This window comes from Tachysurus vachellii, chromosome 6, assembly GCF_030014155.1.
Source record: "Tachysurus vachellii isolate PV-2020 chromosome 6, HZAU_Pvac_v1, whole genome shotgun sequence".
Taxonomy (NCBI): Eukaryota; Metazoa; Chordata; class Actinopteri; order Siluriformes; family Bagridae; genus Tachysurus; species Tachysurus vachellii.
Window position 1 is genome coordinate 13,491,099 of NC_083465.1, and position 130,299 is coordinate 13,621,397.

A 130,299-nucleotide genomic window follows, 5' to 3' on the forward strand; every position below is an offset into this window, starting at 1 on the left:
GCTTGAATAAAGCACATGTTACATACCACTAGTCATATAAAGGACAGTTTATGTCCCAAACTGCACATGCCTACTAGGGTAGCCTACTGAATGACATGAAGAAGTGCTCACAATAGTCTGCACACTTGATGGCTTTTTAATCACTTTCCAAGCACGTGATATAATTTCTTCCCAGACTACATGTGGATGTCATGTAGGCCTGGCTGTGTCGTTTGGGACGCGACCGCGGTCTCTAGGCAACAAATGACACTGACGCTCTGTAGTACATCAGTCACATTTCAGAACTTGACAGCTCTGTCTCAGATCCTCAGATCAACACATTAGTTATTTTGAGCCGAGCTGATGAAGAAGAGCTGCGCTTCCTCCTTGCCCAGAGTGAGCCTACTGAAGCAGTCCTGCTGCCAAAGCCGCGTTGCGACGAGCAGGTCGTTATGCAGATCTATGAATGTACCATATGAAAGGGGGCGCTACGACATCGAGAGCTCGACAGAAAGAGGCAGTGATGCTTTTATTAAGTTTCAGCCTCAGGCTTTTCCCCCGAGCCCCCACGCTCCACTTGCCCCCATGCGAGATGATGTGCCTCTCACTGAACCGTGTACTGGACGCCTGAGCGCCGCCGCCCGCGCCGACCTGGGGCTCGGCGACAGGGACACGATCACCTACAGAGTGTCTACTGCTCCGTCTGATCTAAGAACAGCGAGACATCCACCTCATACTTCCTCATTCAGACCTTCACCTGGGTTGTGTGACGCATCGGCGAACAGGTGCTGGGGCTCCAGAGTCAAGAGTACGGTACCAGCTGACACTGAAAGTAAATGCAATATAGGATCACTACACTGGTTTTAAACCACCGAATTGTTCAACAATACCGGCCGCTTTGCTGATCTCAGGTTTTCATTCATATTTGGGGATTCATTAATACCTTGAGTGTTTCTATAGTAACGGTAACATAAACACTGACTATCTGTTTTACGATCTACCACAACTAGGCATGAATATAAACGAAATAAATGTTATTTGACGAAGGAAAACGTATTATTGTTGCTATAAGGAAACGATCTGTAAGTTTTCATACGTTTATTTAACGTCTTTAAATAATTTAGGTAATGTGTGTGTGTGTGTGTGTGTGTGTGTGTGTGTGTGTGTGTGTGTGTGTGTGTGTGTGCGTGCGTGCGTGTGTTATTAACTTAATTTAAGCGTGAGAAAAAAGATTATTCTGGTGAAGAAAGGATTTTATTCCTTACTTGTTGCCCTCATTAAAAGATTGAACAATTATAGATACATGTAATTGTCAGAGTCATTAATTTTTATTTTGTATGTTTGCTCTTCCAAGACCACTGCAACAAGGAGAGCCCTGATCCAGGTTCCAGCAGTCCTCTGGCCTGTGAAGATCTCAAGAGGGTAGGGGTGGAAATGGTGGTGGGAATTGGGATTGTTTGAGGGGGAAATGGTAAATAAATGGTACTGTTCTGATGCAGGATGGATTTTCAGGAAGATACTGAAACTCACTCCAAATATCCGTAGATTAGATTAGTGTTTTCAATTATAGTCCTTATTTTTGTTCCTCCCAGTTCATGAAGTACCTGTAACAAGCTATCAAGTACACATACTGTAAGACACCTGAATCAGGTGTGTTGGGAGGTTAAAGTGAGTTATGCTCACTTAGTAGTCTCTATTTGTAACTTTGCAACTTTATCTGCTGTAATGTTTAGTGTGACTGCTTTAAGTAGGTAGGAACTATATCTAATTACATAGCTTATGTTTTATCTATTACATTATCAGAGTGTTCATAGTTCCCATATGGGGTATAATATTGTGCCTCTTCCATCTTTTATACTCATATAGAATGCATTTATCTCCGTTTCCCCTGAATCAATGGACAAGGATTTGCAGCACATCTACACACCAAAAGCACAAAGGTTAAGGATTTCTGATGTTGTCTTTCTGAGCAAGCATTGTCTTTTTCTTCATCTGCTGTTTCTTGCACACATCTCTAGTCATTTCTTTACTTAATTAAGATTGTCAGTAAATAAGTCAAGTAAAATAAATAAATATACTAAACATTATAATATTTATATATTGTATATATAATATATATACAAGTATATACAATATATAAATATTGTATATACTTATACCAGTCATTAGATAGCTTTAAAAATGATGTATCACTTATCTATGCGTAGTGCGAATTATATTCTGTTGTTTATAGAAGTTACAAGGATAATCAATGGAACACTAATTTATCGCCTCATCTTAAACCACCACTGAATACACTGGAGAAAATGGCAGACCCTGTAAGTCAGTGCTTCGTTTTGAAGAGATACAATAGCAGGCCTGAACTATGGCAGGTTAGTTTTCAGTAAGCACATGTGTGGCTCTATATATCCAATATCATGTACTGTAGCTCTGTAGGCCTTTTTCTTGCTCACTTCATTTTTCTGTTTGTCTTCTAGACTATTGGACCTCAATGGAATAAGCATCAAATTCGTGCCTCATATAATGTTAAGAAGCCCTTCAGTTTGTAAGTGATTTGTGTAATATTATCATCTTCTTAGAAATTGTTGTTCTTTATCTTGTATACTGAGTGTACCTAGAACATGAGACCTTCAATATTCCATTAGTAAGACCTATAAAATATGTTGTAACAGAATTTCCACTGAACTTAAAATAACTGAAATGACAAATTCACTCATTTATTCACTTCCTGCCTGCAGGCTGAATGTATTTGAGTGAACTGTTAAAAACACATTTCATTTGTAGTTGACATTTTCAATGTCAACTCTTAGCTATTATTCCTTAGGGTTATAATACTGAACTTTAAAAACATTTAAGGCTCATATTCAATCACAAGTCCTTTGTTGTTGTTTTTTTTTATTTAATACTAAAATAAAATTCTTTAAAACAGTACCAGCCCTTGTCCAAAATCAGGACAAATCCCTTCATATAGGTAAGAGTTACAAAAGGTTTGTTCATATAATTTAATAGAAAAATTAGGAAAATTCATATATATTTGTTTGTATATATATATATATATATATATATATATATATATATATATATATATATATATATATATATATACACACACACACTGTATATGGGTTAATATTATGTTATTGTCCTGCATAGTGGTGTTATAGGCTCTGAGAACATGGACAATATTGACATCCCAGAGAAAGACATTCCACTGACAGTGCTGCGTACCGTCTTACCTCCTGACACTCCCACAGCCCAGTATGTGAGCAGCAGATATTTGTGCATGGATGTGATTGAATATGACAAAAAGTATAAATACAAATCTGTTGTGACTAACATGACTCTAACACACACTGATACTGCAGTTTCAGTTGGGTGAGTTTATGCATGTGTCATAAGTTAAGTTTCTTTTATTAAAGCCGTCCAACTATTCCTGGTTACACTGGGAAAGCTCTACACAACAGACCACACACCTCAGCCACCAGCCAGCCTTCTTCAATGCTCACTCATCAGACTACAAGGTGAGGTGACATACATATTATAACCCACATTCTTTTAGGCTAAAAAGGCATTAAATATGCAATGTGATACAAAGATATTAGGCAATATATTTATATATATTCCTAATATATATTTAAAATGGGAAGCCTCATTGCATCTATAAACTTATTTAGCTGGAAATAGAGATATTAAAACAAGTAAAAGTTCTAATACAATGTATTGTTAAAAGAAGCAGCATTACTATGCTTTTAAAATGCATGTATATATAGTGTGTTCTGATTGCAAACATGAACAACTAATTACATAAAAAGGCTAAACAGCATAACTCCAAGTCTACTTTTTTCCAAATAAATTTATATAGTATAGTGCACAATTTATAAGGCAATTACCAATAATCACACTATCCAGTGGCACACAGATGAGGATTTGCTTCCTTTTCATTCCAGTTAATTTAATATCATCTTACTGTAGATAGTTTTTTCTTGCCCAAATCTTTTCTCAACAGCGGGATAAAAAGTTCTATCCTGAATTTATACATTTTATAATGTCTATTCTTTAAAGCGCTTTACCAATAAAATTGAATTAAAATTAAATAATTTATTATTTTATTTTGTTTAGAAGTTGCATAAATATATATTCATTATCTGTATCAAATAGCATTTATAATAATTACATTCATATACATTCTCAAATATAGATACGTAGTACATTATGTACTATTATACTATGTTTTGTAAACTTTACAGGATATGACATCATTATTTATTAATTAATCCCTTTAGCTTTAGCTTTAGTCATTTTGCTATTTAATAAAACATCAAACAGATTACCAAAGTTAGTTAAATTTCATTTTAACCTGGAGACTGTTGTGCAGGTTTTCATTCCACACCTGGCAGTGTGTGTACACTGTGTTAGCTCAGCAGGTGGCAGCAATGCAGTATATTCATGCAGCTTTCCTCTGGGGCCTGACACAATAAGTGCTTTTGAAGACGGTGCACCTGTTTCTGATGAGACACAGTTATGAATTAAAAAAGCTGTATGGCTTATAAATAAAAGCAGGAGATCATTTGATATTACATTCACACTTTATTTTTATAATCATATTTGATCATAATAATTTAGAGAAATTGATGAATAGTGGATCATTTCTGTTATCTGTCTGCTGTTTTCTCTCTACTTCTTTCTTTTTCTTTATTTCCTTTCTCTTATTTTGGACTACTTTAGATCTGTCTGTCTTTGTCAAAAAAAATTACAAATGTAGTTGGATGCATGGGTCTTCTAGGGATTTCTTTGCCCTTTATGTATATAGGGCTCTACTGGGCCATTTCTGTTTGCAAACACTGTTCCGTTTCGGGGGTCTTTTTTTATCTTGGTTTGTTTTTCTCAAAGTGGGGTCTGTGGGATGATTTTTTTCTATAATTTTCTTACAAAGTTTGAAATTACAACCCACAATATATTTATTATTCTGTTTAACTAAACACATGTTCTGAAAGGATTTAATCCAAACTTCAATAACACAAAAATAAAGAAATGTCCGGAATAAAAAAGTGATCAAGCAAATCAGCAAAATAGCATTGCACATTTTAATAACGACATTTAAATAGTTTAAATAAATTTGCTTTACGAAAACATCGGTACTGGGATCTCCTGCTGAAAAACGTTTGAAACCTCTGGCCCAGAGACCTGGGTAGTCAGTTTCACTATTACCCCCACCTTGATGTCTATGACTATTAGTCTTTGTATAACGCTCTCTCATGTTCCTTATTGTTTCAAGCACAATACTGTGGCTTAAATTTACAGCTTTTCAATGCTTGGACTACCTTCTTTATCTGAGAGGTCTGAGATGTCAAACTATAAATTTAAGGCACCAAAAGTTGATTTAAGCACGTGGGTTGACAAGGTCATCACTTCATTTCAGCAAAGCATGCTGAAATGTGTGGAATAAGGCAATGAATATAGCTGCTATTCCACTTGTAAATCATCAAAATGAGGAACTGTACAACTATCAGCATTAATGTTGGGTCAAAGAGTGGCACCAACTTTCTTTAGGTCAGCTCAGCAGTCTCCCTTCCGTTCAGTGTCAGCATCAACGGTAAAACGTCCTCAGCTTTCAGAATGAGTAGGATTGAGCCATGTGCAGCTTGAGTATAGAGGAAGAAGGAGGAGGCAATGTGTGAGAGAGGCACTAGAGGAAAACCAAACTCCTCACCCAGGGACTGTTTTTTTTTTTTTTTGAAAACATGTTTCCTAACTGGGTCTCAGAAGAGCTGGTTTACCGGTTTTTGGAGAAGCCTTCCACAGATGGCCGTATCCAGAACTGAGCTGTTCTAGCTGCTGGTGGTAATCGTGGTTTTTGCTTGACCCAGATCCATTTTCCTAGAGCAACTTGCCCTCTGAAATCTGTTTCCTCTGCTGATAAAGCAACCCTCCCAGCTTTCCCTTATAGCTTAAAAAGAGGACCAGTTAGCACCTTTAAGAGCTTCCTCTTAACTCTGTTTATAACAAGCATTCTTGTTTTGGTTCCTCTAGGCTTTGTAAGTGACTTTTTTAAATGCAACTATTCTTCTCTTTAACATCTTAACACAGTTTAATGTTTGGAGACGGAAATGGCTTCATGCACTGACCGCACAACTAATTACTTATTACAACTACATTATTTAATTGTTAAAAGACCAAAATTGTAATGTTAACCGTCAGCTTCTTTAACCTGTTGTTTTGTCTTTAAGTAAATGTGTGTGTTCTGTGTCATTTGTAGGGGCAGTTCAACCCCATCACCCTATGGTCGGCAGGCCCCCTTGTCCAGAGTGGTCATCTCTGTCTCACCGAGCAACCCGTTCCTTCAACCTAAAGCACCTACTCCTATTTATTCTCCGTCTCGTTGCATGAAAATAAAATAGCCACAAAATGGAGGAGTAAAAAATGTTGCTTTTAAAGAAATCAAGTCTGTATTAATGATGTGATTGCACAGCCTGGGTCTCTGTAAGTTCAGAATAATGAGATGCTTTATTAGCATAATTTCCTTTGATTCAGATTCGACATTCTGTGAATATGAAAGAATGTTTCATAGTTTTATGCTTGTGTGTGTGTGTGTGTGTGTGCATCAAAGTGTGATGCCTGCATATTGTTCTCAGAAGACCTTTTTACATATTATGACTTCCTCAACGAGTTTACTCAATCATTTGCAATAACAAAATTTTGCAACAGTGCTGCTAAACTTTGCTGCTGTTTTATTCAGTCTCAGGTGTAGGTCTCAAGCAAAAGGTAAACTATGCAGAAATATCTGCTGTTTCTTAAAAAGACTTTTTGAAATAATCTACACCCCAAGAACTGTGGTTGGAGAATAAACGTGAAAAGGCAATGTAGCTTCACCTGTTGACAGGAAATAGGAACGTGCTGGTTTCCTGTTTCCCCCCGTAACCTTCATTTCTGTGCTACAAACCCCTCAGGATTTCGCTCATTTCCTGCACCAAACACATCTTTAATCTAAAGGATGATTTGCCTCCATCAAAGTTTTAGCTTATCTAATTTAAAATAGGCTTTATGGAATCTTTTTATACTGATAGGAAGTTTATATATAAATGTACACAGAACACAATAAAAAGTAGCACAGAACACAATAATAATTTTTATTTAGTAATAATTAATTCAATCATTCTTCATCTATATGATATACTAAATCACGTGTGATGTGTGTACAAGAGGCCCCCTTAGTGTGTTAGTTGCTTTTATTGACGTCAACACACTCAAGCAGCATACTTAGCTTGCTGCTTCTGTCTGTTAGAGAGCAGAGCCGTGGAGGGAACAGCCCTGTCCACACCATTTCCAGAGATGGAGATGTGGTTAGTAGATAACTAACGTCCACACGGGGCCATGGACGTTTTACTGGCCTGGGTTTGGTTTGGAGGGGCCTCAATGCTGCATCTCCTTTCACAGGATACAAAATACTTTTTTTCCAGGCAGTATGAGCTCTGATAAAATTAAAAAGAGAAGAAACAACAGTCACCATTCTAGTGGTCTGGATAGTTTGTTTATTAATTAACATCATACAGGTTTATAATAAAGGGATCTTTATTAGAAAAATAAAGTCAGACATTATAATTGCAAGGTTTGGTCTCACAGTTAAGCTTATCTTATGCTAATCCTCTTTTGTTCATTTATGACGCTTTTATTTTCGGAGTTATTTCCTAAGGAAGGTTTTAAACCAACATTTTAATCAGAAATGAAGCTCATCTACCTGACACTACAGTAATATACTGCATAAGAGACTAAGTAATATACTGCTACCAATGTATAGTTCTGTAAAAATACAGTGTAGCTATAAAACTATATAATGTACAATACAATGTTCTTTTTAAACAAAATTACTGTTTATGCTCTACACCTAGATTACTCTGATATATAATTATATCATAAATATATATATAAATATATATAGTTAATTATTTGTAATGTAAATGTTTTTTTCTCTCTCTCTCTGTTTTTTACAATAAGGAACGAATTCTTATTTGTTTAAATCAAATAACAGGAATCAGGGATGGGGATTTAAACAGCATTGTTGAACAGAACAGCATATACACTGATAACTACTGTAAATATGATTAAGATGGGTCAGTCCTATACCTTTACCTGCTCCAGCTTCTCCCTCTGGTAGATGTTCTTAATCAGAGAACACCTCTAATCAACATGACTGAATTAACCATCTAATTAGGTGTGTTAGAACAGGAAAACACTAAAATGTTTGGGACAGGGGGTATTCCAGGGTTGGGAAGAAGTGCAGCAGGTTAATTCCTTTTGGTGCAAAAGCTTAATCAAAAGCAGTTCTTTTGAACTATACCCAGTTGTGACATTCGTGTGATTTTCCCTTATAAGGTTAGGATATTTGAAGGTAAAATCAAATTTCTGTTGCGTCTCCTCTGCTGATTGATGCCTGAAGATTAGACGGCTAGCCAGTGACATGACATCATAACAACATGGAAATCCTATTTTTTTTACCAGTGGGAAAAAAAGGTTTGAATTTGATTTATTTCTGTTTTATTTTCTCAAACACTTTTATTAACTTCACACCTATGTTTGTCCTGTAACATTAATTTATTCTTCATTCATTCTTTGTCCTATCTTAAGATTATTCTATTGTATGCTGGATGCAATGCCATCTGTAAATGCGTTTATAAATTCTACTGAGGAGTTTGCATGTTCTACCCGTGAATCTGGGGTTCCATCTGGGTACTCCGGTTTCCTCCACCAGTCCAAAGACATGCATGGTAGGTTGATTGGCATCTCTGGAAAATTGTCCGTAGTGTGTGATTGCGTGAGTGAATGAGAGTGTGTGTGTGCCCTGCGATGGGTTGGCACTCCGTCCAGGGTGTATCCTGCCTTGATGCCCGATGATGCCTGAGATAGACACAGGCTCCCCGTGACCCGAGGTAGTTCGGATAAGCGGTAGAAAATGAGAGAGTGAGTGAGAAATCTACTGATTTTTTCTAAAAAAACAACAACAACAACAACAACAACAACAGCCAAACAGTTAGATGGCACCATATAATGATTGTTTTGATATAGTAGGATTGTACAATACTATTAAGATAATCTGCAGCATAGTATTAGTACACTAATGAGAAAACAACAGCCAAACAGTTGCTCATTCAACTGATGCTTGTCAGTGTCTCACTTCCTGTGTGGCACCAATCACATCAAAAAATGATCACCAACAGTGGTGTATGTGTAGTTTTCTTCCTCACATATCCTCAGCCTCCCTCTCATCCTTTTTAGTCTATTGCTATTACTGGCTTAATTTTCTTGTTGGGGTCACAAACATAACGGCTGATTCTTCAACAGTCTTTCAGCTGCTTTTCCATACTCACTCGTGCGAAAGATTAATTTCTCTGCCACCCCTTGATTTCTTTCCCTGTCATTTCTCCATAAAGAGGGTAAATGTCAGGCATGCCTGACTCCTTCTACTGACACATCCATTCCAGCAGATGATTACCATAAGGAAATTGACACTTTAGTGTGCACAAGGGAATTTAATTTACTCTGACATCTTGCTGCATAATGTAATCCCAAAGAACGTGAAGCTTCAGATTGAGATTTTAAATAAATTTGACTATTAATGTGATTACCAATCTTGAACACTTCAAACTTAAGCGTCTAAATCAATTATGGATTACAAGTTGTTTAAGCGGCTAAAATATGATCTGCTTAAAGATCCATGAAATAATAATGGGCTGCACTTTTCTGTCAGTCTATCCATAATTGGTACTCATTTAATTCAGCTAATGAGTTTTAACCACTACACCAATCTGTGGTGAATTTGATGAGATATTATGATTAACATATTTATGTGTGTTTCAATACAGTATCATACATTTTCAGAAGCAAATAAATATTTGAAACCCATTTTTTTACGTTATAGAATATAGTGACTTTGTGACTAAAAAAGCCATCTATAATGTTTGTGCTACATTTAGAGTGGGTTTATTAATAATAATAATAATAATAATAATAATAATAATAATAATAATAATAATAATAATAATAATAATAATAATAATAATAATAGAATAAACCGAAATAAATAGGTGTGCATATAACTTAAAAATCCAATCAATTATTTGTTTGAGAACCAGATATTTGCCACTGATTATATAACTAAGCTCTTCAAATTGCTTTATTTTGGTTTTATTTATGCTCCAAACATTTATTGGACTATTGGTCAGGAAATTGCATGATGTGGCTTCTTAAATATTCAAATAGATTTTGAGTCATTTCTGGCTTGATAGACAGAAGTCTGGAGTTTTTGACTGATTTGTTTCACTATAAAATAGAACTGATATTTTTCAGTTCATAATTTTTCCTTCTAGACAATAAAAGGGGTGTGAATAGACTGGACACTCTTGTGTATCTGTTAAGCTATTGTGTACATACAGAATATGTAATGTTTGTATATAATTTGTTTGTATTGAATGACATGTTCTGACATCATTCCATGCTCCTGACCTTTCAGACACAAACATTTATGCTGAGTCAGTGGGATTTGTTGGTATCTCTCTGCTTTGGACGCCGCTGATCAGCTCTGGTAGTGTTGATTGGAGTCAGAGTACAGTTTGCTGAGTCATGCCCTCGTATGAATTTTCTCTGCCTGTCCTCTGGCCTATGGAGAGGACCTACCCCAAAACTCCATACTGTGGAGTTACAGACCAAAATGAAATCATGATCTACACTGGCATTGACACTGCGCTTTAAAATTATTAACATATCCACTAATTAGCCAGTGAAACTAGCCAGTACACCAAAGCAGGTAATTCAGCAGCAGAAGGCAATATCATCCATGTTTCCTCACTCACACAGACCAACTGCCAGTGAAAGTCCTCCTGGCCGACTGGAGATAAGAGCAGAGTCCTACTACACATGACTCAGCAGCACCAACAGCAACCTGGGAGGGTCAAACATAAGGATCACTGGAAGCGAAATGTTGCAATTCTTCAAATGGCTTATTGCCTTCCAGTCTAGCCATGGAGCAGTGTGCTGGAAACATCATTTACAATATAATGACAAAACATGGGAATGAAATGAGTCTATTTATTTTAACCAAACTTGCTCCCATTCTCATTATTTATTGACAACTTCTATAAATATTAATGCAAAAAAGATATCTCTCAAAATAATTGGTAGCAGTATTATCAATGCATCCATTTTGAGTCAAAAGATTAATTTTATAAAAGTAAAAAAGAAGTGGTTGATCATGAGATCATGAAACAGAATCAGTGCATTTAATATGACTGGAAAATAAAATGTCCTAACAAAACTGTAAAGTGAAAGTATAAAGGTTTGTAAAGAGTTTTTAATAAACTACATGACTTTACTGTGCTTAAAAATAATGTTTTTAATGTTTCTTAAGATTTAATATAACGTTAAAGCAATTAAAAAATTGTGCAGATACTAAGGTAAACTATAGGATGCAATTGAACTGAGGTCATTTAGCCAAGCCATGTAACCAAATGGCATATCTGTACTGTGTAGTGATTAATAAAAGAAGTGGGTGAAGCACATCATGTGGTTAGATGCAGTCTAGAAACTCATAGAGAACAAATTGCCACGTAACCTCCTTTGTGGCTGAAGGGTGAGCATCACAATATAGATTGTTATAGTGAATTATTTTAAATTCCTAATAATACATTAAAAAATGAATTGTTTGGGAATTTACCAAGCCGGTATTATAAAATCATTGCATAGGTTCTTGAATGAGTGTAGCCCCTGCATTAGACACAAGCTCCGTTGACACAGAGACTAAACAAAGGGACGAAATATATAAAAATACTCACAGCACATATGAAGAGTAGAAATAATTACATAAAATATATATATATATATATATATATATATATATATATATATATATATATATATATATATATATATATATATATATATGCTTATTGAGATGTCCAATGAATCATAAAATGCTGTGCTCACAAAATGCTAGGCTCACTTTTGGATAATTATCCAATACATAATATATTATATATTATTATATATGTTCCCATTATTATTACCCACAGTATTGTTAGTTAAACAGGTAAGAAGAAGAGACCCTCAGTGCTGTCTCTCTTGAGAGAAACTAAATGAATAACCCATGAATGGTCCACTCTGCTCATCCCATCTCATGCATGGCTGCCAGCGCTACTCTACTGGCCGTCCTCCTTGACTGGCACGACGCAAAACTAGGTGCCAAGGGCTTGCAGGAGCCGCTCGGCCTGTGGAAAATAAAAGCTTGCGGGAGGTTTCGGCTGATTGCAGACGCGTGAGGCATGCTGGGCTGGAAGGAGGAAGTGCATTGGGGAGGAGGGGAGGGACCGCGCATCCCCAGCGCCGCCGCGCCGCCTCGGACTGCGCCACATGGAGCGGTGCGCGCCTGGAACAGCTTCATACTGCACCCGAGCCGAGGACTAACAGGTATGGACATCAACTTAGCCGCGCTTTTACACACCCACACACACTCACACACACTCAGGTGCGCCAGTTTGGGGTCAAAGTCGAAATAAAGTTCTGTTAGTGGAGTGAGAAACAGCGGGCATGGTGGAAAACTTAAGTCCTAAAGTAGGCAGCAGGTGCGCTTCACTTCTCCCAGACTCTTACAACGTGGAGTGGTACAAAGTTTTCCATCAGTTTAAAATGACCTTACGTTTCTTACAAAATTACAATCAATAGACCGATTTGAATGACTTTTTGATAAGGATTTTTGGATATGAATAAGCGACATTTTTTTCCCTCTGGTTTTCCAGAAAGGAATCGTATCCTTAGATCCAACGGATTATTTGGATTCCAGTCATAATTGTTTTGGTCGTATTACACAGTAGACAATACACAGAATGTGTAAAAGACATATTTTCGTTATAAACCTTCATTTTAGAAATAGTCTTTGTGGAGAAAGGCTGTCCTTTACTTTCGGAAGCGCCTCATACTGAGAGGCACCTGTTGCTTTTTCCGCTCTTTACACTCTTCATAAACAGCGCGACTTTTCCATCACTCTCTCTCTCTCTTTTCTTTTTTTTTCTATTGCATTTCGTTCCCCTTTTCTAACCACGTATTAATACTAAAATGTAATATTAGGTTAAGTATATTTACACATCCTCGAACGTTTTAAATAAAACTAATTGTTATCCTGGAATAAATCCTTATTCCAACAGAACAACATATTTAGCAGTAAAATATAGAGATTATGTAGTGGGCTAGATTTAGTAAAGGGGTGAAAAACAATAAGCAAAGTAGGAATAATTTGCATGATTTCCCTTGTGGGACAGACAACACGAAGCCTAAGTTTGTCTCGTTTTCCTTGCAGTGAGAACTTCCATTCTCTGTCTAACTAACTTGTCCGTGTTGATACAGTCCAAAAAAAAATTAAAATAGATCATATATACATATATATATCATTATACATATAGATCATATATACATATATATATGCGCACACCGTGATCTACAGGAGCGCTTAAAATATCTTATTTTCAATAGTTTAGATTAATTCAGTATTTAAAATGGGTATATTTTATAAAATAAAATAAAAGACGCTATTTTTTTTCTGTTGTATTTTAAAACAAAACCCGCCCATTTACTTTAGTCTTTGGATCATGGTGATTGCTGTATTTTATATATGAATCACGAATTTCCACTTTAAAGCACTGAAAAACAACCCAAGCTTGTGCGTACTTTATATAGGATGGCATGGATAAAATTATATTTTTGTATTTAGTGTCACAAATCTAAAAATGATAAATAAAAAACTGTAATGAAACTAGAGAGAGAGAGAGAGAGCGACGGAGAGAGATGAAGTTTGTGAAGGCCAGGGTAGTGAAGTGGAGCAGATGTAAATGAGACTGAGCTGTTTTATTTGAGTGAAAGCTGTGAGTTTAACATCACCATCATCTCACACTGACATATATCAGCTCGTCCAGTACTGTGCTGAAATCCCCACTGATGCAAAAGCATTTCAGTCAGAGAAGAAGATATTCCAACCCTTCCTGAGTTACTCAGTTTGCCCTCGCTAATTAGAATTGGTTAGTAATATTTCAACTGAGAGAAACACACCCATTCCCATCATCTCTCTGAGGCTTGTAGCTCTTTTTGAGAAGTGCACACATTTTCAGTAAGGGGTAGACATGCATCAGCAGTTAGCTACAGACTTTGAAAATTAAAAAACATCAACAAAACTACATTGACATTTACTCATTTTGCGGCTTACATTTCTGAATGGTAATGCCAATTACAAAGTATGTAAGTCAAGAAAATGCAAAACTGAAATTATAATAATAAAAAAAAACCACTTATTTGTAATTAATAGGGACTACAAATATATCATTATATATTATTAAATGTTTTTTGTAAATGATCATTCTTGGACATTTTTATAAAAAACATGGATCGTGTTTTGGATCACCTGCATAAAGATAACATTAAAAAAGCCAGCAGCGAGACAACAGCTAATATTCTGATGTCTGTAAACACATTAGGCAGGGAGTTTCAGGAATATCCCTGATATATTATTCAGCAGATGTTTTTAGAAAACATGGAATTTACCAGACTTTTGTTTTCCACTACAGTAATGTAATATCCTTTTAGTTTCACCTAAAGGAAAAATTCCATAATTCTACCCTGACATAAACTTTATTGCTATAAGGATTCCTCAGGCCCAGATTATTTTGTAATATTTTAAACCTGAGTCAAATTAACCAGCTCCAAGTAGTAGTGTAGAAAAGTTGCTCTCACCTCTGAATTTCTCTGACCTGAGGCATGTCATTTTGTCTGTTTAACGGTTTTGCACCTCACAGTCTCCACCCCGCTTGAGCCTCTTTGTTGCGCTGCTTCGTTCTTCCTTCCAAACACACACACACTCTCTCTCTCTGTCCCTCCAAATTATATGTCTGCAAACTGTGCTTAAATTCTCTTTACTGTCAAAAAGTTAAGTGCACTACATCCCCTGAAAGTTACCTGGCAGTTGTGATATAGCAGCAATGCCATCTTTTCTATTCACACAAACACACACGCAGAGAACACGACAACAGCATAAAACAGTATAACTATTGCCTTGAAGTGTTATATACTATTAACATAAATTTTTATTTACTAGTAAGTGTATGATGTTTTTAAAGCACCCTGTTGTCTATGACTAGCACAATATTTTTTTATTCCAAAAACTTCCTATTCTTTATATAGTGTCTTCACTTATGATTGTCAGTACATATCTGGAGTTTCTCAGATATATGAAATGTACTAGGAAAAAGGTTGTTTATACACAGCTGCTCAAGTACTAGTAATTTATGAATTGAAGTATATGAATCATGAGGAAGCTGTAACCTTTGATCACATATCAATACTTTAACACCTACAGTTTAAAAGTGTGTGTAGACAGATCTAAATTATTTGGGCAGGTTTCCCAGAAACATGGTAACACGCTCATCACTAGTAGACAAAGATTTGCTCTGTAATTTGAAAACCTTTAACTTAACTTTTAGGAAACTCGGCTCACATTTACTGGATCAGTCCTATTTAAACGAATGTCAAAGAATTGTTAAACGAATGTCAAAGAATTGTACGTCAGTACACGCAATTTCCAGACCTACAGTACACCACTACTAAGGAATGTGCCATTATGAGAAATATTAATGTCCTCACCCCCTCCTTTGTCTACAGCATCATTATTTCCCTTTAGAATAGCTACTCAGAAGAGGGGGCACAATGGGAATACTGACTAAATACACTTAAACACACCCACACACAATCACACACATGCGCAAAGTCAGAAATCTTGTTCTGCCAAGAAGCTGCAGTGTCGATCACAAAACATACTGGCCTAGTCAAACCTATAACTTAGGTCTATAACCTAGTCCCAACACACATGCACACCTTTTTTTCTCCAAATACTCCTACATCTAATTAGGGCTTGTGTGCTACTGTGGAGTCATCCACAGAAAGGCTGTGGCATTGCGACATACGGATCACAAACTTGCTTCCCGCTATTTGTTCCAAATGTGTGGAGCCATCTGTCAGTGAAAACAGGAAGGCCTAGGTTCCCCTTCTCCCAGGGGCGTACTTCAGCTTGCTTGGCTATTTTCGGGAGCTTCACTTCTCCCTGCGTGGCTGTAGGGGCCGGGTGCGGACCTCCAGCGGGAGCGTCTTGAAGTGGCAGCGAGGAGGCCGAGGCTGTTGTGCCCATCTGCTACAGGTCTGATGGGACCCTGCATTATTAATAGGGCCACGCGCACTGGTGACTCCTTCAATATGCAGGCCTGGCCCTAGGAAGCACTGCATGTCGGCCTACTGCGTTCTTAAGTGCTCCTTTCTTGCCTTTTGTCTTTTTCTTGCACTTAATTTCTTACTCAGGTTTTTAGTTAGACATTTTCACTTTTTCCTCTTCGCTCATCCCCCTTCTATCATACTTCCTCTCTTTTTTGCTCTCTCTCTTTCATTTACTCCCCTTGTCTGTCTTCCTCTTTACTATCTCTATCACCTCTCACTGTTTCTCACTCCATTTCTGTGTCCATTTCACCTTTTGTTCATGTCTTCAACTTGCTTGTGTGAGTGTGTATGAATGAGAGAGAGCAAGAGAGACAGGCTGCCGGGCTTACCCATGCATGCTCAGTAAATTAGAGTGAACACGAGCGCCAATCAGCTGGCTATGCCAAACACCCGCATCCTCCGTGACCCAGGGCCATCTAATTTTCTGCTTAATTTTGCGGCAGTCAGTTTGCATTTTTGGATGATTATGTGCTGGGAAATTAACAATAAATAACAAATGTGGTCTGAAAGGCTGATCTTGAGTTCCCAACACCCCACCCCTGAAGCCCACCATCCAGTTGCTCAGTCTACCCAGGCTGTCAGCCAGGGTAATGAAAATGTCTGTAGTTCTTTTGTAATGTAATGTGAAGAACAGTGGTGTCTGCTACTGGAATAGGAGTGTTATTGAAGGGGGTGATGGAGACACACAAAGAAAGGTCATTCCCCCTTTAATCACTAACCGTCCCTTTTAGAGTGATACATTTGCAAAGGTAGATATTGATGAAACTGAAACCCTTTTCTCTGACTCTGTCTCCCTCCATCTTTATTTCACTTGCGCCTGTTAGAGTATCTGCACAGGATGGAGACCGAAGAGGCACAGGAAATGTCCCAAATAGCAGGTACAGCACCATTTCATGCACTCAGAGCAATACCAGAATGTGTGTGGTAGGCCTCAGTAAACCCAGATCCTGTAACACAGTGAGCTTCTAAAAAAAGCTCAGTCACATTTAAAAATGTTAAACATATATATATATATGTTTAACATTTAAAAATGTTAAACATATATATATATATTTTTAAAACCTTCTAACATCTTTAAAATGTTCGTACATGTATGTATGTGTATGTATATATATATATATATATATATATATATATATATATAAAGCATGAAGAGTTATTTTGCGTTTTGTATATTTAGGGAGGGACAGCCCCACTACTAATGAGGGAGGAGAAGAGCAAGAAGAGGCCATGCCTGTCCCAGAGGACCTATCCACCAGCACAGGTCTCCAGCACAACAATCGCAATGACAAACCAACAGGTGGGTGAGACCAAATGAAAAGCCCCTTAAATCACCTTTATTTAAAAGTTTTACACCAATGGTTAAATCCATGCAGTAAGCAGTATCTGAGACAGACCTCTGTTATGGTATGGAAAAAGGTAAAACCAATTTAGAAAAGTACTAGCTTCAGGGAAAATCCAAAGAGTTTCTTCCAAGAAGTTAGACATAATCCATCAGATGAAATATCAAATAATGTATTCTAATAATTTATCCTATAAAAATGTATACTGAAACCGCTGAAGAAAAGAAGAATGTTGTGAGAATTTTAGAATAAACATTTATAGGAAGACAAATTTTGAAATCTAATGCTGTGTGTGGTTACCTTTTTTGGACATAAAAAAGTACTTATTTCTTAGTTCTTATTTGATCATTTTCACACATGTCCTGGATCTTTAAAAAAAAAGCACCAGTATTACTATGATCATGTTATCATGTATTTTATTTTAGCCCCCGGTTTGAGTCCCCCTTTTCTGTACATCGATGATTATGATTAGAACGCTCATGTTCCTTTTTCTCCATATTCAGAAACAGAAAGGAGAAGGCAGGAAACAAGAAACTGTCAAACACATGCACACACACAGCAAAGCTTTTTTTCTTTATATCTAACACTCCATTGGTTTATTCTTAAAAATCTACAATAGATATATTTGCCCTGTGTACGTATTAAGCAGCACAATGGAATTTCTACACAGCTTAAAAAAAGAATAATGTTACTGTACTCTACTTGTAATATTGTGAAAAAATATCATCTTGATATCTCTTTACCACCTGGCTGGATGTTCTTTAGCTTCACTAGTGTTGGGCTCTGGGTGAACACCAGATGTCTCACAGCAGCATTAATATACCATTTTGGGTGAAATAGAGATTTCTCAGTAAGACATTTTATCTTAATTTGAAAGTGCCAGAACAGTGCATGAGTATGAAGTAGGTTAAGTAGAAGCAAAGTCTGTGATGTGGATAGGAACGGACCTGGCTAAGCTGAGGTTAGCAGATGGCCTGTTTAAAATCTTGATGTATTTTAGTTTAGGAATTTTCCCCTCCAGTAGCTCCAGATTAGCTCGCCTCCAAACACTTTGAAGCTGTAGTAATTTAAAAAGAGAGAGAGAAAAAAGTAAGATGTCAGAGGAAACTGAAATAGGATGTGCAAGAGTTTCCTAAGAAGAACTTGCCAGAACACAGTTTCAACACTCATATGTGGAGATAAAATGTTCAGGAACAACAACAGACAGGCAAAGGCAGCACTACACATACACACACATGCACACACACAAATAAGTGCGCACATGAGCACAGGACTGCACCTGCACACTTTGCCATGCTTTCACTTCAACTGCCAAACAACACCTACACACACACACACACACACACACACACACACACACACACACACACACCGATTGTTTTACTAGCCTTGAGGACCTTCTACTGACATAAATATTAAGTGTAAATTAAAAAAGCAAATTAGCAAAGTGCACAAAATTTCCAGCATAACAAATCCTTCATCAAATGTGAAAAAAATACTTTTTTATTCTTCTTATGGGAATGTATATATGATCTGATTGATACTGGTGTTGTGCAGAATGGTTATGCATTAGATAGTATCATGCACATTCAATATCAGTTATAAAGTATTGAAGCTTGTATCAGAGGAACAGAATGTTAGAAAGGCTGTAAAAAATGTGCTTTGTGGACTGCAGTGTGTACATGTCATTTACTCTGATGGCAATACACAAAGAACTATTGATTAGTCATTTCACTTCTCACTCACACAAAGTCAGCATGATTTTTAAAGTCCTTTGCATAACGTTCATCAAGCACCGCAACCCTCACTAGGAGAGAGGAATAGCACATCAACTTTAGGAGGAGTAAAATTCAATATATATATTGTTTATTTAACCTTCAGGATTGTTTTATATAAAAGCTTATATTAGAAAGTTTTATCTGACATTTGTATTAAAATATAATTTATTGACAAGAAGGAAAATGTATTATTTGAGAAATATTAACATTTCAAAAAATTAAGATTTATATATATTTTTTAAACCTTATGGAATGCTGAACTTTATCTCCAACTGTCTGACAAGTTACATGTTTGCAAGATAAAATGTTCTACTTCAGAGATTCGTATTTTGCAGGATAATGGGTTTTAAACAGGCTATTTGATACAGGCTGTAGATAATCTTAAATTTTGCCTGTGTGTGTGCGCATGTGTGTGTGCACTGTCCTTGAAGATGTAATCAGCCAGTGTGAGAGAGGATGTGACTATTATATCTTTGCAGTGCATCACTGCTTCTTAGATTAATGCAGAAACTTGGTAATGGAGCAGTAGCTATCTGTGCTGATCATTTACTACTGGGTTGCGATGTGCTATTCGATCAGGAGTGTGTAAGTGAAACAGGAAGGAGAAGTGCATCGGAATCGCACTCACTGTGATGGCTCACACTGTCGGTCTTAGCTATACGGCGAAAGGCACCATGCGAAAACACACACACACACACACACACACACACACACACACACACACACACACACACATGAAAAAGGTGTTGATACTCAAAAATCTTAGAATCATAAATCTAAAAACTAAAATCTGAAAGCTGCTCTTAACCTTGTTTTACTTTCCTACAAATTGATTTCTCTGTAAAAGAGTCCTTCTGTTGTCCTTCTATTGTGTGCATAAATGTTGGGTCCATCTTTTGTGTCACTGCCATTTTGCAGTCAAACATATTTAAAGTTCCTAAAAATGCAAAAGAAGCAGTACCTTTTTTCTCCTTATCAAAGGTCGCATATGTGCAAGCGCATATGCACATATTCACACTGAGCAAAGCCGTGGTTAAGCGTGTGGCTCCAAGGCAACAAGTACAAAGCTATTTTCAGTTTGAGACAACAGAAGCTCTGCCTTGAGACAAACATAGCTGACACCCAGTTTTACACATACAGGACTATTGCAGTTGGGTGACACATATGTCCCACCACTAGTGGAATGTATTTTGCTGCAAATATATAAAGCTTTCAGGCCGGATTTTTTTGCTCTGTGCTCTTTAATAGAGTTCAGGTTAATGTGACAGGAAGTGGCAGGAGTCGTGTTGTAAGCAGGATGAAATGAGCTCCCGTGTCTCCTCTCCTCTTCTCTATACTAGTGCAGTGCTCTTTGTTTGTTTTTGCCTGTGGGTTTTGACACTTGCTTCCCAAAAAGGGTAAATTAGGATGTGTGACAAACATTATATAAAGTAAAAGCTCCTGTTCCCATCTCCAGTTTAGTCACAACTTCCCCAAATCCATGAGAGATTTCAGCACAGCAGCAAAGTTAGTTCCTTTTGCCAAGCTTAGGTCACATATGGCTGGACAAAACATCAAACAGTAGAAGCAGAAGGACTGTGAGTAGCTGTAACAGCATGTATGAGAGGATTGGGATCCATATTCGTCTATAAAGCTATACATATTCCTATTAGCCCTTTAAAAAACTAGGAAAGCTTTAAACTGTTATTATAAATGAAACCACTTCACAAGTGTCCAGTTAATAAAGACAATCAAACACAAACCTTAACAATGTTTTTATTGTGTGACTTCAGAAGAATTAGATGAAAAGTTGGTGGAAGTTTAGTATGTTAATACTTCAGAGGAACCTGCTTACAGGATCAGACCAGGCACTTTTTGCTATCAGTATAGTGAGCTCACACATTTTCATCTTTGAGCTGACACTTATTCAACTTCCTCTTAAAATCAGCTATGCTGTCTCGGTGCTTCTCCCAGAGTGGTTTGTGGCCTTTTGTAGCAGCGAATATGGCTCTTTGTCTTTACATATTACTTCTTATGACATTTTAGTTAAAATAAGGGCATATATAGCTGTAGAAACAAAGTAGACAGGGACTGAGGTATGCTCTCAGTATGAATCGTGTAACATATTTGCTGATCCATATAGTGCACATAAAAAAAAAAATTATGTTCCACAGAAATATAAGAAAAAAGTTTCAGTTGCACAGCTTCACAATTCCCTGTCTGTGCTTCCCTTTCTGTCACTTCTCCATAATTCTTGGCCTTGTTTTTTTTTTCAGTTGGTCTGGCTCTGTTACTGAAGCTTCCCCTTTTCTCCTAGATTCCTATATTTCATTATTTCCACTTCTTCCTCTTCACTCTATACAAATGGAGGTAAACGCATGAGCAAATCAAATATGGCTTCATGAGATGTTAACCACACAAACCAAGTTCAGTGAAAACCATTTTAAGCAAAAGGCAGCAGTGTGAAAGCTACTGACTAAAATGGCACAGACAAAAAAAGCTTCCTAATCCCATAGGCATGCTAGTATTTAAATCATCCTTTGTCTTTGATTGTAGTCTTCAGATTGTAGTCTATTGTTTTCAGGATAGAGTTACATTTGATGTTGTTTTTGTTCTCAAATTCAAGCCCTTTCATGCATTAGAAATTTAGATTGTTTTATTAATGACCCTAACTCCCTCATCTCTATAGTCTGACTTGCATTAGTGTGAGCGTGTATGTATTTACCACGCTTTGTTGGTCTGGTTTACACCGCTGCACTCCTCAGTTTCACAGTGCTTCCTGTGTCTCTGTTTCCTGTTTATCAGTCATTTGTTTCAAAGAACTGTGATACTGAGAGAGATGGGGTATGGAGTTTGTATTTCCCAATTCCTGGGTGAGCAAAGTCATATAGGAGTTTACTGTTTGACTTCTCAAAACAGAATTGTGTTTGTGTAGTGTGAAGAGAAACCAAAAACACTAGTGTTAGAAAATGTCAGAAGAGCTTTTTTTTTTGCAACTTCTGTTTGAAAAAGTTATCCTTTTAACATTTAAGAGGTAACACAATTGGCACACTTTGTATTTAGTAAACTAAAAAGAGATACATAAGTATTATGTCTTTCCCTAGAGCTATAACATAATGTAGTAACAAATTCCCTAAAGCCTGTACACTGGATTTAAACTTGAGACTCCTGCCTCAGGACATAATCAACTGTCATCAATATTAGAAGAAAGATGAAAGTGTTAGCTTAGGTAATAGACAGGGTGAGCATTCAGCCTGATGCTTCACTAAACAGGCCCACTGCCCTCTTTTTCCAGCCTGCAATATAAAAGTTGAGGCTCGGAGTGATGAGGAGAACGGGCTGGCCGCTGAGATGAATGGCGAGGAAGAGGAGTGTGTGGCCGAGGACTTGCGCATGCTTGATGGCTCAGGGGCCAAAGTGAACGGCTCCCACGCAGGCCCAGACAGCAAGCCAGCGCCCACCTACCCTATGGCCGGGGGCATCCGCCTCCCCAATGGGAAGCTCAAGTGTGATATCTGTGGAATAGTTTGCATTGGGCCCAATGTGCTGATGGTGCACAAGCGAAGCCACACTGGTAAGCACAACTGCCATCTACTCTTCCCTCCCCTTAGTGTCACTCACACCCATAGCACAGAAGAGCTGACAGTGTGCAGGGCTTGATAGGATGCACACAACATGCAAGACACACTCTGCAGAAGCAGAGCAGAATAGGAGAGCCTGATGAGGAAGAGTGCATTATAATACTATAAGGGTCACATTTAATGAGGATTCACAGTGCATTTTAAAAATGTCACTGCAAATCCTAAATTTGTCTGTGACATTAAAATGACAAATAAGCCAAACTTTTTAAAGCTACCAGTCTACGGATTACACTCTATTATTAGTATAGTCAATAGCATTAGCCTTATATATGGAGGGCTCAAATGTTACTTTAGCTATTTCAGTGTATTGAGTGCTTTGTCTTGCTCAGTAAATCGATTCAAGCATAAATTTAAAAGGGAATGAAGTAAAAAAATATCTGTGTATCTAAATTACAGTTGAGGGCAACATCAACAATTAGGCTGGAAGAAACTCTGCTAAATTAAAATTATCAAAGTACTTAGTTATTTTCTATCTCACTCAAGATTGGTATTCAGTTGTAATGAGCTCAAACCAGTGGTGGAGAACATTTTTCAAAAAGGCATTTAACTTCAGCACTTGAGAAGCTAATGAAACCCAAAATGGAAGAAAGGAACTGAAGACTAATGCAAATGCAAACAGAAACTACAATAAAAGATATAATGAAGTGCTTCCTATTTAAATATAAATATTCGCTGGTGAGACTGTTCTCCTAAAATGCCTTTTTAATGAGTTTCTTTTTTTCTTCCAGTAGTTTTACTGCTTCACTGGTGACTCTTATTTTATAGGGGGCCTTTGAAGAGAGCCGAGAATGCCACAACACTCGCGCGCACTGGATATTGGTTTATTCCAGAGGCGCTGATCAGGAAGAGTGGCTCTCAAACACAAAGAGCTTACCTCGCTTTATTTAAATAAGCTCTGCCATTTGCATTGTGATGGGCCGCCCTTATTTGAGAGTAGAAGAGGGGGGGAAATGAGATTTTGAGATCAAATTGACCCAGGCAGCGGTGCATTACGAAGCTGGCAGGCCGAGTCGGAAAGGCTCGTGTACGATCTGAGGGGCAGGCAGCGCGCGTGCCACAGTGCACAGCGGGCGTGGCTTCCGGCTCTGATGGGTCTCTGTCGCGTTCTGTGGCAGTGTGTATAGCTGTGACCCCAATGCACAGTCAAACAGGGCCACTGAGAGAGACAGACAGAGACAGACAGGAAGAGAGAGGCCTCAGAGTAATCACTGTACACTTATCATTTACATGCTCAGGGTTTGCCTGTGTGCTGCTTGTCCATGTACTGCAAATGACTAACATAGCCACAAGGTATATCTCATACTGGACTGAATTATCGATTGCACAAGGGTTCACAGCTCTTACAAGACATTTTTTCCTTTAATTTACACGTCTTAAAACGGTGGTAATAATGATAATAATAATAACAATAATAATAATAAGAAGAAGAATATAGTGAGTGAAAGGAAAACCTTAAAGCTGAAAATTATGCCGTTAAGTCAAAGAGCTATCTTTTTCTGCAGTAAACTAGATCGTTTGAGAGTGTTTCGTAGTGTTTGAGTGAATATATAATATTTTTTTTCTCAGGTGAAAGGCCCTTCCAATGCAGTCAGTGTGGTGCCTCCTTCACTCAGAAAGGCAACCTGCTACGCCACATCAAACTTCATTCAGGAGAGAAACCCTTTAAGTGTCATCTATGTAACTATGCCTGCCGCAGAAGAGATGCCCTTACCGGACACCTTCGCACACACTCTGGTAACTTACACCTGTCGAAGTAAACAGTATCCTGTTAAAAACTGCACTGATATATAATCTAATGTTTCTGTCTACTTTGGGGTTTTGAATATTGAACACAAACTGAACACATGGAATACAGAGAAAAGAAAAAGCACACTGAGCACCGACATTTTTCTTTTGAACTGACAGTTGGAAAGCCCCACAAGTGCGCGTACTGTGGACGCAGCTACAAGCAGAGAAGCTCGCTGGAAGAGCACAAAGAGAGATGCCACAACTACCTGCAGTGCATGGGACTTCAGAGCAGCATCTACTCAGGTCAGTGCAGGAGTGGCTTAACTGTTCTCTCCCTTTCCTGCAAGCTCAGAGATACATGATTTAATCAAACAAATTCTAGACTACAACCACAACCCAAAACTAACCAAAAAATATTAACATAATTATTCTGTAGTAACTCAAGACTTATGTCTTATAGATCACACATATTTGATTTGTATATTTTCTAAATTTGAAAGTAAATATTCGGTTTATCACCATTTGAGTAGGTAAGGATTGGTAGGATTTATTTGATATGAACGGTGACTCACTGCCTTGTTTGAATGAGAATGGTGAAAGGCACTGAATTAAAAAAAGAAAAGATATTTTACGCTATATGACAGAAACCTAAGCGTCTAAACAACAACACGAGCATTCAAGGGTTTAAAGAGGCAAACTGTCAGTACAGCTCACGTGAGTTCAAAACATCAGGTGTGTATATTTGAATCTTATACGTGGTTTCTCTGTCTTGCATTTTATAGTGAAGGAAGAGAACAGCCAGTGTGAGCAGAGGGAAGACATAAACCTGGCTGTGTCTGAGAGAGCTTTGGTGCTAGACAGAATAGCAAACAATGTAGCTAAGCGTAAGAGCTCTATGCCACAGAAGTTTATAGGTAAGAGTGGCAGTTTGCTTTCTCTGTGATTAAAGGAAATTGTATATTTCATAAAACTAGTATATTCTAATTGTACTCATCCCTGTGGTATATTTGTCTTCAGACAAATACCGTTTGTGAACAGGAACAATATATATAGTATGTAGTCATATATTATTAAGATATACATTTATGCATATGCCAATTATGGACTTAATTTACATTATACTCTTTTTTCTTTTGGATGCTTTACCCGGGTCTTAAATTCTTAGTTTTTAAATATTGTCTCTCTGGGCAGAATAAAGTTATTAAGTTATAAAGTTATTTCAGTTGCAATTATTAATCCTTTATTATTATTATTTGAATAATTATTTATTTTTCCTGTTTTTAAATGGTCTTTTATAATTTATTCAAAACACAAACGCTACTGTGCTCTTTAAAAATAAAACCCAGACAAGATCATCCCCTTTCATATACTGAATGGGAATTCAAATGTCCTAATCAGGTTGAGCTCCATGTCAAGTTTTTCCCCTCTCTCTTCCTCATTCTTTCTGTTAGGTGAGAAGCGCTTTGCTGACCTCTCATACGAGAACAGCTCAAGTGAGATGATGCAGCCATCAGCAGTCATTGACCAGGCCATCAACAGCGCCATAAGCTACCTGGGAGCTGAGGCACTGCGGCCACTGGTTCAGACTCCACCAGGATCCACCTGTGACGTGGTTGTCGGCCCCATATACAACCTGAAAAACACCCAATCAGCTGAGAGCAATGGCTTGTCAGCTAAAGATAGCGCAGCTGAGAACTTGCTCCTTCTTTCTAAGTCTAAATCTGCAATGAGTGAGAAAGATGGCTCACCCAGTCACAGTGGCCAGGACTCCACTGACACAGAGAGCAACAACGACGAGAGAGCAGCTGGGGTAGGAGGACCAGCAGCAAGTGGGCTCATCTACCTGACCAATCATATGGCCCCTGGTGCACGAAACGGTGCTTTGCCCCTGGTGAAGGAGGAGCAGAGGCACTATGACTCTCTGCGGGGGGTGGGAATGGAGCTGGGCATGTCAGTGGCTACAGAGGGCTTTAAAGTGCTAAGTGCTGAGGGTGAGGAAGTAAGGGCGTATCGCTGCATCCACTGCAGGGTGCTCTTCCTGGACCATGTCATGTATACCATTCATATGGGATGTCATGGCTTCCGAGACCCCTTCGAATGCAACCTATGTGGCTACCGCAGTCAGGACCGCTACGAGTTCTCCTCACACATCACACGTGGAGAACATCGCTACTGAGCACAAATACACAGACCCACACACACCTAATTCATATTGATAAACCAGCATACCAACACAGATACACAGTCATAAAAATACACACGTGTATAATTGTTTTTTAACGCATTGTCTGAATACTGTGTGCATGCTGAAAAGTTCAAAATATTAATTTAATATACACTGATTAATGTTGACAGATGTAAATATTGTTCATTACCGTGTCTATTTTTCTAAAATTGTTTGAGTTACTGGGAAAAAAAAAAGCCGTACTGAACAATGGAATTGAAATTGCGGTGAGAGAGTAAAATGTTTTTATGAAAAATCTCCTTTTTTTTTGGATCCTTTTTTTTGTCTTTTTTGGAGCAAAAACTAAATCGGTTTTGGGAACAGCGTTTGGTTTATTTAAAAGAGTCAATTCTATCTTGAAAAAAGCAACTTTTTAGGAGACTACGCAATCTTTTGTGTTTCTCACTGCAATATTGTTAATGAATTAGTACTCACCTATTCTATTTGTATATGTAACTATACAGATTGTCAAAAACATTAAAATACAACTACTGTTACATGTTAGGGTAATGATATATGGCAATGACGATTGTATCCACTACCAATCAAAAGTTTAGACACACTAGTTTGAATACCATTTTTGTTATTGTTTCAAAGATCGTTTGATGGACTTATTGAATCCTGTTTCTAGGACAAAGGTAAATAATGAAGGTAATGAACATGTACAATGTATTATATTTAATAAGCCATTTAATTAATTTGAGTAGTTGTTGCTTAAAAATGTAATGGTTTTCCCCACCAAGATTTTTTCCATTTAGGAAAGCAGTCAACCCAACCTCAAACCTTCAAATGTGAGAACTTTAAGAAAAGCCTCATGGTGTCATGAAGCTGGCTCAGAAGATTCTGCAAAGGTTCAGCAGGAATACTATTAAAGGTTTTTATTTGTACTTCTCTTGGTCACTTAATACTTCCATATGCATAATATCCCAGTGTTAATGTTTCTAAAACAGGAGATAATAGTAAAAAAAACAAAAAAGAAATAAAAGAAATAAATATTTATGTGAGCTGGTGTGTCCAAACGTTTGACTGGAAGTGTGCTTTTTGTGATCCCAGTATTGAGAATTTAACTCTTCTTAAAAAGAACTATATCCCTATTTCCCAACTTTATGTATTATAAGCAACTTTTTTGGTCCCTTGTATTTCTTTTTTATCTTCACTTTTTTTATTATTATTATTTAACCTTAGATTTTCACAGGATTTGGAACATACATATATTAGCATCAGTAATGGTAAAACATGCTTGCAAAATATCAATAAACAAAGTACATTCAACCAGTGTATCTGTATTTGTTTTTTGACAATCTTTTTTTTATAATACTTGGTAATAAAGTTAATCTTAATTGTAAATGAACTGATTCTTGGAAAGAAAAGAAATGAAAAGAAAGCAGCTCATTTTCTGTTAGTCATTGTCAAGTCTGGGGTTGATGAATAGGGCACTAAGGGAATCACCACATGAATCTGTACTTATGAGGGGAAAACTGTATTTGACTTGACATTTTAGCAAAAATGATAAAGAGGAAATTTATCACAAAGTGCACTAAATACCAAGCGATCACTAGTTTCTGAAAAAAATCAAACCTTTTGGTACCAACATTTATGCCACAGTTAAAGTCCCAGAGATCACTTTCTTCATTCTGATGTCTGATGTGAACAATTGACTGATTTTATGTATTGCTCTGCTGTCTCATAATTGTCTGATTAGATAACCGCATGAATGGGCAGGTGTACAGGTGTTCCTAATAAAGTGGATGGTGAGTGTATGAGCTCCATCAAATTGGCACACCTACTCTGTCCATAATGAACATCAGCTAGACCATGTCTGAGTGTGTGCACACTTGCTGTTCAAAAAAGGTACCAGCTCTGTGCAGCAACACACACACACACACACACACATCCAGATGGCATTGGTGTGATTGGGGGGAAACGGGAAGCAGCTGTAGCCAACGCATTGCCCCCACGCTTCAGTGGGACCTAACGGTGGAGACAGCGCATTTGCATGAGAGGGATAATCTGGCAAGCACCTACCCCCGACTGTCTCAATCCAAGATCTCACTTCTTCTTTCAGCCCAAACTAATGCTAGACTTCTTACTGAGACCACACATCTATTTTAATGCAATTAAAACTTAAAATATGCTGAGCAACTAGTCAAGGGTTGTTTTGTTGGTGTTAAACAGCAATAAACACATAAAGGTATGTGGTGCCTCTATATATTTTAGGTAGTCAACAGATCTCATTTAATGTATTAAGTAATAACCCAAGCAATAAGGTTTGCCCAGCTACAGAGGAATTCTGGGTATCTTGTCCTCCACAGTCCAGCTGTGGTCTGCCCCTGCTGTGCTGACAGCTTTCCATCAGTCCACTGGGATACGCTCACTACTTGCACTGCTGGCTAGTTTTACAAAGTTCCAATACTGTAGCCAACCACATGACCCTGAAATATTCATTAACCGACTTGACAAAAAAGATGAAAAATAAATGAAGCACTTTTTTCATGGTCTTCCAGTTTTTCTAAGATTGTTTCATAAAATTTACATGACTGGTTCATTTCATGTGAGTACAGTCTCTAATCAGTGTCACTCTGCTGAAGGCAAGGAGATTGACTACACTTTTTTCATCTCACCCTTTGAGATGTTTTAGAAACTTCAGCTGACTTTTAGTGAACAAAGGTATTTAAAAAAATTACTTCCTTACCCAGTCACTCACCTATTGGCCTTTTCATTACCTTGAGCGCATGTAAGTTGGGGAGGTTGTAGCTCAGTGGTTAAGGTGTTGGGCTACTGATCGGAAGGTTGTGAGTTTGAATCCTCGGGCCATCAAGCTGCCACTCCTGGGCCCCTGAGCAAGGCCCTTAACCCCCAATTGCATAAATGTAAGTCTGCCAATGTAATGTAAATGTAACACATATACTGACTCTCTTACCAGAAACCTTTAGAGAAGATTCAAAACCAAGGAAGTACAGTCTGAAATTAATTACTGAAGCCAGGACAATATAATCACAATAAATAATGAAACATTATCCTTGATTTCAGTTCCATTTAATCAAATCTTGATTTGCTCATTTACAACAAAACTCAATTATGCATCTGAAGTTGAAACCTACAGCTGCTCGTCATCTTAGAATGAGTAATAACTTAATAAATATTTCCAGAAGTTCTAATTCTAACTATGAATTACATCATGTTTGTGGGGGCATTTCCTTTAGTAGAAGGTCAGATAAGGCTATGGATATTCCAAATATAAAGCACCAAATTTTCTCACACTTAAAACACTGAATCCTAAAAGGTTTTACGGTGAAACAGAACGGCTGGGTACATTTAAATAACATTTATTTAATTCAATTATTTGTAATAAATTTTAAGTGGTGGTTTTATGTAAAAATTGACATTTTCTTTACAGAATATCAGTGACACTCGAGTGTAGTAGGAGACAGGACAAATACGGACTTCGTGTATGTATCATGATTTCAGGAACTACGCATATTACTATGAATAGCTAGTTTTCCTAAAACAGTATATTGCCTTAAACACAGTATATTCCAGGACTTTTACGTTCCCTCTACAGTCTTCTTTACAGAAAAGCAGGAAATAAAACTAAAGTAAATAATGAAATAGTATATTTGTTACTAAAATCTATTTTTATTCAAAGTTTTTGCTTTGGCTGGAATAAAAAGCAAACAAACTAAACCCTAACTACCAAAAAAGGCAGATCGCTCAGTAATTTAATTTGTATACAGTCCATCACATAAATTAAAGAACTCTGGTGGTCATAATTAAAACAGTCTAGAATTTCTTTAGCAGTGCTTGTGCAAACACCAGTGAGCTAATAAGCAATGCAACATCCTAAGACATCTGTAACAGCTCAAATTCCCACCATACCTTAAAACCAAGCAAGGAAGCAGAAACAACATTGACAAGCATTCAGTAAATGACACTTCCTCTTAAGCAAAACACTGACATCCCAAAGCCAGGTATGAGACCTGACGCTCTGTATGTTTAAGAGTTTTTCTCTGATCTAACAAATTTGGTTATGTTTATACAGTGAAGATTAATATTAGGTGTATTAGAGAAGGGAAAACACCAAGAATTTGGTTCCCAAGACTAGGATGTGGAAACTTGAACCATAGTGGGTGAACGATAGTATTATCTTAACCCACATAATCTCCTCCAATGTGCAAAATCATTTTTCTCTGATTCCCCAAATGCAGCATCAGACTGCATGGCCAAATCCAGAACAGGAAGAGCAGTGCAAGAGTTAGTCTGTGGGTTAGTCTTATCATAAGACCAGAATGCCAGCAACATTGCCCAACTTCCCTAACTAGATCCACATACAAGCAGAGAAATAGGAGATTTAGGTCTAAGCTGAATGACAATAAGAAATGAAAAGTGGTGCCAGTGAGTCAAGTATTTCATTGAACATGAGAGGTGAAGAGGTCAATGCTATGGTTCTCCTTTGGATAATGTACACTAATGGAAAAAAGAGACAGAGCTCCATGTTCCCTTTTAGGTTGAACTTAGCACATTTCCTCTATATTACCATGAAAACGTTGACACTGGATTTAAAACAGAGACCAGAAAATCTAATGTGTAGGTAACACATGGTAAAATGGTCTGAAAAACACTAGCATAATTGTCCTTCAGAAACACACACCCTGACACACCACTACCATGCCAGTGTTAGTAACTGTTCACCTACATAGCAGGTGAACCTGAAAAAAGTCACTTTTTGTAACTGTAAGGGAAGTGAATCTCCAAGGTCTTTAACATTGTTTCATTTTAGATTTATAAGTGAGTTTAGATTCTACCTTATAAGAACTGACTGCAACTACAGTAATCTAGGTAACAGTTGGGGAACCATCTTTCATACCAATGTATCGTTATATCATTAGTAACCATAAACTGTTGAAAACATGTTTACAGGACATTCTCCATCATTCTCTTAATATAGCAGAACCAGATAAAACATTCTGTCTTCACCAAACCCACAAATGATTAAAAACAGTCCATGATGGCAATACTAGACATGGGTAATCCTCAGGAAGTATGACAGGACGATTTGTATCTTTAATCACACTTCAGAAAAAGACAAAGTTGCATAACTGCTAACTTCCACATCCTATGTTATTTAAATTGTGTTAATCCTTGGAACATTCAGTGGACTCAAACTATGCAGAATGGTTAATGTAGACTACTAGGGAGGAGTAAATAAGGCCTACTGGGAGTAATCCAGTGCAACAGCTTATGGTCATTGACTTCAAATGAACGTACAGCAGTTCTGCAATCACATAAGATGAAGCCTCATAAAAAAATAGATTTTATAAATTTACTCATTGGTTACATTATCGAGAACATTATACTTATACTGGGTACTAATTTCTCCAGCCTCAATTCCTTATTGCATTGATTCCACAAGGTCCATATTGTGATGACATCAAATTTTTGCTGCAAATTTGCAGATGTTCTTGGTATTCTCACATTCTACAACATCCCAATGGTCTAATAGTGTGATTGCTGTGGTCTGTTCTTCATTGGTGAGAGAGAAATTTGACATGGAGTTCAATATGTGGTGATCTGATCATGATTTTCTGCTCACCACAAACGTAAAGAGTGATTGATTGAGTTACCAGACCCTTCCAATTAGGTCAAATAACTCTAGCCATTTTCCTGTAAACTCTCTAATCAACAAGACGTTTCTGCCCACAGAACTGCCACTCATAGATTTAATTAATTTATTTTTTGAGCGATATGCCACTGAGAAACAGATCTATATTTAAGCAAAACAGCTTACTAAAAACCTTTGTGAAGTGACTAGCCAACATGTTGATATATATCTGATTACTACAAAATTATTTTGCTATAATTCATAGGAATTAAAGAAATGACTTGCAGAGATATAAAATGCTTTAAAAAAAAAAGGAGTACATGTAACAGCAAATGTGGTTTAATGCTAATAAGTTCAAGCTAACGTTGGAAAAAACAGAGGAAAAAGTTCCAAAAAAATCCATTTATTTATTTAATATTTTCCAATGTCCAAAGACAAATGGTTTTCAAAATCAAAACAAACAAGTCAGTCACATGTTAAATGTACAATGTAAAAGCAAATAGCACAGATCTATAAAGATTGATACCATTTAATTCTCCACACAGAAACACTCAACACAATCAAAAACACACCACAAATTAAGACTTAGTGATTATCTACCACAGCCAAATGTCTTGTTCCAGTCTTCATAGAGCTCCAGGTCTTTGTTTGAAACACTTGGCCGTACAGTCTTAAGAGCCTCCTGGAAGTCACAGTAAAGTATAGGTCGTACCTGCTCGGGTGTGATGGTGGCAATGTCACTCAGCTGGATGCTGCGGATTGGACCAAGTGCTGCTTCACGGCACAGTTGAGTCATATCGGCCCCTGAGAAACCCTCTGTGCCTGACACCACTTTCTCCAGTTCATCACTTCCCAACTGGCTTTTCTCTCGTGACATTAGGCTGGTTACTATTTGCTGACGAGCGGCAGCCTCTGGAAGGGGGATGTAGAGACGTTTAGCCAGGCGACGCCGGGCTGCTTCATCAATCTCCTGTGGCCGATTGGTGGCTCCGACCACCAATATTCGATCCTCGGATGAGGTTGCAGCTCCATCAAGCTGAACAAGAAACTCTGTCTTTATCCGGCGAGATGAATCATGCTCTCCATCCGTGCGCTGAGAAAGGAGAGAGTCAATCTCATCAATAAAAATGACAGCAGGCTGATGGCACCGGGCGATGGCAAAAAGAGCTCTAACCATCTTCTCCCCTTCTCCCACCCACTTAGAAGTGAGAGATGAAGCGCTAATGCTGAAAAAAGTAGCGCCAGACTGACAGGCTATGCACTTCCCTATGAGTGTTTTCCCAGTACCTGGAGGGCCAAACAAGAGAATTCCCTTAGGTGGACCTCTGAGACCTGTAAAAATGTCAGGCCTGAGCATGGGCCACACTACGATTTCCTTAATGGTAGCTTTGGCAAACTCAAGGCCGGCAATATCCTCCCAAGCCACAGGTGGGCCATGGTCCATAATTTCACTCATAATCAGTTCAATAATTTTAGGTTCAAAGTTCTTTAGTCGTTCATCAAGAGGCTGAGTGTTATGCATTGGGTCATCCTTGGTGCTGCTTTCCTCCTCCTGCCTGGGCATCGGTGAGACAAATTTGGAGAAGGCCCCCCGTGACCTGTTTGCCCCTAGAGATTTTTTGGTTATTGTACCAACAGGAGTTGATGGACCTCTCTGGATCTGATGGGAGTGTTTTTTCTGCTGGTCAACAATAAGCTGCTCTCGTGCTGTTTTAAAATTAGTGCCAGGAAACTCCTCTCTTCTCTGTGCACTACCTCTACCTTCATGACTTCCCTGTGGCAGGAATGAGGTTCTGTTGCTTTCAGTTCCTGAACTGTAGATGTTCTTCCTCTTAGATGGATTTGTGGAGGAGGAGAACACTGAATGGTAATTGTTTGCACTGGATACACTTGTGCTAGCAAAACTTGAATGAGGAAAATAGCCAGGTTTAGTAGGGGAATTACGTGGGTTATGAGCCAATACTGGAGTTACCCCTGTTAGGGCCCTAGAGGCATTAATGGTAGAAGAAAGACTAGTATCTTTGTTTCTAGTCCTCTCTGCAGCACCACTGGCCAGGTTACCCACTGTTCTCTCTACTACAGCACTGATATGATGCACAGGCCTGGGGAAAGAATGCTCAGGTTTACATCCACTAGCAGCACTACTCTTAATTAAACCTTTGCCACAGCTCTGACTAACTTCCCCACCAACAATAATGTCAGCATCTGCTGGATCTACCGGGACACTGCTGTGGTCCCCTCTACTCTGCATCATCCTCTGCACGCACGGCAGGCTGAACACATTTTCGACTGTTAATGACGACTCCCATTTGTCACTGTGGTTTCTCTGATTGCGAGCCAGGTGCAGGGCACTGTCAGCGTAGTTATTCAGCCCTGTGTGCTGGTCGTCTGAGTCCAGAACTGCAGCATAGCGCTCAGTGTAGGTCCTGAACAGGCTGGCAGCTCCGGCTGGAGAGAGCTCGGCATTCGCCCATGCATACTGAATGGACAGAACGTGTGCCCGATAAGCGTCGGCCGTCTGTTCAGGTGTATACGTGCCAGACAAAATGTCAAAGGACCTCCTCTGCCACTCGTCCAGGTGTGCACTGCTCATGCCTGGCCTGCTTCAGTCTGTGTAAGAAGTGGCCACAATTTCAGTTAAAATATGATGCAGTTAATTAAATCCCTTGCTGTATTACTAGGGTGTTTTAGCAACCAGGGACAAAAAATTATGATGACACAACAGATTCATAAAAATACATTTGGAGTGTTCAGTTTCGGTTTTGGATTAAGTCATTAACTGACTTTCAGCTGAGCTTTCCAAAAGGACATAATTTCCCATAATCACTTCACTTTGACTTCACATCAGGTTGTGTAATTCACTGAATTATGATTTCTTTTGGGGTGAAATTAGTGATTTAAATACAAGAAGACTGGCCATTAAATGTTCAACAACCTGATAACCCAAGTGTGAATTAAATGTTTTTTTATTTGAATATTTGACATAAACCTTTTTTCTGAAGTGGGTGTTTTAGCTGAAGAAATGTCCTACTTTGCTGAGGGCTGAGGACTCTGTAGCCTACACCACTACAGTATGAGGCTAATATGGAGTTAGCTCATTAGCTAAACAAACTGTTTGGTTCGAGTGAATAAATACACTTCACACTATTTCATAACCGATACATGACTTACAACTTACCTCAGGCGTTATGAGATTATTTTGTGATTAATTCAGATAACCTAGTAACGTATAATAGCTTTAAAACGTCCATAAACCCGTTACAGCACTCACAACTTTCCCGCCGCCTTCAAATCATTTTAAAATCCCACCTGTATTCAGACAAGCCCCGTCAGCTACGTTAGGATTGACGTAAAGCACTAACCAATCCACGAACTGGGAGGATGTACTACTGCCCAATCAGGTTTTCGAAAGGGATTATGCCAGAAAATGGTTGGGGGATAAAAAAAACCCATTATGTATTTGCTAATGAGACAGCCTTCCTGCTGATGGGAGATTTATTTGGTTCATGCTGCCACCGTGTGACGCAAAGCTCTATTTGTATATGTAGGCAAGAAAATACAATTTAACTACAATAACCATTAACCCAAGCGGTGGGCGCTGGGCTTTGCCCCAGCCGGTGCCCGCACGTCACAGTCTGACAAATCAGTGTTGCCAAATCCCTTGTTATCACGTGTCGTCAAACACTTAAGCTTCGTTGTTATTTTTTTAAAACATTTTTTATCGGATTTTCAAAACAAAACACAAGATGTATCTTATACAATAAAAGCTATTATATTCGGAACATTGTTATATTTTTAAGCACTATATATATGTATCACAATCAGTCTTTGCCAGTTGATTTGCAATAAACAAAATGTAAATAAATAAAGGATTGACATTTATATCTTAATTATAAACAGAAATAAATGTCAGAAATTAGCTATTTTGTAATTTATTTTGCAATGTTGTAAATGGAGATAAAGAGATAAACTCTCTCTCTCTCTCTCTCTCTCTCTCTCTCTCTCTCTCTCTCTCTCTCCCTCTCTGTTGTTAGTGTTTTGTGTCCTGCCTTAAAGCTGTGCTACGAGAACGTATGGGTTAAAGCACTAATGTGTGAGACTTGGCAACCTCGACACATCCTGACAGTTAAGATGGGATAAAGAACTGCCGGTGATGTCTGGACTGTTGAACGGGAACAGAACATTTGCTCGACAAATGCCTGGGAATTTCAAATCTGGGCTTTTATCTGACCTGAGAAATTGTATTTATACATCGTCTTGTATTTCCAGTCCGTGGACAGTGGAACATTACATGAGAGCTAGCGTGCTAGCTATCCCACCGTATTAGCTTTAAAAGCAGGGCAGAGCTGAGGAGTCACACCCAAACACTGAGGGAGCACGACGGCGTTTATTCACAACCTGATCACTCAAGAGTGCAAAAAAAAGTTCCTTGTTTCTCTGAAGAAGCCATGAAACACCAGGGTCAAGATACTTTGAGGGGAGACAGATAACATTAGCTAGTGTTTTAGCTAACGAGCTAAGTGTCCTGTGTGTGTGTTTTGTGTGTGTGTTGTGTAAAGTGTAAAGGCCGGACAGGACACCGTTACTCCCAGTCCTGTGTGTGTGTGTTGTAGTAGGCTGTTATGAGTAACCCTACACCCATGTACACGTTTGTTTTAAGAGATGACAACAGCAGCGTTTATGCTGAAGTCTCAAAAATCCTCATCTCTACTGGAAAATGGAAAAGACTGAAAAAAGACAATCCGCGATTTAACTTAATGCTTGGAGAGAGGAACCGCCTTCCCTTTGGGCGCCTAGGTAAGGAGTGTGTGTGTGTGTGTGTGTGTGTGTGTGTGTGTGATACCAACTTTACCAACTTTGTTTATTCTTTTAGTGCTAAACATATTTTCTATTATCTAATCTATCTCTCTCTCTCTCTCTCTCTCTCTCTCTCTCTCTCTCTCTCTATATATATATATATATATATATATATATATATATATATGTATATATACATACACACACACACACACACACACACACACACATATATATATATATATATATATATATATATATATATATATATATATATATATATATATATATATATACATACATATATTTAATATCTGCATGCATCAGTCCATTCTTTTCCATTGTTGATGTGCTATTAATGGCAGTACACTTATGGTCATCTGACACTGATCTGATAACGTGTGCTATTTTCTAACTGAAATAACCATTGAAAATTTATCTCACCAAGTAATCATGATAGCGTGTGATTTAAGGCAAACTGTGTCATTTACAGTATTTACATCCATGTTATGTTGGTAAAAATAACAGCCACAAATTACTTCAGCGGGTATGTCAGATCTTATTCAATAACAATCCATTGTTTAATGCTAACCCAGATTTAATAACAACCCTGATACTCACTAGTAGTCTGGTGCATCAGATTATGCTCACCGCCAAAAGGGCATTATCCATTATCAAGATGCGCTCCGACTTGTCTTTAATGGTCTGTAAAAATCCAACATCCCGAGCTCCTTTCAGCTACAATTACATTAAGCATCCTTAATATGATAGCCTCGGTGACATTGTCTTATCCAACACAGCAGCAGAGGTTAATGACATGACATGACATGGCGTGGCGTATAATTCTTCTGCAGAATGGTGATCAGAAGTTTAACACGTATGTGTGGCTCTCCCAAAATAATCTCCCACTGTGTGTCTCACAGGCCATGAACCAGGACTGATGCAGTTGGTCAACTATTATAGAGGCGCAGACAAGCTGTGTCGTAAAGCATCTCTGGTCAAGTATGGATTCATTCATAAGCTTTTATTTATTTATTTAGTTGTTTATTTACACACACTCTGAATTCAGTTCATTTTCACTATAAACATGATCAAATATCTGATAATGTATCTGCTGCTCTGAGTTTAAAATATTTCTAAAAACTCTTTAATAATATAGAAATCATGCATCTCAAATCTGTCGTACATCGTATGATATACATCATATTTTTTTTCCTTGTTTTTTTGCCCGAAGGTTAATAAAGACTAGTCAAGAGCTAAAAGACTCCTGTAACTGGTTGCCTGAGTCCTACATCATTTATCCAACCAATCTCAACACTCCTGTGGCTCCTGCAACCAATGGCATCAGCCATTTGAAGAACAACCCAAAGACTGATGAGCGTGAGGTATTTCTTGCCTCCTATAACACCAAAAAGGAAAATGGGGAAGGAACAGTATGGATCGCTAAATCGTCAGCTGGAGCAAAAGGTGAGAGAAGATTTTTAAGTCTATTTATGGCTCTCAAGCAAAACAAATTGAATTGAGATTTGTCTCTGTGATTTTTTTTTTTTTTTTTTTTCAGTTATCTTTTTAAATGTACCTGTTAATTGTTTTTACAAATTGTGTGTCAAACTTTGTTTTTGCTTCCTTTTTTTTTGCTGCTTAAATGTGAATAAAATGATCTTTGTTTATTTTAATTAGGGGCTGGAATCTTGATATCTCAGGATGCTAATCAGTTGCTTGAGTTTATTGATAATCAGGGACAAGTTCATGTCATTCAGAAATATCTGGAGCGACCACTGCTGTTGGAACCTGGTCATCGCAAATTTGATATAAGGTACAAAATAGAAGCTCTTGGGTTGTATTGTAATTGTATTGTGTTGTCTTAGATCTATGTAGTAACTTTGAATTTCAAGCCCAATGCAGGAAATAAGCTCAGTGGTTTATAACATTTGATGTGTTAATCTTCTATTTTAAGGAGCTGGGTGCTTGTAGACCATCAGTACAACATCTATCTGTACCGTGAGGGAGTGCTGAGGACGTCTTCAGAGCCGTACAACAGCTCAGACCTGCAGGATATGACCAGCCATCTGACCAATCACTGCATCCAGAAGGAGCACTCGCAGAACTATGGCCGTTATGAAGAGGGCAACGAGATGTTTTTTGACGAGTTCAGACACTACCTTCTGAACGTTCACAATATCTCCATGGAGACATCCATCTTACCTCAGATCAATCACATAATAAGGTATAAAAAGTAGCATACACACACTCGTTACAGTCGTCCCTTTGACTAAGCAAGCTTCATCTTCTGAAGGAACAATTCCTTAAACCTGCACAATACACATTTTCAATTCAGCGCCATTGTGTTTTATTCTCAATACAGCTATACAGCATTAAAATGAAGTTTATTCTGTGTTGTGAACATCCTGAAGTGAAACGTTACAGATGATAAAATAACCATATTATAAGCCATGCCACCTTAATTATCAGTTTGCTTTTATTACTTCAATGAGCCTACCACAGTAACTGTTTATTTACTGTGAAGTCCTGTACCTGTACGAATCCTTTAGTGCACTGTATTTAGTTCATGGTACCCACCTCTTCTTATTTCACAGGAGCTGCCTCATGTGTATTGAACCAGCAATCAGCACTAAGCACCTGTCCTACCAAAGCTTCCAGCTTTTTGGTTTTGACTTCATGCTGGATGAGAACTTTAAAGTGTGGCTTATTGAGATCAATGGAGCACCGGCATGCGCACAGTCAGTATACTACCAGCATTTTAGAGTATCTGCTCTCTTTTTGTCAACTAAGAATTAATTCTCGGATTACCTTTGAGCCTATCTGGCTTGCTTTCAGTGCCATACTGATTAAATTTGTGTACACTTGACCATCACAGCCATATGTTGTTTTTCTCCAAACTGTTGTCACGAGGTTGGAAGCACACAGCTGCCTAGAATGTTTTTGTTTGCTGGAACATTAAACTTTAATGAAACTAAGAGGCCAAATCTGTTCCAGTATGACAATGACCTTGAGCACAAAACAAGCTCCATGTTACGGTGGCCGGGAAGTGCAAAACAAATTAACAAAACCCAAACCAAATTAACAAAACCCAAACCAAATTAACAAAACCGAAAACACATTAACAAAACCGAAAACACATTAACAAAACCCAAACCAAATTAACAAAACCCAAACCAAATTAACAAAACCCAAACCAAATTAACAAAACCCAAAACACATTAACAAGTCAGACAACCCGGAAGCGGTTGGTATAATTTGTTAAGGGAAACTTACCATCATCGGACGAGACACCTTTCATTCACCTTTATATCTTTAATGACAGTCGTCTTGTCCAATGATTGGTAAGTTTCCATTCACAAACTATACCTACCGCTTCCGGGTTGTCTGAATCGGTGCATGAAACACATTAACAAATCAGAAAACAAATGAACAAATCAGAGAAAACAACGACATTTCAGACAACCCGGAAGCGGTTGGTATAGTTTGTGATTGGACAAGACACCTGTCACTCAAAGTATACATGAAGTTCAACAGTCTGCCACAGGGAAAAGTTGGAATGGATGGATGGAATGGATTACTGTGGATTAATTCTGTTATTTTCTTGAACGGAGAACTTTATTTAAACGGAGAACTTTACACATTACACATAAGATTCCATACCTGTATATCTTGAGTGACAGGTGTCTTGTCCAATGATCGGTAAGTTTCCATTCAAAAACGATACACTACCGTTTCTGGGTTGTCTGACTTGTCGTTGTGTTTTCTGATTTGTTAATGTGTTTTCAGAATTGTTCATTTGTTTTGGGATTTGTTAATGTGTTTTTTGATTTGTTAATTTGGTTTGGGTTTTGTTAATTTGGTTTGGGTTTTGTTCATGTGTTTTCGGTTTTGTTAATTTGGTTTGGGTTTTGTTAATTTGTTTTGCACTTCCCGGCCACCGTACCATGTTGACCTGGTTCGCTATGTATGAATTAGAAGAACTTGTGTCCCTTAACCTTTCAACCCCACTGAACACCTTTTAAGATAAACTGTAATGTCAACTGCACCCCAGTCCTCCTCATCTGACCTTATTACTGGGCATCAGTAGAGCTTTTGTGACTGACTGAAAAAGATCCACATTTGCCCCACTCCAATATGTATCCATCATTCAATCTATCTATTGATCAATCTATGTATCTATATTGCAACATGAAGGTCGAGAAAGCCCTGCTTCTTATTAACAGGCAGCGTAGATGATGCAATTTCTGTATCCATGGGTTAAATGGACTCAAGTGTTTGTCATTGAAAATTATTGCAAAAGTTTGATTCTGTAATTGCGTTCAGTGCATGTGCCATAAACAATTCAATGTGGAGCATCACAAACATTCCTGATTGTAACACATTTCTTAGGTGGGTTAAAGTGTTTAGAACAGCAGTGTCTGTGATGAAAAATAATCCACCTGGCCTTCACTGAAATTATGAAGAGAGTGGCTGTTCTTAGAAGCTTGAAGCGTTCTAACTGGTGCCAGGCTTCAGCTTTATGGCTATGGAAATTGCATCATCTATGCTGCCTGTTAACAAGGAGAAAGCTTACCTGCCCTCTCTGTTGCTTTGTAGCGGAGATGTATAGCAGCAAAGAGGGGATCAACTTTGGAACTGGATATTTAATAAGCATCTATGGGTATGATGGTCAGATGGCCACAAATATTTGGCCAAGTAGTTTGTGTCCTCAATTTTCTCAGTATTGTCTGATCTAATTGTAGAAACATTGTATAACTAGAAATTTCATGTGAATCTGATTGCCTTTAGAGTACAATTCCTTTTCTAAAATATTTATCCTGTTTGTTCTGTTGAAAATAGCGTGTGAAAAGTTTTTCTCCGTTCCTCTTTAGGAAGCTCTACCCGGAGCTCTGCCAAGGCATTGTGGACGTAGCCATTTCCACCGTTTTCTCACTAAATGCAGACGCCTTGTCCGCCTCCCCACCATTCTCCACTTCTCCTTCTCTCTCCTCCACCTCCTGCTCTTCACCCAAACTCAGAGCACCACAGCACTTTGGCCCGTTCATCAAACTGTAAGCATGTTACTGCATTAGTGACGAACCATGCCCTGATAAAATTCTCCACGCACCTCCTTGAAAAATGTAAGATATAAAGCAGGGAAGTTTAAGAGACTGTAGCAGTTCATGAGAGTGAATGCATAAAGAAGTCTGTGCTTTAGACACATGCTCAGTACGTGTTTCTCCTAACATCTCTGGTATGAGTTCAAGAGGTGGGCTGTTTGTTTAGTCTGATTGGATGATTATACCTGGGTTTCAGTTCTTTACACAAGCTAATCAAAAAAAAAAAATACTACATAAAACACATTTTTGGTTTCCTCTGGGTACCTTGATATAAAGTAGGATGTTTTTTGGGATTTATTTCCAGTGACTTTAGTGCCTTATGTTCCCATTGACTTGTTACCCATAAAATCCCACAGAAGAGTGTTTGAAACGCCATGTAATGTATACATACTGAAAATTCAGTCCTAAATCAGTTAAGGTTTATACTGTGGGCTTTAAAAAGAGCTTTAGTCGCTGTTGTTCAGTATTCTTAAGTGACTGTATTTCCCATTAGAAATGAAAAGCTTCTTATTGCTCATCTAGTATGGGTTTTGGCACTGTATATGAAACATGACATGTCAGCAAAGTGTTAATGTTTTGTTTGTTTGGTCTTCTTATACGTTAGACTGCATTAATAGCTCAAATACAATGATTTTTTTTTTTATTTTAGTACAATGGACAATTAGTCCAGTACAGCAGGTCACTAATTACCACTGTTTTTGTATTTTAAAATGTTTCTCAATCAATTTCTTACTTTGCCATAGTAATTAAATTCCACACATTCATATCACTTTTTAGTTCAAGGCTGAAAAAAATATTTTTTTGCAAATATGTTGCATGATCTATAAAACGCATGCAAAAACGCGATGTTTTATATAAATTACATATCTAGGAACATTTCCTTGGGCTCACCATTTCAAGACCTTTTCAGAATTAAATATTAATGTTTGGGTTAAATGTTCCTTCACTGCGTTATGTGATCGTCTTCCCTTTGGTTTCATTTTTCTTTTGGCATGTTTTACTTTTTTACACAGTTAATTGTACTGGCTTATTTACTAGTGTTTTGCACTTTCACAGCCATTATGTGTGTATGTTGAACGCATCTTGGGTCTTTGTTTGCAATGAATAATTCCTGATTCTGCTGTGTTCTGTGTTAAGGATCAGACACGAGCCTCACCGAACCTTAAAACATGGTTTAGCTGAAGCAGCATGTCAAATGAGTCATTTATTTCATGAGATGTGCTTGAAGGAATGCGTGTGTTGTGACTCTGGGCATGCTGCAGTACTGGTAGATCCAAAAGGTAAAAGGTTTTATGAAGGAGAAAATATTGTTTTGTGTAGCGTGTGTTCTAAACTTCATGAAGAATAAAAGAAGCTGCATATAGTATGTAAACATTTAATTGCTATAGTAATCATACCTGTGATGGGTTGCTATATTTTTTGTTGAAAATGTGTAAATACTTTAACAGTATTTTCAGTCATTAGTTCTTTTTTAGTTCCGATTAAGCTGAAAGAGAAAGGGTGCCTTATTAAATTTTGAAATGTCCTGAAAACACAATACACAGAGGTTGTTGACATTTTTTTTTTGTTATGGTCACTTTCCTGTCTTGTTATTTATTATTGTACACTTTTTGGACTAGACACTTTGCAGTAGTTCTTCGACTTGATTGTTAATACCTGAAAATATAAATCAAGAAATCAACTTGCTGCCCTTCCCAAGCTGAGCTAAGATCTTTCACCGTTTCATCGTAACCAAAAAGAATTGAAAAGTTTTCTGTATTTTCCTTTTTGTAAAGATCGCCAGTATGTGTGGAATGTTTGTAATTTCAACCTGAAATGGGGAGCTATATATTTGCATTACATTATTTTGTAAGTCATATAACGGTGGTCTTCTGTGTTCATCCATCTGCTTGTATCTTGTTCCCCTTAGTAATGAAAAGGTCATGTTCTGACCTCATGCCTCTGAGATCAACATTAAAGCTGTAAACTCTTGATTTGTACTCAGCATGTAAACCTTCCTGTCACCAGAAAAGGTCATCTGCTCTTCTCAGTTCACTCCTGAATGTTTCCTACCGTTAGCATTGAAGGAAACATGTATGTATTTGAGTAAATAACACCACCATACTGTGTTTATGATTTTTGTGTCGGTTTTCTATTTTTATAACGTGCTGTGCATGGTACATGTGATGTCTTTGTTGGTCATGGCAAATAAAACAAGTTGAGTTTTTTTTCATGTATGTTTACTTTTTTATAGCTTAAAGTAAATAAACCATAAACAAATACAAGAGAGTACAAGATGATGTGGTTTAGCTGTGTATCAGCACAGAAATATCATATATTTTACTTACCATGTCTAATTCATCTGAATCAAGCATAAAACCTGTTACTGCAGGACATACAGTCCATAATTTTTTAGCTAACTCCCCAAAAATAATCTCATTGTTTAAATTAGAACTTTTTTAGAGGTAAAAGTGCCCTATTACCATGGTGGCTTAGTGGTTAGCACGTTCGCCTCATACCTCCAGGGTTGGGGGTTCAATTCCCGCCTCCGCCGTGTGTGTGGAGTTTGCATGTTCTCCCCGTGCCTCAGGGGTTTCCTCCGGGTACTCAGGTTTCCTCCCCAGGTCCAAAGACATGCATGGTAGGTTGATTGACATCTCTGGAAAATTGTCCGTAGTGTGTGATTGCGTGAGTGAATGAGAGTGTGTGTGTGCCCTGCGATGGGTTGGCACTCCGTCCAGGGTGTATCCTGCCTTGATGCCCGATGACGCCTGAGATAGGCACAGGCCCCCCAGTGACCCAAGGTACTTCGGATAAGCGGTAGAAAATGAGTGAGTGAGTGAGAAGTGCCCTATTACATTATAAAGTCTGTTTGTGTTGCTCTTATTTTCGATGTAAAGTTCCACTCATAAGCTTCCACAATAACTGATATGTTTAATGCTAAAGTTAGTTTTCCTATGTGAGAAACCCAACAAACCCTGAGATTACTGACCATCTTCCCTGCTTAACAATTTCAGTTAAAACTGCATAATGCACACATTCTGATTTTAAAGCATGGCTGATGTTGATGGTTAGAATTCAGTAGGCATTCAGTGATTACCATGTTTTGTGTTTATTCATGTGCAATTTTAACACACAACAGTCACAGAACCAAACTTCAATCCATTGTGACAGGTTTAAAGATTTCTAGCCAACACAGCCTCAAAATAAGGAAGGACGAAGTTAAAACCCCAGAACATTCAATTATTATACTGTATCATCTGTCAAATAGTAGCTCAGTAAGTTCAGAAGGCTTTTAAATTTGGGCTTGTGAGTTTTCAACAATTAAGAATCTAAACAAAAAGCATTTTAATGTTTGTTTGAGATATTAAATGATGTGATAATTTAGGATTTATTTTAGGCTGTGTGCTGGACAAAATTCTGAAATCCACTTTATGACCTGACTGTGTACAATAACACTTTACAAGTAACCCTGCAAATAGGAATTCATCAAAATCTATGCTGTTCAGATTCTGCTCAACAGCCTTCAAAAAATCAAAACTTCAAACTTTATACATTTGCTAACAACCGAAGTTATTTCCATCTTCAAGGCGATTGATGTTCATTCTGTGAATGCATTATAAACACACAACTAGACACTTACATGTAATATCATTAACAACTCAAGATAGAAGAAGGATGTATCAGAGACGCACAAGAATGAAGAGAGATTGACAAATTTATTAACAAAGACAACAAGCCAAGCGGCTTCTGTCAGTCCAATTTCATATACATATAAAGTCAAACAGAACAAACACACAAAGCAGCTACAATATTGCACTTTGTCAGAATGCAGAAAAGCAGCCCCAATGCAGATATACATGCAGTGTATACTGTAAGAAACCTGTATGAACGTTATTCGTTTTCCTCACTGATGTTTGCAGAGTTGAACCTTTCCTTCAGTGGTCCAATTTTATTCTAGGAAATTGGCTCACTCTTTGAACCAATATATATTTATATCATTCAATCATAAATTGTAATTGACTTTTAACCAATCAGAAAACATCTCAATCGCTAATTAGAGATTAGATTTAGCGATCAGCGTTGATTAAAAGAGTCAATACATCTCTTGTGTATCTTTTTCAAAATATTTTTTCTATCAGATATATTTACAATATATATATTTTAATATGTATATATAAATATATATATTTATTTATTAAAATGTGACAGATAAAGAAGTAACAACTCAACTGGCAGCCTTTTCCCCAGACCAGTGAAGTGCAGTTTTTCTTGGTACTCATTCTTTGATCCACATTCGTAATTATGGACATTTGAAGGAGAAACATCTGGTTAGTGGACCATTTAAGGCTTTATGGGTAGGCTGAGTCTCAACAAAAATACGAACAACAAAAGAAAAAACTTCAATGCCGTAATCAACATTACAGAATGTAAACAGAGACCTTAAAATAGGTGTGGTTCATAACTTACCACAAAAAAAGTCCAGTAAATGCAGGAAAAACTTATGAACATGAACATCTAGTGTTACTGAAATGAATGGGATAGAAAATGACCAAAAGGGAATAAAGCACATTTGTAACAACTATAAGCACCCATACAAATCACACAGTTACTGTATGTTACTAGATCCTTCACACACATTAGACAAGAAGAAACACAAACATATAGAACATTAATCGTTGGGGAGAAAGTGCAATATATGTGTCAATCCCTAACCTGAGACCGAATAATGTGCCAAGTTAAATTTTATTTCATAAGTTTCACCTGCAGGTTCAATGGTCAAGTTGTTCGGGGCTGGGAGTGCGTTAAGAATGCATGACTGGTAGTTTCACTTGTTCAGCAGTTGACCATAGAATTTCTAGTGTTACATTTGTTTACTTTGTTCTGGAGCGTAAAGGGAAATAAAGGTAAATATCTGTAAAGGGTTTCCTGTGTAAATTAAAAAAAAAAAAAAAATGCTGAGAGAAGGGTGTAGAAGTCGCTTCACTCTGTGCCCTGACTGAACCATCTCGACTTCATCAGCATGTGCTATGCAGAGCTTCAATGCGCTAGGTCAGTGTGACTGGCACTCAGGTCCCGACTTTTCCTCAGACGATTATTTCGCTCCTGTTCATGATAAAGGAGTGAAGAGAAAATGTAGATTTCAAAAATGTAACTCTTTATATACTTTCCTTTTCTGAGTATAAACATACCATTGAGACCATTATAAATCAATAAGAATCTCCTACTTATTTACAGCCAATGCTTATATACATCTAGGCTAAAGATATTCAATCTCACATCTCCATCTCATTTCCACATTACATTCCAGCTTTAATTCAGTACAACACAACTGCAGCTTCAGAAGCACCAACTTGTGTTTAAAACATTTGATAAATTCCCCAATAGCATTTTTAGGAGTTAATTGGGATTATAGCTGTGGCTGTAAGAGGGCCTACCTTAAGAGAATGTGCCTTTTTTGACCTTGGTAACATATGAAAAAAAAAAACTTCCACACAGCCAATATCTTCTCAGGAGCAAGTTCCATTCAACAGACGGCATCACAAGCACGTGTATAAACAACTGTATGCAAATACACAAATCTTGAGATTACACAGACACTGCAGCTTTCCAGAAAATTTCAAACTCTTTCAAACTCCCAAGAATGAACGAACCTCAGTCCAAAAAGACTCAACAAAACCCTAAGAAGGTTTGAAGCCTTTTGGAATCATGTCAGATGAAACTGTCATTCATTCAGGTCACGGGAAGCCTGTGCCTATCTCAGGCGTCATCGGGCATCAAGGCAGGATACACCCTGGACGGAGTGCCAACCCATCGCAGGGCACACACACTCTCATTCACTCACGCACTACGGACAATTTTTCCAGAGATGCCAATCAACCTACCATGCATGTCTTTGGACCGGGGGAGGAAGCCGGAGTACCCGGGGAGAACATGCAAACTCCACACACACAAGGTGGAGGTGGGAATCGAACCCAGACCCTGGAGGTGTGAGGCGAACGTGCTAACCACTAAGCCACCGTGCCCCCCGTCAGATGAAACTGAGCTGTTCAATTGTTTGAGTTTACTTTTTTCCTCAAAGAAAGATTATACACTTTACTGAAAAAGCATGTCTTAACAATAAGGCCTACAAACCTGACTGAGATCTGACCAGTTCTTTCAGTAGGAACCGGCAAAACGTCTGGCACAAAAATGTGAGAAGCATGTGGATGGCCCTAAGTATTTGATTTCTCTGATATAGCAAAGAAAAGCTGAAACAAATTTGTCTTTTCAAGCTATTATTTTGAGCTTGAATCTCTTTATGTATAAACCTTGGGTTTTGACTGTATCTTTAATTTACCAAACATTTAAATTTCAATGCATCAAGACTACTTTATAACAGAGTCACCAATTTGTACTATAAAGCAATGCTTACAGCTCGATGGCACGGAGAGAAACTTTCTATTTTAGGACTACATAGCAAAGTTCTCAGGCTCATCACAAAACAGTATGAAAACAGTTTAGTTACTTCTAAAATGAGACACTGAAATGTGTTTTCAGCATCTTACACCCACACAGGAAGTCTGACTAGTCTTAACTAAATGTCAAATTTCTGTTGCATACAGAGAATCAGAGTGGACCATATACCATAGTTCAGATGTCTTCAAAACACATTTAGTGCATAGTTTTCAAATGTAGACTAAAGTAATGTAAGATTACTAATGTAAGATTAATGTAAGAGGACTTTAGTATTGTTAGACCTTTAGACCTGTGGTTGTATTCATATGTAGATATGTGTAAGTAGTTTGTGTGTGTGTATATATATATATATATTTATATATATTTCTTTCCCTAAGTGTATTTTAAAGCCATCTAATGTTTGTGCCCTTTGCTTATTTAATGCACATAAATGTAATTTCCAAGCAAAAATAAACTAAAAAAACCCAATGTTTTGGTGTAAAATTATTTGAATAATTATCCAAATATTGAATTATATTGAACATATTCTTTATCACTACAATACTCATAACTTTAAGCTTCATTTCTCATGGTTTCATTTCATTGGGGATCCAGTCATCAGTGTCATGGCTATAGGTTATTGTGTAAATTAGTAGTCACAATATATGATATGAGCAGTTAGTATATATGCGGGTGATCTTATACATGGCGCATGTATTTAGACAAAGTTATGTTGCAGTTTGTCAAGGCCCCACTTGGTATCAGAGAAAAGTGTGAGAGTGAAGTCATGAGGAGTGTAAGGCACAATGAACAAATGAATATGAGAGAGAGAGAGAGAGAGAGAGAGAGAGAGAGAGAGAGAGAGAGAGAGAGAGAGAGAGATTCTTACTTTGAAGAGTTCGCCCACAGGTTTGTCCGGTACGTTGAGAACCCCCAGAGAGCTGGCCCTCTTCATGCTGCTTCCGAGAGAGCCACATGCAAGCACACGGTCAGTCAGGTCAAAGGGGAGGAGTGAGGGATGTGTGTGGAGCGTATGAATGGCTGTGAAGCACGGCTGTGCGTGTGTTAACCGTATTAATAAGACTCACACACTGGTTAGGTTACTCTTTAAAAAGGATGTGATGTGTCTTGCTAAAATGAACACAATGGAGCATGCAGTAGTCTTGCCTGGTGTTAAATATATATGGACACTGCTGAAGGATGAGTGTTGGTTAGAAGACACATAAGAGACCAATAACATTTTTTTGCAAGTTATCTATTATACTGTCTTTATCAATTCCAGCCACCTCTTTCAATCAATTTCAATTCTTGTTCACTCTGCTGGAGAGTCTGTGTATTTCAGCTTAACAATGCAGTAAAGCCACTGGGTAACTCCCTAACTGGTATAATAATGTAACCATGGGTACACTGGCACCGACAGGGCATTCCTAATAAGAGGAGGCACAATCAGAACCACAAAAAAATCTCTGAACTAGAGCTGAAACGACAGGAGAAGAAGAATGTGTGGGAGAATTCAAAATACAAAAGGAGAACAAAACTGAAGTTTATAGCAAATGGCAGAGAGAGAGAATAAAGAAGAGAATAAAAAGCCAGGGCAAGCAGAAAACATGAAAGTAAAGAAGGACAGAGAAAGTGAGATGAAATGGAGTAAGCAGGTATGCTATAGACACCGGATTTGCATGGAAATGTTTATTAAAATAAACAGTATAAACAGAAAGCACTTTACATACAAAAGAAAACCATGCAGGCAAAATGAACACTAAAACAGTAAGACGAATAATAAAAAAAAATGTAAAAACTCAATTAATTAAAAATAAATTAAAACATAATAAGGGTTTAGAAAAACATGCTGAAACAGGATGTGCAAACAGTAACTAAAAAAGGAAACAGTTTTTTCCAGGGTGACCACACTACAGATCACACATTATGCACAAATAAACACTTGTATTTATTATTCTGTAAGTTTAATTATGGTCCTCCAGGAAAAAAATACATGCATTATATTAAGATGCTGCTTCCTTTTTGAGTTTAATAAATAAACACCAGAAGGTTACAGAATGAAAGGCTGACATCAGAATTAGGTTAGTGACATTGTGGCATATCATGTTACCGCTTGAATGAATGACAGAAGTAACAGGACACACGAGAGGGAGTCAGCCAGCGGGCTCGTCTTTCAGTGAAATGCATTGGAAACGTTTCCCCATTTTCTGTGTACCCAGGTTCTGCAGGTCAAGCAAGTCAACCCTTTCATCCATTAAGAGTGTTTAGTAGAGCAGATCATGTACACATGCTTTATAATAAACTCTAAAGCAGTGTTCATTTTTACATGCACTCAGTTTTGTCCTGTCAAAGTTCCATCAATAAGTAATTTGTTCTTTGCGGCCAATATAACATACGGCTTTTACCTACATCGAGGTCTAAGGAATGGGCTGTTTCCTCATTCCCTATATTGTTTCTATTTGTCTGTACAAGTCTGTATGTCTCTCTCCAGGACTATTTTCTTCTCTAGTTTTTTTTTCCAGACTCAATAAGATATCCATCTCACTCCTCATGAAACTAGTCCCATGACACCTTTTTTAATGAACTTCATTTAATTCCCTGAAATCTTCTGCTTCATTATATACACATCCACTACGCTTTGTTCTACTGACATCTTACAATACTTTTTTGTTTTGGTTCACTTTCTTGGACCTTGGCCATTCAATACTCCCCAAGATAATTGCATTTCCTTAAGGTCAAGTGAGGGACTTGCTGCAGCAAAAAGCTAGTCCCCACAAGGGTTTAGTGAAAACTGTTAAGTCTTAACCTATTACACCGGTGCCGTTTCATAACAATGCACCACGTTAGTGTTTGGTCCTATCCAGAGTCAGGTCCGTAACCGGGTAGGTTGGGGTGTTGGGAAGGGAATAATCTGAGGGGGAAGTGGGGTAGTAGAGATAGTTACCCAGGATTCTTGGGTTCGTTTTCTCGTGAGCTGCCTCCTTTGAGTTTGCGGACGAGTTTCTCGCTGCTCCGGCGAATCGAGGCTCGGAGTTTACTGAAGGAGCCACTGCGCTTCAACGAGCCTGAGCCATCCTGCAGATAAAGAGGCTTCAGTGTTACACACATGGTCAGCAACACACTCATATTTACCACAAAGCAGTGCACATGTCTGTCAAGTGCATACATGAAGACAGTGCTTCTCAAGCAATTACTATACAGATAAATCATTTCTCAACTGTGTTGAATTTCTGATTATGATGATGCTTGTACAGGTTTAAATATTCATTGTGAAGTTTCAGTAATACTCTGATGACCAGACTAGCAATGCTATTACTATTCATTTATACGATCATATTGTTCTTGTTTCTCATCACACCAAAGCAATAAGAACGTCTGTGATTTGATTAACATACAATATTGTGAGCAGACAGGCAGATTTCATAGAATTTCAGCTGCATTTGACAGCTTCATCCTGTTTTCATCATTTTATTAAAAAAAAAAAAATAAATTTCATGCTTGAATTTCATATGAATTTTCTACAAAATAGCCAGGTGACATTTAGGTGATTGGTTGAATAGTTCGCACTAATCCTGTTTGGTTTACCCCTCTTCGCTCTGCTGCAGTCTCCTCTGTTGTGTGCCCTGAGCACTTCTCCTTATCCAAACAGCCGAGTAAGGTGTGAAGGAAATGACCCAAGATATACAAAAAGTACAGGTCAAGAAAGACAGAGCACTGACACAAAACAAAAAAATTGACCACCACCACCAAACTAATTATAATTAATTGCATTTAATAACAGACACACACACACACAGACACACACACAGGTCAAGTTGCACAAGAGTAGTGTAAGAGATGACTTGCACATAGGTATGGAGACATACAAGGAAACAGGCAAAAGCTGTGGTAAGCACACAGTCAGTTTTATTAGAGTTAGGAAAGACAAGATGCAGCATCATCAGATAGCAGACTAATAGGAAAAGATGTGCATACAACTGCCAAAACACGTCCCTGTTCGTTTCATTTGTTTCTCTTTTTTCTACTTATCTACTCCTTACATTTTCTCTTTTTGTCTATCCATCAGGCACCACCTACAGGACCCATTAAGTAGAAAAGGGAACAATAGGCAGTACTGTACACCAAGTTTAGACAGCAGTTCAAAAGATATAATCATGCTACTGTACAGGGAGCTTGGCTGTCTAGTTTCTTTTTTACTGATAGATGGAGAAGTGAAAAAGATGTGAATTAGAAAGGGACAGAAAGTGAGCATCAATGTGTGGGTTACTGGATAAACACAGATCTGTACATCACACAAAATAGATGTCATGAAGATACTCAAATGAGTGAAAAACTCTGCCTGCTGCCATTAGTGTGAGTCCCAGATTAAGCACTCAGAATTAAAGTTAAAGCCCACTGAGGGGGCTGGCAGAAGCAGGGAGAGTAAATGAGAAACAAATACATATAAGACTTGTACAAGGGTATGAAAAAAAAGATTTGTGAGTCCAGTGGAATAGATTAAAGGTGGCTTATGTCCATATTAGAACAGAAGCAGTAGGACACAATTTGAGTTATGTGTCATGTCCATGAGTGTTAAGCAAAATTACCATCAGTTCTTGCCTTAGGTCATCATATATATAGTGTGATGGTCTGCATTGACCATCAGATTAATATTATACATGATCTGCATACTATTCTAAACATGCATTATCACTGTAAGATCTAAATTAGCAGAAAAGGATTTTCACTCTGGTGCCGTGTGGAAGGGAGTTTAAATTCGGACAAACGGAACATTGACTACATACGAGAGCAATGCAAGAGGCACCACAGTAGTGTTAACACCACACAATCACAAATCTGTACAAGTCAGTACGTAAGAGTGTTTTTAGATTGACAGACAGATACACAGAGAGTAAAGACAGTTAAATAGATCAAGAGCGGTTCCTGTGTCGTTAGTATCAAGGAAATATATATAATTGTTCTACAGTGCCACATATGAGTCAGCTCTGACAAAGAGAAAAAGCCATGTTTAAGCCTATCTGAGCTTCTTTGGCCAGCTAGAGCCCAGATGAGGTTTAGCAGGAGGACGAAGAAAGGAGCCAGTCGGAGAGAGCAGACGGAAAAGGACAAAGGTGCAGAGTGAAGTGAGGCGAGTGTCCATCATGCTGAAGATAAGTTCAACAACCACAACAAGGCACCTGGAGTTACACCTGTACAACCGCACAAGAGATAGGCAGAAAGAGAAAGAGAATAAAAGAGGAAGTAGTGTCAGCAGGGACGTGGAAAGAGAAAGAGATTAAGAGAGTGCACAACAGGAGATACAACAGCATGTTGCATTAGTAGAGATTAAAAGCAAAAGAGAGATGGAAATTCAAAAGAACCAAACATAGGATTCAAGAAATGAGGGACTAAAATCAGACAGGCATCCCAATAGCTTAGTCATGAAAATAACCAGCTGTGCAACACTGGGTGTAACTGCTACAGGTTCAAGTGGCCTTAAAAAGATTAACACACTGCAATAAAGATTAATCTTATTGTCAGCAAACACCTTGCTACTATTTAATCATTTTTAACTATACATCAATCTTTCGTTTTCAACTGTAACTATTCAACATTTCCCGTTGCTGTAACAGCAAAACCTCTCAAAAAATTTCTGTACTAATTATACCAAAGGCACTGGGGTTCCCTTCACCGCTTTAATATTATATGTAGTACCTCCTGTTTTTTGACCTGTCCGACAAAACAAAGGGACACACAATAACACCAAGAGCAGCCAGAAAAATAAAACCACATGCAACCAAATCACGGTGAGAAGACATGAAGAGGAGCAACAAAGAAAGCAGATAAATTAGAATAATAAAAAGAAAGGGTTTAAAAGATTGGCTAAGATGGAATAGTAGCAGGAAACACGTATGAATCAGAAGACAATAATAGAAATATTATAGTGCAATAAGCACACTGTTCATCCACCCAACACACACACACAAGAATAACAGCTCAAAATGACACTTAAGAGAAGTACAGAACACACAGCCCATGCCAGCATATAATGTGTAACCTTAACATGAATATGAACATAAAGACCCTGTGAATGTCTGCAGGTTTAGTGGTCAACAAAGGTAAACATACATGCTGAGTAAATTCAGTTTGGTTTGTTAGTCTGTTAGACACTACATTACAGACAGGGAAAGACGGATATTGCTACAAGAAAAAAGTTAAAAGAGAGAGAATTAGTGTGTGAGCACAGACTCTAACCAGCCTGATGGATGTAACTACAGTCTACAGCAGTCCAGAGAGCAGGAACGTTATGGTGTGGAATGTTGAGTGGTGGATTTGATGCTGTTGCTAAGGAAGCAGACAGTTCAGATCCAAGATTCATAGAGACTACAGCAGAGGTGTGAGGGTCAAAATACTAAAAATCTCCAGGACAGAAACATACTGCAGCTTCTTCTAAGTGCCTTCTACAAAAAAAGGTGTTAGTTAACAGTGTGGCATTTTATATCATTCCTGGTTATTGACTATAGTGTAATAAATGTGTCGTTGTCTAACAAACCCTGTATTATGCAACACAGTTTTGTTATCTGGCAACACCAGAAGAGGATTTAGAAGCAATTGTGAAACACTAAGTAAAGGAATGATATACACATGAAGAATAAAGGCTAAATTAAGGCTTTCTAACTTCAACCTACAAGATTCCTTTAGTAGTAATTATTATTTAATATGCCATACTGAATATACAAATGGGTTAAAAAGCTTTTTTGAAAAAAAAAACTGGTTAATTTAAGAATATTACAGTAAAGCTCTACAACAAATTACATACACAATTATTGTCATATTGCATCACATTACCTAAAGGACCCATTTCTTCAGTAAAGCCTAAATAATACACTAATAAACCATTAGTATATGACACATTCAGCCTTTCTAGCACAGACGGACAGACAGACAAACAAATCATCAAGCCTGATTGATAACAAAATAAGCCCTGATGTTTAATAAACAGTGATATCATCGTAACATTCATTAATCTGACCTGTGTGACTAAACCTACCAGGCTGCAAACATAATAAACATGTGCCATAGAATTTCAAAATCCACTAAAAACAATGAACTTAGATGTCGCACAGTTGCCCTCACTCTCAGTACTGCTACTGACCTATTAACCAGACACCTTAATGTGTGTTTGTGTATGTAAGTGTGGCTGGGCAGTGTGTGCTGCACTTACCCCATTCCATTCGACGCTCATACTCACTTCCTCTCCCCCATCTGGGCCACTCTCGTACTTCACCGTGTCAGAGATTAGACTCTCTCTGCTGCTCTGCTTCTCCCGAGCCTCTGGATCCCCCAGAACCTCAGCCACACGCTGTTTATTGGTTGAATCCAGACCCTGTATGATGTAGGTAGGTAGAACACATGCATACAATATTTATATGGGTTCAAGATATCAATATCAGCCAGCCCTAGATAAAACATTCATTATTGTACATTAGGAAAGGTAACAGTTCTTTCAGAGCAGCTATACATTAGGTCAGCTTTGTAGTATTCCTCCTAATGTACTACCAAGCCAGAATTTACAGGCCTTCCAACTCCAAATAAATGTTTTTCCATTCTTGCATTAGTACTCAAATGATCAGTAAACCTTTTTTTTGGAGCGCATCGCAGCCTCCTCCAGAGTCTCAGCAGCCTCAAACTTGCCCTGCCGCCTGTACAGTGCACCCAGGTTCTTCAGTGTGGTTGTTACAGTTGGGCTACAGGAAAAATATGGAAGAGGATATAAAGATTATAAATAAAGCTAACAATTCAGCAGACATGACTGATACTGCAGACTGTGCCATGGGGGAAAAGAAAAAAACATGCAAAAGAGGAACAAAAATTCTGACCTGTCCACTTTGCAGGCCTTGTACCAACCACCATACTCTACAAATGGGGAGCCATCTTTCTGCTTCCCCTGAAATATTACAATATAACAATTATTTATTAATTATGACCGTTACATTTTAGGATATTTTTGTATTCAAAAGTGGTGAATTTTCACTTCCTCACTTTACTCTGTTCCTCTCTCTCCTCTGCATGCATCCAGATAGGCTTGTTCTCACCTGCACAAATACAAAAAAAAAAAAAAAAACCATTCCACATCAAAAAGACACCAATTGATCTTTTAGATTAGAAACACAAGATGTTTGCTTTTAAACCCTGCTCAGCATGACAGGCAGAGACAGGTTCAGAGTTAAGGCAACTGCACAATTAGCAGAACTTTCTAATAACAGATAATATCTTACCATCTACAGAGCCAAACTCCCTCTCATGCGCTCGTGTTAGGATCTCTTTATAGAGAGTCTCTGCTTGCTTAAACTTCCCTTGCTTCAGATAACATGAGGCCTGAGAAAGAAAGCAAGAGAAAGAGTGAGAGAAAGAAAATGCATCCTTGTCAATTCTGACAACAAGCAGATGTACAAAACACATATTGCCGTATCTGTTGCCTGAGTTGTAATCTATTTCATCATAAGCGATATGCATGCATGCACGCAAGACTGGTCCTTATCCAGCTCATGGGCGGGACATGCCAGGTCTGGCTCTAGTTCCTGACTGAAATATGCCCCTGGTTAAAACTCAATACAGACTGAAGGTGTATGAGGATGCGAAGGCTGAGTTTTGTTGGCCTCTGGGGGTGAGTTTGTGGCGAAGACCAGCAAATATTGCAATGAAAAAACAAAACAGACCGATGAGCAAAAACATTCCTGTGGCTTTTAAACACACTCTCTGCTTGTACAGATCTGTCCCAAATCTTCAAGCAAGGCAAGATCAGCTATTGTCTGCAACAGACCTTAGGGTCTTACTTTATGCCTGTAACCTGTCTGCTGACTGACATGCTCACAGCAAGCTGCAATTACGGTCAATTATGCTGCCGTGATTGCATGTAAACTGATAATGGAAGAGCTCCCGTCTCAGTTACTGTCAATTATATTTCTATTAATAGTTTTTTTTTCCTCATAATTCATATTCAAATTCAATGTATTTGTAGAGCTTGTATAATGTATTTGTATAGAGCTACATATCTCTATCATTAAGCATGGGCAGGAATAATTCTAAATATACACTTCCATAAAGCACAAGAATAAGACTTTTATGGAGCCACATTCTATGCACAGAAATATTTGTAAAAAAGTTTGAATGCATAGTTTACACTCGAATCCGCAAATGCATGGCTGATAAATGAGACCCCTTAAAAAATATGATATGCACTCATGTGCACCATATGTGAAAGCAATGTGCTCCCGTAGATGGACACTGAACGACCTGAGTTTAAAATGTCACTGCAAGGAAAAGTTCAAAGTTCAAAATGTCACTACAAGGAAAGACATGCTGTGATGCAGATGGAAACATGAGGTCTTCTCAGTACATGGAGTCAGAAACAGTTTAAATAAAAGTAAATGTAACTAAAGTAAAGGCTATGTGGAGGATTTAGACAAATGCATTTAGGAAATTGCTGCAGATTTACTGTGGTCTTCAGTTAGCTACGATGACTAACTATAACAACGTAAATACAGAACACTGAACAGTTCTGATGGATTTACCAGATTGTTTTTGGTCTTGGCTACATTGGGGTCATCAGGGCCCAGCTTGGTCTGATAGATTTTAAGCGCTCTCTGGTAGTAATATTCCACCTCCTCATACTTGCCCTGGTTCTGACACAGCAAAGCCAAGTTATTCAGCTGCTTTGCCACATCTGGGTGGTCCTTCCCTAGCACCTGTCAGAAAAACACAAATACACACACAAACAAACACATTCAGCTGCTTAAAAAAAAGACAAACAAATGTGCATGAAGAAAATGTGCAAAAACACAACTGCCAAAAAAAGAGACAGAATTACCATTTGTACATGCACACAGGACTTGTGGGGGAAAAAAGTGAAGGTCTTGGGAGAACTTTGTTTTTAATTAATTACTGTTCTTAAATGATGAAAGAACATTTTGCAAAATGCCGTGCTCAGTTGACAGTCTACAGCTTTAATGTATGTTCTCCTCAATAAAGCTCAACATACATTAAAGCTGTAGACTGTCAACTGAGCACGGCATTTTGCAAAATGTTCTTTCATCATTTAAGAACAGTAATTAATTAAAAACAAAGTATTAAGACTTCAAAACGTAATGTATCCAGAAACAAAAATAAATATTACAAGCAAGTTTAAGAATGTATTAAGCATAGGGTTGTAAAGGGGCTGAAAGTTTCCACGGGAACTTAATCTGGGGAATTTTGGAAATATTCCAAGTTGGAAACTTTACGGGAATTTACAGGAATGTATGGGAATTATTTGGAAATGTATATAAACTATATCATATACAAACATAAATAAACATTTTGTTTGGTCATAAGCAGACATGCATGCAAGGTAATACAAATTTTAAAAATGATGTCTTGACTGATTTAATTGTAAGCATACCTTTGAGTAACACAAAAGCATAATAAACATTATTATACTTGTAAAAAACATATTTCCCTATGGTTGCTGTAAAATGAAAGCATCCCCCACCCTTGCCCTTCTAAAAAAGTCCCAATCAAAATGTAAAATGAAGCATTTTTTCTCAAGCTTATTTGGTCTCTGCTTCTGTGGTATTCAAGGCCTGGAAAATGGAGGTGAATCCCCCCCTTAAGTGATATATAGAGGATTTTTTGCAGGGGGGAGGGGTTTTTATCAAATTATCTGTGCATGTGGTAACACTCCTAACTTACTGCTTATTAAGAGTTAGTAAGGTAGTTAAGTTTAGGTATTGGTTACAATTAAGAATGCAGAATAAGGTAATGCAGGATAAGGCATTAATATGTGCTAAATAAGCACTAATAAACAGCCAATATTCTATTAATATTCATGCTTATAAGCAACTACTTAAATGACCCTAAAATAAAGTTTTACTGTGCATGTTATGGAAGAATGCAAGTACATGCAGGGGGTTTGGCCTCAATGGCCCTCCAGTAAGTAGTGTGCTGTGTGGAAGTGACCGAGGAATGCAGGGTACAAATTAAACTTAAATTGCCTTAAATCTTGTTGTTTTAAACAAAATTATGCTGCAAGAATTTTTTAAACTACATTTAAGTTCCTTGTTATAGGCAACTCTACATTTTTTTCAAATTCCCAGTTAATTCCCATATATTCCCGTTAATTCCCATATATTCCTGTTAATTCCCATGGAAAGTTTCCAGCCTTGAAAATTTCCCGAATTTTGCAACCCTAATTAAGCATGATATTACTTGAAGGAAAACAAGAGTGTTTAAGCCAGAATGAAAAAGCTCTGATTTCACTTCACAGGTTTTTACATGAAGCAACGTCAAAGACTAGTATTGTAATGTGATCATATAATCTTACCTGGCTGTAAAACATTCATACCAGGTCTATTTCATTATATATACAGACTGTTTATTCTTCTTCTGGCTTTATAAGCACAAAACGACAAACTAAAGAAATTGAAATCATAAAATCATTATGTTCCTTTTTTTGACTTCACCAACAAAAAGTATATTTGTAAAACAAAATGTATACATTGTCATATCAATCTCTCGATCACAGACTCAAAGTTAATAATTAACAAAATTACTAAGAATTTTAATAATCGACTCCTTAAGTCCTAAAATTGTAGCTGACTGATTCTTTACGCTGTCTCAGTGTAAGGATTCAATTATTTTAGATTGTAACCTACAGTATAAACATACATATCTTAGCAAAATTAAGCTACAACAATTAACACAAAAAACAAAGAAATACAATAGACAACCCATCAGAATAACCATATGAGCAATATAATGCCCTTAAACACATGCTAATAATATAAAACACCATGACTTTCTCCACTCCACTACCCACCTTTTCTCTGATCTCCAGTGCTCTTTTGCATAGTGGTTCTGCCTCTTTGTATTTCCCACGCTTACCATAAAGGACAGCCAAATTATTCAGTGTAGCGGCCACCTAGTAGACAAGACACACACACACACACACACACAAACAGATTCTTAAAACAACAAAATCAAACAAGTGTTTTGATTTGTGTCAAATACTTGAAGTCATCAGAGTATACAGGAGTGAGTCAGACCTGACCGAAGAACACCATCATTTCAGCCCTGGTGATCAAATCTAAACACAGTAACAGCCCACAGTGTCTTTGATAATCATCTTCTAACCGACATTTGCTCCTCATCCCCATGCATATGTGAGACAACGCAAGTGGGTGGCAAAAGAAAGTACGTGAGTCAGAAAGTTCAGAATGATTCTCTGACCTCTTTTATACACTGAGGATGCAGGTCCTGATGAAGAGCCACACATAAACTGGTAAAACATATCAGCCTAAACAAATAAATACTGTGCCAATAGCTTATTCTCTCTAACGCTCTCTTTACTTTGCCTAAGGTTTTCCCTGAAAGAGGCGATCCTTTACATACACTCAAAGTTTTGTGTAAAATAACAGGTGTTAATACCCCCAAACACACACCCACACATACCGCAGGATGGTCTTTGCCCAGTGTTTTCTCTCTGATATCGAGTGCGTCATTCAGAAGGTTTGCAGCCTCTTTGTACTTATTCTGGTCCCTGAGAAAAGAAGAAAAGAAAGACCAATACAAAGAGAGTTGTAAACTTAGTTGTGAATAATGGACTGACAGGTATAAGGCAAATTAGAGCAGAGTTTTTATCCGCCCCCTTCTTTTATTTTATTGGACCGGTTATGTACTTTTATTAGGTCGTCATATTATTTTTTGCATTTTGATCAGTTAGATTTTTATCAAATTCAATTAATTTTTGTTATTTTGAACAAGAGCTGGTGAAAGACTCAGAACCATATGTATCTCTAGAGGTCAGACCTGTAGACAAGGGCGAGAATGTTGAGCATTGTTGCAACATCAGGGTGGTTGTGGCCTGAGGTCTTTTCCAAGTCCTCCAGTGCCTGTTTACACAGTGGCACGGCCACCTCATAACGGCCCTGAGAAGCATACTGGATCACGAGGTTGTGCAGGGTTCGGAGCCGGGCTGGAATCTCATAGCCTCCCTGCTGAGCTGCTGCTACAGCACTGCTGTGTGTAGGCTGGACTACAGAGAAAAAGATGGACAGAGACAGAGGCAGTGAGACAGTAACTTGGTGCATTAATAAAACAACCTCTAACTGTAAACATATGTTTAAAAAGTGAAGTATAAATGTTCTACTGAGGCTTAGCCATAGCAATTGCATAATTGATATACAATAGAACAGAATACAAGACAATAGTGAGATTTACTTTTACGGTGAGAAACGTTTTGCTTCTGGCTGCTCTTGAGCATTTTGCAAAGGAAATACTCAATTTAAATGTTGAGTATGATGTATGAGGCTTCATTAATACAACCCCCAAAAGAGCAACTTTCTACCATGGAAACCCTGGCCCTTTCTTTTAGGATAAATGGAGAATGTTTTGAGTTTGTTAATGTGAAATTTAATGTCAATGTACACTCAAGGTAGAAAAAATTAGTCTCTTGTTTCATATCATTTAACTATACTGATTAGAAATGGCAACAAAATATTTTGGCCAAAAACGGTTTTAAAAAAATAGAACAATAACAAAAGAAACAGACTTTCAGGCCAACAAGAAAATAGATAGATTTTGACCTAAAAACAATATTACAATGAAGTACACTACAATAAAGTCACTATACATATAAAATACAAAATGATAAAACACTTTTTTTTTTTTTAAATCTTTCTCTACTGCATTAGAGAAAAGCACCTGATACCCTCTGTAAACTATGGACGTGGATCATTGATGCTTTGGGGCCAATTTGTGAGGTTATCAATTGATTTGAAACCAATGTCCAATGTACTGTCCAAGTGCACCATATAATCACAGATTTACATTAAAATTTTAGTTTTGTCCCATGCAAGAACACTAAAAATATTACTGGTTTTCATATAAGGTGCCAATAATTATGTATTTGACTCTATATTATATTCCCACAGATGCAAGATATCGTATGGTTTCCACAAGAGAAAGCTATCCGAGTGTGTTCAGGCTAACAGGCTGCATCTGATAAACGCTAATGTCCACATGAATAAAAGTCTTTCTCCATGACACAGACCACAAGACCCTTTTATCTGTACTCCACAGAGTAGAGAGCAATTAATCAACCACAAAACAAAAAAGAAACCTCAAAAACAGAGACAAAGACACAAAGAAACATGAACCATCTGGCCTATAGTTCGCAAATTTATATTTGATTCTGCCCTGTGCTTCAATTATAGCGCCTATTCGTGTCTAGTGTTCCATTATTTGAAAGCGACCCTGTTTGTTATCTCTTGGGATAGACACATTTAATTAATAAATCTCTTAAGTGGTGAGAAGAACTGGAGAAGAGGACACAGTTACTTACTGCCAGAGGCTGGCTCATCCTGATCATCAGGGAAGAGATCATCCAGAGTCTCTCTGCTCGAGTCAGAGTCTTTGTCATCCTGAAAGAGACAGCAAAACATGAAGAAGGTGAAAGGAGTAAGAGAACAGGGATAAATGCGCAAGGATAGACTTAGGCTTACTGTTGGGCTGAGGTCTTGGTCATATTTTTTTAGCTGATTCATGAACTCCAGGTGCTTCTTTTCCTCCTCCAGCTGGGCCACGCTCTGCTCACTCTTCTGCAGTCGCTGCTGTGTTCCTGCCAGCTCATCACGCAGCCACTGATTCTCCTGGCACAGCCGCCGGACCTGAGACACACAGACACTGTTATACACAGAGTCCACAAGTGAAGGAGGGAAATGGTGTTTGTATGTGCAGATACCAAGAAGCTGAGAACATGGATGAGAAGATAGCTCAAGAAGACATTGTGACTGTGTGTTTGTGTAGCTGTATACCTGTGCACGAAGCTTCTGTTTCTCAGCCTCTACTGCGCTCAGGTGCCCTGAAAGAGCCATCATTACCTGTGGAGTTGAGACATCGAATAATAAAGTCGTTCTTAAATCTTCTTTATCAAAATGCTTGAATAACATGATTTAAGAGTTAAGATTTAAGAGCTGTTTTTTTTTGTAAGAAATGTTCATCCAACCTGCGCTTCACTCAGACCGAGCTCTAGCATTTCCAGTGAGCGTTGAATCATGACAGTCTTTTCTTCTACAGCACGGCCTTCCTGGGTTTGTTTGAGGCAACGCAGCGTTCCCATCAGACCCTCGAGGATGGCCTGGTGTTCAGCACGCAGAGCCTCCAACCCCTGCATCACCTCCCGTGTCCGACACAGCAGCTCATCCTGGGACAGCTTTTCTGCAGGGTCACCCTGCCCCTCCATCTCCTTCACACACACCACACTCGACATTTCCTCACGCATCCTACACACACACACAAAGAAATATTTCCCTCTATGTTGGACTCGATCACAAGTTTTGTTCCTTGCCTTCGTGCATTTGTAGGCTCTCATTTCAGTCTTGAATAGAAAAAACTGAGAGTAAAAAAAAACAACAAAAAAACACCAACACTTTGTTCGGAGCTCACACACCGGTTGTACAGGTTTCAATGAAGGGGGGAAAAATGCATTCACAATACATTTTTTTCCTGCCCTTAACAAAACAATAACACAATTTAACTAGAACCACCCTGAAAAAAAAAAGACAACAGTAGTGGGCTTTCCAATAGCAGCCAATGGAAAATGGGAGAGGAGACGGTTACTAGGAACACAATGTCATTTATGTTGGAAATCTCATTGGCCTATTCAACTCAATCTGAACATCAATCACATTTGTACCAACAACATTAACAAACCTGAAGTGGCTTTTACATGCAATGAACAGCAAAAAGGTTCTTCTACAGGAAAATTTCCAACAATAAATATAGAAGCACTCACTGTTTTTAGACTATTTTAAGAAGAAGAAGAAGAAGTCTACTTGACTGGGGTTCTTTAGACCACACAAATAAGTTGTGATTGCAATTGCCAAGATCTCCTGGCCAACCCTAGACATGAAGAAAGGCAAGTTTGATCTGGCAGGGGATTTCAAAATGAGAAAGCAAACACAGGATTGTTGAAAGTAAACGATGCAAGCAGAATAAAGCTGACACATAAAACACCTGCTTCCAATATTTAAAAAAATCAACACTAAATCTAAGGTCATATATATATATATATATATATATATATATATATATATATATATATATATATATATATATATATATATATATACATATACATATACACACACACATACATACATACATAAAATAAGAAGCCACTTGATTGTTATCTACATAGTGAAGAAAAGAGCTATGATTGCTCTGGCAACAGCCAGCATGAGGAAAAATAGGAAGCATTGGCTAGCAACTCACTTTTCATGTGACAGAGAGAGGCTGGTAGACCGACATGTGACAGCCACCAGGAAGGAAGCACCAGAGCATGCTGGGAGACTAATGAACTCTCTTGAGCTTCACTCTCTCTTGCAAACATCCTCAGGGAATGATGCAACCAGAAAACAACACAAACAACCTTGTACGACTGTGCGTTAGTCTGAGAGCATTCGCATGCTATAATTCACATCATATAGTTAAAGGAAGACGGACATGTTTATTTTTGCTAAGTGCTTTTTATATGTACTAAATATCACAGTTTGGTTATTAACGCTCCATGTTACCCAATATTAGGGCTGACAAAATCATCAATACTCTAATCAAGACTATTTTAAATCAGTCCTGTCTTACAGACACTATATGGTGCCAGAGCTGACAATCTGCAGCACAGATATTCACTACACAGTGCTCCAAGCCATTGACGTGATCATCAATCAGTTCATTTATGCCCCAACTCTTCTTTCCATACTATATACAGAGTATGCTCTACCTTTTCTTTTTATATTACACAGTATGGCCAAAATGCAAGTACAATTTATCAGACTTATCGAATTATTATAAGATAGAGAGAGAGAAAGCACAGGAAATAGTAATAAAACCTGTACAGGGCTGGTTAGTCATTAGGGCTGAAGAGTTAATCTGATCGAGCTGCAGTATGACTCACTGTTCTGTTCAACGGGAAACGTATGAACTCATCGGGAGGAGGATACAACGCTCTAATGCTAATAGTGACAACACCACTGCACAAATTTTCTCTGTTAAAGACAAAGTGAAGACAGCAACATCACATCACAACAAAGAGAAAGACCATGTGCCAACATATCACGTCACGATGTGGTAGCAACAGCAGAGGACACGCTGACATTTTTATTCATTACTGTTCAGAGCAGCATTCGGCCATCTTTGCCTCTGGGTCCTCTGTCTCCCATATCTTAAATCTCAAATCTTTTTACCATCACTTCTTCAACATTTGTCACTGCCATTGCTGTCCATGTGGTTTTGTGTTAGGAGAAATTGAGTTTGCTGCACTCATTCTATAGACCACATAGTTCAGTCCTGATTAAGTCTGCAATCAGAAGCTATTCTGCTAATGCTATATTTAGGGTGCTAACTCAAACCCTGCTGCATTTTCCCCTTTGGTATGGTTCATTTAGGGAGTTGTGAAGACAGCAATCACACTCTGGTGAGGACTTGAACACCCTGTCCTTCAGCATCTGAGCGAGGAGGTCTCAGTCTGATTTCAATCACTAGAAAGGGAATCAAACATGCTACATTTTTTGATGTGTGAGATGCTGAACTTGGGTCATGAAGTGAGCGACAAACAAAAAGAAAATGCAAACACAAAAATGATTTCATCTACTTATTTATGAAATTATCAGGTCAGTTAATGAGCACCATTTCCGCACGTTTTCATTTTTAATTGATTTTTGTGATTTCTTCATTCTGTCACGGTATTTCTGAACCAAACCGTTTTCCACAAGTATCTTTGCAGCTCTATAGGGCTTATCAAGGATTCTTCATATTTTGGTATGTTAAATAAAGTGTAATGTAAAACTAAACCAAAAAGTTGTAGTCAGTCAACAAATAAAGACCAACAAATACACACTTCTTACTGAAATCGAGCCTTTCTTAGGTTAGAAAAGCAGAAGCTTTTAAAAAGGTACAGATTTCTCCTAATTCTATCTGAAAAAGAAGAAGCGAAACACATACAGCATGCAAGAGAAATTAAATATCTCATCTAAAAGACGTCCTTCAGAACCGTAACAAAAGCATACCGACAGTTTTGTACTGCTTGCTTTGTCTGGCATAAACACAAACCATGTGTTCCACCATACCAGCAACAAACATTTCAGCGTAACATGTACCTCGTGCCACAATTTTTACTGTCATAATAACTAAAAGTCCTACATACATAGACACATAGATATCTCATGCAAGGTCATGTAATAGATTCCCTAAATAAACTACTTCTCTCCTTTAAAGGCCACTGCTGTTAAAGGTTGATGTGAGACACAAGGCTGCATCTTCCTACCCAAAACACACAAAACACACCAAGCTATGTCAAACGACCAAAGGCCATAGCATGAATACTAATGAAAAACTAACAAGGCTTAACTATGTCACAGACCAATGAAGCACCTCTTACCATTAAATAAATAAATAAATATATAAATACAGGACAAATAAACTCCATATCCAAGACAACTACATTGGAATATCAATGTGACACTTCATTAAAGATAAATCATAAAGAAAATATCATGCAGACGCGTTATAAAGCGTCTTAAAGCGTTAAGACAGATCATACTGAATTAAATCTTACGTCTTGGGTATTTATATAAATACTAGCTATATATAGATGTGTAGTTACATCAAAGAAACGACCCAACTTTCGATAAGGAGCTTCACAATATTTATTTATCTTTAGCTAACCTCAGCTAAGAACCAGTTTAAACAGTTCACAGGATAATTCAGTGACGTCCTGAAACATCTGTATTACATTTATATTTTCTAAATTTCCTGTGAAACCATTTCTGTTCGAACATATTGATGAGTAAAGATCTGCACTCCGGGAAACCAACAAAATCGGTTTGCGGCTAAAAGCTAACTAGCTAAAACCCCGCAGCTTCCTCGCTAAACCAGAGACGCTAGCAGCTCTGTTCACTGCATTTCTAACCGAAGCTAATGATCTTACTATTTAGTTTGATTAATCAGTTCCAGTGACCACGTTTACTCCGAATGTATAAATCCAGATTGGGGACTCATATAGATTTTAGCTTGCTAGCTAACAGTCGTGTTTGACATGAGACGCTGGCACTCCCAGTTAGATTCAGTGTTATAAAGTAAACACTAATTTTACCGAGACGAAGGAATGAACAGCACTTACGGTTCTGTAGAACATCAAGTCGCGTCAAAATGTTTACTCAGTAATGTTTGACGTTTAGTTTATTTTTTTTTTCTTTCAAAAAGGAGAGCTGAGTGTTGGGGCTCTGAATGAGCAGCCCATCCGGTGAGGCGGTGAAGGTGCACTGTGTGCGATGAGCTTCTCTCCGCGCCGCTCTGGAGAGAATAGCTTTAGTCCTCTGAGCTCATGCTGCAGGAGCCTCAGTCACTCACTCACTCATTCACTCAGTCACTTACCTCACTCAGTCACTCAGTCACTCACTCACTCATTCACTCACCTCACTCATTCACTCACTCACTCATTCACTCAGTCACTTACCTCACTCATTCACTCACTCACTCATTCACTCAGTCACTTACCTCACTCAGTCACTCACTCACTCAGTCACTTACCTCACTCAGTCACTCACTCACTCATTCACTCAGTCACTTACCTCACTCAGTCACTCACTCACTCATTCACTTACCTCACTCAGTCACTCACTCACTCAGTCACTCACTCACTCAGTCACTTACCTCACTCAGTCACTCATTCACTTACCTCACTCAGTCACTCACTCACTCATTCACTCAGTCAGTCACTCAGTCAGTCAGTCACTCACTCATTCACTCAGTCACTTACCTCACTCAGTCACTCACTCACTCAGTCACTTACCTCACTCAGTCACTCACTCACTCATTCACTCAGTCACTTACCTCACTCAGTCAGTCACTCACTCATTCACTCAGTCAGTCAGTCACTCACTCATTCACTCAATCACTCTCACTCAGTCACTCACTCTCACTCAGTCACTTACCTCACTCACTCATTCACTCACTCACTCACTCATTCACTCACTGTCACTTACCTCACTCACTCATTCACTCACTCATTCACTTAGTCACTTACCTCACTCACTCACTCTCACTCACTCATTCACTCACTCAGTCACTCTCACTCACTCACTCATTCACTTAGTCACTCACTCTCACTCATTCACTCACTCACTCACTCATTCACTTACTGTCACCTACCTCACTCACTCATTCACTCACTCAGTCACGCACTCACTCAGTCACTCACTCACTCATTCACTTACTCAGTCACTTACCTCACTCACTCACTCTCTCACTCAGTCACTCATTCACTCTCTCATTCAGTCACTCACTCAGTCATTCACTCACTCAGTCATGCACTCAATCACTCACTCACCTCACTCTCTCACTTAGTCACTCACTCACTGTATTAGGGAGTTTTACTGTATCTTCCCACCTTTGCCTCTGGCTTGCTCACTGGGTATTAATTTATAAATTTTACAACTGTCATTTCCGTAACGTTGCTTTGTAGCAATATCTGTTGTTAAATCAATAGTTGAGTCAATAACAGGCAGACACATAGATAGAGGTTTAAATCTGGTATCTTCATGTCTCTATTGCATATTCAGTGGACATTTGAGATTAAATATATGCATGTACTGTATGTCATGTTTTTAATTTATATGCTTGTAATTTGCATTTCCAGGTTTTTTTGATTGTATCAGAATATTTGTTGTATAGTAACCTGTCACATAAATTTCAGTAAGGTCTTGTCATGACAAAACACACACAAGAGTGGTTATGTATTTCTGTATTTCACAATGCTTTATGCATCTGAGCTTGTTACATGCAGTTAAATGAATATAACAAATACTATAATGATTTTAGATTTACATTTTGACAGATTTCCAGTGTGATCAACGCTAATGAATTCTTTGTGGAATTTTATGATGTTAAACAGCATGGACACACAAATGTTTATTTGGACAATGTTGTTGGTTTGCTTTTACTCCTTGCTCGACCAATGACTGTGCTCCAAAAATTATGCAGAGTTACTCTGGCCATCAGTGTTGTAATGGTGAAGTTCCTTTGGTACCATTCTCTAGAAAATAAAGCGTTTAGGATTATGACAAGCAACAGTGGTGAACTGTTGATAAAACTGTCCACCTAATTCACAATCTGTCTGTCTAGTTGAGCCAGTTTCTCATGATTTGTATACATGTAAAAAAAAAAAGAATGCAAGTAATGAGCCGTGTATACTTACTTGTTATAGGCTGCATGTTTCTCATAGTTTTTGTCCAAGAAGTGTTTGTAGAAGGTTGCCATTTCCTCACTATTTAAATTCCTTTTTCTTCCTGCAATGTGGAACAAATCAACTACATCATCATTCAAGTGTGAAACATATTGTGCAGCGTGTTATAAGTGGTCACTAAAAAATCTTGTGTCGTTTGCAATCAAATGGTCATCTTCTAATTTAGGAATCATCAACCTTAACTGCAAGCCTTGGAAGACTGCAAACTTTCATCCCAGCTAGATGATGCTAAGTGATATTTAATCATCACTTTAAGACAAACTGATTAAAGCGACTCCTATTTTGCTGAAATTAACATCTGCAGCCCCAAATGAGCTTTACATATAAGATTGGACATCCTTGTCCAAGCTGTTTCAAGCCTCCATTTTTAACCAGAAAAATGTACAGCCTTCTGAGAAAAGCATTCACCAACCAGAAACCAGTGACCAGTAGAAAAAGTACTTGCTTTCTGGTGCAAATAAGAAATGAACTTTTACAGTTTTAACTCCTAATACCTCACAAATTTTTGTAAATTTAAAATTCTATACAAGTTGTTTATAGCATCAAGATACACTTAAGTATATCAAGTTTAGAATTTTACTCTTCATTATTATTCAGTGTAAGAAGAAAATAACTAGACACCAAACATTTAATTTTCTTTCGTAATATTTAACTTTTCACTAAAATCATAGTAGCATAGTACCTTTGTAGTACCTTATTGGCAAAATGTGAGAAAGATTATATAACGTGATACATATTATGTAGATTTTTTGCCATATTGCCTAATGAAGTGCTGAACCACTTACCATTCTCATCTCTTTCTGTCAGTCCTTTTGCCTTCAGCTGTGACTGAATGTATTCCTCTTTCTCCTATAAATGTATTAGTTAGTTAGCTATTATAAATTACATTAACATTAGAATAATTTCTGAGACCAACAAGTCAACACTTAAATTAATGATGACATTCAGACATTTGCCCAGAAAATATACATACACAATTTACAATGAAACATTGCTCTCTAGTGGTTAGAAATAAAACATTTTCTGAAACTCAACAGAACATTTGTCTTTTTCACCTTGCTAAAGGTAATATTTTGCCTCGTCCAGAAGTCATGGTTCCAGTCCTCTGTGTCCTGCCTCAGATGTCTGAGTTTCCTCTCCAGCGTTGTCTCGTTCTCAGGGATGTGGTATATGATCGGCCGCAGGTTTGACAGTTTGTCTGGTGGCCCAATCCAGTCATATTTAGATGCTGGAGCTGGGATAAATCTGGTTTTCTTTATCAAATAAAATATAAAAAACATTAATTCAGGATCGTAGACATAATGTAGACAAAGAGAGAATAACTATGGAATACTGGAAATCGAGTATTATTGGGATGCTCTATGTCCAAACAAATAAATCAATATTGTGATCAATGAAGGATCAATAACATGGTTTATATGAGTAAGAACTCAGAGAGAGAGAGAGAGAGAACACACTCATAAACTGTCAAACAATTAAACAATAAACAATATTGTTTATTACTAAACAATAACAAATCAATATTGTGAGCAAATGGCAAATAGCAAAAGTCTGAGATCATATAAATAAACAGAAGGATTGTGAATTTTATTTTATTTATTTTTTAAAAAAGGTATCAACTAAAGCATCAACTTTAATACAGTTCTAAACTGTTTCCTGGTGTCTATTTATGTGAAAACTAATCTGTGAATCACACCATGAGAAACTGAGTGAGGCTGAACCCACTTTTATCATAAAGTGCTCAAGTGAGAATACAAACATAGGAAAGCAGAAAACCTCCCTGATTAAAGAGAAGACAGATATATTTATAATTGGTAAGTGGCATTTTGGACAAATTACACACAATGAGGAAAGTGTACAAATAAATTATTCAGAGTTTCTAAAACAAAAGCAAGTTATCACTTAAATAGTAAACGTGAAAGAAGGAATTAAAGGATTAAATGATTTCCAAACAGCCATTAATGTAGGAATATAATCTTTATGGAAGGAAATGTCATCATTTAAACTGTAAATTCACAGCCCGTGAGACAAATATATAAACATAATGCGTTTAGATTGTAAACGTGTGCTGAATCAGAATCAGAATCAGAATCAGGTTTATTGGCCAAGTGTGTCGCACAAGGAATTTTAGTACTCACACACGTGCAAATCGTTCGGTGCAAAAGGTGTTAAATGATGACTTTAATGTTTGGGGTTTAACCCGCAGTGTGTGAAAGCTACAAGGTGATTAGTGATTAGCTTGAGAGAGACACACCTCACTTATCTCCGGCGGGGTTTGATCAGTGCGCTGTTGAGCACTCGTCAGGACACCACGAGTTAAACACTGAGACCTAAAGAACAAGCACCCAACTCTTCTGACATTCATTTCAAATTACATGACCACCAAATCTACCTTCCTCCTCAAGTAACAACCAAGCTAACGCTTGTGTACCACCTTAAACGTAGCCGGATTTCCTTCATCGTGTTTCATGGTGATACTCTTGTCTTAAGTTGCTTTTAAAATAAAAGTCATTCGGCTTTGTAAGTACTATGATAATTAAGTTAAATTATATATATATATATATATATATATATATATATATATATATATATATATATATATATATTATTAATGTTATTGTTATTATTAGTATTATTATTAATGTTATTGTTATTATTTTTATTATTCAAAACATATCTGCAGACATGGAAAACTTCTGAAGTGTCCACAAGTCAAAAAAACAATTTGTGACCACCGACTAAAAAAGGTATGTAAGATATTCTATACATTTTTCATTAATATTTGTAATACTAATCCTTTTGGGTTCCTACAGTCAGTCCTTAATGTGTTATTATAATATTACGATCATACGTAACAAAGATATTTAATTTGAAATATGTATTTGATTTAATTCTTCAATTCCCAGCTTCACACTTCCGGTTCCCCCGTTATAGAGAATCTATGATATATATATATATATATTTTTTTTATTAATGCCATAAACCAACAATACAATGAGATATATTCTTTAAAGTACAAATAGACAGCAACTAAAATAAAAGAAATAACAATGCCAGAGGACAAGAGCAAAATTATAGCAAACAAAAGGAAAAGGAGAAGGGTGCTACCCTATACATCATATCTGCTTACAATATTCTAAGCTCGAATTGCCTTTTTGCTTTTACCCAAATTACCCAAAACAGAACAATAAAGTTTGAGAATCTATGATAGAGAATGAATTATTCCACTTCCGGTTGACCAAACGATTGACCAAAACATGTTTGACAAACAGTGCATTAAATAATTATGGGATGATTGTGAAGAAAGCTAAGATCAAATCAGGTTACAGTCGTTTGCCAACAGTTTTGTGATGACAGTGAATAAGAGCTGCTTCTTGACCAGTTCATCAAATGAGTGGAAAAGTTCAGCAGAAATTAAAAGGAAAATAAATGAACATATTAATGTTATTGCGTTTATCAAGCAGATTAACAACCTTTTAAAAAGAATCATTGTGACTTCTGAAAACTCTGTATGAGGTTGAACCCTGCAGTAAGTGTGCTGTCATGCTGTCATGACCAGCCCAGTGTGTGTGTGTGTGTGTGTGTGTGTGTGTGTGTGTGTCCCCAGCGGTCACAGGATGTAATGAGCTGTAATCACGTTGTGGTGCTGTTCACAACACAGGTACCCGATGGCTGTTCGCTGGTTATGCAGGTACGTAGCTAATATAAACCTGATTGGTGTCATATAGTCTGTCAGATATTAGTGTGAATGAGGGATGTGTTAAATGACTACATGCTGTATTGCTATCCGGTCTGGTTTAGCTTGTTTTTAGTTTTTTATTGTTCTGCGGTGTAACCTATTCCCACCCTGGTGATTTACTGTATTTTTGAAATGGAAACATTTAAAGGCAAAATGATAAGACCTTCCTTACCTAAGCGGACAATTCTGAACGCTTGTTTGTTTAAAATAATAATCGACCGTGACTATTGAAAGCACTCAGATAGCTAGCTGTGATGCTAACTGACAGTAGTATGAGCTAGCTGGTGTACAAAAGAGGTTATTCCACTCTCTGTTCACGAATGTGTAGCATTACAGACTCGATGAAATTGTTTTACATTTTAAAGTCATGGGGTGTTACTTCAGTATGTGTAATTTTGACATGACATGAAAAACGTGGTACATTATGTATTCATGTTAGCTTAATAATCACATTGTGTGTTACTGTAGTGACCACAACCTGGCGGTTTCCCCCGCGCAGTGAGTTGGTTTAGTCCGTATGATGGGCGGGGCACTGATGATGATCAGCTGCCTAAATTCCCTCGTTTTCACCATCCGCAGCGTCTGTGGCGCAATACAGAAGTAGTACAGCGCAAAATATTTGCTCAGTCTAGCTTATGGAAAAGGAGCTCCACAGAAATGTGCGCGAACGTCTTCGGAATGTTGAAAAGGTGAGAAATAGCCCTCATGTCTCTGGAGGTGGTGTGACATTTGCCTTTGTAGTTACATTGTCTGACGGTGAGCTGGCAATTGTCTTCTGCCCAGACGTGCGTGCTGAATGCAGGGCGGTGTAAAAACACTGAGGCATGTGTGTAGGATTAGTCTCTGCCTTTTGCGTCGTAATCCACATGTGGGTGATCATGTCTGCTGCATATCATAGCTGCTGTACGTAGTGACAATATTCTGCTCAGATACCTGACCATATAACAAGCAGAGCTTACTAAATATCTCGGGTGTTGACCTCATGTGCATCAGCCTTTATATGTGTGTTCACCTAATAATAATAATAATAATAATAATAATAATAATAATAATAATAAGAGGTTGGGGCATTTGGATTGCTTCACCCCACCCAAGCTAGCACATCATCCAAAGCTGTCATGCATGATGTGCCCATCCCATCAGAGACCTGTAGCAGACCCATGGAAGAAGTATAACGTGGTAAAATCGGAGATATAGAAGTAGAACATGGTGTAATCAGAGATAGAGAAGTATAATGTGGTGTAATCAGAGACATAGAAGTATAACGTGGTATAATCAGAGTTATAGAAGTATAACGTGGTATAATCAGAGTTATAGAAGTATAACGTGGTATAATCAGAGTTATAGAAGTATAACGTGGTATAATCAGAGCATGCTCTGTTAAAGAAGCATGCAGTGTGAATCAACCTTCGTGACCCCTGGATTATACACACAGTGATAAGCACATACTGCCATTTTATATGATTTTTTTTTTTCATAAACCGTAAAAAAAACCCTGAAAGACTTTTATTATTGAATGGCAGCTATTTTTATGCATGATATCACATCCAGGAAACATTGGAAACAAAATACCAGCAGGCAAAGGCCACATGTATAGATTTAATGAAGAAAGAATGTAAAGGCTACATAAAAGTATACCATAAGGCTAAACATGTGTTCTAGACTCTTTGACAGGCTTTTGAGCTGTAATTGGTATTGACACAGACAGAGAGAATTATTAAGTCAATGTGATTTATCCTGGATCATGGGCAGTATCAGTTATGCAGTGAATGACGGTGGGATAAGCCATTGTTCCACATGAATTGATTGGGTTTTATTTGGTATATAACCACATAAGACAAGTAGACTACTTTCCCCACAGCCCTTTTCTAACATGTCTGTCATACATAAATAAATGTACAAGATACACTTCCTGAAGTCAGTTTGAACTGCATTGATTTTTTTTCTAAATACTGATTTACCTGTAATACAGGTAAATCAACATCAGCAAATATAATCTTATCATATAATCCTTTCTGGATGGGTTGCTGGTCCATTGGAGCCCACCACCCACACATACACACACACACACACACACACACACACACAGATTTGCACACGCATTTACTTTTCGTATATGACCACTGATCATCGTATAAGATTGTCAGTTTAAAATAATTTTTCACTTTAATTTTTCGCTTAGATTAAAATCTGCAAACCTCAGCACAAAAATGGGTTCTTTAGAGGCAATCTTCTTGTACAATGATGGCAATTTTTGCTCCAGGCACATGTAAAGAGTTTCAGCATTTTATTTATTCTTTATATTCTACTGACAGCGTATCCTCCTGAAAGGGGGTTGATCAGTTATACACTGGGGAAGAAAAGACTCCCCAAGGCTCATTGCTTCATTGAGCACCTTTTATACAATCAGAGTTAATGATTCCTCCTTTCTAAGTGCCAAGAGACACTTTAATTGCAGTGGACACAACAGTAATAACAGATCTGTTAGCATTTCTAGTTGTGGATGTTTAAGAAATAACTTCAGAGCCCTGTGAAATTATGATGTTATTTTAAACTCGGAATATCGACTGGCTTCCTACAGCTTTTGAAGCGCTTTTATTCTGCAGTGTATTTTTGGTCACATTATTTGTTTACAGACACAGTAGATTATGTAGTGAAATGTAAACCATTCAAAGATACAATCAGAGAAGCTCACAAATGGCTATGTGGTGAAAATAGTTTCTATCGCTTTAACAGCCAAGTCTGTGACCTGCGACTGTGACGTCACAGACATCTCTGTGAAATAACAGCAGCGGCTCACAGCTGACAATAAAATGCTTTCCACGGTCTTTAAGTCTGTGGAGAGTGCAGGCACGAGGCTTGTATGTCTGCTGTCTTGCTGGTTCTTAAGAGCATTTACTTCTCATTGGATATCCCCACTGGAGTGAAGCTTGTAAGTAATCTAGCTGTAATGTTGTCAGTATCACACTGTAGACTAAATTCAGTCAATGAATTAAATTGCTGACACACTTTACTCAGGGGAATTTTCTTTGAATGATGTGGCTATACTCAGGTAAGCAATTATTTAATATTGTTTCCTGTAATGACCAAACTGCTGCAATCAGCTGTGGCCAGAGTCAGGTCAGAAGGCCATCACATAAAAGTAAGCTGGATGTATATTGAGCCGTCTGGTTTACATTTTATAATAATTACTGCCGGTTTGGTTGAAGCTCTTGTCAACATGTTACATTTCAAGTGGCCTTTAATTATATGAGTGGGTGATCTGCCACAGCTCGCGCGACCTTCAGGATATTTCAGATAATTAGTTTGCTTTATTCTTTCATGAATGGACCTGATGGTTGGAGGACCTGGAGGTAAGAAAACAGGCTGAGCTGACACTTCATCTCGAAACATCAGAACTTGGCAAAGAAGTTTGAAATCAATAATGCAGGAGTTTGTTACTGTAGGCCAAGAATTAATTAATGTTTGCTTTTATGGTTTGTCTAGTAGGTTTTTTTAAACAAACTTGAATCTTTACCATTATAATAGTCAGATATTGTATACTCCAGATTTTCCACATCTCTTGCTCTGTTTCATTCTCTGTTGTTTTTTCCTTCTATACCCCTCTGTTCATTTTTCTCCTACACACACCCACTCTCTCTCTCTCTTTCAGCCTATTTGGAAAGCCCTTTGATGGTGGGAAGAGGACAATGGATCATGGCAACCAACAGCAACAGCAACCACAGACACAGTACATGGCAGGGCCATTCCAGGCATTCATGGGCCCTCAAGGTCCATTCCCTGGGCCCCACCCAACCCTTGTGCGCCTGGATGAGCTGCAAAGGGAAGCTGTGACATTAGGACAGAAAGTCTGTTCCTTCAGTGGATTGCAGAGTGACAGGGAGTACAAACGACTTGAGCGGGAGCTGACACGACTCCAGCTAGAGGTGGATCAGGTGAGGAGCTGGGGTGGTCTGGGGATGTCACATGTTGCTCTGACGTCACATTTGGGTAAATATGAGGGACTCTCAACTTTACATCTCAAATCTTGTGCAATGCTCACTTGAAAATGTCATGTGTCTGGAATGTGTCAGGAGGTTGGTACACAATGCTGATGTTCTGTCTTCTTTAGTATGTGTTAGGAACTTGGCTTTATTTAGCAACAGGCAGACTTCTAAATTACTAAGAGTTTTATTTTCTCTAACGTGAAAGAACAGAGAAACAATGCAGTGTAGTAAGTCAATTATGTAACAGTTCTTATTGTATTTGTCACTCACTCAATAAGTCTGGCAGTAAAAGCTGTATTAGACAAAACCTTTTTTTATTCTAACTTTGAATGATGAATAGCTCCAGCTGTTATTTGATATAATTATAAATTTTAGTCAAACATTTGGACACACTAGATTGAATATCTATTGTTCATGTTCTTGGTGACATTTTGCTAAAGCTTATGATTGAAATTTGTTTCTAAGTGAAATGCCAATAGTGAAGTTAAGGAAATTGTTTCCCTGACAAATAGTTATCAGAAGCTGTGAACAAGTACTTGGACTATTTGTAATCTTCGAAAAAAAGTCTTTTGCTTGCCTTTTTTGAGACGATCCCCAGAAATTGCAAAGATTCATCAGGAACACTGTTAATGTCCTCATTATTATTAAAGCGGTAGTGAATAGTAAAAAATGAAGCTCTCCTTCAGATATAATAAAACTAAACTTCTAGTTTTTTTGATGGAAATGTAGGTATTACATTTTATGTATATCAATGTGATTTACACCAAATTGATGATAGTGTATGTGTGTCTTACCTATAAGGTGGAGACAGAGGGACGGATGGAGCTGCAGCACGCTCGGAAGCGAGTAGCAGGGGAGGTGGAGGGGTTATTGCACTACCTGGAGGGTAATGCTACCCACCCCTCTCAATTAGCTATAGAGGAGCTGAGCCAGGAGGCACAAAGGCTCCTGCTGTCTGGGGTGGTGGCTCCATTTCGGGAAGGGCAGGTTCAGGATACAGTGGAGACCGGTGAGGACCTTGTGGAGGCTGTGCAGGATGTGGCAATGCGCCTGGCCCAGATCAAGACGGGTGGAAGCGTGCCGCTCAGGAAGGCCCGGTACCGCGCTCTTACCCGTGTTTGTGCAGTACAGGATGTCCTGGAGGGCCGCGTTCGCACGCACACACTTGCGCTGCCTCTGTCTGAAGAGACCCATGAGGCCGTGCAGCGCATCAATCAAGTGATGGTGCAGGTTAGCAATGTCGGAAGCACAAGGTTTAGCTGATTAAATCTGGCAGCAGTTCATGACAAACATTTTTTTCCTGACATATTATTAGGTTTTTAAGGGTTTACTAGTTTACTAGACAGCAGGTACAGAGACTGACTGATTGTATTTGCAGGTGAGTGGTGCTCGTTGTCAGCTGGTTGCTCTGCTGATGGGGTTGAGTGGGCGGGATAGCTGTGCCCACCTAGCACGTGTCCTCACTGAGCTGTTAGTGGAGCTGGATGCACTAGATGTGTCCAGTAACTCAGCCGTCAGGAACTACAGAAAGCAGGTGGTGGAAGAGATCAACGGCCTCCTTAAACACCTCGACCTGGAGGGGGAGGGAGATGGCAATCACAGGTAAATGGCACACGCATGCACTAAAATAATTTGTACCTTCTCTTATTATGGATTTTTTTATTTTATACAATTTATTGAGTTTAATGTGTAACTCAAAATAGACTTTTTCTGCAGAGAGAAACAGTGAAAACATGGCAAATCTGTTCCCCCAGCAACTGCTTAACAGAAATAACAAGACTAATGTGTTTAAATGGGGTAAACGGTAGACTCCTATAGAGATCCTAAAATGCAGTTACATTCACGTCCCACACTCCAAGCTGATTTTATCATTTCTGCTCAACTTTTTTGTGAGAGCAGTAGAACATGTTTATTAGCCTGGATCAGAGAGTATTTGTCGTCAGCAAATTCCCCAGTGATCGGCTTCGGGTGTTTGCAGACAAATTTAGTTACAGGGCCTTGTTACATAACAGGGCAGTGCATGTTATAAAGGCTTTCCTGTCAAAAGATGAACTTCAGAGTTGAGGAGTTGCATGCTTCTGCCTATAGTTATTTTCATAATGTAGCTCTTGATATGTCATTTAATTGTTGACTTGATGGCACTAAAGAAGAACTAAACAGATTTCCCCAATAAATGTAGCTATCGTAGCAAAATGGTGGAAAATGAGCTGCACAACACCATTTATCGATGACTTTGTTCTCCAAATTTCACCCAACCATGTTGTACACACGGGGTATTGCATACTCTGTTTTAAATATTCAGAGAGAAAATTCTTCTTTCAACACCATCATCCATTATAAACCTACAGAGTACCTTTTTATTTATAGTACAGTTCTTCACACTGCAAGAACTGCAAAAAACCCAATTACATACAGCTGCTGAGACCTGAATACATGTGCAGCAAAAATAATGAGTTCCTTCAGAAATGTAAGGAGATCGGTGAATACTTTATTCATTTGTATTTTACTAATAAATGGTCAATTAATATTATTTGACCCATATTAGGCAAATTGATGATTTTTTTAATCCCAAAGAATTTACAGGACATGTGACCAGACAAAGTAGGTATATTTAGTTTTCCAGAAGGAAATTTTCAACCATTAAGTTGTTAGCAATTCTGTAGCACCAATAAAAATAGGTCAATCAAAGGTTAGTTTGAAAGGTTGGTTTGGAAAAGGAAATAATTCTTCTGTGGCATCAGTAACATTTTCTGGTACCTCCTATTTTGGGATTCCTCTTCATACAGCTTTTAGTTTTGCTTTTTCACAGAAGCAACTGTGCAAGAATGTGTATCTAAATTTGAATGGTAATGGCTTTCATATTTCATTTCCAGATATGACCTGACAAATAATGACTCCATCCGTGAAATTGAGGCCATCCGAGGTCGTGTGTCTGTGCTGCGTGGAGAAGTACTGAGACAAGGTATAGCAGGCCAAGGTGTGGAGCTTCAGAGTCTTCTAACTCATCTGGACCAAGTGGACACCGGACGTAACCCCTGCATAAGAGAGGCACGTCGAAGAGCCGTTCTAGAGATCCAGGCTGTCATAACCTACATTGACCTCCGGGAAGCCCTCGGCCGCAGGAACCCTGGACCAGAAGAACCCCCAGCTCACGCAGCAGTATGGCGTGTCCTTGCCAGTCTATCTGAACTGCACTTCCAGGTGCTTGGTTTTGATGGCAAGAGAGCTGACAAGAGCTACATGGTTCTTGAGGAGTTGCTGACCAAGCAGCTTCTGGCTCTGGATGCTGTAGACCCTCAGGGGGACCAGGGAACAAAAACTGCTCGTAAACAAGCAGTCAAATATGCCCAGAACATCCTCGGCTACCTGGACCTGAAGACAGATGAGTGGGAATACTGAGAGAGTCAAGAGAGTAAAAAGCAAAATACTGGAAATTTTCACTTGCACAAAGTGCTTTGAAAATGTTTTGTGCTTAGTTAATGGCATGGTGGTTGAGGACTTGCACAGGTTGATTTTGTATATAAAAGACTTTGTCCTAGATGGTAAAATTCTTTCCTTACATGCACTGCAATTCCTGCTTTTTAATTTGTCTGGTTATTGTCCTAGTCATTGACCAGTGGGCCAGTTGTTACTGGAAACAGCAGTTTTGTTCACTAAACTGTCTGCAGGCTAACCTATGCAGCATTTGAGTGTTCTTGTTACGATTCTGGCTCCACAATGTGCTTTTTTTTTTTTGTGTGTGTTTTCGAGTGCATCATTTTTCATTGTTTACTTTGTGCTCAGTGTGGTATGGAGCTAAAAATCGCTTTCTGCCAAAATCTTGCTTCCCAATCAATCCCATTTCTATAAGGAGCATGCCAGGTGGAAGTTCATCTTCAGTCTTTATCTAACTCAAGACTGTATTCCTGCCTACACAATCGTTTTTCTCATTAGTATGTGAGTTATTAACCACATGGCATACACAAACATTTGACACACTTGACAAAATTGCTCTGTAGAATGGCTGGTCTGAACAAGTAGCATAGAAAGACCTGTTTACAAGATTTAGAATTTACACCCAAATATGTATTATTATTATTATTATTATTATTATTATTATTATTAATAATAATAATAATAATAATAATAATCATAATTAATTTTTAAGCTCTTGTTGAAAAAAAATGCATCCATTACAGCTTCTCAGAATCAGGTTTATTAGTGTGTTAACAAACACAAGGAATTTGGGTCCAGCTGTTTGTGACTCTCAAAAGTACAGACATTAATAACACTATACTTTTGGGAAGTGTTCAGTGTCAAGAGCTGTATGGTAATGAGAAACAGTGTCTGAAGATAATCACAAAGAGAGATTATCTTGAGTAAACCAATCAAGTTACAAATCGTACACCATCTAATGAAGATCCAGCATGATTGAATAAAATAAGGGGAAAAATGTAGTTAGCTGTCGTGTGCAGGCTTTACATCTCTGCAGACAATGAAGTGATGGAGAGAGTAAAGGCGTTTACACCGCTTGTCAGTGTTAGGAGTAAACTATGTCTCTCTGCCTTCTAGGCTGTGTGTGGGTGTGGGTGTGTGTGGGTGTCATGATGTTGAACAAAGTAGACAGGAAATTCTAGAGCATTCCACACAGATGTGATGGTGTGTCACAGGCTATCAAAATAACACCTAAAAATCATTCAGCCCCTTTTCCGAATGGTCAGGGTTGTCATGGTTACAAACATCAGGGCTTTGTCCCCTTCTCCTGCAGATTTCATCATAGTATTTCCCTGTGAGTATGCAGTGACTCAGCATGATCAGATCATTACATCAGTTTTGACTAACCTGACTCTCATCAACAGTCATCTAACATTTCTTCAAGGTTTTTTTAATTTTTTTTATTTTTATGAACTTTCTCTATTCCTTCAGCCGAATTCATTCTATGACACTTTTTTAGTCATGAAAACCTTTGCTTTATAAAATTAAAAAAAAAAACCCTGTGGTTTAAAATACTGTACTCCTACACCTTTGGAAGCAGGGTTTTCTTTTGGCTGCAACTACTGTCCAAAAGGGAAGACCGATATCAGAAATGATAAGAAAATGGGGTCATTTGAAGTACACCAAAATAACTGAGGATGTGATGCAAAAAAGAGTTTGAAGGGCAGAAAATTGGGACAGGGAAATGAAGCTGTGAAATACACAGTGTATTGAAAGGAGGAGGTAAAGTAAAAGCCAGATGTGGTGTCCAGGGGTTTGTTGTGGTCTCATAGTCTGCCTCTGTCATTGTCACATTCTTGTTAGATTCTGTCTGCAGAGGGTGTTGTCTGAGTTTGTGGTGGCCATTGTGTCAGTCAAGCTGAAAAATGCGTAACCCAGACAAAGCCAAATACTGAAGTAAATGCAGACTGAAAATCAAAATAAAAATCCTTCATATTTCTGCACTTAACGTCTGTCTGGACAGCTACAACAAAGCACATAAACACTCATTTGCACGTTGCATCCAACTTAGTGGTTCTCCCAGATCCACACAGTGGTAACATATAAATGTGCCAATTTTCAGTGCCAGCAAGTGGGAAAGTGATTTAAGTTCAACACTTATGAATGTTTCACCGTTTTTTCCAACAGACGCCACGTTTCAAATTAGCTCTGTGCTGGTTGGTTTTGAGGAGAATTCAAAATAAGCTTTTTTCCTCAACAGCTTTGTGCGCTCTCCCATTTTCTGTGAAAGTCATGCAATCATCTCAGTCAAACTGTCTCCATGGTGACAATAAAATGTGTGGTTCTGCCTCAAACTAAAAAAAAATAAAAAATAATATACATCATGGTCGTTTAGGTCGATGAGAGGTAATGTTGACATTTTGAGTGCTGTGTATTTAGATTTAAAGTCATTTGCTCTTTAAACACCCATCGTTTTCATTGAAGTGGTTTAATCCAGAAGCATTTTCCATATGAATTTCTGTAGCATCTTTGATACAAAGTAGTTCTGGATTCTCTAATTCAGTACTAGAGATCAGTGTTTGATCTGGTGCTAAAACACTCAGATGGTTTACTTGTGACTTGTGTACTACAGAATATTACTTGTAGGCTTTTTTACAACAATGTGGCATAGGCTGGCACACAGTGACGGCTGTTTATGTCTGTCTAGCAAACCCAGATGTTTAGAATGTTTATCCCCGGTGGATGGATACAGGTGAATCAATAGAAATTCCAGCTCTTCATCCCATGCTCTTTCCTCTCTAGTGCCAAATGGAAAGTGTTTAAACCACAAAGAACATCAGCTGCATAGATATAGAGTGTAAAGAGGATTGTCCTATTTCTGTGGAGTACCAAAGGTTATTTTGACCTTCCCTCTTCCTAACCTTGCATATTGATAAAGGGAAATTTGGTATCAAAGAAAGACAAATAAAAGAGAAGGGAAATTTGCTAGTAGATTTATTTTACTTATCAGACAACTTGAAGCGGAATGTGTTTATGTGGTTATGAGGTTTACAGAATAGTTTTCTTAGTGTTATATACAATTTGAGATATTGTTAATTGTGTGAGACTTGCTTTGTGTGCTGTATGGTGTACGCCTATACAGAAAAAGCACACAATTTTGAACATCTGTATGAATGTGTTGATTAATTGGAGTATTTAAATTTTATTTATCTATGTAGGGAAGGTGATAAATAAAAGGTGAATCAAAATCCTGTGCATGGCAAAGATGTTCATTTGTGCCTGAATTGGATTAACTTGTTTCTATGGCAACATTCCCCAATTGGAAAGCAAATGGCAGGTAAAGTATTCAAAAACTGCAGTTGGATCAAATGCAGTAAGGAAAACCTAAGATGACCTCCCTTTGTTTATCATTTTTCACAGTCTTAGGACTGCCAGCATGGTGTTGAGTTTATTTTTGTAAAGTCTACTAACTTCACCTGTGTATGTGCTGTGTACTTGCAAGCTAAAATACCTTCCAGATAAAAGTTCAGCTATCCGCATGCCTGTCAGTGCAGTGCTTGTGGAGCCTGTGTGTAATGTTTATACCAAAAGGCAAGCTCAGATTCACTGAAGTGAGTCTTAACAGCACTACATTTCTGTACATGTGCTTTTCCTAGTTAAGAGAATAACTTGGTAGCATAATACTGTCTATACAACTGACTTAGAAATACATGTAGAAACTGCGGGGGAAATGTTGATGCAATAGTAGCCTACCATTCTCCAGGTACCTCCCGTCACTTGTTATCAGGATGTACAAAAGCCAGTTCTGTTCAATCCTGTTTTCTTCAGAAAGATAAACATAACAGATGCCAACAAATTCTGCTTTGGTGAGAAAATCTATGATGTTTTAACAAGACCTGGTGTGATGAAAGAATAATTCAAGAGCAAATCTAGGACTTGCTTTTCCATGCTTTTGCTAACAGGTACACTTGAATTAATGACAGGATTATATAAAGATCCATATAGATTGTGCTTCAGCACTTATGCAGTGCTTTATTTTGGTAATTGAATGTAATGCTAAACTAACTTATAACTAAGGATTTTTGCAAGACACCTAGCTACATGTAGCATAATGTTGGCCAGATAAAAGCGGTAGTTACCAAGAAAACCCTAACATGCTGCACCATGTTTACAACAACAGAAAGGAAAAAAAGTAAATTACAGTCAAGATACTATTGAGTGGAATGAATCGATACTCTCAGGCACTTTAGGTGCCTCAGGTTCAGGTATGATGGTTGATGCCAGACAGGCTGGTTTGCATATTATTATAATTGCTGATCTATTCACAAACAACTGTCACTACAGTTTATACTAAATGGTACAGTAAAGAAAAAACATCCAGTGAGCATCAGTTCTGCAGACAGAAACACTTGATGAGATGAGAGATCCATTGAGAATGGCCAGACTTTTTCAAGCTGACAGAAAGACTTCAGTAACTCAGAGAACAACTCTTCTGTTAACCAAGAACAGAAAGCTGAGACTGCAATGGGCACAATCCAAAACTGAACATTCCAAGGAATGTTTCAAGGATCTTATGGAATCCATTCCATTAAGAATTGAGGCTGTTTGGAGAATTAGTATAGTGTTTGGTGAGTATCGTGTCAGCCCACTGTTCATAATGGGGGAATTTTTATGATCCACACAAACAGATATTACCTTGAGTTACAGAAAAGGGATCTTAGCTATAGCTACACAATTAGCTATGAAAGGTCTCAACTTCTATTGCTAAGCAGGTACCAACCACCAAAATATGAATATGTCAAACAAAAGCAAATTAATTATTTTTTAAGCAAGGTTTAATTTTATGATTTTGGATCTCTTTAGTCTCTTCAGCACTGCAAAACAACCCAGTATTTTCTCTCGTCATACTGTAACTTTGGTCCCTTTCTTGTTGGACACTTTTTCCTATGCATACAATTGCTTCTTAAAGACATATCATTAACTCTAATGTAACTCTTGGGTATGTTTATGCTTCCATTTACAAGCACAGTCTAGCAATGCATGGACTGCCTGTGCAGATACCAAATTAATGATGGTAAATATTACCTCATTGCCCCATTTCAAAGAAAACTAAAAATAATAACACAAATACCAATGTTATTTAGGACAAGTAGAAAAATACATCTATACTTTTTTCAGTAACATGAAATTCCACATCTCTTTTGTTTACTGTTCTAGCTTTTTAGCAGTGAATGATTTGTTAAATATTTTAGTTGGTTTTACTCTGCATGAATGGGAGACTAAGAGATCAAATTCCTGCTCTATTCAGATGACCTGGATCTGTTCTCTCCAGCTGAGGAAGTGCGTGGAACTGCAGGAACGGAGAAGTCAGACCTGAACCTTGGCAGTAATTGATATGTTTTTAAAGATGATTTCATATGTCAGAAATCAGAACAAAAATTTATGTTTATGATAAAGCACAATGAAAGCAAGCTTAAAAATATTTGCTCTGGGATGTGGCACATTTTTAAGTGAAATAGTTTACCTGACCATCACACCTGTATATTGGCTTTCCCCAAATTATCAGCACAAAGTTTGATGCAATAATTTGTCAAGAATGTCTGTGTATGGCATATCACTGCAATTTCCATCACTGCAACTAAAAGGCCCCAGACTATTACAGCATGATATTGCCACTTACACTGTGAATAATGTGAGACTTATAAGTACAGTGTCTTTGCATGCCATGTCAATAAAATACCTTTGTTTGTAGCAAGACCTGGTGTGTCTAAGGTTATAAGGTAAATGCAGTGCACCAATTTAGTAAGTACTGAATTTGTACTAAAGTTGGAACAAAACTTCAACCCCAGCATACCAGCATAGTCTTATATATAGAAATGAAACACACAGTCACACGGGCCCCTGTAACACTGTAGCTGTGTCAGACTGAGACAGTCCTCTAGTGTGAAAACACATCCAACTGACTAAATCACACAGACACTGTCACTTTCTTTGGGTGGGAGCCAGATGATCACAGTTGCTATTCTCTTGAGGAAAAAGAGAGAGAGAGATTTCTGGAATTGAGAATCTGTTACACAGTTATTAATAGGTATAATTTTTTTATTAATTTGAATATTCTTTTTAATAAATATTTTGTACAACTTTTTGGTAAAATATCAGGTCCAAAATGAACTCTACATTTATAGGCCTGAGACTGGGTAAAACTTCTTTTATTTTATAACTAGTCTTGTCTTCCAACAATAAGTCACTGGGATTCACAAACAGCGATAAGTTCAGGAGCTGAATTGTACCTTTACTTTTAAGAGTTTCATTATTGTAAATCTATTATGGCATGGCAACTAATTTTCATATATGTTTACCTCTTGAAAACCACAAGAATCAACTGTTATGATCACCATTCTCCTCACTCTGTAAGTGAATTTATACCACCACAAAAGTTTCATTATGGTCCTGATTTTGTGATATATTTTTTTGTGATATATTATTTTTAACCTATGTATAATTTTCCATTTGTGTAACCAAATGATCAAATGTAACCTATGATGGCCTGGAAGCATTGTGTTGGTAGCATCATGCTGTGGGGACGAGTTTGATCAGCAGGGACTATAAAAACAGGTGATTATGTTTTAATAGGCTGATGACATTAATGACCCTGTAACTATGCTGCAGAGGCTCAAAATCAAGAACCTGAATGTATTCTAATACCCCAATAAAAGTCAAGACCTCGATCTGAGATTGAGAATCTGCAGCAAAAGCCCAAAACTGCCATCCACCAACAATTTGCAGTCATGATCCAATCTGACTAAGCTTCAGCAATTTTACCAATAAGAATTAGTATAATAATTTAGGCAAAAGAACAGTATCCAGAAGTGAAAAACTTATAGAGACTTTTTCTAAGTTTTTGAAATGCTGAAAATGATGATGATGATAATAATAATAATAATAATAATAATAATAATAATATGTATTATTACTAATAATTACTAATAACATTTTTTGAAATTAAAAATAAATTATTATTATGATCACCATTATTATATTATTATATAGTTTTTCATAAGAGATTGAGTGGAATGAATTGGTGAGATATGTGAGTGAGGTCCATGGAATGCTTTGCCTCTGAAGGTCCATGGAATGCCTCTGAAAAACAAGTTATATTTTCTGGTCAGTAGATGGCACCAAATGACAAAACTTAACTTCTTCTAAATTCTGTGTAAAAAAAAAAAATAATTAATGAAATAATTTTATTTACCAGCTAGGACTAACATGTCAAATAATGTTAATACAAATGAGTACAAGATATAGGTTATTAAATACAAATATAGTATACTAGAGAGGAGTATACTTAAGAATATTTTGTAGGGTTTGGGTGTGGTACAATTATACAGAAGTGTGATTCAGTGTAATGAAATATATTAGTGACCAAAGGTTAAGAGGAAGAAACTATGACACGTTGTTTTGTCTTGAAGAGAGCTAATGCTCTTTGATAGAGCACAGTGATTTTGTCACACATACATATGTCTAATTCTTTATACCAGAATCATTGTTATCTGAATCAGAATGTTTTGATTGTATGATTTACTGTAGTTTGTGTTCTCCTGTGTGATATCCCAAAAGATTGTTTCAAGAAGTTTTAAATATTGTATGTTGAGAGCTGAGCTGGTGATGATGTACAGTGGTAATAGCTGAGCCAGAAGAGGAGCAGAAATGGGGGTTATTTCTTTGTACTCCACGATAATCTCCAGAGTTTAAAGAGTATTTAGCTCCAGCTAGATCAGAGCTGTTCCATCTCCTGTCTGTATGTTGCTAGCGGCCCTTAGATATGAAAAATGGGTCGTGTCAACTACAAGTGTTAACTTTACATGACAAAATGATTACTCACCCTAAAAGATATTATACTCAGTATGTATATCCATGTCTAAGAACCATTTGTCCACTATCTAGACAAATCCACAGGAATGTATGTAATAAGCAGACAAGGACAAATAAATAATATCGTGTTATGTAATACACTCATACTGCAGTGCATGTTATGACACTGCGGCAGTGGTTAAGCTTTGCATTAGTGACCAGAAGGTTAGTCCTTTGCCGTAGCTCTATTTAAATTGTAAATGTGCCTCATTTGTAAATCACATGATTAGAAATGCATAGATAATTTAAATAAGGCCCCTTTAGTAATAATCTGAGCTCACTAGCAAAAGGATTTCAACATGCGTCATAGATGTACAGGCTCTGCAGTCTTTGGCCTCAGTCATTATGTAATATCTTACAGTTTATATATACAGCATTATTTGGTAATATATCATCTGTTATCTTAAAATATTGGCACACATTCAACTCAATTTATACTCAAAATCATTAGGGGACTTACAAAAAAGATTTAAAAGTGTAGGCTGAATGTCACCTGTCATTACAAGCCCTGCTTTAACCTTTCCCTTCCTCCCCGTTCTTGCTCTAGCCTGCACTCAGCCCACTGCTAAAAGAATGAACTTTTCTTTTTTTTTCTGCCCCAGGACCCTATATCTAATCAATTCTAATGATATTAATATTTCTAATACAATATCTTAATAATTCCACAATGTCTAAGTTCGCTTGGTTGTCTTATGACTCTGCCCTTCAAACAAAGAAATTCCCAAAATGCTTAGGGTTTGTATTTAGGCTGTAACAATGCTAACAGAGGGACGGAATGTCAGTTATGGCAAGCTGAACCTCAATTTTTGCCAGCTAATTACATCATTCAGACCAGACAGCTGCAACAGTAATTTCCTACTTGTTGCTCTCTGTGAGAAACACATATTAAGGCCAATACATGGTCATTGGAATGACATCAGAAACAAGATATATATGTTAAGAAAGGATATATAACATAAATGAAATAATTCAACAGATACTGATGGTTTTTGTGTAATGTTTTATTGTGCTTTTTCACCGGGTACCTAAAAAGGCATTTATTTGTGAAGCTGGATAATTTGGTCCTTTCTGGTGCTTAATCATTTCACAAATTAGTAAAGACTTCCTTCCTTCTTTCCTTAGTTCGTTCCTTCCTTCCTTCCTTCCTTCCTTCATTCCTTTAATCATTCATTCATTCATCATTCATTCAAGTTTATAGTTTGTAAGCTTAAAGTATTGTAAAATGTGTATAAACTTTGCCTCATGGCAGCAGAGTTTATTGTGCTGAGTGACCTGCTACATTTGCATACACCAAATGTTCCCAACACAGTCTTTCTCTTTTACTGTACTCATAAGAACTCACTTATAAGAAGTCTTGCAACCTCTCTTTTTCCAATGACTATTTAAACACTTGCCCTGCGATGGGTTGGCACTCCATCCAGGGTGTATCCTGCCTTGATGCCCAATGACGCCTGAGATAGGCACAGGCTCCCCGTGACCCGAGGTGGTTCGGATAAGCGGTAGAAGATGAATGAATGAATGAATATATTTAAACACTAAAATACAGTAATAGTGGCAAACAGAACCAACATTGAACATTCAAGAAGATTCAAAATTCTTCAATGCCTAGCAACATTGTTGGCATTTTATTCAATACAGCTCTGCGTGAGTTTATATGACGAGATAAGATGTTTAAAACTGGAAAACACATGAAAAACTACATAAAGGATAAATTGCAACATTCAGAAATGTAAAATGTCAACATGACAGTTATCACAAAAAGAACATTATTCAATTAAACAACATTTTATTAATTAAAGAGCAACAATTAGGATTTGGGGTTTCTAATGGCTCAGGGATATTAACTGTTCATGAAAAGTGTTGTTTTGGCAATCGAAAGAAGAAGGGGTAAAAATGAAAAGTGTTTCAGAAGATTTTTATGGCTATATGTCTAGTTAATGTTTAATTATTTGTAAGCTCTGCTCACAATCTTTTCACATTGAAGTTTCCTAGTGTAAATGTTTAGTGTAAAACACCACCCACATTCTTTTGATGTTTGAGTGAACTTTTCCAAATTTTTCAATCTTCATTGAAAAAGCAGCTCATCACTTGAAAAAAAATATTACTGTTTATTTGTGGAGCATCCCATAGTTTTCATCCATGTGCATGCTTGTCTTTATGCATGGTTTATACCTACTGAACAGGCCAGAGTATTCCACTACGGATACTGAGTGGAATGTGTGACACACCACCTCATGCTAGCAAACAGAAAACCAGATAAAAATAAACCAGTGCTGGTACTCTGCACACACAAAAAGCACTTAATGTGGTAGCCAGGCACAAGTCAATCTGAGGAACCTGATAATAGGCGCGGATCTAAAGAACAAAGAACCTCCTAAAATCTAGAATGCTGAAAAAGAAAGACATTTGGAACCTTGGTTAACAACAATGTTAAATTATAGTATAAGTTATAAGAATGCATCTGTAAGAAATTAAATAAACTTAAATAAATATTTTCACCACTGATCACATAGTGGGCAGTTCATGAAACTTGAAGGTCAAATTCATTTCCAAAGCTCACAAGAAACTGTTGTGAATTTTTCAGGAACTGTATGTCACAAAACACTTATTAGCACTGTGGTCTGCAAAGACAGATTTTCCACAATGCAGTCCAATGACAAACTGAATGAATTTTGCACCATGCCCTAGATCTCAATAAAACTGCACATACTCTTGACTAGTGGTGTGTTCCTGGCGCCAGAGAGTGAAGGTCAGAGCCCTACACAAACGTAACTGTGCTTATCTACACCAAACAGACCCGTGACACCTGAGACCAGGAGTGAAGCTTGTTCTTCATATCATTTACAACAAGTGTTAGTTCTAACATTTTACAGGTAGCTGATCTACAAAATGTATGCTTGGATTCTGTCACCAAGGTGTTCATTTTATAGCACCACTACTTGTAAAAAATAGTTCTTGATATACAGTACTGAACTCAATAAGCAGATATGCACATATGTGCACGTACTCACTAAGGGGAATTCACTCCCACAAGGTCATAAAGTCAGCCATTTGCATATAAAGGAGGAAGTAAGTAACTCTGTAATCTGTGTACATATGCGCATGATTAGTTACATCATCTAACAATCGTAGAATAAGCCACAAACCTTTGACTACGTTTTCATATCCATATCATTCAAAAAAGGGACATTTTGAATGACATGCTGGAAGACACTTATCTTAAGATAAACTATCTTTTAGGACAACACATTTAGACTCAATAACTTAAGTAAGCAGACAGAGAACAGGACATACGTCCCAAAATAATGATTCATAAAAATACGAGAAACAGTAATCTCTAAAGTAACCTTACTTGCACAAGCACACAAAAGAAAAGCAATGTCCACCAGCCTGTTAGCATGTTGCTGGGAAGTTGGCCAGCTTTCCAATTCTAGAGTGAATGTCACATTTGCAGGACAGATAACAAAAGGCCCTTCCTCCTCTTTCAGTTGCTCTATCTCTTCATCTTGTCATCCACTACCCCCTTACTTCATCAGCTGAGCCTGGCCACCCACTCACATGCATACACACATTCATTATTCACTGTATTAATGATTTCATTTTTCCACTTTTTTTGTGTGTTACAAAAGCTTTAGCAGTTCTGGATGGTTTGAAACAGCACACATTTCTGCAATTCAGAAACTTTGATTAGTTTAGCAGTATTAGCAAAATTATGTGAATAAAAAAACAGACGAAATTAAATCAGTGATCATTTGCAGCAGTGTAGTTCTACTCCAGAGCTGAGGATCTTTTTGAGCCTAGTCTGCCTTGTGGATTTTGCCTGCCAAGCCCATATACCAGACATATCCAAATTTACTTAACCAGCAGTGACTCAGCAGCACAAGGTACGTACATGGTGAGTACATGCAGGCATTGAAACATGGCCTGAGACTAGATTGTCCTCATTGTACGATTTCATTACTACACCTTTATAGTTATGTTATAATTCAAATAAAACTGTGACAATCAAGCAGCCAAATGTAATAAGGAAATTATTGGGGTGATACTATGTAGAATCTGGAGTTCACCGATGATTACTAAGCAGAAACTGGAAAAAGTAAATAATACAATCTTCTATTATGTTTTCTACTTCTAGTTTTTTTTATAACCATTTGGCCAATATTCTCTCATTACTGCAGTAGTCAACATAAAATGATCAAGAAAGTACACTCTCCCCCATGAAAGTACTGGAAACTTGAGGTCATTTCTTTTGTTTTGCAATATTCTGAAGATATCTGGGTTAAAGATCAAATTATGAATCAGAGTTGCAACATTTCAGCTTTCATTTCCATCTATGTGTTAAACAACTTAGTATATGGAACCAATTTTTAGATGAGCAAAAGCATAGAAACAAACAGTCTTAAAGGTCTTTAAAGTAAATAACACAAACTTGCATTTCTGTTTTTTTATTTTGCAACCAGTGACCCAATGACCTCACCAAGCTGTTTACTCACTCACTCATTTTCTACCGCTTATCCGAACTTCCTCGGGTCACGGGGAGCCTGTGCATATCTCAGGCGTCATTGGGCATCATGGCAGGATACACCCTGGACGGAGTGCCAACCCATCGCAGGGCACACACACTCTCATTCACTCACGCAATCACACACTACAGACAATTTTCCAGAGATGCCAATCAACCTACCATGCATGTCTTTGGACCGGGGGAGGAAACCGGAGTACCCGGAGGAAACCCCCGAGGCACGGGGAGAACATGCAAACTCCACACACACAAGGCGGAGGTGGGAATTGAATCCCCAACCCTGGAGGTGTGAGGCGAACGTGCTAACCACTAAGCCACCATGCCCCCCCCCAGGCTGTTTAATTGTTCATTTTTTTTAATACTTTTCCAGGCTTGTACCTCAGCTTCCTTCAATTGTTGTTTCTTTTTTGGATTTTTCCTTTCAGTTTCGTCTCTGTTGGGTTAAGGTCTAGCGATTGGCTTCATCAGTTTAAAACCTCATATTTTGATTCCAAAACAACCGAGTTGAAAAGGGAGTGCTGCAGAATGTCTGAAATTCTTTTTGACTGAAGTGTCGTAAACAAGAGAATTTCACAAATGAACACAAAAGTGTGTCAAACTTAAGACATGTTGACCTTTTGTCCTAGTTAAACATACATCTCCATAAATACATAAGTATAATCCATCTTTCTGAAATAAAGAATACAAATTTTCCAGCCTGGTCTTAGACAATAGATCACCAATGTCTTAGCATCATGTGATTGTGTCCTCATGGGGAATCCCATGATTTATTGGCAAACATTCAGTGCTTGGAAACATTCTCACACAGCAAAGAGACATGGTGCTGTGCCTTATAAGTTACTAACATGTGAACTGAAAAACCACAGAGAATATCCATGGTGTTGTATTATAAGTATGTAATTATACCAAAATTATAAAGTATTGAAATAAAAATTCAGCAAGATTCAAAAAACGTTCTGCAACCCACATCACTAAAGTCTTGTCCTCTCCTTAAAATTGTTTATGTGTTCCAGTGAGTAAACATCTTTATCGTTGGTTTTTGAGTAGCACACACTAATGCTCAAGTGTTCCTTCTTTTACGCCCATCAAATGGAAAATCTAACTTTACTCTAAACACTAAAATAGATGGCAGACAACCTTCAAATGAATCATGCTCACAACGCTGGACATTTCAGCTACATTTTTATCTCTGTGCCTGGAGTCTAAGAGAAAATGGAAGCTTAATGCATACTACAGCAACTTCTGTTAGTCTATACAAACCTGCTAATACTACTGAAGAAAACATTAATGGAAACATGACTGATCTGAAACCACTCAAAGCCCATTAGAAAAGAAAAATTCAATGGTGTTATCAGGTTAGGATGGGTCAGATGTAATTGATATTGATTTGCTTTGCACTTTTCTCCAAAATGACTTATCACTTACCAATCCAAGCATACATCTTAGAAATCATTCAAGGCTTCAACTGGGTAGACCGAATATCTCACAATCCTAACCATTCTTAAGAGCTTTACCAATCCAAATTACCAACATCCCAAGCCTGCACTGCTTACCGAAGCTTAACACTGATATTTTATGCCTTTTGACCTCTGCAGGATTAAGAAGGTTTAACTCAGAGAGTAAAGTGCAGTGTGTCAATGCATCAGACAGCACTTAGATAATGGCTATCGGTAAGCACTTAACAGTTGATGGTAAGCATCTGATATTTTTATACTGATGTTAATAGTAGAATATTTTTTAGAGTCAAAGTTACCACATCAGCAGATTGTTCCATTAGTGGAGGAGTCATGTTTTCAGCATCCATAAAAAATTCTTCAAAATCCCATTTTTCACCTGGTAAACATAGACATGCTAAAGCACGCGATAAATCACTGAGAGAAAAGGAGAAAGTGATCTAGAGCGAGCATGCAATAAGGAGCTGCGGCTCTGAACAGAAGCTGCTTAATGTCTAGGTATTGGCAGGGAGTAAAGGTGCTATTCTAGTGCTCTATATTGCAGCTTAGACCATCATTGCTGAGTAGATAGCAGACAGATATGGGTGGGCCACCTCTCAGCTCTATTCTCATCCTTCAGCCTTTCCCTTCCCTTCTTTAACCAGGGAACAGCAGGCTTAATATAACACACACAAATCCCACTGTTACATCATGCATCCTTTCACACATGCTTTATATGGTCAAAGGTAACTTTTACATGTGTACACTGTGAAAAGCACTGCATAATTTCCTACCTTTTCACATATAGTATACAAAAGGTGTTAGTACCCTTCAGACAACACAACATGCATCAGACAGTAAACTAAACAAAACTGTTGTAAATCTGAAACTGTATATAGGTGATGAGGCATGACATGCATAACACAGGCAGAGGGGAAAAAGAAAAAATAACAGCATATTTTTGGAGAAAGTTTAAGGACCTAGATGTGAAATCGTAGTGTATGCATAAGCAGTGGATATCAGGGAACACATCTCTATTCAGTATGAGAGCACAGACAGAGGACTACCTTTTATGGTGTCTAGACCCAGGCTCTGACCCGGGGGAAAGGTAAAGGAAAACTGCTTCCAGTTTTAGATAAGATAGAACAGCTGTAGTACTGCGATAATTTTCTTTTTCATTAAATGTGCAGATAATCAATAGAACACAACTATCAACAGTAAGAACTTGTTCAGCCAGAAACTCAATTAATGTCAACAAACAGATTGAAAAATACTCTACATTTCTCCATTCCTTATATTTTGCCATTCCATTCAACAATTCGAGGGTCTTGCATTTTTTAAAGTCAGATAAATAGGACCTGACATGTGTACATGGTAAATGCCTCAGCAGTGTGTGGTGATATGCACAGTAAAGAAAAACACAATCAAGATCATTTTAAATTTTATTGTAACAAAAAAAACTACCATAATTAAAATGTATTGTCATACTTTGAAAGAAATCAAATGCGCTTACACAAAGTAGAGTAATAAACATATGGTGTATATGGTTTAGTATGTAAAAACATCCATGTACCCAAACTCAATCTTAATATACAGACATGTTTATATTCACTGATAGACTGTAAAAAATGAGCACAGAGCTACACTCATGTTTCAGTCACTTTATCCAGCTCTTGGCATTCCTGTAGTATTCTAGTCCCGTGGTTTTGTAGCAAAAGTGAGGTATCCTGTGTGTCCAGCCATCTCTCTAGATGGTGTGGCAGTCTTGCAGATTACTGAAGAGTAGCTGGGATTTGTTGCATGTGGAACATCCTCTTGAGCAGGGTCAGAAGCTATCTTGGAACGTGGATCTTTTTCTCCCTCCTCCGGCCCGAAGTCTGGTAAGGGCAGAGTGACGGATCGGACATCATGTACTCTCTGCAGAACCTCCAGTGTACAGATCTCCTCAAAGCCATGATCTAGCAGAGTTTCACATGTCCTCTGGACCTGCTCGATACATGGAGAGAACGAGCACAAACGACCTCCTGCATAGAGAGAAAAGTCAAGCAGAGGTGCAGAGTTATGTATATAGAATAATATTGAAGAAACCTGACTCTTATACTAGCCCTAACAGTCTCTCATTAGACTAGGCTAGACTAAATCTGAAACAGTCCCCTAATCAACTTGGGACCATACAAGCGAGACCATTAACAGACCAAAAAAGATATATAAATGTGGCTTGTGACCAGCGCCGAAGATAAAGGCCGCAGGACCTGATGGCTGCTTGCCTGTGCTGGATTACCTAATTTCGCTGGTACCTGTGACCAGTGACAATAAAGGCTACTACTACTACTACTACTACTTGTTTTACATAAACAGAATGAAGTCTTCTTTCACTTTCCGGTCTGTGTACAAACAAACTACTCCACAAACTGCTGCAGCAAACCAATATACATATGAGTATATAATATACATATATATATATATATATATATATATATATATATATATATGAGTAATATGGTATGGTGAACAGCCACAGACAGTAGTCAGGTCAAGTCTATAGTTATTCTGTCTATGAGTTACATCTCTGTCATAGCACATGCTTAAAAAAAAAACACAATCAGCAGAAATACAAGAGCAGGTGGAATAAAGAGGGAAAGAAACAGGTGAAGCTAGTATTTAATAATTTCTCTTCCCTTCTATTTAGTCTCTCTTTCCCGGTGGTACTTACTGGAACTGGAATTCTTGGCATCCGTTAAAGTTCTAACTTGTTTGTGATTTGTCTAAATCTATCAAGTGAATTTGGCACAATCATTAAAATAAAAAAAAAGATTGTCAGTGCAGTGAGCCAATATAACCTCAGTAACCCGGACAATGAAACTCACTAAAAGGAATTTGTGAGTAGTCTACATGTTACTGAAATGATTACGTGGGCATTGCTTTAGACTTTATGGACAGACAAAACCTAAATAAAAGTACTAATGTAATAAGAAACTGAAGAGACGGCGATAGAGAGGGGGAGAAAAGCCAAAGTATGCCTGAAATGTTCCACAGACAAATAAGGCCATTCCATGCAAACCAAGTCATAAACATAGACTCATGGTTTCCTGGCAACAGCAGCCCAACAGCCTCGGAAAGAGGAAAGTCAGGGCAGCGTGGGAGTCCTCTATGCACTCCAAGCACTAAACATGAGTAGGCTATCAGCCAAACAATAACAGGTATTAGATAGAAAGAGGGGAAAGAGAGAGAAAACTGCTGTAGGAGCTCACAGACAACAGTCTAACTTCTATCACCTCATCACATGGAAATGTGACCTTAGCCTACACAAAGCACAATCAACCACTCTGCAAAACACATATACCATATAAACTGTTCAATGTTCTTAAATAAGAAGGCCTTATAACAGGGCGATTTTAGAAGAAGTTTGAATAAGACCAACACGCTGCATTTATACTTGAGTTCTCTCAATAAGGAAACCTATTCTCTCAACCTAACCTCTCTTCAGTTTCACAAACTATCCCTTTATGGTCAAAAGCTTGTCGCTGTGGGCCTGTACATGTGTGCAGAGAGAGCGTGAGAGAGAGAGAGAAGACAATACATGGACATAACTGCAGGCAAGCTTCTAAGCAGAGATATAAACACAACAAGCCTGCAAATTTTAAAGGTGCATTTAAGATCACGTATAACAATTTAGTATGAAGATTTAAATTTGAACCTGTAATCTTAAATACCTAAACAAGTTTCCTGATTTCTTTGGATAAATGACCCTTTTGTCACTTGATGTAGGTAAGAGACAGAAATGCATTTAATTTGCATATCATTTACAGCATAATTTAGTATGCGTCCTAAAAGAAATTAACATCCCTGCCACTCAATTAAAAAAAGTAATGAAGCCTTGATTAAAGCACAGTGTAGCTGCAATGAGCTAAGCACCTGACAAGTCCAGGCCTGCTGCCTGGACATGAAGCCATTCATCTGCAGGATCAGGGCAACATGCATGAGCACTTATAACAGAGATGTTTGGCCATATTCACTAGGGAGCAGGGTCATAAAATATTAACTGTACTTTAGACAAAATGTTGCCTATACAAACATATCAATCATTTATTAAATAAGAAGGAGATTTGGATGACCTTCAATAAACCAAGTTAAATGCACTGGCAGTAGTGCGTTTATATACGTGAGAGATGTGATGCATCCTCAGATGGGGTATCTGTTCTGTTGTGTTGCCATAACAATATTATTTACATAAACTAAGAAAATAAAAACACACGGAAGCTTAAACAGATACAACACAAAACATAATTCTCTGTTGTATACTTGTCCTTGTCTGACCAGTGGGACCAGATATAGTATTATGGAGTTTTTTTTTATTTTAATATGTTGTGTGCATGTGAGCTTCAGTTACCTCTTCAGACACAAGGGTGAATGGTGTAATTCCAACATGAATAATACAAACTTATGAGTAAATGATTCACAGAAAAAATGACTGTTTGCAGTCAATACTTCCTCAGTAAGAGGACAATAATGGCAAGGCATCTATCTAACAGATCAAGCCTTTACAAGCCTTCAACACATGCATGTAATGTGTCAGAGATGGAACAGGTTTGCAGGAGAACCAGACATTCAGAAAACTGGTTGTTATGCTATATAACAGCCCTACTGGTAAGACACAATGCTTTTTTCCACTAGAAGGCTCCTAGACCTGAACAAAACTGTAACAAATTGGCCAAAGGAAGTACATCAATTAATATTATTCTCTATTGAGAAGATTAGCCTTTATCTCCATGTCCCTTGACAACAAATGTATAAAGACACATATACCTACCCCTGAGTTTAAATGCTTTCTTTGCATGCATGATGGCCTCCCAGGGTGAAGGGATGTCCAGAAATACAGCATCGGCTACCCCCACAACACCAAAGCCATCTTTGCACACATCCTGATTTCGGACTGTCACTAGATGGCCCACTTTGTGATCTCTGAACTCTTGTGCAGCCTTTTCTGCCCGTTGGGCATGGAACTCGACTGTGTGCAGGTGGCCATTGGGCGCGATGGTGCGGAGAATGGCGTGGGAAAGTGAACCGCTCCCAGTGCCTGTGTCACACATTCACAGGCAAAAATAAATAAATAAATAATTAAAAACAATTACAGCATGCATTATTTAGACAAAAGGGCAAATTCAATTAAATGATCACATTTAATTTTAGGTTATAGTAATATACTATATTACTATAATATACTTATATACTTAGGTTATAGTTATAACCTAAGCTGGTACCTTCAAGACAAGAGATTCTGCTATAGATTATGGTAAGCAGAGACAGATTAGATAAAGATACGACTAAAGTTACTAATTTACTATCTATTTAAGCTGTGAAATATTCATCTAAATGTGTTACTGTCATTTATCACGTAAATACACCAAGCCAGTCAATACTTTTACTGTATGACAATGTTGAAAGCAAAAAACTGTCTAGAATGGCTTTGAATACTGTATAGTTTGTCATCACTGGAACCATTACAATGCCCCTGTGAACAAAGCAAGCACCATGAAGACATAGATTGCCAAGTTTGAAGTGGAAGAACTTGAGTGGCCTGGACCCTAAGCACTTTGGTATGAATGGCAATAATGACCAGGCCTCCTCGCCCAACATCAGTACCTGACCTCAATAATACTGTTGAGTAATACAAATTCCCAAAGCCACACACCTAAATTTAGTAGAAAGCCTTTCTATAAGAGTGGAAGTTACTATAACAGCAAATGGGGACTAAATCTAGAACATTATTTTCAAAAAGCTCATACAAACTTACATATACTTTTAGCCATACAGTTTCAATTAAGAGAATACAGCAGACTAGATTAAAGTTACTCTCTTACCCACACATACACATGCAAGTGTACACCCACATATTTACAAGCAAACACACAGAAATGCAGAGAACTTTACATGCCAACTCCTCCTGTGCACAGTGTTACATCACCATAGCTTTTGTTTTACAACAACAATGCATTCAATGTTCAGTACGCAGGGTGGTATTCAGACGGAAGAGGACAGTTGAAGTCATGATTATAGATCATGAAAGGAGACGGCCAAAGAGATCAGAGTGACCAAGAAAACAACGAGATAAGATGATACTTATACTATGTCTAAAACAGGGTTCATACCATGAGAAAGTACTGAACAACAAATGGCAAAACAATGCAGAAGAAAAATATTTTGTCATACAGCTCAAATATATTGAAGTCAGTACTGATTACTGTTAATCACAAAAATAACACAATGTGTGTGAGAGACTCTGTTCTGCCCCCAGTTAAGCATCACTCATTGAAAAATCATTCAGAATAAAACACAGTCCAGCTAAAGAGAGGTGGCTGCAGAGAGTGTACCGGGAGGGTGTGTATGTGTCTGAGGCCATTAAATAGATCCATTCAGATTACGGGTTGCTCCCACTTAGTGAGTGAACAAACAGAAAGGAAAACTCCACACAAACAGAGAGTCATACATGGAGATGAAAAAACAGCACAAACATAAAGACCAGAGGAAAGAGAGAGAAGCAAAACATTAAATAAATAGAAAAGTAGTCAAGGGAATAAAACTTTCCACACAATATTTTTTTTAAATTGTGGCCAAAACAAAATTGTTTTTATATAAACAAAGTCGCTTCATAGAAGCTCTTTCAGATAAATTACACAAACTAAAGAAAACTGCAAAGGTGTCACTATGGTGCAGATCCTCGTATAAATAAAAAAGCTATGGTAAGGGTAAGAATGTGCTAGCAGTGTTCAAGACATGCCACATCACCACCAAACTAGTTAATAATCAGTTTTGTCCCGAATTAGAGGCTAGTTCTTCAAAATAACAAGAGTTTAAGAACCTCTAAACATCAATTTTAGCGTGCATCAAGTAATCCACAGTGCTACAGTAAGCTTTAATTTCATGGGGACTTCAATAGTGGACTTAGAAATTAAATAAGACCTTTAGACCTTCAGGCTGCATCAGATGTCAACGTGCATACAAACAGATCAGCTAAATACACAAGGTGACCCACTTTCTGCTTAAAGAACACATTCTTTCTTCTGATACCTGCTTAAGTAATCCTTGATAAGTACTTCAAGCTACTCAGCTCAATCACGTAAGTCACTTTCCATAAAGTTATCAAATCATACGTAAGCCAACTATTTGAACAAGCACCACTGCTATAATTTGGTACAGTAAAAGCACTGACAATTTAGAAACCCATCAGGTTTTAGATTTTCCTGACCATACAAATAATACATTTAATAAATAAATAAAAAGTAAAGAATGGGCTATTGGCTTTGTTAGTTAGAATTACTTTCTGGAGGACCTTTTAAATTTTTTAGAAAAAGCACAAAATATCCTATAGAGATTTAGCCTCTGTCTCACCTGATTCACAAACAACCGAGCCTGGTTTGAGGTCCAGCATCAAGGTGATGTTGGCGATGTCTGTTGTGTAAAGGATTTGGGTTCGGTGAGGCAGATTCACAGTCCATAGCTCAGGAGTGGGATGCAGAACATACACCCATCCACCCTTACTACATGTTACTTTTGAACCAAACCGTCGACCGATTAAGTCAGTGGAGTGCCGAATGGCTCCATAGCGGGTCTGTGTCTGAGCACCAGATTCCACTTTGATGGGCATCATGGAATCATGCCCAAGAAAGATGATGACCACATCTCCTTCCTGAATGAGCTCAGAGTACTCCACAAAACTCATGGGACAGTTGTGATTCACTGCAATATTGGAGAAAAAGAGTTCATATAGACATATCAGTAAGCATAACCTTCCACCAGGACAGACAACAATCAGTTTCTAGCATATTACTAGAAAACAAGAAAACAACAAAATATATACAGGCAATATCACATAAGCAAGAATGGTAAGTATCGGAACAGCTGCCACTCAGGCCCAGGCAACAGCTATACTGATGTTCAGTACAACAGCATCACTGACAGTTGTAACAGTTATATTAATATACATACATACAGAAATAAACAAATAAATCAAATCACGTAAATGACATTACACATTACAAAAGAGTTTGATTTTTCTGTCAGTGCTTTATGTAATCATTTTGGATTATTTCTACAGAAATAATATAATAACATTATTATAAATAATAAATATTAGTTGTAGTAGGATTTTATTTTTTTATATTTATTACTGAAAGAATTGGTTATCAATCCATTATTTAGTTTCTGAATAATGCACGTGGAAACTTTCCAGAACCGTTATTATTTTAATTCTTTTTTAAAAATAAAACGTTATTATTTGAATTTCAAAAAACAACAACAAATAAACAAAAAACCCTCCAGCTTTTAGCGACTCTCTATTCATTCAAAGACAAGGATAGAATGAGCAACCTGTAAGTTTGTGACTAATATATATATATATATATATATATATATATATATATATATATATATATATATATATATAACGTGAATGTGTAGTGAGAAAACAGAAAATATAAACAAACTACACTTTATTTAGAATAGTGGCACTTTTTATTTTACTTCAGCACGGTCACTCTAAAAGCTCATCATTTATTCAGCATTCCAGCTAGCAACGTTAGCCAAGCAATATCACGTTGTCATTAGTAAAGACGGATTTCACACAATATTGCGGTTTGCTCATGTAAATACACGACATACATCTATTATAATAAGACACCTACCTTTACTGAAAATGGTTTTGAGGTTTATCTTGTTTGTCAGCAAAACCGGTGTACACACGTGTTAGTAAAGCAACAGTCAGTAACGTGTCGCGGACAGATGACGTATAAAAAGCCGACACAGATTCTTTAACCTACCAGAGGAAGAAAAAAAAAAAAAAAAAAAAGAAGGTCAAAGAATCTGTGTTGGCTTTCTATACATCATCTGTATATATATATATATATATATATATATATATATATATATATGTATATATATATATATATATATATATACATATATATATATATATATATATGATGTACGACTGAATTGTATACACAAAGCACACAGTTTAAACCACTGGACTTACACATTACTATCTACATTAATGGAATACAAAAAAAGACAATTCTTTAAATATACAATAATAATGTTATAGAGTCCTGGAGGTTTATAATGTAGTTACACTGTAAATGGTGTGTCCTCAGCCTCAAAGTCTCCCAGACCAATGAATGGACTACAAATGTTAGCCAATAGGAGCCGCTCTTGAACACTATAAAATAAACGCTCCATCACACACAGACCTTCACCAGAGAGCAGCAGAACTTTGGAGTTCTGAATCACACGGCTGGAGTTTTGTGTCTAACGCGCCATCAGTCCTCAGGTGAGATTCTATACGTGTTTACAGCAGAAGCTCGATTGCACGACTACAAGATGAATGTTTCCGTTCCAACACTAAGGACTTGTGGATGAAGGACGACGTGTGTCTCAGTATTTAACGCGTGCATCTGAGACCCGTTCATATGCATGTGGGCAGGAAATCTTTGTTTATTAGTTGCGTTTAGGGGGAAATAGTTTTTCTAGTCCAAGCTGTACATTTAGATCGCTTTAACACCACAATGCGCTCCTTAATACACAGATGTTTTCTTATGCGTGTGTCTATTTGTGTGTGTATATATAGATATCTCATATAGGGTACATGTTAATTTGACCTTAATTTGCATGTGATAATTGTCATTCTGTCATCAGTTGATTTATTTAAATTATTATCGGCCTTATTCTATATTCAACAAAACCAGGCATTTGTTAGGACAATTTTATTTGGTTTGTTCGTTTGTGGAAACGCTGATGGGTTTTTTGTTCCTCGGTGCACTTCAGGGAGCCTCCGCTATGCCTTTCGGAAACACCCACAACCAGCTGAAGATGAAGTACTCGGCTGAAGCAGAGTATCCTGATCTGACCAAGCACAACAACCACATGGCTAAAGTGCTCACCCCTGCCATATATGAGCGCCTGCGCAGCAAACAGACACCGAGTGGCTTCACGCTGGATGATGTGATTCAGACTGGAGTCGATAATCCAGGTAAAGCTGCTTAAATTTACTTTTGCCTGAGCACAAACCCAAATCCATCTGCTTAAAGCATCACAGTTCAGTCAACGAAAGTCCTCACTGGGTAATTTATCCCAACTGCCAACAAACCAGACTTGGACCAATACACCAACATCATCCGCGGTGTCCAGTCTTATCCGGAAAGGGCCGGTGTGGGTGCAGGTTTTCATTCCAACCAAGCAGAAGCCACACGAGAGTCTACTAAGAGCCAAGAACGGATTAAACGGGTGGAATCGGGTGTGGCTTCTGCTTGGTTGGAATGAAAATCTGCACCCACACCGGCCCTTTCCGTATAAGATTGGACACCACTGATCTTCATGGTCTATGAGATGTGTTGAAGTAGGGAAAGCTACTGGAGTTGGGCACCAGTTTGTTGCATTACAAACCCAAACTGCTTTAACTCTGGTAATAAAGCTGTATGTCCTTGTACGATGTGGGGCAAACAATAGTTTGTTTTCGAGTTGCATCCAGGCATATCCAGAAAATGCAACTTGGTGTTCTACAGCAGAATATTTATTTATTTATTTATTTATTTAATTAATTAAAAAAAAAAATTTTTAAGAAAAGACAAGCTGTACAGTTACCTTGCTGAATTAAATAAAAATAAAAAGTTAAGAGTAAAGACTTTATTGACTGGTTTGGCTCTCCAGCAGAGTTGGAGGTAAAACTATAAATACAATTATGAATCTCAGCTTCTTGATGGCAAAAGTGCTCATTTTTATTGCTACACAAATACCAGCTGTCTGCTGAGGATGAATACCCAGACCTCAGCCAGCACAGCAACCATATAGCCAAAGTTATGACCCTGGATTTGTACAAGAAGCTCAGTGAGCGTTCCACTCCAGATGTATTCACCATAGTCATTCTAACTGGAGTAGATAATCCTGGTAAAAGAACAATCTCAGAACTTGAAGTTTTTCTTTTCTTACAAAAATGATTTTCCTGGACTAGTCTTTTTGCAGTGAACGCTTATTAGATTTTCAGTCACATTGTTTATTGCATATTTGTGTAATCATGCCTTGTGAATATTTTTTATTTTTTTTTTTTTTTGAAACCTCATCCATTTGCATGTAGAGCTGATTCCATGTCTACATCCTAGGTCACCCATTCATTATGACTGTGGGCTGTGTGGCTGGAGATGAGGAGACCTATGAGGTCTTTAAGGAGCTGCTTGACCCAGTCATTGAGGACAGGCATGGAGGATACAAGCCCACCGATAAACACAAAACTGACCTGAACCCAAACAACCTCAAGGTACAGTCATGACTTGTAAATATTTAAGATGACCGTATACATTGATGTAGCCTTATATATTGCTAGTTGAATTATGGTTTTATCCAGGTTTTTTTTTTTTTTTTTTTTTTTTTTTTTTACCCTCTTTAAATGTAAAGGGTGGGGATGATCTGGATCCTAACTATGTGCTGAGCTCTCGTGTGCGAACTGGCAGAAGCGTCCGTGGCTTTTGCCTGCCACCACACTGCAGTCGTGGAGAGAGGAGAGCTATTGAAAAACTCTCTGTGGAAGGTATGGGTCTTCAGCAGACCATGGTTCCACCTAGTGGGGAAACTGCTATATTGTCCTTTTAATAGTATTTGTGCTACTTTTCTACCCATTGCACCAGTAAAGCATAACAAATATATCTTGGTATGTTGAGACTTCTTTTTCAAAACTGGCATGAACAAGAATCTGCTTTGATTGTTGTGTATTTGGAGCATTAAGTTATTATAAATGGAGGCTTGCAACTGAAACCACCTGACAATGTCTGCTGGTCTGTAATGCTAAACCACTAAATTTATTACAATTTTAAAATTAGCAAGTTTTTTTTGATTAAATGATTAAGCTACAGGATATGTATTGAATCTAGTTTTTGACTTTCATTCCTTCATCTCTCCCTTTTTATTGATTTAACAGTAATGTATATCCATTGCTGTAATGGTAACAAAGGGGAAATGTTCAAAATGGCAATTTTTGATGTCTGATTTGCAGCTTTAGGTGCCCTGAGTGGAGACCTGAAGGGAAAATACTTTGCTCTGAAAAATATGACTGAAGCAGAACAGCAGCAGCTGATTGATGACCACTTCTTGTTTGACAAACCTGTATCTCCCCTGCTGTTGGCCTCTGGAATGGCCCGGGATTGGCCTGATGCCAGGGGAATATGGTAAGTGACACATGGTACAGAATTTCTACAAGAGTGCTGCCACTTGTGTGAAGGTAGTATTGCCAACAATTATACAATACACAATGCATTATTATGCTTTATATAATATAACCATATTTGTATGCCTAGTATTTAGTTTTATATTTATTTACTGAAGTATATGGCCAGGTTTGATTTAAGTTCAAATGTATTTAATGGAAACATTTTGATAAAATTGGGCAATGATTTATAATGTGTGAATGATTACTGGGAATACAGATTTAAGTGTATACAATCTAGATCAGTTCAGCATATTTTTAGCTAGGTTTGAGTTCAGTAAGCCACTTTTTTTTTTTTTTTTTTTTTTTTGTGTAATCAAACTCCTCAAATGTATTTAAGACTTTAGATTATGTTTTATTTACCTAATTGAAAAACAGAATACATACTATTGGACATTTAATGCTACTTGAATAAAAAAACAATGTTGGCTATTTAATGTCTGTTCACTATCGTTAATGATGCAAAATAGATTGAATTTACCTGGATGCTAAAATAATCCCCTTTTTATAAACTAAATAAAATGATGATTCTCTGACTATTGAACAGTAGTATTTGCCAGTACTGAGCAGTGGTCCTGGTTAATACCACTGGACACTTATGGGTCTTATGAAAGACATGCCCTTGCATCCGTTTATTAACTGCTACCCATGTGAGCTACATTTACAATGGAGTTAAGACTTGTTTAAATTTCTTGGACTTGTTAGTGTGGTGGTAGCCCCATATAGACTGAAGACTGAGGAGTAGATTTGTCACAGTTCATTAGGCATGTTGAATCATTCTCAGTTCAGAGAAATTGTGCTTTACACTACATTACCTAGAGCTGATCATTTTGATAACCCTTGCTATTTTTAAGAAATTTGTTCCATTTGTTGGTCACAACATTTTAATTTTTATTTTTTTTTTCCCAGGCACAATGACAACAAAACATTCCTTGTGTGGGTGAATGAGGAGGATCACTTGCGTGTCATCTCCATGCAGAAAGGTGGCAACATGAAGGAAGTGTTTAATCGTTTCTGCACAGGCCTCACAAAGGTAATCTACTCCTTAACTAAAACAATCCTACTCTGAACATTAAAGTAGTTGAGGAGTAACTTGTCTACTGTACATAACTGGTGCTTACTGACTTGTACCCTTTCAGATTGAGGAGCTATTCAAGAGTAAGGGGCATGCGTTTATGTGGAATGAACACCTGGGCTACGTCCTCACCTGCCCTTCTAACCTGGGCACAGGTCTGCGTGCAGGTGTGCATGTCAAACTCCCCAACCTGAGTAAGCACAACAAGTTTGAGGAGGCGCTTAAGAGATTACGCCTTCAAAAGCGTGGAACAGGTAAACATTACAAAGCCCGAATGAAAAGGTAACATGTTATAAAGCACACAGTGCTGTCCTCAGTATGGTGTGTGTAAGTCATAATGAGGCTGATGGTTCTGGCAGTAGTACTAATGGCTGCATTTAATGTCAGGTGGTGTGGACACTGCTGCAGTAGGTGGTGTGTTTGATATCTCTAATGCTGACCGGCTGGGCTTCTCTGAGGTGGAGCTTGTTCAGATGGTGGTAGATGGAGTGAAGCTGCTGGTGGAGATGGAGAAGCAACTAGAGAAAGGCAAAGCCATTGATGACCTAATACCTGCTCAAAAGTAAATTCAGCAACCATCCTTCCACCTCACTCCTCCAGAATGCCCATTTTCATCCCCACTCCAAATCAACTACTATGAGGTTAATAAAAGAATGTATATTGTATTTAAGATCCCTTTATGGTGACAAAAGAATTAAACACTCTGCCAGTTTAATATCTGTCTTGTTCAAATAAATATTGATGATAATAGAAGCTATAAATGAAACTATTCATTTGTATAAAGACAAACTTTCCCCTGAATTGTATTTGAAGTTAATTACAATTCAGTTCATTTTATTCTCGTCATTCTCGTTTGCGTAAATAAGCCATTTGTAGGTGTTGAAGTGGTTATCTAAAATGTTCAGTACAGTATATTCTAGGAATAAGAGCTGTACTCTACTTGTCTGCTTAGTGCCCTTGTCTACCTTCCAATAACCAAGGCAAGCGAAAGCATGTATTTTCACAATGCTGGAGTACACACATGCACTTTCCAGAAGAATGGACACTTTGAGTAATGAAGGGTATGAAAGAACAATTAAGCCTGCAAGTGGCAATCTTGTACAGCTGTTTTAATATAATCCATAACTGCAAGCAATAACAAGTAGCCCTTTAAAACATTAGAGCTCTTGAGTATGAGAATTTCAACAATGTAATTAAATGAATAGCTGCATTATTTACAAGTGGGAAATGGGCATAAAATAAATAACACTTCAGTCTTGCAGCATTCACACAATGAAGGTGAACTAAAACTGGGTAGCTGGATCACATTCAAGTACAAGAACAGAACTCTAATAAACTTGACTGAGGTGCAGAATAACAAGCAATTTAAAAGCAGAAGATAAAAGCAAAGATTTTTATATAGCCTTTATACACAGGCTGCTCAAAACACCAAATATCTATAGCATTGCAACACTGAAGAGGAATAAAGCAGAGGTGGGAGTAAGTCACAAGTAAGTCTCAAGTCTTAACCCTCAAGTCTCAAGCAAGTCTGAGTCAATTTTTGTGAGAGTCAAGTCACTGCTTTATGTCAAGCAAGTCAAGTTGTAGCTTGAGTCAAGCAAGTCACTGGCAAGTCATACAGATGTTTGATGATTTATCTAAATGTATATATTAAAGTTAAATCTACAGTATTTATGGACTATGAGAGTTTTATTTGCAACAAAAAATGATTACATGCATTTATTTTTAAAAGGTTGCCACATACAGGTGAGTTGTAAATACAATAAAAATCTAAAAATGAATAAAAATCAAAAACTACAAAGCCTAAGATATAAATGTAACTGAAATAAGGCCAACATAAAAAAGCATGAAAAGTTTCAATATGCCTCAAACATGGCAGAAGACCATGGAAAAGTATATAAAGTACAATGGTTTCTATGCAACCAAATGGCATTTTTTCAACAGGCATTCGCCTTTAATGGGACATGAACACATCCTTAAATTAGATCCTTCCTTTTTAACAACAGACAACAACAATCAATGATGTCAATCACACTCTCACTCACTCATTTTCTACCGCTTAACCGAACTACCTCGGGTCATTGGGCATCAAGGCATGATACACCCTGGATGGAGTGCCAATCCATCCCAGGGCGCACACACACTACAGACAATTTTTCCAGAGATGCCAATCAACCTACCGGGGAAGGAAACCGGAGTACCCCGAGGAAACCCCCGAGGCACGGGGAGAACATGCATACATACAACTGGGAGGCAGCTTTCTCTACAATGAACATAATCAAAACTAAATATTCCAGGCTCACTAATGAGCACCTCCTCATGTGTATGAGAGCGGCCCTGACTCCATTCAAGCCCAGGTTTAAAATCCTGGCAAGCCAAGCTAGAGCTCAGTTCTCTCACTGAGATATAAAAGGGAAAGTTAAGCACTTTATTTAAACATACACAATTTTCACATTTTATTTATTTTCTCTTATTTTGAAATGTAGCCCTACTTTTATTAATTTAATGAGAGAACAATATACATATCTACAATCATACATATGTTTATTGTTACATGACAATAAATATTTAGTTTTTGACTTGTACTGAATGTATTTGATTTGACAGTCAGGTATTGATTGCTTGCAGATGTTGATACAACTACTAGGCTACTTAAATATATATCAGACTAACTAGTTAGACATTATGATCTTCCGGACCTTTGCTTCAAGAAATTTTCTCTTACTGGACCTCTTTAAATTTTAGTCGAATACCTCTGCTGTAGAGGCTATAGTGTGTGTCTACACGTGCACGTTCTTTACCAAAAGAATACAAGATACAAATGTATTCTCTTTTTTTACAGTGTTTAGCAACTTGTGGCACATTATTGCTTAGAGTAGTGAGAGGGTGTTTATGTGTCTGAGGCCATTAAATAGATCCATTCAGATTGAGTTGCTCCCACTTAGTGAGTGAGCAAACAGAAAGGAAAACTACACACATACAGAGAAAGGAGTCATACATAGAGATGGAAAAACAGCACATAAACCTAAAGATCGGAGGAAAGAGAGAGAAGAAAAACATTAAATAAATAGAAATGTAGTCAATATTTTTTTTAAATTGTGGCCAAAACAAAATTGTTTTTATATAAACAAAGTCGCTTCATAGAAGCTCTTTCAGATAAATTACACAAACTAAAAAAAAAACTGCAAAGGTGTCACTATGGTGCAGATCCTCTTATAAATAAAAAAGCTATGGTAAGGGTAAGAATGTGCTAGCAGTGTTCAAGACATGCCACATCACCACCAAACTAGTTAATAATCAGTTTTGTACTGATTTAGAGGCTAGGTCTTCAAATTACCAAATGTTTAAGAAACTGTAAACATCAATTTTAACATGTACCAAGTAATCCACAGTGCTACAGTAAGCTGTCATTTCATGGGCATTTCAATAGACCTTCAGGCTGCATCAGATGTCAACATATAAGCTAAATTTACAAGGTGACCCACTTTCTCATAAAAGAAAAAACTGCAAAACTTTATTATACACAGCAAGTCATGTAATAAAACAATAGTAAAACTTTAGTTTCAGACCACTCTTGGTTACGCAGATGCTAATAATCCTAGAGCCGAACAGAAACACAATACTGAGACAATTTACAGTAAGACTAAAGCATATGCATTACACAAAATAAACCAAATAAAAAAAAAAAACCCACCAGGCTGAGGTCCTCAAAGGAGAGAAATGATCACCTGGTTACTTAAGTTACTTAAATTAGGGTCTCCGTTGTTTGAGAAATGCTTCAGAAAACTGAGTCGGGACGACAAACAAAACAAAAATCAAAACAAACGTGTAGCCAATGAGCAGAAAGGGGCTTGTCTTGTCAATATGGGTGGAGAGAGTGTTCAGTGCGCATGTGTGACATTAGCAGAAAGCGGTTTTAACATTGACATGGAGGTTAAAATCAAAGAAAGAAAGCGAAGAAAGGCTTACGATAACAACGGAGACCCTACCTTTAAACACACAGGTCCCCATGCACACAGATCAAGCCAGTACACCAAGTGTACGCAACTCACACCGAAGAAACCACCACCTGAAATGGAACAGAAAATCCTTCCACCTGTGGGAGCTTCCAGCCACTAAAACAAATAAAAAATTCATTAACATTACACCAAATAAGGAAAAACATAAAAATCCCCTCAAATATAAAATAATAAAACATGCGAAGAAACCAGACAACAACCCCCTCACAAATGGTGGGAAGGCGACAACGTTACCATGATATTGAAGAACAGAAACACTGTTATAGCAGCAACAGGTGATGGCATCCTCGCATTAAGGAAGAAACATGAGGGTAAGGCTGCAACAATGGCAACGACGTCCCACAATAGTATGAGCCAATAGTTACAACATTGTAAGAATAACAGGAGGCATCAATTATAAAAGACGAGAGAACAAAAACAAGGAAAACAGAAAAGAAAAAAACAGACGTGACGCATCCCCAACTACTGCCGGATTTTAAATAGGAAATGCACACTGCTGAAATGTAAGTTTCATTACATAGTTCTCAAGAACTAACTGTACCCTACAGGTTTCACCCAATGGCATCTCCTCAGAACTCTCCGGGATACAAAGGGCTATTTCTACGGGGGATTGGTCTACCATCAACCTGCAGTGTCTTGGGCACCAAGACGAACAAATCATCCTCATCAATTTCCTCTTTACTAGGCTGAACAGATTAGATTACTGGACTATCTGGCAAGTCAGAAGGACTCATACTGATCTGAGCTTTCAACAAGAATCGATGCACATGTTTAACTTTTCTTAAATCTGTAGTGGGTACGGTAGTATACACTGTTGTGTACACCATACCCCCCTCCTTAGACGCCTTTATGACCTGGTACACCACTGAAGTCCACAGGTCCTGAATTCTATGCCGACCTCTCACTGTCAGGGTGGGAATATGGACTCAAACGCAGATTGACATACAGTTGACTAAAGGCAATGAGAGACTTTAATATGGTTGCTCAGAATGAAGAGGCAGGAAAAAGGTGAAAGGACAGTCAAATGCACAAGGCACAATGGAAAAATAATCTGGCAACATAAATAAGCAAATGACACAGGGAGAACAAAGCAATAGTCAAAACCGAGGAATACTCCTAACAGAGGGGCAATAATCCAAGAGAAAATACACAAAGTGAAACTTTAATCCTCAAACGGAAAAAGCAGACAACTGCTGGAGAAATATTCCTGAATATCCAACGGGGAAAATAAAGCGAGTCCAACGTCACACAAAAATCAAAATTCAATTGTAATCCACTAACTGAAACAGCAGACAACTGCCAGGAAAATAGTTTCGAAGAGCGCAAGCAAAAAATCAGCCACTGAGAAAAAGGTCCATCAACAAGAAAACAAAACCAAAATTGAAACTTAAATAGAAAAAGGGGGATATAAAATGGTGTCCAACGCAGCCTGGACAGGTTTAAGGTGGGACACATAGGTGGGATGGATTCGCAGGATCCTATGGCGTTTAAGACGGACGGCAACGGGCAAAGGGTCAGATGAATCGGGGGGTGAGCTTGTGGCAAGACACCTTGAGAGGTATATCCTTGGTAGAAAGCCACATCTTTTGTCCAATATGATAGCTAGGAGCTGGGCGCCGCTTGCGATTGGCCCAAAGAGCATAGTCCTTAAAGGATTTGAGAAGCACCTCTCGGGCTCTTTAAACAAAAAACACATATCAAAGTCTGGGCTAGATCCTGACAGTCACTCTTTAATCACAGAGATATACCAGCTGACCATCCTTCAATGGTGATTCCCGTACATGCAGAGAGCATAGAGTGTTTGGTGAACTGGGATGTCTGGATGCTGTCGGCTTACCACCCTCGCAAGTCGCTCAGGTTTGCAGACTGTGGAGTGGTGGGACGCTTTACATCAAAGGAAGCCCTCATGTTTGTGTCACCTTCTGGCTCTAGCCTTTTAGCTATGCTGTCATAGCTAGTCTTGCCTACATAATTTACATTGTCTATCACCTAATTACAATCATACCTAACAATTTTCTCATTTCTCTCTCTCTATATATAACTCTCCCTCTCTCTCTTTGTCGAGCTATATATGCCACTCCAAAGCTCCCAGTGTTCAGAGTTCCTTACCTGATCATCTCTTCTTACGGTTCTACCTTGTCAATCCTGATGTTCTACCCCTGCTTGGAGTCACCACCCTGCCTGGGATTGACCTGCATGGCCAGCCAGTAACTCATGGGATTCTTGTGGAGGGAGCTGCCCGGAGACTGTCATGCCTTCTTTGAACCAATGTTGTGTCAGCTGCATGGTCTGGTCTTTGTCAACAATCAAGTCTGTGCTGACCCATTAGTTCCTCAGGACCTCTCGGTTGCACTATTATAAACTGTTGTAGAAAGGATATTATTTACATTTACATTATTTACTGTCCAGTGTCACCCAAATGAGGATGGGATCCCTTCTGAGCCTGGTTCCTCTCAATGTTTCTTCCTCATATCATCTCAGGGAGTTTTTCCTTGCTGCCATCACCTCCATCTTGCTCATTAGGGATAGATATATAGTATTTTAAAATTTAAATTAACATTTTTAAACTAATTTCAAACTTTGATTGTATGTATTAATTTATTTAGATCTAACCTTATTTTGTCTTTTTATTATATATTTATTTATTTTTTCTCTCTTTCTCTTCTGTTTCCATACTTCTTTAAAGGTGCTTTGAGGCAATGGGAATTGTTAAAAGCACTATACAAATAAATTGAATTTGAATTAATGACAACACAGACAAGTCAATTGCTGATATCTGCTCCTGTATAGGGGAGGACCCATGCACAACTTGCGTACTTACTGTGGCCACATAAGACTGAACTTCCGTCACCTCTGGGGGTAAGCTAACCACATAGATGTTATTTACAATACCCAAAACAGTATAGGAATAGAGTACTACATCGTCTGTGCCAACATTAACCATAGGCACATACGGTGTGCCATATTCTACTTTGACTAAGGCAGGTGATGCCAGACTCTGATGGTTCAAACAATACTATTGAATACTGTATACACTTGAATACTGTACAGAACAGGTTGCAGCAATTGGCTTTTAAAAAGAAAATGCACCCTGCCATTCATTACCCAACTAATTCTGTTACGATTGAAAATGTTTTTTTCAGACAGAAACGAAAATTAAAATGTCAGAAGCTAGACTGACTGAATCACTTTGGAGCACAAACAAAAATCCATCTGCTTAAAGCATCACAGTTCAGTCAACAAAAGTCACTGGGTAATTTATCCCGACTGCCTACAAACCAGACTCAGACCAATAGAGCAGCATTTTATGGTCTATATGAGGTGTGTTGAACTAGGGAAAGCTACTGGAGTTAGGCACCACTGTCTTGCAATACAAAACCCAAACTGCTTACTCTAGTTTTAATGCTATACTGTATGTCCTTGTACCATCTGGGAAAAACATTACAAATTGGTTTCGAACTACATCCAGGCATACCCGATTTCAGATGGTGAATGCAACTTGGTGTTCTACAGCAGAATATTGGATTTTTCGACATGTACAGTGAACTTGCTGAATTAAATAATAAAAAAGGTCCAAGAGTACATACTTTTGCTTTGGCACTCCAACAGCAGTAGAGTAGTGCAGGTAAAATGTGACTGAATTATATTTATGACATTTATGAATCTCAGATTACTTCTCTCTAGATTGTGTTTTCGTGTTTTCTATTTGTGTACTGTAGCAATACAAAAAAAGGACCAAGAGTACGGACTTTGAGAGCTTTGGCTCTCTAAAAGCAGTAGTGTTGCAGGTAAAACATGAATGAGTTATATTAAGGACATTTATGAATCTCAGATGTTCTGATGAAATTTGGCAACTATGTCTAATAAAATTGCATGTGAATGATTACTGGGAATGCAGATTTCAGTGTGTACAATCTAGATCAGCTCAGCATATTTTTAGCTAGCTTTGAGAGAATTCAATAAGCCACAAACTATTTATATGTAATCCAACTCCTCAAATGTATTTAAGATTGGTGTTTATTTACAACAGAATACATACTATTGGACATTTAATGCTTCTTCAATAAAAAGACCAAATGTTGGAAATTTAACATCTGGTCACTAGATTTAATGATACAAAATACAGAGTGGATTTACCCGGATACCTGAATCCACTTTATGAAGTAAATAAAATGATGATTCTCTGACCATTGAACATTATTATTTGCCAGTACTGAGAGCAGTGGTCCTGGTTAATACTGGACACTTATGGTTCTTCTGAAATACATGCCCTTGCATCACTTCACTTCACTTTGCTACCCATTTGAGCTACATTTACAAATGGAATAAAGACTTGTTTAAATTTCTTGGACTTATTAGACTAAGTAGTTTAAGTAGCTTTCGTTGTCAGTTTGTTAGGCATGTTGAATCATTCTCAGTTCAGAAAACATATGCATTACGCTACACGACCTAGATCAAATGGGCTGAACTGAACATTTTGACAACCCTGGCTATTTTTAAGAAATTTGTTAAATTTGTTGGTCACACCATTTAAGTGTTTTTTTCCAGGCTCAATGACAACAAAACATTTCTTGCATTCAAAATGGCTTTAATATGGTGACAAAAGAATATATACGTATATATATATATATATATATATATATATATATATATATATATATATATACGTATATATATATATATATATATATATATATATATATATATATACGTATATATATATAGAGAGAGAGAGAGAGAGAAAGAGAGAGAGAGCAGGTTATGGCTGGAAAGGCCACAGCGCTGGTCAAGTATGAGCAGGCCCTAGCCGTGCTCTTCACTAAAGTTCAGCAAGTTTCTTGTTAGCTAGTGCAGATCCAGGCCTTACTGCAGCCCCAAGGAGCCCCAGCTGTAGACAACCCCTCGGGCGAAGACGGTTGCTCCCACAGTTCCCGAGACACGTTTGTGCTTAGAGACACCCCGGCCCCTGCTCCGGAGCACTCACTCCAACAAGTTGTTTAAACGGCAGGGGCCCTCTCAAGTAGAGGGGCCTAAATGTGAACCCTCACAGTTCTGGCCTTTTCTTTTCTGCCACCCACCACCTATAGGGACGTAAACCGGTAAAATTTTATTAATGAGGGCTTGACCCGCAGCTTGAAGCTCTGTTTGGAGGCACTTCCGCAACCCCTACCGGTTCATGCTCTGGACGGGTGCTGATTGGCTGCCGGGCCCATAACCATGCAGACAGATCTGCTCACCTTAAGCATTGGCCATCATACAGAGTGTCTTTCGCTATGTCACTCGGGCTTCCGAATTACGCTTTATCTTGGGCTTCCCCTGGTTGTGGCATAACCCAGAAATAGTCAGGCTACAGAGTCAGTCGTGGTCTGGGGCTCTCGGTGTTCCCAGAACTGCCTCAGATGGGCACTCCCCTCTGCGCCTCTCAGAGGACTACATAGACCTCAAAGAGGGGCTCAGACCCTGCCACCTCACCAGCCCTTTGACTGCACCATTAACCTGGTCCCCCAGGGGGAGACTGTTTTCCCTTTCCCTTACAGAACATAGAGCCATGGATCAATATATCCAAGAGGCCTTATCATTGGGACATATCTGCCCGTTCACGTCACCGGCAGGGAGTCTGCTTCCCTGTAATGACTAATGCTTACCTGTAATGACTACAGGGGTTTAAATGCAGTAACCGTGAAGGACCGCCACCCCTTCCCCTGAAGAACTCAGTCTTCTCTAAACTTGACCTCCGCAGTGCATACAACCTGCTTTGCATCAGGGCAGGGGATGAGTGAAAGACTGCCTTCATTATGCCTTTAGGGCATTACAAATATCTGGTGATGCCCTTTGGCATAATGAACACCCCAGCAGTTTTCCAACACCTCATCAACAAGGTCTTCAGGGAGAGCCCCGAATCACTATGCCTTTGTGTACCTGAACATCATTCTTCAACAGTTTGTTGAAAGAGCACGTTGTCCATGTCTGCTGGGTCTTGCAGCTTCTCCTTCAGAATGGCCTATACGGGAAGCTTGAGAAATCACTGTTTTGTGTAAGTACCATCTCTTTCCTGGGCCTCGTGGTCTCTCAGGATGGTCTGAGCATGGAACCACTTAGGACCAAGGTGGTCATGGAATGGCCTCAGCCCTTCTTTGTCCAGGCAGTCCAATGCTTTCTGGGCCTCACCATTCTTTTCTGCTTTGTGCACAATTGGCCAGCCCATTGGCAAGCCTCAGGGGAAGTTAATATAAAATAATACAGCTGGGACCGCTGCCTCCTTCAAGGCCTTGAAGGCCTCTTGGGCGTCAGTGGTCCCAGATGTCAGAAGCTAAGAAAGAGCTGCACTCTTGCACATATTTCTCTTGCCGGCAGATGGCACCAGAGAGAAATTACGATGTATGGGATTGTGAGATTGCCGCTGGTCCAAGCATCCATTCTTTATCCAGATGCACCACAAGAACCTGACCTACATCCAGTAGGCCAAGAGACTGAACCCACGACAGGAAAGGTGTGTCCTGTACTTTGCATGGTTTGATTTTATTCTATCTTTTAAACCTGGCTTTGGTGGGACCCTCCGGCAGAAGACACCAAGCCCCAACCAATAATTCCACCTGTTCAGATAGTGGCTCCTTTACGCTGGGGCCTGGAGAAAACGGTCCACCGGGCACTCTGACAGGAGCCCATCCCAGGCGAAGGTCCACTCAACAGGCTCTACATTGCAACCATGGTAGGACCACAGGTTCTGGTTCTGGACTGGGGCCACGCCTCACCATTTGTGGGGAACTTGGGAGTCGTGAGAACCTTGGAGTTCATGTGGCGCCGACTCCAGTGGCTCTCTATGGATCGAGACTTCAGGCCTTTTGTGGCTGCCTGCCAGACGTGCGCCCAAATCAAAGAGCCCCGTACACACCCACAGGGCTTTCTCTGCCCCTTGCTTATACCGTCCCACCCATGGTCACACCTTTCCCCAGACATCACCAACCTGCCTCGCTCCCAGGAAATGAGTGTGATCCTGGTGGTAGTGGACCAGTTCTCTAAAACGGGCAAATTTGTCCAACTGCCCAAACTCCCCTTAGCCAAGAAGATGGTTGAACTCGTATTACAGCACTTCATTTGTGCTCAAGTCGGAGCTTCTTGACTTGACTTGACTTGAAGTATCTTGGAGATGGAAAAGAGTCTAACGAATCGTGGGGGGTGAGCTTGCAGAAAGACACCTTGAGAGGAATATCCTTGGTAGAAAGCCAGATCCTTTGCCCGACATGACAGGCAAACTAGGCGCCGCTTGTGGTTGGCCCAACAAGCATAGTCCTGAGAGGATTTGAGAAGCACCTCCCAGGCTCTCATCCATGTGAGGCGACAACACTTGACTAGGGCGAGAGTGGAGGTTACAAATGCTTTGGGCTGTTGAATAGAGAAAAGGTAGCCATAGGCAGCCTGAAATAGGGACATGCCTGTGGCTGAGGAGGGCAGGAAGCTTTGGGTGTACTCCAACCAAATCAACTTGGTGGACCAGGATTCAGGTTGTTTGGCCCATCTCCAATTCTTGATTGCAATGTTCTACCTGGTTGTTGGTCTGGGGGTGGAACCCGGATGGCAGATTGACTGTGGTTCCCAGAAGCTGACAGAACTCCTTCCAGAATCCAGATGTGAACTGGGGACCTCGATCTGAGACAATGTCTTTGGGGAGGCTGTCTATTTTAAACACATGCTGGAGGAGGAGTTGGGCAGTCTCTTTGGCTGTGGGGAGCTTGGGTAAGGGGATGAAGTGCGCCATCTTGAAGGACCGGTCCATAACCAGGAGGATGGCAGTTTGGCCGGCCAATGAGGGGTAATGAAGTCAGCGGCAATGCGGGCAAAGGAGCCCAGCAGGTTGAGTCTTAGAGTTCTTGTGTTGGGCACAGGTGGTGCATGCCCCTACAAATTCATGGACGTCCCTACGGAGCGTAGGCCACCAGAAATGCTGTTGCAAAATAGACAGAATTTGGCATTCCGGGGTGACAAAACAGCTGTGACTTGGGATGGATCCATCCGAATGTTGCCTACAACATGCACTTGGTGTTCCTCTAGAGAATGGTAAAAAATAAGAATGTTGTCAAGATAAACAAAAACATAATAATTGAGCATCTCCTGCAACATCTCCCGCCTGGAATACCGCATGACCAAATACCTGTGTAGTGGCCCGTGGGAGTCTTAAAAGCCGTCTTCCATTCATCGCCCTTCCTGATGCGCATGAGATGATAAGCATTAGAGAAATCAAGTTTAGAAAAGACAGTGGCTCCCTGTAGCAACTCAAAAACCGATAACATGAGTGGCAGCGGGTAACGATTACTGTATGTATGTGGTCATGTGGAACTAAAGACTACTTGCCACTGCCCCTTGCTCGACCTTTTGCTGGGCAGTTGGAAGCAATATGACCCGCCTTTTTGCAGTAAAAGCATAATTCATTGGCCCTAAGCCTCTACTTTCAACTGGATAAAATGTGTCATCGCCTGATCTCCTTGGGTTGAGCCGAGGTTGAGGGTGGGAAGGGGCAAGAAGTGGTTCATGGGTGGGGGTTTCTCTCAGCCTGCCGCTTCTGGATCCGTTGATCGATTTGGGTGGCAAGAGAGATTGGTAACCCGAGGGGTAATTCCCAAGCGGCAAGTTCGTCCTTCACTTGAAAAAGGCCCCAATAGAAAGCTTCATATAGAACTGTTGGGGTCCACCCACTATCTGCCACTGCGGTGTGGAACACAACTGCAAATTCTGCCACCGACCGATTCCCCTGCACCATCTCAATCAGGGATCTCGCTGCATTTTCCTGCAGGACCATGGCGTCAAAAACTCTTTCCAACTCTGAGGAGAAGGCATCAAAGGAGGAGCAGATGGGAGACTGCCGCTCCCTCTCAGCAGAGGCTCACAACATAGAACAGCAGAAAACTGCCGGGAGAAATAGTTCCGAATATCCAAGGAGGGAAAATAAAGTGAGGCCAACGTCACAAGAAAAAGAAAAAGTCAAATTGTAATCCACAAAACAAAACAGCAGACTACTGCCAGGAGATGAAATCTTCAACAGGAAAATAAGAGCAGGCAAAAAATCAGCCGCAGAGAAAAAAGGTCAGTGAAAAAGAAAGCAAAACAAAAATCAAAACTTAAGTAATAAAGCATCTATGGGCACAGGGATATTAGCAAAGACCATCTGGCTAAGTGTGTTCACTGGGGGCAGCCTTAAATAGAAAAGAAAGGGTATAAAATGGTGTCCAACTCAGAAGAGCCACGATCAAGATGGCTGCCAACACGGACATGGCCACCACCCACACAAAAGTGCGGGTTGACCTGCTGACAATACTGTTAGTTGCAATGTAATGATATATAAAATAAAAAATATAAATAAAAAAATAAATAATATACACATATGTAAATACAAATAGACAAATTAATATGTCTATTTGTATTTAAAGATGTTTTTTATTTTTTTTATTTTTATTTTTATATGTATGTTGACGTCTCTGTGTACTGGAAGAGTATGACACTAAACTAATTCCTTGTATGTAAAATCATACTTGGCAATAAAGCTCCTTCTGATTCTGATTCTGATTCTAAATGGTGTTTCCTCAGCCTCACATTCTCCAAGACCAATAATAGAATTGGTCTAGGAGAATAGGAGCCAATAGGATCCGCTCTTGAACACTATAAAATAAACGTTCCATCCCAAACCCTCACCGGAGACTCGGATAACTTTGGAGCTCGGTGCACACTTCAGGAATTTTGTGTCAAACGCGTCATTAACAGGTGAGAAAATTTATTTTTGTCTAACAGAAATGACCGAAACTAACAAAAATTAAAATGTCAGAAGCTGGATTGCACAAGAAGGCAATTCGGAGATCAAACAAGATTAATATAATCAAATATCTCATAGAACATACTTTCACAAGTTTTTTTTTAGCAATTTAGCGAAATTATTATTATCGGCATTATTCTTTATTCAACAAAACCAGGCCCTTGTTTTATTGGAGCCACCACCATGGGAAACTATTTAAAAAAGATGAAGTACTCGGCTGAAGCAGAGTATCCTGATCTGACCAAGCACAACAACCACATGGCTAAAGTGCTCACCCCTGCCATGTACAAGTGCCTGCACAACAAACAGACACCGAGTGGCTTCACGCTGGATGATGTGATTCAGACTGGAGTCGATAATCCAGGTAAATCTGCGTAAATGACTTTTGCCTGAACACATACCCGAATCCATCTGCTTAAAGCAGGTAATTTATCCCAACTGCAAACAAACCAGACTCAGACCAACAGAACAACATCTTCATGGTCAATTGAAGTACGGAAAGCTAATAGAGTTGGGCACCACTGTCTTGCAATACAAAATCCAAACTTCTTACTCTTGTTTTAAAGCTGTATATATCCTTGCTTTAGCTAACACTAAAATTGTTTTCAAACTACATCCAGGCATATCCAAATTTCAGATAGTGAATGCAACATGGTGTTCTACAGCAGAATAGTTTGCTGCTGAATTGAATAATAAAAAAAAAGGTCCAAGAGTAAAGACTCTGAGAGCTTTGGCTCTCCAAAAGCAGCAGAGTGTTGCACGTAAAACGTGACTGAGTTATATTAAGGACATTTATGAATCTCAGATGACCAAATAGTAACCAAATAGCTAAAGTTATGACACTGGATTTGTACAAAAAGCTCAGCGAGTGTTCCACTCCAAATGTATTCAACATAGATAAAGTCATCCAGACTGGTGTAGATAATCCTGGTAAAAGAACAATTTTAGAATTAGAAGTTTGCTTTTCTTACAAAAATAAGTAAATCAGTGTCCAGGACTAGAGTCCTTTGTGAAAGCTTAAATTAGATTTTCAGTCACATTGTTTATTGCATATTAGTGTAATCATGTCTTGTGTAGTCTAATTTTGTTTTGTGAAAATTTTCATTTGCATGTAGAGCTGATTTTTCCATGTCTCCATCCTAGGTCACCCATTCATTATGACTGTGGGCTGTGTGGCTGGAGATGAGGAGACCTATGAGGTGTTTAAGGAGCTGCTTGACCCAGTCATTGAGGACAGGCATGGAGGATACAAGCCCACCGATAAACACAAAACTGACCTGAACCCAAACAACCTCAAGGTACAGTCATGACTTGTAAATATTGACTGTATACATTGCTATAGCCTTATGTATTGCTAGTTGAATTGTGGTTTTATTCAGGTTTTTATTTTCTCTTTAAATATAAAGGGTGGGGATGATCTGGATCCTAACTATGTGCTGAGTTCTCGTGTGCGAACAGGCAGGAGCATCCGTGGTTTTTGCCTGCCACCACACTGCAGCCGTGGAGAGAGGAGAGAGATTGAAAAACTCTCCATAGAAGGTATAGTTCATCAGCCCATTGCTCCACCTAGTGGAGAAACCGCTATATTGTCTTAATAGTTTATTTGTCCCACTTTCTTACCAATTGCACCATTAAAGCATTCATTCATTTTCTACCACTTATCCGAACTACCTCGGGTCACGGGGAGCCTGTGCCTATCTCAGGCGTCATCGGGCATCAAGGCAGGATACACCCTGGACGGAGTGCCAACCCATCGCAGGGCACACAAACACACACTCTCATTCACTCACCTACCATGCATGTCTTTGGACCGGGGGAGGAAACCGGAGTTCCCGGAGGAAACCCCCGAGGCACGGGGAGAACATGCAAACTCCACACACACAAGGCGGAGGCGGGAATCGAACCCCCAACCCTGGAGGTGTGAGGCGAACGTGCTAACCACTAAGCCACCGTGCCCCGGTGTTTTTATGTCTGTTTTTTAGTTTTAGGTGCCCTGAGTGGAGACCTGAAGGGAAAATACTATGCTCTGAAAAATATGACTGAAGAAGAACAGCAGCAGCTGATTGATGACCACTTTTTGTTTGACAAACCTGTATCTCCCCTGCTGTTGGCCTCTGGAATGGCCCGGGATTGGCCTGATGCCAGGGGAATATGGTAAGTGACCGAGAACCTACACAAAACTTTTGTGAAGGTACAAATGGCCATATACTTCAGAAAGTAAAAATAGAATCATTGATTCTAATTTATTGATTCTAATTCATTGAAATTCATTCTATTTTCATTCTGAGTTCAAAGTTGTATTTAAAACTTTAACTATTTCTAATAGAATTGCGTGTGAATGATACATGAATGCATACAATATAGATCAGCTCAGCATATTTTTTGCTAGCTTTTAAGGAATTCAGTAAGCCACAAAAACTTATTTTGTATGTAATTAAACTCCACAAATTTATTTAAGATTGACCAACAGGATATACCTAAAAATATAGGCTAAAAATAGAAATTAAACATGAAATTAAGAGTGCTAAAGTAGCCTATAAGGAAGATCTTGAGTTAAAACTAAGAAAGGGAAATTTAGGCTCTGTTTGGGAAGGGATGCACTTAATTACAGGTCAAGAAAATAGGAAAACAAAAAATAGAATTAGTTTGAAGGAATTCAGATCAGATGCAATTTTGTCACAGGAATTTAATAATTTTTATTTAAGATTTGATTCCTATGATTTTAACCAAGAAATTGAGAATTTGAAAAATTAATGTAAAGTCAATGCCAAACGGGAGTATGATGGCATGTTTTTTAATGTGGAAAATGTGATAACCGTTTTTAAACATTGTAAAATTAGGAAAGTACCTTGGCCTACTACCTAGGGAATGTGCGGAGCAGTTAGGACCAATATTTTATAAAATTTTCGTTTTGTCCCTTCAACAACAAAACGTACTTGCACAGTGGAAGCAGTCTACAGTGATCCCAGTACCTAAAATGAAAAATGTATGAACGATAGAGGATTTTAGACCGGTGGCGCTTACGTCTCTGGTGATGAAATGTTTTGAACATTTAGTAAAGAGAGAGATTATGCAAAGAACTCAGAGCTTGTTAGATCCCCTCCAATTTGCCTATAAGACTAAGAGAGGTGTAGAGGATGCAGTAGCAACTCTCTTACACTTAGTACTTCAGCATTTGGATAAGCCAAAAACATTTGTTAAATTACTTTTTATTGATTTCTCATCCGCTTTTAATACCATTCAGCCACATATTTTAGTTGAGAAACTTATTAATGAATTTGAGCTGAATTACAGTCTGGTAGGGTGGATCCTGGATTTTCTTGTACAGAGAACACAAAGAGTTAAAGTTAATGACTGCTTTTCTGAATGGTTGGGGTCATCTACTGGGTCACCTCAGGGGTGTGTCCTATCCCCCCATTGTTTATTTTATACACAAATTACTGTAGGAGTAGCTTTAAAAATAGACACATTTTAAAATTTGCTGATGATTCTGTAATTGTCAGTCTACTGAGTGAGGAGGACACAATGCAGGGTCCTGTGGTTGAAGATTTTGTGAGCTGGTGTCAAAATGCTTTCTTAAAACTAAATGCTCTCAAAACTAAGGAAATGATTATTTATTTTAGTACTCAGAGGAAACCTATTCAACTCCAACAAACTAGTATAATATACTGGAGTGAGTATTGAGAGTGTGGAACAGTATATTATGGTACTATTATGGACAATAAATTGTCCTTTTCTCCAAACACTGAGGTTTTGTGTAAGAGGGGGCATCAAAGATTGTATTGACTATATTATCAGATGATTCCCACCCTATGTATAATGAGTTTGACCTTCTACCCTCGGGTATTAGATACAGGATCATTAATAGTAAAACAAATAGGTTCAAACATTCATTTGTTCCATCAGCTGTTAAACTTTAAATACGAGGTAAAGTTTATAATTCTTGTGAATTGTGTGAATGTGTTGTTTCTATATGGTCTGTTTGTTTTTTGTTTTTGTGATATGCCTGTATGCTGCAACAAAATTGCCTTCGGGAAATGAAATAAAGTTGAACTGAACTGAACTGAACCTAATTGACCAACAGGATATATACTATTGGACATTTAATGCTACTTGAACAAAAACACCAAGTGTTTAACGTCTATTAGCTAGTGCTAATGTGCTTTAGAGTTAAATTGATGCAATTAAGAGTTAATTGAGTTAATTGATGCAAAATGCAAAGTGGATTTACCTGGATAATAAAATAATCCCCTTTATGAAATAAATGAAATGATGATTCTCTGACCATTGAACAGAAAAGTATTTGCCAGTTCTCAGAGCAGTGGTCCTGGTTAATACCTGGTTCTTATGAAAGATATCCCCTTGCATCAGTTCAGTAATTGCTACCCATATGAGCTACATTTACAAATGGAGTAAAGACTTGTTTAAATTTCTTTGACTGGTTAGTGTGGTGGTAGACCCATATAGACTGTAGACTAATTAGTAGTAGCTTTTGTTGTCACAGTTAATTAGGCATGTTGAATCATTCTCTGTTCAGAGAAATTTGTGCTTTATGCTACATGACTTATCTTTAATGTGAGCTGATCAATTTGGTAACCCTGGCAATTTTTAAGAACTTTGTTCCATTTGTTGATCACATTGCTTTAATGATTTTTTTCCAGGCACAATGACAACAAAACATTCCTTGTGTGGGTGAATGAAGAGGATCACTTGCGTGTCATCTCCATGCAGAAAGGTGGAAACATGAAGGAAGTGTTTACTCGTTTCTGCACAGGCCTCACAAAGGTAATTTGCTCATTAATGTTCATGGATTATTTCATAGAGTTAAAGTAGTTGAGGAATAACTTGTCTACTGTACTGTATATAACTGATGCTAACTGATTTGTACCCTTTCAGATTGAAGAGCTATTCAAGAGTAAGGGGCGTGAGTTTATGTGGAATGAACACCTGGGCTACATCCTCACCTGCCCTTCTAACCTGGGCACAGGTCTGCGTGCAGGTGTGCATGTCAAACTCCCCAACCTGAGTAGGCACAAGAAGCTTGATCATGTGCTTATGAAATTACGCCTTCAAAAGCGTGGAACAGGTAAATGTTACAGAGCCCATATAAGAAGGCAACATGTATGGTATTGGTAGTCATTATGTGGCTGATGGTTCCTGTGGTAATACTAATGGCTGAATTTAATCTGTCAGGTGGTGTGGACACTGCTGCAGTGGGTGGTGTGTTTGATATCTCTAATGCTGACCGGCTGGGCTTCTCTGAGGTGGAGCTTGTTCAGATGGTGGTAGATGGAGTGAAGCTGCTGGTGGAGATGGAGAAGCGACTAGAAAATGGCAAGACCATTAGTGACCTAATACCTACTCAAAAGTAAATTCAGCAAAAAACCTTGTACCTCATTCCTCCAGAATGAACCTTTTCATTCCCACTCAATATGAACTCCTATTAGATTGATAAAAGAATGTATATTGTATTTAAGATGCCTTTAATATGGTGACAAAAAATTTAAACACTGTTTAATGTCTATTGTCTTGTTCAAATAAATATTAATAATAGTAATAGCCATAACAAATGTACTACCTATTCATTTATATAAAAACAAACATTATAATATACAGATCCTTCAATAAAACTTCTGTTTCTGATTCTGATTCTAAATGGTGGGTCCTCAGCCTTCTCAGCATTCACATTCACATTCTAAGAGGCTTAATTATCGATTCTCTGCGAAACAATTTTGCCCACCCTTCTGGGACGGGGGCCCTAACCTCATCCACGCTCCACATATGCCAAGGCTCACACCCAGTAGCCAGCTACACCATTGATTTCCAAAGGGTGGCAGCTGGCTCTGGCTGGAACGATCAGGCCCTCAACGAGGCCTATGTCAAGGGCCTCTAGCAGCTCGCCATCCCCCTCATGACTGTCTGGCCATATGCATATACAATCACTTTCAGGAGCGCAGAACTGAGCGACAGGCAACCCCAATGTGAACATGCCTATGTTTATGCGCATTCTGAGTACCCGGAGCTCCAAGAAGCCCCCTCAGAACCCATGCAGTTGAGTTCCACAGGCCTAAGTAAGCACAATGGCCTGTCCCGTTCAGAGACACCCAGGTCCCTGCTCCGGAGGGGATCGTAAGATCCTGGACATTAAATTGGCTCTGGAGGAGTTGAGGCATTTGCTTGAGAGGGCCAAGCACCCATTCCTTATCCAGACGGACACAAGAACCTGACCTACATCCAGCAGGCCAAGAGTCTGAACCCATGACAGGCCAGGTGGTGTCCCTGAAGTTCACCAGGTTTGATTTTGCTCTATCTTTCAAACTGGCTCAAAGAACACCAAACCGGATGCCCTGTCCCTCCAGTGGAACCCTCCAGCAGAGGACCAAGACAAAGAGCCCTGGATTCACACACAGGGCTTGCTCCTGACCTTGCCTATACCATCCCGCCCGTGGTCGCACCTTACCCTAGACTTCATCACCGGCCTACCTCACTCCTAGGGAATAAGTGTGATCCTGGTGCTAGTGGACCGTTTTGCTAAGGCGGGCAAATCTGTCCTACTGCCCAAACTCCCCTCAGCCAAGAAGACAGCAGAACTCGTATTACAGCACATCAAAGGGGCACATGGCTTGCCCTTATGTACCACAGGGTCTGACAGAGGGCATAGACGGCCCTCCAGATGGGTTCTTGGAGGAGCATCTATGCAGCCAAACGTACAGCACCCACATTTCGCCAGGGTCAGATGGTCAGGGGTGACCAAAGACCTGCCCTTGCGCGTGGAACCCAAAAAGTTGGCACCACACTACATCGGGCCCTATAAGATCCTGCGGTGGATTAAGCCCATAGCGTACTGTCTGCAGCTCTCCCAGTCCATGGAGATCAACCCCACGTTCCATGTCTCCAGAACGAAGACAGTCTTCTGTAGTCCCCTAGCACCCACTATTGATCAGGCCTCGCTCCCACCCCGTCTCGTCAACGGAGCCCAGGTCTTTACTGTCGGGTGGATTCTAGACTCCCGACATCACGGAAGGGGCGTCCAGTACTTGGGTTGATTGGGAGGTCTATGGTCCGGAGGAACGCTCTTGGGTCCTTGCGTGACACATCCTGGACCCAGAGCTGATTAGGGCCTTTCAGGGAGACCAAGCAGCAAGTATGGGAACTTATGGGGCCGTTCCTAAAGTTGGGGTACTTTAACATACGCTTCTGGAGTTCCCTGCTACAGTTTTTCTCAGTTGCTTTGGAGCATTTCTCGAATCATCCTTAAGATTTGCAAATAAGTAAGTGCATTCTCAAAACAATGTATACAAACATCACAATAGATTACAAAAGCCTGTTTTTTCCTCAAAATCCTTAGTACTTCTATCAAGAGTAAGTATTTGTGTCAATGAACATATCATTGCCATCAAAATAACAAGTCCTTTTATCATTGTTTATGAACAAGATAGTCAAAATGTTTATTAATTTTTTCAGTATGACAATGCTTTATTTTAGTATTTCCTGATGTACACTATGTTTTGGATTACAAGTATTGAAAATGCATGAGGCTGAATTTCTTCTAAGTGGCAACTATGAATTTAAACAGCACAAATTTACACATTACTGTATGTCGGATATTGATTGTAAGAGACTGGACAGGAATCACACTTTTTTATTTTCCTTTACTAGTGGACTGACAAAAAAATTACAATATAATGTCATTGTGATAGAAAATAAAAAGACACAAATTAAAATTCCAAAAGTTAAACATAGGAAACACTTCTTAGGCAGAACTGTGCATGCCGCACTATACAGTGCAATCTGTCTCTACCCCCTGATGTCCCAGTCTGTCGGGCCACAGACTTTCATCCAAATCACAACAGATATCATCCCTTGCAATACAGTGTGGAAAAAATCTTCTGGAATGCCTTATCCAGCCTCTACAGGCTTCCACTGTGATATCCTCACATGCTGCGTCCATG

The 130,299-nt window shown here is 38.3% G+C and overlaps 10 protein-coding genes and 1 long non-coding RNA gene across 39 annotated transcripts; 6 read left to right on the forward strand and 5 right to left on the reverse strand.

Annotated features, from left to right (window-relative positions):
• Positions 1 to 264: 264 nt before the first annotated feature.
• Positions 265 to 6,437, forward strand: LOC132846673 (protein SPMIP7). The gene is made up of 9 exons (XM_060871368.1): positions 265 to 811; positions 1,334 to 1,401; positions 1,846 to 1,919; positions 2,213 to 2,351; positions 2,457 to 2,524; positions 2,909 to 2,950; positions 3,133 to 3,237; positions 3,399 to 3,500; positions 6,236 to 6,437. Exons 1-9 carry the CDS (start codon positions 343 to 345, stop codon positions 6,375 to 6,377), a joined length of 1,209 nt encoding a protein of 402 aa, XP_060727351.1. The 5' UTR covers positions 265 to 342; the 3' UTR covers positions 6,378 to 6,437.
• A 655-nt stretch (positions 6,438 to 7,092) lies between these two features.
• Positions 7,093 to 15,038, reverse strand: LOC132847256 (uncharacterized). Of its 2 annotated transcripts, XR_009648623.1 has the most exons (4): positions 14,743 to 15,038; positions 10,477 to 10,912; positions 8,680 to 8,960; positions 7,093 to 7,448 (listed from the first exon to the last, which is right to left on the reverse strand). It is a non-coding gene; the product is annotated as an uncharacterized LOC132847256 (long non-coding RNA). The 2 variants fall into 2 exon arrangements; XR_009648622.1 differs by lacking the exon at positions 14,743 to 15,038 and having other exon boundaries at positions 10,477 to 11,818.
• On the forward strand, positions 12,164 to 28,237 carry ikzf1 (IKAROS family zinc finger 1 (Ikaros)). Of its 14 annotated transcripts, none has more exons than XR_009648618.1 (10): positions 12,166 to 12,432; positions 17,097 to 17,150; positions 17,453 to 17,572; positions 22,668 to 22,946; positions 24,580 to 24,747; positions 24,919 to 25,044; positions 25,524 to 25,655; positions 26,193 to 27,192; positions 27,563 to 27,616; positions 27,709 to 28,237. XR_009648618.1 is itself a non-coding variant. In XM_060872377.1 (8 exons), exons 1-8 carry the CDS (start codon positions 12,288 to 12,290, stop codon positions 26,915 to 26,917), a joined length of 1,749 nt encoding a protein of 582 aa, XP_060728360.1. In that variant the 5' UTR covers positions 12,166 to 12,287; the 3' UTR covers positions 26,918 to 28,237. The 14 variants fall into 14 exon arrangements, 5 of the variants coding, with proteins under 5 accessions (XP_060728361.1, XP_060728360.1, XP_060728365.1 ...); XR_009648620.1 differs by having other exon boundaries at positions 27,724 to 28,237; XR_009648619.1 differs by having other exon boundaries at positions 27,563 to 27,603.
• A 4,797-nt stretch (positions 28,238 to 33,034) lies between these two features.
• Positions 33,035 to 36,116, reverse strand: fignl1 (fidgetin-like 1). Of its 3 annotated transcripts, none has more exons than XM_060872374.1 (2): positions 35,874 to 36,116; positions 33,035 to 35,174 (listed from the first exon to the last, which is right to left on the reverse strand). In XM_060872374.1, the coding sequence occupies exon 2, from the start codon at positions 35,155 to 35,157 to the stop codon at positions 33,157 to 33,159; it is 2,001 nt and encodes a 666-aa protein (XP_060728357.1). In that variant the 5' UTR covers positions 35,158 to 35,174; positions 35,874 to 36,116; the 3' UTR covers positions 33,035 to 33,156. The 3 variants fall into 3 exon arrangements, with proteins under 3 accessions (XP_060728357.1, XP_060728359.1, XP_060728356.1); XM_060872376.1 differs by having other exon boundaries at positions 35,836 to 35,943; XM_060872373.1 differs by lacking the exon at positions 35,874 to 36,116 and adding an exon at positions 35,743 to 35,868.
• A 533-nt stretch (positions 36,117 to 36,649) lies between these two features.
• On the forward strand, positions 36,650 to 44,675 carry ttl (tubulin tyrosine ligase). Its single transcript, XM_060872383.1, has 7 exons — positions 36,650 to 37,361; positions 38,285 to 38,363; positions 38,596 to 38,828; positions 39,042 to 39,177; positions 39,319 to 39,588; positions 39,959 to 40,102; positions 42,236 to 44,675. Exons 1-7 carry the CDS (start codon positions 37,187 to 37,189, stop codon positions 42,417 to 42,419), a joined length of 1,221 nt encoding a protein of 406 aa, XP_060728366.1. The 5' UTR covers positions 36,650 to 37,186; the 3' UTR covers positions 42,420 to 44,675.
• A 1,467-nt stretch (positions 44,676 to 46,142) lies between these two features.
• klc1a (kinesin light chain 1a) lies at positions 46,143 to 68,266 on the reverse strand. 12 transcript variants are annotated; one of them, XM_060872384.1, is made up of 18 exons: positions 68,076 to 68,266; positions 63,903 to 64,179; positions 63,712 to 63,777; positions 63,400 to 63,564; positions 63,240 to 63,318; positions 61,706 to 61,931; positions 61,349 to 61,436; positions 60,717 to 60,818; positions 58,435 to 58,608; positions 57,139 to 57,238; positions 56,903 to 56,955; positions 56,740 to 56,807; positions 56,499 to 56,607; positions 56,112 to 56,246; positions 52,466 to 52,516; positions 51,825 to 51,955; positions 49,770 to 49,836; positions 46,143 to 47,548 (listed from the first exon to the last, which is right to left on the reverse strand). In XM_060872384.1, the coding sequence occupies exons 2-18, from the start codon at positions 64,176 to 64,178 to the stop codon at positions 47,483 to 47,485; spliced, it is 1,956 nt and encodes a 651-aa protein (XP_060728367.1). In that variant the 5' UTR covers position 64,179; positions 68,076 to 68,266; the 3' UTR covers positions 46,143 to 47,482. The 12 variants fall into 12 exon arrangements, 10 of the variants coding, with proteins under 10 accessions (XP_060728367.1, XP_060728368.1, XP_060728369.1 ...); XM_060872385.1 differs by lacking the exon at positions 68,076 to 68,266 and adding an exon at positions 67,884 to 68,043; XM_060872386.1 differs by lacking the exon at positions 68,076 to 68,266 and adding an exon at positions 65,171 to 65,314.
• A 1,417-nt stretch (positions 68,267 to 69,683) lies between these two features.
• Positions 69,684 to 72,659, reverse strand: LOC132846674 (cytochrome c oxidase assembly factor 8). The gene is made up of 5 exons (XM_060871369.1): positions 72,454 to 72,659; positions 71,255 to 71,452; positions 70,985 to 71,048; positions 70,152 to 70,242; positions 69,684 to 69,989 (listed from the first exon to the last, which is right to left on the reverse strand). Exons 1-5 carry the CDS (start codon positions 72,562 to 72,564, stop codon positions 69,866 to 69,868), a joined length of 588 nt encoding a protein of 195 aa, XP_060727352.1. The 5' UTR covers positions 72,565 to 72,659; the 3' UTR covers positions 69,684 to 69,865.
• Positions 72,660 to 73,768: 1,109 nt separating this feature from the next.
• Positions 73,769 to 81,597, forward strand: bag5 (BCL2 associated athanogene 5). Of its 2 annotated transcripts, none has more exons than XM_060872396.1 (5): positions 73,769 to 73,890; positions 77,591 to 77,873; positions 78,726 to 79,154; positions 79,303 to 79,526; positions 80,798 to 81,597. In XM_060872396.1, the coding sequence occupies exons 1-5, from the start codon at positions 73,868 to 73,870 to the stop codon at positions 81,321 to 81,323; spliced, it is 1,485 nt and encodes a 494-aa protein (XP_060728379.1). In that variant the 5' UTR covers positions 73,769 to 73,867; the 3' UTR covers positions 81,324 to 81,597. The 2 variants fall into 2 exon arrangements, with proteins under 2 accessions (XP_060728379.1, XP_060728378.1); XM_060872395.1 differs by lacking the exon at positions 73,769 to 73,890 and adding an exon at positions 74,384 to 74,627.
• A 15,086-nt stretch (positions 81,598 to 96,683) lies between these two features.
• On the reverse strand, positions 96,684 to 104,013 carry trmt61a (tRNA methyltransferase 61A). Its single transcript, XM_060872397.1, has 4 exons — positions 103,886 to 104,013; positions 102,594 to 102,941; positions 100,015 to 100,281; positions 96,684 to 97,228 (listed from the first exon to the last, which is right to left on the reverse strand). Exons 2-4 carry the CDS (start codon positions 102,922 to 102,924, stop codon positions 96,897 to 96,899), a joined length of 930 nt encoding a protein of 309 aa, XP_060728380.1. The 5' UTR covers positions 102,925 to 102,941; positions 103,886 to 104,013; the 3' UTR covers positions 96,684 to 96,896.
• Positions 104,014 to 104,387: 374 nt separating this feature from the next.
• ckba (creatine kinase, brain a) lies at positions 104,388 to 110,196 on the forward strand. Its single transcript, XM_060872398.1, has 8 exons — positions 104,388 to 104,529; positions 105,024 to 105,228; positions 106,355 to 106,509; positions 106,647 to 106,779; positions 107,242 to 107,413; positions 108,361 to 108,484; positions 108,591 to 108,780; positions 108,914 to 110,196. The coding sequence occupies exons 2-8, from the start codon at positions 105,036 to 105,038 to the stop codon at positions 109,090 to 109,092; spliced, it is 1,146 nt and encodes a 381-aa protein (XP_060728381.1). The 5' UTR covers positions 104,388 to 104,529; positions 105,024 to 105,035; the 3' UTR covers positions 109,093 to 110,196.
• Positions 110,197 to 122,536: 12,340 nt separating this feature from the next.
• Positions 122,537 to 127,734, forward strand: LOC132847262 (creatine kinase B-type-like). The gene is made up of 7 exons (XM_060872399.1): positions 122,537 to 122,711; positions 123,491 to 123,645; positions 123,754 to 123,886; positions 124,330 to 124,501; positions 127,009 to 127,132; positions 127,244 to 127,433; positions 127,541 to 127,734. Exons 1-7 carry the CDS (start codon positions 122,552 to 122,554, stop codon positions 127,717 to 127,719), a joined length of 1,113 nt encoding a protein of 370 aa, XP_060728382.1. The 5' UTR covers positions 122,537 to 122,551; the 3' UTR covers positions 127,720 to 127,734.
• Positions 127,735 to 130,299: the final 2,565 nt, after the last annotated feature.

Bases quoted from the DNA above. Each gene is read 5' to 3' on its own strand.
- LOC132846673 (XM_060871368.1), top strand. From the start codon at position 343: ATGAAGAAGAGCTGCGCTTCCTCCTTGCCCAGAGTGAGCCTACTGAAG. The intron at 812-1,333 runs GTAAATGCAATA...TGCTCTTCCAAG, and splicing joins GGTACCAGCTGACACTGAAA to ACCACTGCAACAAGGAGAGC. The intron at 2,525-2,908 runs GTAAGTGATTTG...TCTTTAAAACAG, and splicing joins GTTAAGAAGCCCTTCAGTTT to TACCAGCCCTTGTCCAAAAT.
- ikzf1 (XM_060872377.1), top strand. From the start codon at position 12,288: ATGCTGGGCTGGAAGGAGGAAGTGCATTGGGGAGGAGGGGAGGGACCG. The intron at 12,433-17,096 runs GTATGGACATCA...TGCGCCTGTTAG, and splicing joins CCCGAGCCGAGGACTAACAG to AGTATCTGCACAGGATGGAG. The intron at 24,748-24,918 runs GTAACTTACACC...TTGAACTGACAG, and splicing joins ACACCTTCGCACACACTCTG to TTGGAAAGCCCCACAAGTGC.
- fignl1 (XM_060872374.1), bottom strand. From the start codon at position 35,157: ATGAGCAGTGCACACCTGGACGAGTGGCAGAGGAGGTCCTTTGACATT.
- ttl (XM_060872383.1), top strand. From the start codon at position 37,187: ATGAGTAACCCTACACCCATGTACACGTTTGTTTTAAGAGATGACAAC. The intron at 38,829-39,041 runs GTGAGAGAAGAT...TATTTTAATTAG, and splicing joins ATCGTCAGCTGGAGCAAAAG to GGGCTGGAATCTTGATATCT. The intron at 39,589-39,958 runs GTATAAAAAGTA...CTTATTTCACAG, and splicing joins CAGATCAATCACATAATAAG to GAGCTGCCTCATGTGTATTG.
- klc1a (XM_060872384.1), bottom strand. From the start codon at position 64,178: ATGCGTGAGGAAATGTCGAGTGTGGTGTGTGTGAAGGAGATGGAGGGG. The intron at 57,239-58,434 runs GTAAATCCATCA...TTTCTTTCTCAG, and splicing joins CCAAGACCAAAAACAATCTG to GCCTCATGTTATCTGAAGCA. The intron at 56,608-56,739 runs GTCAGAATTTTT...TTTTTCCTGTAG, and splicing joins AAGGCCTGCAAAGTGGACAG to CCCAACTGTAACAACCACAC.
- LOC132846674 (XM_060871369.1), bottom strand. From the start codon at position 72,564: ATGAATGTCAGAAGAGTTGGGTGCTTGTTCTTTAGGTCTCAGTGTTTA. The intron at 71,049-71,254 runs GTGAAAAAGACA...ATACATTTATAG, and splicing joins AAAATATTACCTTTAGCAAG to GAGAAAGAGGAATACATTCA. The intron at 70,243-70,984 runs GTAAGTGGTTCA...TCCACATTGCAG, and splicing joins GACAGAAAGAGATGAGAATG to GAAGAAAAAGGAATTTAAAT.
- bag5 (XM_060872395.1), top strand. From the start codon at position 74,596: ATGTGCGCGAACGTCTTCGGAATGTTGAAAAG. The intron at 77,874-78,725 runs GTGAGGAGCTGG...CTTACCTATAAG, and splicing joins TCCAGCTAGAGGTGGATCAG to GTGGAGACAGAGGGACGGAT. The intron at 79,155-79,302 runs GTTAGCAATGTC...TTGTATTTGCAG, and splicing joins TCAATCAAGTGATGGTGCAG to GTGAGTGGTGCTCGTTGTCA.
- trmt61a (XM_060872397.1), bottom strand. From the start codon at position 102,924: ATGAGTTTTGTGGAGTACTCTGAGCTCATTCAGGAAGGAGATGTGGTC. The intron at 100,282-102,593 runs GTGAGACAGAGG...TGTGTGACACAG, and splicing joins CTCGGTTGTTTGTGAATCAG to GCACTGGGAGCGGTTCACTT. The intron at 97,229-100,014 runs GTAGGTATATGT...CTCTCTATGCAG, and splicing joins GAAAGCATTTAAACTCAGGG to GAGGTCGTTTGTGCTCGTTC.
- ckba (XM_060872398.1), top strand. From the start codon at position 105,036: ATGCCTTTCGGAAACACCCACAACCAGCTGAAGATGAAGTACTCGGCT. The intron at 106,780-107,241 runs GTATGGGTCTTC...TCTGATTTGCAG, and splicing joins TGAAAAACTCTCTGTGGAAG to CTTTAGGTGCCCTGAGTGGA. The intron at 108,781-108,913 runs GTAAACATTACA...ATTTAATGTCAG, and splicing joins CCTTCAAAAGCGTGGAACAG to GTGGTGTGGACACTGCTGCA.
- LOC132847262 (XM_060872399.1), top strand. From the start codon at position 122,552: ATGAAGTACTCGGCTGAAGCAGAGTATCCTGATCTGACCAAGCACAAC. The intron at 123,646-123,753 runs GTACAGTCATGA...TTAAATATAAAG, and splicing joins TGAACCCAAACAACCTCAAG to GGTGGGGATGATCTGGATCC. The intron at 123,887-124,329 runs GTATAGTTCATC...TCTGTTTTTTAG, and splicing joins TGAAAAACTCTCCATAGAAG to TTTTAGGTGCCCTGAGTGGA.